Here is a 140,958-nt window from a genome sequence, read left to right on the forward strand (position 1 = left end):
GAGTCAGCAAATACCTGATGAGTGAATGAAAGTGCAAGAGGTGTTTCTAGCTCGGACAAAGACCGTGGACGCCGCGAACGCAGGACCCCAAGTCCCCAGGAGTAGCCGGGAAAACGCGAACCTCAGACGAGGCGGGGGACTGGAGCCTGGGCCAAGGCGCAGGAGGCTGCGCCGGAAGCTGTTCATACCTACGACCTGCAGCCGCTGATCCTGCTGCCGCCGGCCAAAGACATGGACGCCAGGTCGGTTGGCAAGCAAGGAGCCCTAGGAGCCTGAGACCAAAGAGAAAAAGGGGGGACATCGAACCCAAAAGGGCACTGCCGCGAGCCCTCCTCGGAACCCGCAGTCGCTGCAGCATACGACTCTGGGAGTTGTAGTTCTCGGTTCCTGGAGAGGCCGGCGCGCGAGCTCCAGGAAAGTGGCGTGTCGCGAGGATGAAGAACTACATTTCCCAGAAGGGGGGGGAGGGGAGAAGTTGGGGTCACAGGGAAAGGGTCCCGGCCGGCGGCGCTTCCCGGGCGCAATGGGGCCGGTCCTGGGGGCGAGCGTCTGCCGCGAGGACCCCGCGTGGTCTGGCCAGAGGCGTTCCCCTGGTGGAGAGGATCTGGGGGCCCGGGAGCAGAGCCAATGAGCAGCAGAGCCAATGAGCAGCTCCCTAGCAGGGCCCGACTGCTGCGGAGGCCTCGACAATATCGACTTTACGAAGGTACTGAGCTCATTAGGCCGCGGGGAGTAACCGGAAAGGATTCCAGAGCGCCCGCGTACCCCGCGGGCCTACGGGCACCGCCCCCAACGCCTGGAGGGCGGGTCCCTCGTCACCAGGCAAACGGGGGCGGGGCCTAGTGCGGCTGCGAGCCTAGCGAGGGCTAGCGAGCGCACGTGTGAGCCTCGGGGACTATGTGAGGTCTCATAGTCAAGGGTTGTGATGCGAGTCACTGAGATTGTGAGTCTCTGAGAGTGTGTGGCTGGAGCTGCTCTGAGAGCGGTTCCGGGAGTCTGCGTGTGAATGTGATGACCAGCACACCCTTGTGACTGCACTTGTGTGAGTGTGAAGCAAGCATGCGTGTTTGGGAGTGTGGATGGTGGAAACATGCTGATGTGGGACCTGGAAGGGTCCCCGCTGCCATTTAACCCACAGGGCAGGAGGCTTGCTCTGTGCTGCGGATTATGGCCTGTTTCCTTGGTGGGCCGGTCGGGGAAGCATCTGGCCTGGGGTGGGGGGGTGCGGGGGCGGGGCGCCGAGCGGAGCGCATTCCTGGAGACCTAGCCAGCTGAGCTGGCGGTCATTTTGCAAGTCGTAGGCCACAGAGTTTGCCTTTTCATGGCGTCTCTCCCCTGGCTCCGGATTTCAATGATTTCCTCCTTCCTGCATTTTCTGTTAGATTTTGCATTTACCTTTTTCATCAATCAGCCACTCTCCATGGACCCCTAAGATGTATCTCTGTTCCAAGCAGCCTTTAATCTAACTAGGTTCCCTCTCTCAGTGAATCTAACATTCATTCCCTCTCTTCATTCATTTATACAGCTGATCCTTACTGAGAATCTAGCTGGGAGTCTGTTGGGGCCAGCTGTCATTGAGCTTCATGTTAGTGAGGGAGACAATGAGCCTGGAAACAGGACATTTTCTGAAGGAGATAAAACTGGTCCATGTTTTAGGGAGTAGCTGATGGGAGGTGGGATTAAAATCCCCTGATAGTGGTTTCCTGTCTGTGAGGGGTGGTCTGAAATCTGCATGATGAGCCAGCCAGTGGGACCAGAGGCTCTGGGTGCGGGTCAGTGGGGTAAGGGCTCAGGGGAGGAAGTACTGCTCCTGGCATGAAGAGAAGGCGAGCTCAAGGCTGGAGGGAGTCAGGACTGGCGGAAGTGGATGGGTGGGAAGCAGAAGAGAGGAAGATGTCATTATTATTATTATTATCATCATTATTATTCTTTAGTAAATTCTTCCTTAGGAATAATATGCAATCAGATGAGTGAAAGATCACATGGGTACAGCTCAGGCATCTCACAAGGTGAACGAACCTTCCCATGGAAAGAGCACGGGGATCAAGTTGGATCATCACCACCTGCAGGGAGCCAATCTTGGGGGATGATTGTATTGATGACATTCTTAGCACCTTAAATTGTAAATGGCCTTTAGAGAACCTCTGGATGTGCATGGTCAACGGTGGGACTGTGATTCATGTTTCCATCACAGCAAAGCTCAGATGCAAAGGGCACTTGGAATGCCAAAGAGGGACCTTGGGCATTGCCTGGCTCAGGTGGACACTTCGTGGGCTAGTGACTCCATGTGGAAGAGGGGCTCACCATTAACCTGAGGTGGGGACGCTTTCCAGCCACCAGGGAGGATGCAGGAGCCAGGGGCCCCTGGCAGCCCCGGTGGTGCATTAGGGCCCTGCCTCCGGGCGTCTGAGCAAGGCCTGTGTTCCAGATTTAGAAGAGGGCGGTGAGGATCAGCCACGGGAAGGAGAAGATTAACTCGGTGTTTGCTTCTTTGCCCTTTTCTCTGGAGCCCGATGGGCCTCTGCGGCTGGAGAGACCTGGGACAGGCCACCGTGACCTTAGTTGACTAGTGTTTCCTTCTTTCCACTGCTGCCCCTGTTGGTACAGTTAAGCTTCCTGTTGCCAAGGGATTTCCCTTCAAAAAAGTAAAATGACAACACACAGCATTATGTATTTGTTTCATGTGGTAGCTCTCCTCCCTCCTCAGTGAAAATCTTTGGTTTTAAAGGATGTCAGCTGCTGGCCTGAGTGATCTTCGAGGTTCTTCACCCCGTGGGCAGCTGAGCTGCAGGATCTCAGTGTGCCAGCTCAGAGCTACCTAAGAGCAATACAGTGTCACATTTATAATTTAAATGTACCTAGTAGCCACATTTTAAAAGGTAAAAAGAAATTAGGTTAGTTTTAGCACACTTTATTTAACCCAGTATATCAAAAATACCATTTTGTCATGTGACACTCTGAGTACTCAGTGACCACATGTAGCCAGTGGCTACCATGTTGTACCAACCAGTGCACCTGTTGGGTGCAGTGTCCTTAACCAGTTATCTTCTGGACTTGTATCATTTGGTACAGAATCAGTTTTGTTTTTAGCTTTAAAAAAATCACCTGTTGGGGTGTTGAGTGTACCTGCTCTAGCCTCATGGTCCAAGGCTCTTTTTCCCCTCACCACCATGGAATTCCAGACCCTTAGTCCTCAGCTTGGCAGCAGCATGAAGCAAGCTGACTGATGGGTGGGTGGGAGCAGGTACTGTCAACTTGCTGTGCATAGTCAGGAGCCCCTCTAGGACTTAGAAGATGACTCTAGAGGGGCTGGGAGGTGCTGGCTGCTTGAAGAACCCAGGCTGTCAGGACACAGTCAAGGTGGATCCCCTTTATGCTCATGTATCATTAGGTTCCTCTTCCATGTGGACTTACCTGGTCTTGTGAGCAAATGGGTGGTGTCAGTCAGTGTAGGTGTCGAGAGGTACACTACAGTTTCTTCATCTATAAAATGGAGATAGGAATGGGGCTGTGATCAGGATCAAAATGAGATGAGGATGCAGAGGAGCTTTATGAGTTGTAAGGTGCCTCCTACCTGACAGTGGTCTTCAGATGGCAATGACCCTGCATTCAGGAAGCTTCAAGGTCGTTTGTAATGTGGGAGGCAGATATGGGATATCTTGATCGCCTTTTGGGCCAAGATATTTGTCTACTGGACGAATTGTTTTTAAAAGTCTTTTTATTTTTATTTTTTAGATTTTATTTATTTATTTTTAGAGAGAGGGGAAAGGAGGGAGAAAGAGGGAGAGAAACGTCAGTGTGTGGTTGTCTCACATGTGCCCTACTAGGGACCTGGACCACAACCCAATTTCTGGACCAGGCATGTGCCCTGACTGGGAATCAAACTGGTGACCCTTTGGTGCACAGGCCAGCACTCAATCCACTGAGCCATACTAGTCAGGGCAGTTTTTAAAAATCTTTTGGTGTTATCACTTTAGGTGGAATAAATATACCCTATTGTATTGGATGACTCATTTTGTGAGGTTCTCAAGGACATCGTTTTTTGTTTTCAGTATTTTTTGGACTAGAGTTCAGACAGCAGGGCAGGGCTCCCCTCTGCCTAACCTTGGGGACAGTCCCTTCAGCTCCTGCAGCCTCAGTCTCTCCTGAGCCCATCCTGGCTTGTCCTTAGTTGTCTGTGAAGATGGTGAATTGTGGGGGCAACTTTGTCAGCAAGTCCCCCAATGCGCCACAGATGAAAGTGAAACTACCAAGACATGATCTGCTTGGGGAGGAGAGGTGGTCACTCTCTCACAGGAGAAGGACCAAGAACCTCTTCTTCAACAGCTTTTATTGGGTTGTAATATACAGGAAAATAGGTAAAGCTCATCAATCAATGTCAGGCGGCAAGGATCAAACAATAGATAACATTTCAAAGAAATCTGAGGCCTTAGTCTCAGTCAGTGTCTGTCAGATAAGGGGATTGCAAGACCTTTGGGAGACATACTCATTTCCTGCTCTGACCCTTATCATATGAGTGAAAGCACTCTTAGCAAAGCAGGCTTCACAGGACTTTAGGAACTCTTTCTTATGCCCGATCACCATGGAACCCCTTCGAGCAGGCAAAGGGCTGGACTGCCTTCCCAGTCATAGGTTTTTAGGCTTAAGTGGATTAGAGCCAAGAAGCGCTTCTCCCAGGTGGAAATGGGGACCCAGGCTATGTCAGAATAGCCAGGGGTGGGGGGTGAGGGTCCATCACTCCGTCTTCAATCCAGCCCCCCGAGTCCTTCCTTGAGGGCCTCCCAAGTGATCTTGTCTGGCTTACGTTGCCCTCTCTCTGAGGGGTCTTACCTGTCACTGACTAACCGACCAAGCATTGGGGGCAGAGATGGATGAAGCAGAAGCAGTGCTGCTGCCAGGGAGATGAACTTTGTCTCCTTAGTGGCTCACAGTCCGGAGGTTGCTCAGTCAGCCTTAGCCATGGGGGGTAGTTACAACTCCTGAAACCAGGCAGAGCGGTTCCCAACAGTGAATGACATTGATGTTTCATTTGTCAGACCAGCTCTGCATTCCTGGTATGACATCCACTTTGTCCTGACATGTTATCCTGTGGATGTATTACTAGGTTTGATTTACTGTTACTGTATTGAGGGTTTTGGTGGCTGTGTTCATGAGGAATACAGTTTATAGTTTTCTTATAGTGTCTTTGTCTGGTTTTAGTATTAAGGTAATGCTGGCCTCTTAATGTAAGTTGGGCGGTGGACTCTCTTCTGTATTCTGAGAGAGATTTTGTGGAATTGGTGTTGGTTGCTCCTTAAGTATTAGGTAGAATTCATCTAATGACACCTTCAGGGCCCGTGAGTTCAATTCCTTTACTAGCTACATGACTGTGTCTTCTTGAATAAATTTCAGTAGCTTGTGTCTTTCCAGGATGAGCCATTTCGTCAGAGCCATTGAACTGTGGGCGTGAGCTGGTTCTTTAGTGTACCCCCTTACCCTGTGACGTCCAAGGAGTTGTGCGAGGCCCCACCTTTAGTCCCGGTGTTAGTGATTTCTGTGTTATTTCTCCTTGGTCAGTGTGGCTAGAGGTTTATTGACTTTATTTTTTCCCAAAGAACAAGTTTTGAGTTTGATTTTTCCCCTCTAGTTTTCTCTTTTCAATTTGATTGATTTGGGGTCTTTTTTCCTTCTGCTTACTTTGAGTTTATTTTACTCCTCAATTTCTTAATTTCTTAAGGACAAAGCTTATGTTACCGATTTGAGACTTTTCTTCTTCATTAATATAAGCTACACATTTTCCTCTTAACCTTGTATCCCACAATTTCTGATATGTTGTGTTTTCATTTCATTCAGTTCGAAATACTTTCAAATTTCCCTTTAGACTTCCTCTTGACCCATGGATTATTATACTTTAATAAGTATCTTTCTGTTATTGATTTCTTTTAAAAAATTTTTAATAGCCCTGGCTGGTGTAGCTCAGTGGATTGAGCGCAGGCCTGTGAACCACACGATCGCAGTTCAATTCCCAGTCAGGGCACATGCCTGGGTTGCAGGCCAGTTCCCGGCAGGGGACTCACGAGAAGCAACCTTTCATTGATATTTCTCTCCTTCTCTCCTTCCCTTCCCCTCTAAGGATAAATAAATAAAATCTTTTTAAAAAGTAAAAAAAAATTCTAATATATTTTATTAATTATGCTATTGCAGTTGTCCCATTTATTTTTCTCCTTTTTATTCTCATCCGCCCTGTACCCCCTCCCATCTGCCTCCCCTCCCCCACCTCAGTTCATGTCCGTAGGCTGTATAAATCAGTTCTTTGGCTTCTCCATTTCCCATTACTATTCTTAACCTGCCCCTGTCTATTTTGTACCTACCATTTATGCTTCTTATTCCTTGTACCTTGTATCTTTGTACCTTTTCCTCCATTCTCCCCCTTTCCCTTCTCTGCTGATAACCCTCCATGTGATCTCTATTTCTGTGAATCTGTTCCTGTTCTAGTTGTTTGCTTTGTTTTTGTTTTTTAAGGTTCAGTTGTTAATACCTATGAGTTTGTTGTCATTTTACTGTTCATATTTTTGATCTTCTTCTTTTTCTTAGACAAGTCCCTTTAACATTTCATATAATAAGGGCTTGGTGATGATGAACTCCTTGAACTTGAACTTATCTGAGAAGCACTTTATCTGCCCTTCCATTTTCAATGAAAGCTTTGCCAGATAGAGTAATCTTGGATGTAGGTCATTGCCTTTCATGACTTGGAATACTTCTTTCCAGCCTCTTCTTGCCTGTAAGGTCTCTTTTGAGAAATCCACTGACAGTCTGAGGGGAACTCCTTTGTAGGTGACTGTCCCCTTATCTCTTGCTGCTTCTAGGATTCTCTCCTTCATTTTAATCTTGGCTAATGTAATGATGATGTGCCTTGGTGTGTTCCTTCTTGGGTCCAACTTCTTTGGGACTCTCTGAGCTTCCCGGACTTCCTGGAAGTCTATTTCCTTTGCCAGACTGGGGAAGTTCTCCTTTATTATTTGTTCAAATAAGTTTTCCACTTGTGGCTGTCTCTTTTCCCCTTCTGGTACCCCTATAATTCGGATGTTGGAATGTTTAAAGATGTCCTGGAGGTTCCTAATCCTCTCCTCATTTTTTTGAATTCTTGTAACCTCACTTGTTTCTGTTTGATCATTTCTTCCTTTCTTCTGGTCCACCCCCTTGATTTGAGTCCCAGTTTCCTTTCCATCAGTATTGGTTTCCTGTGCATTTCCCTTCATTTCAATTAGTTTAACCTTCATATGTTCCTCTAATTTGTGACTATAATCAACCAGTTCTGTGAGCATCCTGATCATCAGTGCTTTGAACTGTGCATCTGAGAGGCTGGCTATTTCTTGGTTGCTTTAGAGTTATCGGCTCTGGGGCTTTGAGTTCTTCTTGAGCCATATTTTGGACTGTTCGTGCCTGTTATATAGGAGGAGCAGAGCCCTAGGTGTTCACCAGGGCCAGGCAACTCAGTGGCTGGGTTGTGATGCTGTATGTTGGGGCGGGGCCAAAGGAAAGCAAAGGCGGGCCCCCTCTGCTGCCTCCTGCCACCACCATGGGCCCTGCTGTCCGTCCCACTGCGCGCAAATGTGCAACCGAGGTCAGCCCGCTGCTGGGTTCGCCCCTGGGGCCTGCTTAGTCCATCTCACTGCTCACTTCCCTGCTGGTTTATCTGCGCACGAATGTGTGACCACAGCCAGCCCACTGCCCCGAGCCCTCACTGGGTCAGCCCGACGCCAGGCTGCCTGGGCACCTGGGGTTGAGGGATCTTTCCTACCTGTCCCTACTCCGGTGCTGGCTCTGCCCCTTTTACCGGTGGGGTTGAACGGTTTGTTGTTGTCGGATTTCCGTTTAGTTCAATTTTCTGTTCTTTGGCTGCGTCTTTGTTCTCCAAACCTTCTCCTTTGGGAGAAGGCACAGTGTTTCCACCTATGCCTCCATCTTGGCGGAAGTCTTAATCTTTAATATTTAAATGCAATACTTGTTCTGGCCCAGAATGTGCCTCTCTCGGTGAGGGTTCTGTGTGCATCTGAGAAGAACATGCCCTCTACCCTTGTCCTGGGCATTCTGTCAGCATCAGTTGGTCCATGTGCTTGGTGTTTAGGCTAATGCCAGTGTTTTGCCTTTCACTCTGTCAGTCACTGAGAGAGGAGTGTTGAGGTCCCTGACTATAAACTGTGAATTTGTCTGTTTCACCTTTTAGTTCTGTAAGTTTTTATGTCAGGTGTTAGCCTCAGTTCTTTAACCTAAGAAGTGGGCATGATTCCCAGAATTGCTGCATGGACTGAATACCATCGTCCTAATAGCTAATGTGTCCCAAGCTCCTCTGGTGCCAGATGCTATGCTGAGTGCTTCCCTGTATGATCTCATTTAATCCTGAGAGTCCCGTGAAGGAGGTGCCACTGTTGTTCAAATCTTACAGAGGACATGTGACATGCCAAAGCTTAAAAAGAGTGTCAGGCATGGGCAGTCTGGGGCAGACTTTGTTCCAGGACTGTCCTCTGCCATTAGAGCCCTTGCAGGATTGGACACCCAGTAACTTTCAGGTGAAGGTCAGCTGGCTTATTGTTATTATTGCCTTTAACTCATAATGTGTATCTAAGTAAACATGCTCAGTGGTGCTGACCTAGTGGGGCCTGTTGGGGCCCTTGAGGGTGGCTGGAAGGGAAGGATCTGCAGTTCACAATCCTGGGGGGAAGAAGGGAGAGGGGAACCTGGGGGAGAAGACGAGGACTTTGAGAAGTACAGGACCACTCCCAGGGAGGCGGCCTGCTTGGGCCCCATTGCTTGGGGAGCATGGGTCCTCAGAGCCTTTTGCCCATAGCCCTGGACATAGCTGTTGAGTGAGGAAGAATGAGTAAACAACCTTCCCTGTCCTGAAGGGAGATGTGGATTTAGGGAATTGGAGCAGTTGCTGGCTGTTTCTTTTTATTGTGGGATATAGGGACACTCCGAAGCTCTGTTTTTCCAGAAGGTGTCTGCAGTGGGTCACTGTCACGTTGTGACATCTCAACAAGCCTCCTGCCCGAAAGGGGTTTGCAGGGCATGCCTGACCTTCACCTCCAGCATGGGGCCACGCTGCCTGGGTCAGTGTCCTGTCTCTGGCTTTTCCTGAGGTTCCATGGATTCCTGGGGGCCCTTCCAGAAGGAGCGGTGTGATGCCTGTCTGATTAAGCAAACAGAGGGAGGGGACACAACAGCCTGGGCCCTAGAAGCACCCTCTGAACCTTGTGTTTTCACACCTGTTTTCCCCTCTGTCCAGTATGTGACCTTGCGGGGACAGTCTTGTCACCCTGGACTGCAACTGGTCACAAGAGACCTGCCTGTGTCTTGTAGGGTGGAATATCCTGATCCCAGCCCATGTGGGGCCTGGCTGGCGACCTTCTGTGGAGTCAGTGCTCCTCCACCCCAAAGCAGGGTGGGAAAGTGAGATCGGAGAGCTGCCTTAGGGTGCAATTTCTTCAAGGAAGAAGACTTTGACACATTTACTCTTAGTCTGGTCCAGGCGCAGGGCTCCTAACCAAAAGTTGTCCAGTGCCTGTTGTCCGAATCAACTGAGAGTGCCAGGGCATGTCGGGTTCCCTGGGAGAGGCGGGGGGGCTGTGGTTCCAAAGATGTCTCTCACAGCGATGGAGGGTCTTGCTGGATGACCCTGTCCTCTTGGGCCCCCACCCCCACACTTCTTCCTGCCCTTTGGTCTCTCTGGTATGTGGATCTTACTTGTGATCAATGTGATGACTCTCTGGGCTCCAGCTGTTTATTTAGATGTCACAATGTGACCCTGGGTGCTGCTGACCTGCGGAGGTCACTTCCTGGAGTGTTCTCAAATCCCTCAGTAGAGTGAACCTGCCCCGAGCCACTTCCTTACCAATCCAGGGGGCTGCAGTAGCCAGGCCTGTCCGCCGGACCACAGGGAGCCCTTCCTGATTGCGGTAGGTAGTTAGGTAGCGCCTCTCCGATTCAGGCCTGGAGAGCTCTGCAGTCTATGGCCTCAGAGGAGGTTCTCTTCCTAGAGTTACGGGGCAGAAGAAAGCCAGGGTCTCTGCTACTTTAATAAGGTTGGAATGGAGAGGGGGTGGGGGGGTACTTCCCTTGGTGATGGCTGCTCACAGGCCTGCAGGGCAGCTGAGGGACCTCCTGCTCTGCTTCTGTCTGACCTTGTGGTGGGTTCTCTTCTGCCAGGCCAGTTACAGGTTTTGAGGTGCGTTTTATCTGGAGGGGGAAGTCTGCAGGAGCTCATCTCTGCTGCCCGGAATCTTCTGTGGGCCGTGACTCATTCTGTTTTCCTGAGCAGGCCTCTCCGGGCAACAGAAATCCCTGCCACTGTCCAGGGTGATGGGAGTACCTGATACTTTCCTCCCACCAAGGCAGGTTGACCCCAGGGCACTGGGACCCCAGTGGGCGGGAGGCAAGGTTTCAGTTTTGACCCACTCCGTCCTAATTGAGAGGCCTGCCTGGATGTCGGTGACTGCTGTCTTCAGACAGTGCCAGCTGGTCAACCTGTTGGTTCCTCCGTTTCCCTCCTGTCTTTGCTCCCACGAAAGATGAAAGAAGCACATTTCTTCTTTCTCATTTGCCTGGTCTCCTTGGGACTTTCATCCCTGTCCCTTTGGCAGCGGTGGCTCTAAGTCCTGACCGATAGCCCATTTTCTGTCAGGAATCTGGAAGGGCTGGGCTAGCCAGGCGGGCTCTGCTCTCAGCCTAGATCTGGGGCTTCTCCCAGCCCCTGGTCTTCTTATCAGCAAAGTAGATGAAATCGTAGTGCATTTCTTCCTGGGTGGCTGAGAAGACTGCTTGAGATGAGGTATGTGAACTTGGTACTTTAAGTGAATGCTCACTGGTCTTGTGAACTGGCAGGCTCAGCATCTGCTGAGTAACACTGAATTGAATTCTTGAAACTATCGTAAGCGTTTGAGAGGATAGTGTGTGCTCCGAGGGCCTGTGGCGAAATGGGGGGCAGCACTCCCAGCTCCCAGGGTTGCTGGGTGCCAGTGCTCTGTTCCCGAGGTGTGACCCACACCTGGTGAAGGCACAGTCCTCTGTGCCCCCTGGGGGAGGTCTGACAAACGAGCACTCTGGCTGCCCAGGCTCCGTCACCACAGAGAGTCCCCTGTGCCCCTGCCGTCAGTACCCAGCCTCACTCCCTGGGCAACCACTGTTGGGGAGCTGCACCTCCTTAGACCCCCTGAACCATTTGCCCAGCTTTTTCCTTCCTGCTGCTGTTCACAGGGCTGGGTTCCCAGTTGGCCACCCTTTGCACCCTCTACCCAGCTGGATAGGACTCTGTCTACCCCTCACACTTGACCCTCCCTCCTCTTGTGTAGAGACCCAGAGCTGAGGGTACACAGGGTTTGCCTGGGTCCTTGAGCAGGTAGGTGTACATGCCCCAAGCCAGCCCCTGGCCCCCACCAGGACACAGGGAGGCATGGTAAAGACCAGAGAACCCTGAGATAGTGTAGGCTGTGGGACGCCAGTGGGGCCTGGAGAGCAGGCCTTCAGGGCTGTGAACCTGGGCCTCAGGTGCTGTTTCACAGCATGAGGTGCTGAGGACTTGAACTGTAGCGCACAGGCTTGTTGGGCAGTGGCGGGAGAGTGTTCTACTCCTCTCTGCTTGGTGAGAACCGGACCACAGCCAGCTGTACACCCTGACTGCGGGGGCAGTTTTCACCATTGAACTCAGCTGCTTGATTGTGTTCAAGGGCAGGAGGATGGGGAATAGAGGAGTCGGGCTTAGCAGAATGATGTCCTGCCAGGACTCTCCTTGAAGGGGGCGTCTGGCCAACCATAAAGTCCTTGTCCATGGAATTGCCATTAAAACCCCATGGGACTCTTAGTGCTGAGTCAGCAAGTGGCAGGAAGCTCCTTGCTCCAGGGAGCTTCCAGGTTGCTGGCCCTGAGACTCAGGGGATGTGTCCAGGCCCTCAGACCCTTTGTGGGGAGCTGCTGGTTGGTGGGGACTCCTGGATTCTGAAGTTGAGGAATGGGGGTAACGGTGCCTGAGTGTGGGCTGAGATCATCCCCAAACACCATGCACCTAGATGCACACCCCAGGAACAGGCAGGTCACAATTGGGGTGACCTGCCTTCAGTAGATTCCAGCCCTGGGGTTTCTAAGCGCATGCGGGGGCCCTGCCCTCTCCTTGGTCTGGCCCTCCCACCTCTTGTCAGTGCTTGTGAACATTGCTGAATCTCTCAGCTTTAGAGATACCATAAAAATAAATATTTGTGAAGCACAGTGCCTGGGCAGCTGGTGACTCTGACCGCGCCTCCTGAGTCCAGCGGGGTCTGCTGTCATTCTCCGCTGCCCGCCTGCAGAATGCTCAGAGTGGCCCCTGGACAGTTCGTGCCTCCTGGGGAAAGCCAGAGGGAGGGGACCGCAGTCCCAGGAGCACAGGTGGCCAAGCTGGAGGGCTGCTCAGAGCCGTGCCTTTTGCTCCTGAGTTTTACTGGTGATTGAATGAGGATCACTGTTTGCTTAACAAACATTTCCCCTTTGTGTCAGGCAGAAGATACAAAAGGTGGGGTAGAAATGGCCCCTTGCCCAGAGAGCAATTGCAGGGACAGATAATCAGATATTTGTAATGGGTGCGCACTAAGGAGACAAAGGAGGGTGCCATGGGTGAGGGTGGAGGAAATGCTCCCGCTGAGTCTTGAAGGGTGAGCACTAGTTTGCTGGGGGAAGTTACAGAGGGAGAGAAGTTACTTCAGACACCTGTATAAGCCATTGGGAAGTGTGCAGCGTGCCATGTTTGGTATGGGTGAAGGGGTAGGGCAGGAAGGCTGGCAGGTAGAGTGAATCCTCATCTGTCAGTGAGTGCTGAGAGCAGTGAGCCCTGGGTTGGTGAGGAGGTGGATACTGGGCTTGGCAGAAAGTGGGGCTTGTGGGCATCATCCTGAGGGCCACTGGATGTGCCGGCGTGTCGAAGAGGGGAACTGTGGGATCGCCACAGACTGAATCTGTGAATGAGGCAGGGACAGCAGCAAGGTGGGTTTGGGTTGCTGGGGGTAGAAGGGGCAGAGATGGGTGTGACTGCCTGCCGAGGAGCATCTGCTGTCACTCCTCTGGGGTGGCCGAGCAGGACCAGAGCAGGGCTCCGTGTGGTTTCCCAGGCCGGCTTTCCTCCTCGAAGGTCCTCCCTATGGACAGGGCCTTGCAGTCAGACATGCTTAAAAAATGTGTCTTACCAGATAGAAGCCAGAATGTCCATTGGTTCAGCCCCTGGGGTCTTGAGGCTTTGGGGCTGTGGTGCAGATGTCCCTAGCTCAGTTCTGAGGCTTGTTCCAGTTGCTTGTCTTCAAGAGTGGCTACACCCTGCCTGGTGTGTTCTCTAGGGGAACCTGAAGCTTCCTGCCATGGTCCTGGGCTTGGTGAGGCCCAGCTCTGAGAGCTGCCAAGTCGCTGCAGCTCTGGCGGAGGCCAGGGTACTGCTGGGACGAGACAGAAGGAGCTGGAAGGCCCAGTGTGGTTTGCAGGCCTGCCCAGTGGGCATTGGCAATGCCCACAGTGGGCCCAGAGGCCGCAGTCAGCCTGGGGCAAGGCTGTGCACCTAGCACCCCTCCTCACTGTAGGCTGAGTGGTTCTTTTGTCACTCATTCATTAATGCACTCGGAGCTCCTGTGGTCACGTTCCCTCAGTCATTTTGCTCTAGTGGTGCACCTTCTGTGCCTTTGTCAATTCGTTCATTCCTCACGCGCTGTTAGGTTGGTCTGGATTAGAGTGCTTCTCTCTGCATAGCTCCACAGACAGGTGAAGTTTGCTCTTGAGAAACACAGGCTGATGGGAGAGGAGGCCCACACAAGTGAAGGACATGCTAGGCCACATCCTCCACACTTAGTGGCTTTCTGGAATCATACTATTGTCACACCCAGCAGTGTCTGGACGGCAGGCCGAGTTAGGCCAGAAGAAGGTCCTGGTGGTGTGCATGGTGTGGGGGCTGCTGCTTGTTCCCTGGCTCAGGGCTGTGGGGCAGACCTGGTCAGGGACTTCATCTCCTCCCCTCCGAGTGGGAGACAGATGCTTGGGGAAGAAGACACCATGAAAATAGACATTGTGGGCAAGATGGGAACTCCGATAGACTTAGACTTATTTTCCTTGACTTGCATATGGAGAGTGACCAGAATGCTTTCAGTGCTCTGGGCCTCTAACACCCTCTCTAACAAGAACAAGAGAAGTACAAGGGTAATGGGGGAGGTGTCTTAGGTTTTTAAAGAAAGAAATCAATGCTGAAAGAGTTGAGCTCTTCTCCCCTCTGGTCCCTAATGGCAGGGCTCTCAGCTGTGGGCACTTCTGTCCCTTGGGACATCCAGGCATGTCTGGAGACAGTCTTAGTTGTCGCTACTGGGGGAAGCTGCCCGAATGGAGTTGGTGGGGGCCGGGGTGCTGCTGAGCACCGCACTGTGCAGGGGCAGCCTGCCACCGTGCCCTGGGGCCCCGGCCCGCAGTGTGGGGGACCAGTGGCCCTGCTCCAGACACAATGAACTCTGTGTTGCACGCCACTCTTTAAATGCATAGGGAAAGAATATTTAGTCCATGTGGTTGGATGTTGCTCTGTAAACATGTGATGCATCCTCTAGAGATTCTGCAGCTCGCCCTCTCCGGTCGGCGTGCCACGCCGATGTGTGAGTGCAATTTGTTTGCAACTCTGTAGCTTACCTGCTTTAGGGATGGGCTGCACTGTATTTTTCTGTCCTTCCATAGATGGACATTGTCTTTCTCTTTTTAAATTGAAGAGCAAACCCTTACTAGAAATCCGTACCCCTGTTTCCTCCCTCTCCCATATCCCTGCCTCGCCAGCACAAACAACTGGGTGCTTGATGTCCGCTTTGAAAACTTTAATCACTCTGACAGGCAGAAGCCATCGCCTGTCCCTGGCTCTGAGAGGTGGCCTGCTGCATACTCAGTGTAGCCTGCTGCAATCGTGCAGTTCATTTGTCTTCCAGGACTTGACTTTTTTACTTCTTATAGCTGAGATTCCTTATAATTGTAGTGCATTCATTTTCCCCTGTTATTTAATGTTGCACACAGTGAACATACTGTCATGTAAAAATTCCATTCTCCCACTGATAGATAAATGGGCTGTTTCCAGTTTAGTATTATTTCAGGCAAGGCTGCTGTGAACCCTGTTGTGTACGTGTGCGAGCATTTCTCCAGGGTACACACCCAGGAGGGGAAGCACATCTGTTTTGCGAAGGGGCCGTACAGACGCATGCTGTAAGTGCCCCGGCCAGCTCTTCTGTCAGGACAGACCCTCGCAGCATTCACTCCAGTGGGCTGTGCCTTTGTTTACCTTGCCAGGCGCTCATCATGGCCACTGGTTATTTTTCACCATTACACAAAATGAGGTGATGAATACCCCCCAAATTGTAAGAAGTCAGTAACATTTTCCGTTCCAGAGGCAGGCCGAGGAAGGCAGTCATGTGCCCAGGCCCTGTGGCTGGGGAGGGCAGAGCCGCCCTTGGGCAGGCTGACTCCCTACTGGGTGCAGCACTCTGGAGACTCTGGGTGGGCAGCCCAGGGAGATACTCAACTGATTCCATGGGCAGTGTGCTCCGGGACTCAGTTTCCCATTCTGATCGTGGTGACAGTAGTGCATGAGAGAAGTGGGTATGACGTGCTGGGGGGCTCTGGAAAGCTGTTACTCTCGTTGCCACTCAGATGGACACATAAGCGTTGCAGGTTTGCAGAGAGGGAGGCCTTTGCACATGCACTTGTCACACGTGAGTTTCTCCGGGGCAGATGCCTGGGAGTGGAACTGTAGCTACGTGGGAGTCCACCGGGTCAGTTCACAGCCTCAACACTCAGGGCTGCCTGCCGTTCAGATGGTGGAGAAGAGGCACATTGGTTGCTTAGCTTGGTTCACTTGGTTGCTGGTGAAGCTTTGCATCTCTGCACATGATGCTGGTCCTTCAGATTTGCTCTGTGGTCTCTGACCATCTTGGGAGGGTCCCCGTCACAGCACTCTGGTGATGCAGGTGTCATGCCCCGTGGGGTCAGTTCCCATCCCGGTGCCAGACACTCATCCTCTAAGCCACTGATTTCCTGTCCGGCATCCCTGCACACTGCTGTGGAGCTCGCCTGGCTCCCAACAAGGCACGACACAGCTGGCTGGTTTTGGCTCTTTATCTTCGGTTTTATGAGATCACACTGTAATAACCTTTGCTGGACTTGGATGTGCCTGAGCCTTCCAGCGTGTTCCCAGAGGGTAACTCCTGAGTTCTGGGGGCCTGTTGTTCCTTGGGCTGCCCTATGTGGGGCTGGGTGGGGCTGGTAGGGGGCAGGGGGTGGGTCTCCTGCTGACACTGGCTCTGACTCTGCAGGCAGACCTCTGCATTATGACCTGGCTGCTGGGCTACGTGGACCCCTCAGACCCCTGCTTCGTGGCTGCCGTTTTCACCATCATTTTCAACCCACTCTTCTGGAATGTGGTGAGTGCCTCTGGACGCTTGTGCAGACAGGAAGAGGAGCCCCCCACCTTCCCTCTGTCTGCTGTGGCCAGCGTGGAGTCATCCCTTTTGCTGGCACCAAGATAGGAGATGCTGACCAGGGAAGCCCATGGTGTCCTGGTCAGTAGGGGACCCCAGGCTGCTGCTGGGATGGCTGGGGCTGCAGGGCTGACCGGATGGGGCAGCCCACCTGTGCCCGGCAGTCTCCCTTCGTCTTCTTGTTGGCGGCATAGACTGTCTCAGGTTGGGGCTTTCTTTCCTCTCTGCTGTGCTAGTCAGTGGAGCTACATTCTCACATGAGCTCCGTAAACACGGTTATTTTTCCTAAACAAGGCTTCCTGTAGAATGGTTTGCACACCACTAGTCTGAGGTGTGCTGGGCAGCGAGAACAAGCCTGTGAGGGGTGGAAACGGGGGACAGCTTGGCCTGCTCTCTGTGGGAGGCAGAGGGCACTGGCAGAACGAGAGCTGGGGTGGGGGCAGGCTGCGTGGGGAGTGGCCTGGGCCCTGAGGGAGGCCTGGGAGGGAGGATAGGCCCTCCTACCGCAGCCTGTCCCTGAGCTGGCACCCCTACCCCGAGCTCTTAGAGTTTCCAGTCAGGCTGTCCCACGTCACCACCTCTGGGGGACAGACAGGGTGGCAGGCACTCTGGGAGCTGAGCTGGTGGCTCCTGGGCCATGGGCCTGGGTTTGCTGAGGCAGAGCCCCTGACACCCTGTGATCGCCCTTGCATGTAGCTGAAAGAATAAGGCCAAGTTCAGTGATAGCAACACCCTGTTCCAGACTGTTTTCATTTCAGGTGACCCCTTGGTCCCCAGAGCAGAACAGGACATGTTTTTCGTCTGGTGTGTGAGTTAGGTCTTTCATCCGTTTGGGGAGATTGGGAATGGTGGCGAGGCTGGTCCTCTCAAAGAGGTGGTGTTGCAAATGCGCCATCCCTCCTGTCCTAAGCACGCTAGGCCTGCCCTGATGCAGGCCTCCCCCTAAGAGCCGGCATAGGGGAGTCGTGCCATGGAGCCCCTCAGCCCTCCTTGCTAGAGGCTGCTCTGCCTGAGCCTGTGCATCCCCCGCCCTGCCCCACCCCACCCTTCAGCAATTGTTGCAGCAGACAGTGAAGGGAAAGAGGCTGTGGCAGGCTGCAGGAAGGCCCTCAGAGGTCTCCACAGCCTAATCCCTGGGACCTGGGAGGGTTACTGTGTGTGGCAAAAGGGCAGAGCAGCGAGGCTTGGCAGGTGTGGTGAAGTACAGGACCTTGAGATGGGGAGATTTTCCTGGATTGTTGGGGTGGGTCCTAACTACAGTCAGGTGTATCCTTGTGAGGGGGAACAAAGGGAGGTGTGGGGTACGGCCACAAGCTGAGGAAGGCTGCAGCCCCCAGAAGGTGGAAGAGGTAAGGAATGGATTCTCCCCCAGGGCCTATGGTGGGAGTGAGGCCCGGCCACACCTTTATGGTAGCAAGTGGTGCTGAACTGTGAGAGGATGTGGTGATCATTTGTGATCATTTGGTACAGCAGCCACAGGAAACAAATACAGGGTATTTAAAGGTTATCGATCTCTTCTGGCAGACACCAGGGTCTGCTGGGAGTGTGCGCTGGTTTTTCTAGTGCATGGGCCTTTCCCCGCGATCCTGGCCTTGATCAGGGGTCCTGCCGGTTCTCCCAGCACTGTGGGTGTGGCTTGGCAAGCACATGGTGGGTCCCCGGGACACTTCCTCATACACAGACTCCTTAGCTGTTTCCTGCTGGCCCTTCCAACAGTGTGTTTCTGTGAGTTCGTTTTGAAGCTGTGTGGCCTATGGCAGTACTCCTGATAGCAGTGTGGGTAAGGTCAGGCAGCTCAGGTGTGTGTGTTTGTAAAAGGCTTTTTTCTTTTGTCAGAAGTTTTTGATTTGCCTTACTTTTGAAAAGAAAGGTATTCATTGGTTATTTGTGGGAGAGAGAGAGAGAGAGCTCTTCAAAGTCATTTTAGAATGAGAAAAATTCTGGAAATACATTTCAGTGTTTTGAGCTGCTGCCCAGGAGAGCAGCGGATGGGCACCAGCAGGCCAGCATGCTGGACCCCAGCTCTGTGGTGCAGTGAGAGGCCGAGCCTGGGAGACACTCAGTGACCCTGGACTCAGCCCTCCTCACAGCTTCCGCAGTACTCGGCAGGACTTGCTGCGTGTGCCGGGTACACTTCCGGCAGTATTTTGGGACATTGTGGCAGCAAAGGTTGTCATTCTCCCCTTGGAAACAGGGCTTGAGAAATGTCGCTCACTTCAGTCAGGCATTGTCCTGAACACCAGTGCGCTTGGCCTGGGTGTCAGGGTTCTGCACTTCTAGGAGGGGACAATACATGGACACACACAAGCAGAAGAAGGGTCAGGAAAGCAGGGAGGGCTGGCCTCGTAGCAGAAAGCTGCTCCTCTGAGGGGAGGGAGCCCTTGGGTATCAGGACAAGAGGGAAAAGCAGGTGCAGAAGGCCTGGACAACTTCAAGGAATAGCCACTGTGTGGAGTCCACTGGGTCACGGAGGGCAGGGCAGAGAGGGGCTGGGACAGCGGCTAGGACTTCAGGCTTGGAGTGGGCAGCTATGGGATGAGTTGCCCGGCCCGACCCTGGTCTTCAAGGTTGATGTGGGCTTTGGTGAGAACACATGAGGGCAAGGGCAGAGTTGGGGGCTGTCACAGCCGTGGGGGCCCAACACATGGGCCGGCAGCCCCTGCAAGGTAGGAAGAATCATCAGATGCTGAACGTGGCTTGAGGAAGGGCCCCCTGGACTCACAGGGTTTGGTTGGTGAGCGCAGGGTGGAGGCAGGGCTAGGTGCAGGTGGGGACCCGAGTGACTTATTAGTAAGGAATGTGCCATGGTCTCCTGAATGCTGAGTACAATCAAAACCTAGAAGAACTGGCTTTGGAGAGCATCCAGGTTGGTGACCCCCTGGAGAAGTGGGGACAGTGGTGCACCCAGGGCACGGAAGTCCTTTCCTTAGACTTTGCTTCATGTGTCTCTTCTGTCTGGCTGTTGTTTTGTATTCTTTAACCTCCTTTGTAAAAATCCCGTGTGTAATCTGGCTTCCTGAATTCTGTGAGGTGGGTAGACAGTGTCAGAACTGAGTTGAATTGTGGGACACCCAGCTGTTGTCAGAGAATTGCTTGGGTGTATGGGGAAAAAATCTGGGTGCAGAATGGTAGAGGGCGTGGCCATTGGCTGAGATGGGACTATGAGGAGGCAAGGTTGTGGAGGATGAGAGCTCAGTTCCTGTCCTGTTGGATTTTCAATGTCCCTGAGATTCCAGGTGGTGATGGACCCTGTGTGAGTCTGGAATTGAAGAGAGTGTTTGTGGCTGGAGATGTGGGGAAGCGCAGGGGCATGGCTGCCCAGCACCAAACCTGACCTTGGACCCAGACCTGCCTCCTGCACAGGGCCCGCTGTCCGCCTCCTTGGGACAAAGCTCTTGGCAGTGCTCCAGGTTGTTAGCTGGAGTGTTCTGCCCACGTGTTGGTGTCCCCCACGCCTCTCCCCCTAGCACAGTAGCCCATCTCTTTCCTTTCCCACAACCCCCAGCAGCCAGGGTGTCAGTCTCCACTGGCAGCACCCTCCCCACAGGCCTCGTGCTCTGTGCTGCTCTCTCCAAAGGAGACTTTCTGCCTTCCTCATCCTCGTTCCCTGGGGAAACTCTAACATTGCTGGCCCCTGCTCTCGGTGGACACCTGCTTTCAGGTGCCCCACCTGCTTTTCTAGCTCACAGTCTTCTGGTCCTTGTGAAAGTCTTCTTTCTTTCTCTGTCAGTCACTCTCTCAGCGGAGGTTCATGGAGAACCACTGTGCTCTGTGCCCCGTGGGAGCCCACGGGAGCCAGGGAACAAACTGTGCCATCTCTGTTCTCAGGCTACAAACCGGTTTGTACTGAAAAGATGAGGTGCTATAGGGGGACTAAATGGGGCTTTTCCCTCATCTGTGTCTCAGCCTCTGGCCCAGAATCATCTCAGAATTCCAGGAACTTGGGGCCAGGTGTCGATCCCAACCTGGGCATATCAGACCCAGAAAGGAGCTGGCTCTTTGGGCCCCAGCCAAGACTTCCTCAGCGTGCTCTCCTCCACCATCCCTAAGAAGGAGGAACCTTGTTCAGGGGCCCAGCGCAAAGCTCCCAGGCTAAGTGTCCCTGCTTTCTTGTGCCCACACCCCCAAGACAGCACTTACAGGTTCACCCACTCAACATGGGGCCACCACCACCACGGGGCGGGCAGCTGGTGCTGCCTGCCTCTCCCTGGCCTCTCTGGCCTTCCCTCCATGCACACTCACTCACTCACACATTGTAAACACAGGGCCAGGGTTGACCGCCACCCAGTGCCCTCAGAGGTGTTCCGTGTCTAGGAGACAGTGTGAGCCCTTTTGCCTGGCCTGTGTGGCGCCTCTCTGGCAGCATCCTCACCTCGTCTCTGCACCCTTGGTCACTGTGGGTTCCCGCCGTTCCCTGCTGATGAGGCCTGTCACCCAGGGTCCCATATGCCTGTGCTGTTGTCCCTGCTCCTCACAATGCCCTCTCCAGTCCTACCCTCTCGGTCAGGATTGCCGACCTTGGCAGTGGAGCTGTTTTGGGCCATCCTGTGCACTGCAGTTTGTTTAACCATGCCTGGGTCTCCACCGACCAGGTGTCAGTGGTTGTCCCAACTCCTGATAGTCTCAAATGTCTCCAGACATTACCAGGGTCCCCTGAGAGCCTCAGTCGCCCCTGTTGCTCTCAGTGAGGCCGCCCTTGGTGCCCACTGCTTGTGCCTGTGTCCCCTGTGCGCCACTGCTTGGCCCTTGGCCTTCTTAGCCAGAGTGCTGAGAGTGCGGATGTGGTGCCTGCATTGCCCCCATGTGCCCAGCCCAACACATGCCAGGCACTGCACGCTGCATGGATGGCAGAGCATTGGCCTCACTGCGGGCTTATGCCCAGCACCACCTCGAAATGGGCCTGCAGACGGTGTTGGCTGGTTCCTGAACTGGGCTCTTTCCCAGTTTTCTGCCGTGGCCCCTGGTGGGGGAAGGCCGTCCCTTCTGTGACGTTTGCATGGGCCTGACTGCAAAGAAAGGGAACTGTGGGGGTTTCCCTCTCCTGGGCCCCACTGTGGGGCTGGTGGCAGCCTGTGCATGGCAGCTCCTGGGACGCCCTCTGTGTCAGGACACAGGCGAGCGAGCCCATGTTAGCTCAGCACAGCCTGGAGCTCTCCCCTGTTGTTTGCAAGAGAAATTGTTTACATGCTTTGGTGTCGAAGGCAAACTGCTTGTCATGGATACCAGAACTGACTGAAGCACTTTTAGATGCCCTGGTGAACCCGGTGGGTTTGTAGACAAAGTGACCATATAGTTAATTTTCCATGTGGAGACTCTTGGGAGAGTGAAGGGGGTCATTAATAACCCTGCTAGGACCACACGTGTAGGCAGGGACTGGCCTGGCATTGAAGGTGTGCTTCTGAGGTTGTGCTCTTCCAAACCCCCAGCCCCAGCCCGCTCTGCCCCCCGTCCGCCCCCAGCACTCCCACTCACGCCTAAGCCTGAGTCCTGCTGCCCTTCAAGGGCCAGCGTACAGCCCCCAGGACACTGTTGCCCTTGCCACCCCCCACAACTGAACCCTAGACCCCCCTCTCTGAGATCCATTGCTGGGCTCTGTGGTCCCTCACACGTGCTCACAGAGGAAATGTATTTAGTGGGTGGAGTGCTAAGACATATCACAGTTGGTCTTCCCAACCAGACTGTGGCCAAAGCCCCAGCTGGGCCCTGCTGGTGTGTGCTGGTCCCACATCTGCAGCACGACTGCCTGCCTGCCCCTTGGCCCTGGGCTTTCCTAGGTACAGCCCTGGAGTCCCTCCATCCTGCCTGGTTACCCTAGGGAGTGACAAGGGAGAGGAGGCCTCTCCCAGAGGGTGAGAATGGGAGCAGGCAGCTTTTCCTCTCATTGCCTCGTGGGGGTGGAGGGTTCCTCAGCAGAGTGACCTTTATCCTTCCAAGTCCTGTGGCCCCTGGACTGGCGGTCCGAGCTCATGGCTGTGGGCTGCAGAGGGAGCCAGGGCAGCAGGACGGCAGGTGGCGCTGTGGGCAAGGTGAGGGACTTCTGGGCTCCACTCTCAGGCTCAAGGAGGTGCTGGTGAGGGCTGGGTGGAAGGGCGTGCTCTGCAGCCTGTCCTGCCCCTTGCTGCCCTCTGCCCTGCCTGACTCCTCTAGTGTGCACTGGCTGTGCTGCCTCAGCCTCTGCTTTCAGAGCCTCAGCCAACAGTCTATTGGCTCATTTTGGGGCATCTTGGGGGATCCCCATAGGTGCTAGGAAACTGGCCCTGCAGATGCTTCAGGCTGGAACGAGGGAGCTGGCCTTCTACCAGGAGGGGCCAGGTCCGTGCCCTGTGTCCACGCCGCTCTCCAGGCCTGTGTTTCTCCAGCCATGGGTGAGGACATCAGCTGAGGTCCTGTCTGGCTTGGAAATGCTGGGACCCACTCACTCTACCAGGTCCCACTCTGGGGTGGCCCTGTTCTAGGCCCAGGGTTCCAAGTGTATCACCTGCCCTCCTTGAACTGGGATCTGGTGAAAGTGTGAGCATGCTAGTGTGTGTGTGTGGGTGTGTGTAGAAGTATAAGTATGGGCAGGCACGTGTGAGTGTGCATGTGTGGCTCCCTCAGACACACAGGGACCTGGGATGGGGGCGTGGACCAGGCTGTCTGAGATCCTTGCTCTCATCTGGCTCAGAAACCTGGCTCCCAGGGCCCGGCCACATACCCACTGGGCTCTGAGCTGCTGTTTCTGGATCAGGACGAGTCTCCCTCGGCCAGGCAAGTCCGATGTTTATAGAAACGCTGAGCTGGGCAACGGGCATAATGTGTAAGCATTTTCTCTGAGCAGAGCTGGCTGGCAGGTCCTTGGTTCTGAGAGCACAGGACCCTTTTAGTGGCTGGCCACTTGTCCTGACTGATGTCACCTAGGCCACTGCAGCCCCCTGGGTCTCCTCCAGCCCCCAGCCCCTGTCCGGCTGTGTTCAGCTGGGTTCCTGTAGAACTAATGGTGTCACTGGCCTTGGCTCCATGGCTGTGGACAGTCTGCTCCTTGTTACCAGGGACCCATACTCCCTCCCCCAGCCTTGATATTGGCTCAAGTGAAAGATGTTCTTTGGCATCTGTGTGATGTTCTTTTCTGAGCCAGGGTGTAGACTAGCGTTTGGGCCAGAAGCAGCCTTGCCTGCCTGCCCTGGCCCCATGGCCCTGTCCATCTCTGAATGGAGAGCCTTCCCAGACAGCAGCATTGCTTTGTGGGGCTGCTGTGAGTGGCTTGCCAGGGGAGACTTGTGCCCTTGGCCAGGATGAACTTTAGAATCTCAGTGTCCCAGCACCAGGCTGATAATGTGTCTGTGGCACTTTGAACTGGGTCAGCTCCTGGACTCTGCTGGGATCACTCGGAGTGACACGGTTATAGACAGAAGGGAAGGAAGCGGGAGGAGGCTCTTCCTGTTCAGGCCTGGGCCCTGGGTGCACGCTGGCAGAGCGGGTCTCTTCCATGAACTCGCCCTTCCTTTAGTTTTTGCTATTCTAGAGGTGGGCTTTAAGTGCTGTGTGAGTCCAAGCCTCCCGTCCGGCCTCCCGAGGGGGCTGGCTTTTGGCCCCGGCCTCTGCAGCGCCACGTGTGTGTGAGGCATCCAGGTGGTTGGGGCCCCATGGATCATGCTCCCGGGTGCGTGGTTTGGTGTCGGTGGTCTGGGATCTTTCCCAAGCAGGGCAGGGGGGCAGATCTGGGTTACCCCACCTTTTCCTGGGTATTTCTAGCAGGTGGGGCCCTTCTACTTAGATGTCCTTGTAGATCCTGTGGCCTGCAGGCCAGAAAGATGCTTGGGAGGCCTTTTGTGACCTAGACCCACCTACCCACCTCCACAGGGCACATCTCCTGCAACCTCCCGCCCTACTTCCCACCCTCCTGCTGTGCAGATGCCAGCCTTCCACTGACCCCTGCCCTTGTGCAGTCTGCTCCCTCTTTCTGGAAGGGCCTCTGCACTCTCTGCCTGGCTGCCTCCTATTCCCTGCCCAGGCCTTTGACGGTCCTCTAGCTAGCCTTCCCTGGCAGGCATAGCTGAGCTGAGACCAGCCAGTACTGGGAGGTGTGGTTGCAAAGGTGTCCCTCCTCCCTGGTGGGTGAATCCTGGGGGACCAGGTAAGGTGGTGCCTTCCTATCTCCATCTGTGAGGGGCTGTAGGTCCTCCATCAGCCCCACAAGTGAATAAATGAGGTGCCCCTGGGAGCCAGCCTGGTGGGGCTGCTGTCTTCACCCTTCCCTGGGTCTTCTTTTGGGTCTAGGTGAGGATCCATGGGGAATATCCAAGACTAGGGTATTTATCTCATTTCACTGCTAACTTGCTCTGTGACCTGGCAAGTCCCTTCACTTCCCTGTCCCTCCATTGCTTTGTCCTAGGTCTGGAGGAGCAGCCTTTGCCCCGCTTTCCTCATGACGTGGCAGCAAGATTATTGGGGAGGGAATGAGTATGAGAGGCTTTGGAAGCTTGAAGTGCCCAGCGCCATATCTGGCTCTAAGGAGAGGCATCCGTAGGGGCTGCCTGGAGGCAACGTGCCCAGAAAGCTCTTGTGTCACTGGAAACTTCCCAGCTTTGTGCCCAGCTGTGGGCCAAGTGCTTTCACTCCTCCCAGAATCTCACCCCCAGCAAATGTCTACAGCCTTAGCAACCATCTTGGAGTGTATTTCTACAGCAGCTTGCCCCTTCTTCAAAGCCATCGGTCAGGAATCAGCCTGGGAGAGCCTGGGAGACTCAGGAGACAGAGCGGGTATGTGTTGCTGCCCAATTCCATGGGCCCTATGCTGCCCGGTGCTATTGGGCCCTCCAGTATCCTGGGTACTGCTGCCGGGCTGTGGGGTTCTGGGTTTCCAGTGGCCCAAGAGGCAGTCCCATTCCTGCCACCTTTGTCCCCACTCCTCAGCGTGGGGCTCAGCCAGGTTCTGGAGACCATGGATGACATCTGTTGCATTTCAGGGAAGGCTCCAGCTTTCTTGTGGGTGCCCGTCTTAGAGTGACAAATCTAGGAGTTGACCCAGAAGAGGGCATGGTAGTGCAGGCCTGGGGGCCTGGCCTCCTGGGAGTTGGGGCTCAGGGAGCATGGCTGGGGGTGCCACGGTATATGCTGCACAGGGGCTGCGGATTGGGAAGAGGGACTGGACCCAGCCAAGGGGGCCTGTGCAGAGACACATGAAGAATCAGGCTGCCTGATGGAAAAGGGAAATTAGGAGAGAGTGGGAGGCTGAGCCTGCAAAAGTTTCTCACCCATGGTTTCCAGACTCAAGTGCCCACCATCTGGGGCTCTGGCCTAGCCTCAGAGGCCAGGCTTTGTACACCAGAACACGGCTGTGCCTGTGTGCAGGTGGCATCTGCCAGGCAACACCTGTGTGCCCCTTTTTGCTTCATCCCACCACCCCTTACTGAAAATGCTCTGAGGTGAGCCTACTTGTGCCGCTGGGGAGACAGCCCCTGTGGGGTGCAGACCAGTGAGCAGGGAGCACACACCAGGCTCCCTGTCACTGTAGTGTGGCCGCCAGACTGACCCTAGGGAGCCACCAAGGGCACACACAGCAGGTGCACCCAGGTCCAGCCTCCCAGGGTGAGCTCACAGTGGGAGGGACCTGTGGTGAGGGCGCCAATATGGCAAGGGTGGCCCTAGGACTCCATGGGTTATCCTGCCTCAGGGCGATCCTCAGCTTAGAAAAGGAGCTGGAAGTGGGAAGTGGGTGGAGTGCTCCGGTACACACTGGGCATCAGTCATCCTGCCCTTCTGCCTGCCAGCACGGCCCGGGGCACCGAATGAAGAACGGGCGGGATGGGGATGTATGAGCAATGAATCTCAGGACAGTAGGAGGGTTACATGATACTGTGATTTATAAGCGGCATATATTTGGTCTCCCTCCCAGTTACTGGCTGAGTTCCTAAGATCCTTGGAATTTCCTAAGTGATAAGAGGGATCAAAATGTCTCTTGTTCTGTTAATGAGGTGACTCTGGACAGCCCCTAGGTCTCCTCAGTGGGGAGCTGTGTGCCAGTCAGAGGGCTGGAACTTTTTGTGCCATCTGGGACCTCTAGGACATTGGGCAGAGGGGCTGAAGGTGAGTTTAACTGCCAGTGGAAAATGAGTTAATTAATCACACCTGTTGTAATGAAGCTGAAGGATGGAGTGTAGAGAGCTTCTGGGCCGGTGGGTGCGGGAGATGGGGCAGCGGCGCCCGGCAGGGGCGTGGGCACTGTCAGCCCTTTCCCCAGGTCTCGCCCGGAGCGTCTCTTCTATTTGGCTGCTCCTGAATTACATCCTTTATCGTGCGCTGGTGATCTGGTAACTAAAATGTTTCTCTGAATTCCATGAGGCACTCCAGCAAATCAATCAAACCCAAGGAGGGATGCAGGGACCCCCGGGGTATCTGACATGGGCAGGGGCAGTTCTGAAGGACTGAACCCTTAACCTGTGGTACCAGATGCCTCTCAGAGTAGATGGTGTCAGAATTGAGAGAATTGCTTGCTGGTGTCAGGAAATACACACATTGGATGTTTCTGTTACTATGAATTTTATTTGCTCATGCAGTCTTAATTGCCTTTTTGGTCAGGCCTCTACCTTGGGCCTAAACTTGCCCTTTTCCTGAGGTGTGCCCTATGTCTGTCTCTCCAAAACCCTGGTTTTGGTGGCAAACTCGGCAAGCAGTGGAGCCTGAGGGGGTCACATCCCATGAGGGTAGTGAGCTTCGTGGGAGGGTTTGCCCTGCACAGGCAGGAGGGCCCCCATTCCTGCCTGCTTACACCAGCAGTGACACCCCCAGGGACTGAGGTGTCTGCTTTCCTGTCTGCATCCCCTTTCCCTCGGGAGGCTGGCTGCCCACATGCATGCTGGCTTGGTGGCACAGGGTGCCCCAAGGCCCCAGCAAAGTGCTCTGTATTTGCCTGTAGTGGGGGAAGTTGTTTGGGCCCTTGGGAGCTGTCTCGGCAGCGCCAGCGTCGGATCCGTTCATGCTCAGAGCCCTGGTGAGCCCTTGGAGATGGTGCTCACCTGCCACCTGAACACCTGCAGAAGGGCTGGGCCTTTGTGTTGTTCTCCCCCAGGGGACCACCTGGGGGACCTGCCCACCTGCTAGGGTAGAGGAGGCCCTCCCTGTGTGGAGTGTGGAGGCCCATCCCACCTGCTGCTCACTGTGGCCTCCTGTCTGCAGTGCCACCCCTGCTTGTTCCCTCTTGCTCTGAGATAGGTCAGTTGCTCCTGTGCTAGGTGTCAGAGGCACCAGCACCTGACAAGGTTCCTTCCCTCAGCCTGAAGAGCCCTGGAGAAAGGGGTGCTGAGAGAGGTACAGTGGGTGGGGGGCTGTCCTGTTCAGACCCTGCCCCTGCTCAGGGGGGTAGGGATCTTAGACATGGTCACAGGCAGGGTGGGTGGGAGCAGTGGCATAGATCTGTTCTCCCCAGCAGCCTTGAAGGCTGGACCGAGGGATTTCAGCCATAGAGAATGGACAGAAGTGCCCTTGGTAGGAGCAGTGACTTCTAGGGAGGGCACTCTCAGCACTGACTGTCATGAGTAAGCAGCATGTTGTTACTGGCACCACCACTGGGTGGGTTCATTTTGGCAGGACCTGCAGAAGTCAGCCCCAGATTGTTCAGCAGCAGCTGAGAACCAGAGAGGTTGCTTGACCTGCTGAGGTCACATAGCTAGGAGTGCCTAGGTGAGCCTGGCAGCCGGCACATTCACTCCTGTGCATTGTCCATCGCCGCCGCCCCCCCCACCCAAGCCTACGCCCTGGAAGGCTTGCCTGGTGCAAACATAGCCCTATAAATGGCAGCATGGCTTGGCGCAGATGGGGCAGAATGCAGGGGTCTGCCAGCAGAAGAGGCCCTTGGAGCACCTGTTGGGATCCAGCCTTGTGGTCCCCTCCCCTGGAGTGTAGTGTGCTTGTGTGCACCCTGCACTGACTTCCTGATGGCCTGGCTTCCTGGCCAGTGTTTGCCCTCCCTGAGTCAACATTATGGCTGCACATGGACTTCCTGTGGGCAGGGCCTCACGGGGGGCAGCCGCCCAGAAGAGATACCGCTCTTCTGCGTCCAGAAGGGTGGACGCAGGTGTCTTCAGGCCTGTCCTTGTCCTGCTCAGTCCCAGGAGCCCTGTGTAATCGTGCTGCCCTGCCCACTCAGGCCTCCCCCACCTTCCCCACAGCCAGTCCCTCCCTGCCCATCTCACTGGGCCAGGGAAGGGGGCATGGGCTTCTGAGTAGGCAAGCTGCCCTGTCCATGGTGCCGCCTCAACGAGGGCCCTGGGGATGGCATGGACTTCCCTGAGCCTCTGCTTTCTTGTCTGTAATGTTAGCCCGGCATCAGGTCCTCCTTGCAGAAGGTCACGTGCAGAACAGTGCCGGAGCTGGTACAGCACTTGTCATGCCCATTCTTTCTTTCTTCTCGCTCCAGCACTCACTGTCAGCTCTCTGTGGCTGTTCCTGCGGCCCATCTGCCTGGGACTTCTGTTGTGAAACTGTCCTGTGGCTTTAGTCCTTCACAGTGGCCTCAGGCAGGGCAGCAGGCCTTAGCGCACAGCTCGGGATCCAGCCACCTGGGTCTGAGTTGTGGGGCGCCACTGACCGTGCCACCTCAGGCAAGATCCCCACCTAAGCTCTAGGCTTCAGTCTCCTTTATGAGATGAGTTCACTGAGGCATCCATCCCAGGGTTGTGGTGACATTAATGAACGACATGCAGGGCAGTGCCAGGTGCTGAGTCTCAGCTGGAGAAGTGTGAGCCCTTGACTTCCAGGTCCTGCCTGGACCCCTGGTGACTAGGCTGCCCTCTGGTCTTGCTCTTTGTGTGATCTGACCTTGTGGTCCTGAGGAAGGGGCAGGGGAGGTGGTAGAGAAAGGAAAGAGACAGGAGAGAGTGTGCACGTCTTCTGGCCTTCATTGGTCACACTGCACCTTGGCCACTGGGTCCCTGGCATGTGCTAGGCCAGACCCAGGATTCATGGCTCAGGGGAAGGGCCAGCTGGTTACAGGGCAGTTCCAGGATGGTTGGGGATGGTGGTGGGAGTTGAAGCTAGAAGAGTGGTTTTGTGGGTCCTCTGAGGGGTTGGTACCTGCTGCTGGGGTGACTTCTGCAGGAGGCCAGTGAGGGGCCATAGGGTCCTTGTGAGAATCCAGCGACTTGGTCTGTGCAGGGTTCAGAGCTGCGCCCATTAGTGCTCATGCAGACGTGTGCCGTGGCCACTTCAGGGCCTTCTCCCAGACAGCAGAGAGGCTGTGAGCACCCTAAGTGTTGGTTGAATAAATGACTGAATAGTTATCATACCCTTCCTTTCATTTCTGTGCTGAGAGTTCTTTTAAAAAAAATGCTGAAATCACACTGATTGATACTGATGAAAGCTGCCATGGAAGGGCTCCGTTTGCTGGGTCCCCACACCCCAGCAGGGCGCTGCGCCCGCCTAGCCGGGTCTCAAGCAGTAGCGGGTGTTTACATCTCTCAGCCTCTTTATTGGCTGCCAGGCATGTCACCCGTCTACTGGAGGACGGAGGCCCTGGCCTCCCACCATGGTTGGTGGCAGAGGTAGAGGAGTACAGACCTCCTCGTACTGTCTCCCTCTGTTGAAGCCAAGCACCACTGCACAAGCTGCGTCTGCAGGGGAAACGGGTAAGAGATGTTGGAGGCACCTCTTGCCTTGCAGGATCCTGCCCCAGGGCCTCCTGGCTTGGCCTCAGCCTGCCTCCTGGGGGCAGGTCAAGTGTCCCCTCCCACAGAAGATTCTGGCTTTCCAGCCTGAGCAGCCCCAGCCTTTACGGGGTGTGTGTTGGGCAGCAGGAGAGAAAAAAATCAACTCTCAAATGCAGCCCATCAGCTGCTGTGGCTGGAAGATAGCATTTTTCAAGACTGGCAAAGGAAAATATAAAGGCATATGAGAAGTTTCTAGATTTTGCTAGACTTCCCAAGTAGAGGCACAGAGCTGGACAGAGCCATGAACCTTGTTTTGCTGAGGTGCTGTGTGAAGGGTGCTGTGGAGGGCCCTGGAGGTGGTTCTTCCTGGAGGAGGCTGCGTGATGAGAGGGAGGGCGGGGGAAGGGCCTTCCTGGGCCCGAGCATCTGTGGGCTTAAAGGATGCAGAATTAGGGCCATTCCGAGGGTGAGGCAGCCAGGAGCATGATTTCAGGGGTCATCTTTGAAACAAAACCAGGGCGGCAGTTGGAAAAGACGATTCTGGTGTGTGGCGTACCGTTGCTTCTGCTCAGTCTCAGATCTGCACACCGCCTCCCTGGGAAAGAAGGATGAGTGCAGGTGGAGAGCAGGTCAGAGCACTCCTGCAGCTAAGCCCTGGACGACGCTTTGAGCTCAGACAGCGGCCTGGGGGCTTCCGCCACCAACTACAGGTGGTAGGCAGAAGAGAATTCCAGGGTGTCCTTCTCTGGAGGGGCTGTTGTCACCCTGACCCCTTGCTGTCTGGCTCCAGATCTGACCTGTGGCTTGTATGGAGGGTAGCCACTGGGAACCCTGAGAGCTCAATTCCCAGAGCACAGTGTGGGAACCTCACAGCTTTGCTAACCCTCAGCCCACCAGTTGTCCTTACACCCAAATGGAAACCTGCAGTTTCTAAAGTCTGGTTTCTGGAGGTGGTGAGTGCAGGGCTGGGCCCTGCGGCCTCCCAGGCCCACAGAGGAACAGGCGGTCCTCAGCCAGGCCGGCAGGAGCAGCCTGTTCAGAAGACACTGTTCCCTGGGCGTGGGTTTGACACCTTCTGCCATCTGGGCTGAGACACCTCCTCCCTGGGAGCTTGGAAAGTCAGGTGTGAGATCCAATGGCCTAATTTTATGCTTTTAAATACTTATTTGTTTATATTTATTTTTATAGATTTAGACACCAGGGACAGATCTCAGGTTTTCCTTTTTTGAAAGTCTTTAAACTTGCAGTTTATATTCAATATGATTTTGTTAGTTTCAAGTGTACAACACAGCTGTTGGACAGCCATGTACTTTATAAGGTATTTTTCTCCGTATTTCCGGTACGCACCTTGGCCTCATTTTAGACTTTGGGTCTCTGTATGGAGACAGCAACAGGATCATTAGGAAGAAACAAGAGCAGCAGCAGCCTGACCTGGACTGCTTGTGAATGGTGAACCAGGTCCGTCTCCTCAGGAGAGGGACACGTCCAGGGCAGGCATTGTGGACACCCCTGTTTTCCCAGGCGTGAGGGGCTGAGCTTCCCTTGCAGGCGGTGGCTTCTGCCCTGAGGGACAGAAGACTAGGCACGTGTGAGAGTGACTGGGCAGATGAGATGACTGTTATCCAGACCTTTTGGGGGAGACCCAGAAGTTTCTCATCAGTGAACGCTCCAGTTTTCAGTGAAACTCAAATGCCCTGAGTTATTTTTTTCTCATCGTTTAAGCCACGCACATGTTTTTCCTAACATCACACGTAGGTGGCCTTGCCCCCAGCAGCACAGACGTGGGCCCGAGCGCCTCTCAGGCTGCTGCAGTGTGGGCCCACGGCCTGCCTATGTGGCCCTGGATGCTGCACTTTTCAGGACCCTACACTTGTTCCAGTATTTCCGGCTCCTTGTCAGCTGTCATCTCTGCCCATAGTGCGCCTGTCTCGCTCCCTCCTCGTCTGCCTCTGCCACAGTCAGGTGTGTTGGCCTGAGACACCCCAGCCCTGGGGCGGAGACCCCTGAAATGCCGCGCCACCTCCCTCACCATGAAGGTCAGTGATCAGTCCCAGTGACTGCCTCAGGTCCCTGCCTTCCTAATGCAGCCACCTGCCCCTCACACCTGGGCACAGGGTTACCTTGTTTGTAGTGTCTCTGTAGTGGGTATGCTTACAATTGCAAATGTTAGAGTATATAATACATGTGCATAATAGGAATGCAAACAGGACCAAAGGCATCTAGTGAAAATTTGTCCCTGGCCCCTTTCCCCCGCGCCCCCTTGCCAGTTTTCCAGGACCCTCCCAAGATGTTCTTTGGGCACAGGCGCCTCTGTGCACTTCGACCCCCTCTTCTGCCACATGGCAGCCTCCACACAGCCCACATCTTCCCCTTCGTAAAAGTAGAGGATGCTGATCTTAGGACAACTGTGGACACTACCAATTGTATTTTCTGAGTGCCAGGCTCTGTTCTATTTAACCCTGTAAGTGGTTCTTAGTGGGTTTCAGAGACTGTTCACTTTCCCGTCCGTGGACCTACGCATTCCTTTCAGTCACTACTTGGTGTTCTGTTGCATGGTTGTGATTTGTTCACCATTCTCTCACGGATAGACATTTACTTTATTTCAGGCTTTTAAAGTGAACAACCTTACGCTCATGTGTGTACGCGGGCACTACGCCTGGGGTCTGCTTTTGGGCTGGAGTGGCAGATCGCGAGCCAGTGTGGGTGTGACTGTGACCAAGACTGTCAGGGAGGCCCAGCACCCTGTGTACTAAGTTGGACCACCTGGTGTGGCTTGTGCATGCGACTTTTGACCCCCTGAGCCCTGTCCCAGCCTTGCATCTGCGAAGGCACCAGGTGTCCAGCCTGGTCGGGGCCACAGGCGAGCCATGCAAGCTCATCCGCAGAGACCGCCCTGCGGCAGGCAGGGACCGTGCTGTTCTGCTTTGTCCCTTCCTTAGGTGGCAGAGCACCATCAGTGTCCCTGTCCCCAGAGGTCATGGGGAATGTTCCAGTACGTGGGGGGATTAGCACAGAACATGGTATTTGGAGCCCAGACTGTACCCAGCTAGGAGAGTCCTCACGCCCAGCTCTCTGACTCCTTGGCCGGCGGGGCCAGTTTCAGAGACAGTCGCACCACTCTGTGAAGGGGATTGCGTTTCAGTCAGGATCCTGACTTTTGTGTTCCTCCCTGCTGCTGGGCAAACAAGCCCCCCCTTCCTGTCCTTGCTCTGCCCTCAGCATGGCGTGGGTGTGAGGGGACCAAGTGGGTGTGAGGGGACTGAGTGGCTGTAGGAGGGTGTGCCTCCCTCCTGTCTGCTGGGCTCCAAAACTGACGAGTCCTCAGACCCAGCCAAAAAGCATTGCTTCTGCCCACAGAAGGGGTGAGCTCTCTCAGCTGCAATTGTAACTAATGGGCCGCAGGTCCCGAGGCTGTGGCCTCAGTGGGGTTGGCCATAGGCTTGAAGACTCCTGGGCGTCTGTGCAGCTTTCCTGGAAATCTAGGAGTATTCCAAAATAAAAGTTTATTTCTAAAAGGCCTTGGCCACTTGTCACTGCAGAGGGTCTGTCCCAGTGCCTGGCCAGCGAGACTGCTGGAGAAGTCACTGAGTGGAGGCCTGTGCGATGCTTCCTAGCTCCAATCCCCGTGGCCCAGGGGCTCTGGGACAAGTCAGACCACAGGTCATGGATCCTCTGGGTCCCCTGAGGGCTCAGGCCAGATGAACCCTAGTCCTGCTCAGTGTAACTCAAAGTCCTCCTCCCTGCTCCTGCCCTTCCTTTCCACCACCCCCTGGGCATGGGTAGCCCTTGTGGGAGGCCGAGTATGCAGCCCACAGACTCCTGAGCCTGCCGTCTGTGGTCTGCAGGCCCTGGCCTACCTCTAAGGGCTCTTGTGGGGATGGGGGAGGTGCTCCTTCCCCTCGGGGACAGATGGGGGGTGGTGCTGGTGGGTACCAGCCAATGCGCTGTGCTGTCTCCCACTAGGCTTCTTTGGGTAGGCCTGGATCTGACAACTCTGGAATTCTAGATTCCCTCTTCCTTCTCTTAACTCCCTTTTCCTGCCCTCTCCACCCCCTGTATCTGATCTCCCTTGTCACTGTACTGGAGTTACTTCCCCCAAAGCTCAGTAGTGTGGTTGAGATTTCCTGTGTCCCTTGTGCCTCTGGCTTCCATCATGTGCAGACACCTTACCTTGCTCAATACCAGCCAAGTCCTAGGAGCCTGCTCAGTTCCCCTCCCTTTCTAAACCCCTGGCCTTGGGGTCCCAGTGGGCCAGGCACTCATGCTACCCAGGATCCAGATGAGAAGTGGGCATGAGGCCTCCAGGGAGAGCCTGGCCCAGCACTGACACACCAGCAGTCCCAGGGGACCACGTGGGAAGTGGGCCAGTCTGGGCAGGAGACTGGGCACTTTTGCAGGCCCTGTTTTTCTGCCCAGATGACCCTTCTTTCTGCACCTGGTGTGGTGTCTCCTTTTCATCCCTCAGGCCTTATAGAGGCCTTCCTGACTCCCCTTCCACCCCACCAAGTTATTCTCTCTCCAAGCCCTGGTGCTTCTGTGATGGTATCTCTGGCACGTCGGCCCAACACGGGAGGCCTCCTGAGGGCGGAGGGCCATGTTTGGCCTGTTCTTTGTAGGAAAGCCTCATCTGTGGCTTTCCTACAAAGCCAGGCCTGCGCTTGGCAGATGCCCCCTGGCTTCCCAAAGAACAGCCCTGTGGCCCCTGACACCTGCACCTGGCCTTTGCCGGCAGTGGAGCTCACGCTGGGTTATAAACACTTCACTTGGCCTCTGCAGGTGTGAAATAGTGCCGCAGTGCTCCTGGCCTGCCTAACTGTTTCCTGTGGAATTAGTTACTTCAAAGTTGGCCGCGAGCACCCCAGACACAGGAGAATGGCCTTTAGCTGGGGCCCTTAAGAAAGGTGCAGGCCCCCTGAGCCTCTCTACCTGGTTACTGGGCTTCACCCAGCCCTCAGCCTCGTGCGGAGGCCCAGTCCCTGGCCATCGCTGTTCTTCCTTTAAAGGGAAAGGAAAGAAGACCAAGCCCAGTGGGCAGAGCACTGTGTCAGCATATGGCGAATTAAATGATCTCAGCTCAGCTTTGATGGCAGCTGTGGAGATGATGAAGCAGCCTTCATTGGCATATAGACTTGGTAATCCTCAGGAGCTCATTGGGGTTTTGGGGCCTGCCTCCAGATTGGGAGCCCTTGTTGGGCTACCAAGCGTCTGCTGTGTTCTCTAGGCCACAAGCCAGGTCACCCTTCAGCCCTCCCCCTGGCATGGGAGTTGCTCCTACTGTACCCAGACCCTCTAGCGGTGGTACAAAGGCAGCTGTGCCTCCCCACCCCCAGGATGAACAGTGAGGCTCTCCTGGGGCTGGGCATAGGCCGGCTTTAGAGCATCTTAGTGCTACCTCCGTGAGCCAGCAACAGGCCTGGTGGGCTGGACGGGGCAGGTGGGGTGTGTGGGGGTATGTGTGACAAGGTGTCCTCAAGCTGCAGCCTGTGGACTGGCAGACACCATCTCCGCACCTTGTTCTTCTTTGTGTCCTGAGCAGGTTTAGCGAATGTCAGAAATACTCCTCGTTGTTTAAATCCCAGCAAGCCCACCACCCCCTGGCCTGGCCACGTGAGGTCAGCACCAGCTTGAAGCCTGCTGCTGCAGATATCCTAGGGAAGCCCGGCCGCGTCCTTGAGGGAGCCCAGAATGTGGTGGGTTCAGGGCTGTGGGGCCAGCCCAGGACCCTGGGGAGAGTCTTCCATGCCAGGGGGAGGGCTGAGGGGTGACCTGGCTTGTGGCCAAGGGAACACAGTGTACCCTGCGTGGGTTGGCCACACAGGTAGTGGTGTCCAGCAGGTTCTGGCTCACAGCTTGGCTGTGGCACATGCCATTCTCCCTGATGCTGTTATTTTCTTTTTTCCCCCTGTGGTTCTGCTTGGGCCGCTGCCCATGCAGAAGTGACACTGAACATGCTCACTTACATGTTGGTGATTTGGCCTATGTGCCTGAGTGCAGGACCCCTGGGAGGTGCAGAGGAACCAGGTGTGGCGCCCTCTTCTGGGCTGTTCATAGGCTGCTTGAGGAGGGAAGGTGGGAGCAGAAAATGCCTTGGCTCAGAAGACACCTTGCCATGAGCAAGGCCCAGGCAAGGAGGCTCAGAGGCTGAGAGAGGGGACGGGGCAGAGCAGACTTGAGGCCCAGGACCCCTGAAGGAGATGGGCTTTTGCAGGAAGAAACAAGCAGGAGAGGAACAGGTTTCTCAGGCAGAGGGAACTTTTTTTAATGAATAGATTTCAAGCATACAGAAAAGCAGAGAATGAGCCTCCCACACTGTCAAATAGTTTCCAGAACATCTTGCCTCATTTGCTGAATGGTAGCATTTCTAGAACTGAGGACATTTCCTACCTCAGCACAACTTTATTACAAGAGAGAACATTTTGAGCGAAAGTTTGGAAGCAGGCGAGAGTAGTGTTTGTTCTGGAAAGGAATGAAGGAATGAGCCACTGAATGTGTGCAGCCCTGAGAGGTGATAAGGGGGATGGGCTGTGTCTTGTTGTCACAATGTAGTTGAAGAAACGAGGCCAAGATCCAGGACACAGGACAGATGAGGCTGCTGCTCAGGTCCATGGCAACGGCTCTGGGGCCTCCTTTCACTGGGGAGGCCTCACAAGAGGAGGGTCTTCAGCCCAGCCTGCCAGCACAGGTGTGAGGTTTGCAGACAAAAGGCAGGGGACAGCTTCACCTGTTTCTACAGGTGGCAGAAACAGGACAAGGAATCGAGGAATGAACATGCTGGGAAGAGGCGTACAGTGCCTGTTGGGGTGTACCGGGGCACACCTGCGTATGCAGTGGGCCTGGGCCAGGATGCCTGCCAGTGTGAGGCTTCACTGTGGTGGCTGGTTTGGGTCTGACTTTTCTAGGCTGACTCGTGTGGGTGGGTGAGGCCCCGCAGAATGTTGTAGACAAACAGCAGGCTCCAGTGGCCTGCCCTATGACACCGCAGGATGGGCATCTCTCAGGCTCTTGCTGTCCTGCCTGACATGCCCAGGAGAGGCCAGGCACATCTTGGCGAGGTGCTGAGGGTCTGGCAGGCCAGATAGTCCCACCACGAGTGCCCTGTGGGAAGCAGAGGACGCCAGTGGCCTTTGGAATGGGAAATGCTCTGGGGAGTTAAGGGAGGGTCTGGACCAAGGCAGGCTTACTCAGGACAAAGTCCAGGAATGGCCACCTCCTGTCACCTGGCTAGGAGCTTTCTCCTTCCTTCAGAGCATGAATCTAGACCCCCCCAAGGGGAGTGCCGGAAGCTGCAGCAGAGCAGCCCACACTGCCCATGCGTCTGTCCCGATCTCATGCACAGGTGAAGCTCTGGTCTGGTGGAAGGTGTGCTTGGGACCCAGGTCTGCTGGCCAGGATGTGGAGGCAGCAGCCCCACTTGCCGCTCTTCTTGGAACGGCAGGATGTTGGAGTGGGTGGGGCTGTTAGACAGCATCTCCCGCCTCTATGGGAGGGAGATGGTCAGTCCCAGACTGTATGGTCAGTCCCAGCCTGTCAGCCAGAAGGAGGGTGAACTTAGTGGCTAGAAACACAGGCTAGGCTTTCCTGCTTAGCTGTGTGGCTTTGGGCAAGCTGCTTAGCCTCCTTCTGCCCTTGTGTGTGCACTGAAGTGCTTTCCTTGAGGCAGTGAGGACTCAGTCCCTGGGCGTGGGCTGCACGGGAGGTGCCCAGCTTTTCTGAGCCCCTGCGTCTCCCCCAGCGCAGCCCTGCTGCTCTCTGGGCCGCTTCCCACTGGAGGCCCTGAGACATCTCCCAGTAAGGCTGTGTTACCAAGGCTTCTCAAGGCAGGGCACTTGCGCCTTGAACTCCGTCCTCCCTGCGTGATGACAAAGCTTTATGTTATAGGTAACTGGTGGTCACTAGGGTCACTTCTGGTGAATCAGGCGTACAGTCAAGCTGTTTTAGAAAAGGCATGGCTAGATTTTGCCTTCTGCCTCACGCCAGTCTCGGGGTATTTCTGAGGGGCTGCTGCAGCCATGCTCTGGTTGGGGCCCATCAAGGGGACATATGCCACCCTCAGGGACTGGTTCATGGGGCACTCACCTCCAGAAGCAGAGTGTCGTGTGGTCCTTTCCTAGGGCCTGGGCTGGGTGGAGGGCCATGAGTGGCCAGGTCCCAAATCTGTCACAACTCGCAAGGGGGCTCATTTGCACCATGCAAATAAGGCTTCCACCCCCAGGGCACGTGCCTAGGGCAATCAGAGGAGGGAGAGTAACTTGTGGGGTAGTGACAGACAGACAAAAGGAGGGCCACGCTGGCGCCCCTCAGGACAGCTTTCTGGCAGTGATTCTGTCAGTACTTGAGTGGGCTTTCGAGGGCCCTCAAAATGGTGTGGAATAGCATGGCCCTCTCCGGCAACCTTTGGGGCTGGGTTAGCATCTGACTCTGACTCGTCTGGTCCAGCAGGGCCTGAGTCTGCACTTCTAATGGGCTCCCAGGGGACGCCCCTGCTGCCTGTCTGGGGGCCATGCTGTGGGAGCAGAGCAGTGTCTGGGTGCGCAGATAGGGCAGCGTCTCTGAGGAATGAAAGCAGGGTCCTCTTGTCCACTCCTATAGAGTGGCCCTGGTGGCCTTGGGTCCTGCACCCTGTCGATGGCATGCAGGGCAGCGTGGAGAGCCCACCGGCCTGGCCCTGCTCAGCCTTGGCTCTGGCCGTCTCTGCCCCCTCACAGGTCTAGTCAGAGGGTTGGACCTGGGGTGGCTGCAACCCAGCCTTGGAAGCCCAAGAGGTGATGTGAGTGCCAGAACTGGGGTGCTGTTGTGGCCAAAAGGGCCAGACTGGGCTCTGCCCCATTGGAACACAAGGACTCTGCCCTGTGCCTGTCTATGTCCCTGCTTCTGGCAAATGAGCCCTAGGATGCGGGCACCCCTACCCCCAGCCCCACAGGCATCTGGAGCAGGTCGTTGGAGGCCATGTAGGTGGGAGGCTAAGAGGCCATCTGGGCCGTGGTGAGGTGAGCAGCCCGCTTGGGTCACTCGAGCAGTGTCTCTGTCCTGCCAGGGTCCCTTATCTGTGCACCCATCCACAGAAACAGTCCTCCTCTCCTGGAGAGCCTGCTAGGGAGCTCGTTGCCTCCTCCCAGGGCTTCCCTGGAGAGTAGTGAGGTTAGCCCTGCCAACCAGGCCAATGTCTCAAGCCTGCCAACTGGCTTCCTGGCAGGCGTGGGCTCTGTCCTGCCTCCTGGAGCTGGGGCTAGGCCCCTGAGGGTGAGAGGATAAGGGTCACTCAAACCCACAACCCTTTCGGTTTGCAAACTGGCACTCAGTCCACTGAGTCGCACCAGCCAGGGCTAAATTTTGTGAATTTTATTTTTGCCTTCATAAATTCGATCAAAAATTTTTAAGTCTCCCCTTCTAAAACAAACCTTGTTTTCCAGAAAAAAAGCAAAAACAAAAAGAAAGAGCCAACTGACTCTAGGTGCTGTGATGCTGTCGATGTTGATGTTGCGTCTTTTCACTTCGCCTTGCCTCTGGCCTGTTGCTCATCGAGACCCTGTGTGTCCAGACAGCCCCTCAGGCTGAGTGCCACACACGGTCCCGCTTTGTCTGTGCGGCCAGCCAAAGTCCATGTACATAGTGACCAAAGAAGGCAGACCAGGTCGGGCGCTGTGTTTAGTTCATAGTTGCAGAGCCACTTACTCTTTGTCTATTTTTCCAGTGGCTTTGTACAGATGGGCATTGTTTCATCTAAAAAAAATAAAGAGATCTTGAAAAGCTGTGTGTGAATCAAGCAGTGTGGGTGCAGTGGGAAAGCCCCCAGACTGTGTCTAGATGAGTCTCAGAGCAAACCGCTTAATAAAGCAGTGACCTCTCTCATCCCCTTTAGTGTGTTAAGTAAAATTTAAAAAGAGATATGCCCCATCTTCTTTATCTAGTTGTCTACTGATGGACACATGGGCTGCTTCCACAGCTGGGCTATTGTAAATAATGCTGCAGTGAACACAGGGATGCATTTATCTTTTCAAATCAGTGTTTTGGGTTTCTTCAGGTGAATACCCACAAGTGGAATTGCTGGGTCATAAGGTTGTTCTACTTTTAATTTTTTGAGGAACTTCCATACTGTTTTTTATAATGGAGGCAACAATTTAAAATCCTACCAAGCATGTAGAGGGTTCCCTTTTCTCCACATCTCCAAGTGGTACATATGTACGACGGAGTATTACTCAGCCATAAAAAATGAAACCTTACCATTTGCTAAGTGAAATAAGTCACAGAAAGACACATACCTTATGATTTCACTTATGTAGAATCTAAAGAACAAAAAAGCACAACAGAAACAGGCTCATAGATATAGAGAACAGACTGATGGGTGCCAGATGGGCGGGGGCTGGGGGCTGGGCGAGCACAGTGAGGGGATTAGGCACAGAGTGCTGACCGCAGGACAGTCATAGGGATGTGCAGGACAGCATCGGGGATGCAGTTGGTGACGCTGAAATAAGTAGGCGTGGTGCCCGTGGACACTGGGAATGTCGAGGAGAACACTGGGTGGCTTCTGTGCTTCCCGTTAAGGCAGGGGCCGGTGGCGTCCCTTTAGCATCCCTGCTGCACTATCGTGGGACCCAGGCCCTCAGTGGTCCCCTGGGGCTGGGACAGGGGGAACACATCACACAGGACAGGTCCCATTTGGGTCCTTCCAGCCAAGCGGCCCCTGAGAGCACCTGCGAGCTGAGAGCACCTAGCTTCTGCTAGGGTCCCCCTGAGGCAGTAGGTTAGATGCCAGGACGCCATACCAGTGTGGCCAAGCAGCCCTTCAGGAAGGACCCTGAGGGGCACATCCCATGTGCCCTTCCAAGACTTAAGGGGCTGAGTGCCTCATCTGTGGCTTCCTACAAAGCCAGGACTTGAACTTGGCAGTCTCCTCCCTAGGCCATGCCTGGTCTGGGGCTCAGGGCCTCCCAGTGGGCAGAGCCCCTGGGCCCTGAGTCCGGAGGAGTCAGTCAGGGCTTTCCTTGCCTTCTGCCCTGCCTTCTCTTTCTTCCTACTTACCTGCAAAAGGCAAATACCAGGGATGGAGAGGTGGCCAGGAGACAGCGTGGTACGTTGACAGCTGGATTGTCCATAGGGCGGTTCTGCTTGGGGCCAGTGTGGGGTGAGGCTCGTGGCTGCCTTGTGGGGCTGCATGGGGTGGAGGTAGGTATGGCTTCCTCTGGCCCTGGTGTCCCTGTGGGGAGCAGGGCTTGGGGTCCTGCAGGACGGGCTCTCCTCTTTTGGTGCTGGTGACAGGGCCGAGGAAAGGCCAAGATTGGGCTGGGGGCCTTGTGGGTGCAGGGTAGGTGGCTGTGAGGCTCTGCTCAGAGGTGGCCCCTTCTCTTCCTTCAAAAAATTTTAAAATATCTTTTGAATGTGCGGTTCAATGATGTTAAGTGCACTCGCCATGTGCTACCTCTCTAGAACTGTTCCCACTTTGCGACACTAAAACTCTGTATCCATCCTGTGGCCCCTCCCAGAGAGCGCCTCTCTCCCCTCTGTCTCTATGGGTTTGGTCGTTCTAGGTACCTCCTATGAGTGGGGTCACATAACATTTGTGCTTCTGTGACTGGCTGTTTTCACTTGGCATAATATCCTCAAGGTTGGACCAGGTGTCAGAATCGCCTTCTTTTTAAAGGCTGAATAATAATTCTGTTGTATGTACATACCATGTCTTGTGTATCCATCTTTATCGTTGATGGACGCTTGGGTTCTTTCCATGTCCTAGCAGCTAGTATTAATAATGCTGCATTGGGTGTATAGGTATCTCTCTGAGGGCATGTTTTTATTTTTTTTAAAATATATTTTATTGATTATGCCATTACAGTTGTCTCTTTTTTTTTCAAGACCATGTTTTTAATTCTATTGGATATATACCCAGCAGCGGGACTTTTGGATCATATAGTAGTTATATTTTTAACTTTTTGTGAACTGTCAGTACTGTTTCCCGTGGCGGCTACACCATTTACAATCCCACCCCAGTGCACAGGGCTCCTGTTTCTCCACGTCCTTGCCAGCACTTGTTGTTTCCTGGCTTTTTGATAAGAACTATCCTAATGGATGTTGCAGTGGTATCTCGTTTGATGAGTGGTGTTGAGCACCTTTTCATGGATTCGTCAGCTATTCATATATTGTCTTTAAGGAAATGTCTTCAGGCCCTTTCTTTGTTTGTTTTTGAGTTGGGCTGTTAGTTTTTTTTCCTGGTGTTCCTTCTTCTTTCTAGGGTTGCACTGACCTGGCACTCAGGACACGCCATCTTTGTAAACAGGCTCAGAGGGCATGGTGTGAAACTCACGTGGGCACAGGAAAAGGAGCCAAATATGGTCGTTGTGCAGCCAGCGTCTCTTCCAGGCCACTCTGGTCTGCTCCCTGCCTGCAGGGGCCTGGTTTTGGTTCCCACTGCAGGCACATTTCCCACAGATTTGGGGTATAGGCCTTATGCCTCCCACTTGGGCTCAGATGGACCATTGGCACCGTGAATGAGAGCAGCTTGGAAGGAGAGTTGAACCTGCCTGGTGAGCCCCAGTCCCAGACTACCTCCCACGCGTGGCCCGACCACCTCTCACGCATCCCAGCCACTGTAGGGGCATGCTGATAAGCCTCACCCAGAAGCGCCATGTGACTGCCCCTTGTGTGGGGGCGGGGAGTGCTCCAAGCAGTTATGGTCCTGCCTAAACCTACAGGACTCACATTTTGGTAAACTCACCCTTCCCAGTCTGTTCTTCTTTGCACACCTCCCATGCCCAGCCTTGAGCAGGGCGTGCCAATGGAGTGCAAGTTCTTGACAGAGGGTGACAGGTGTCTCCAGGCCCCATGCCCCCAAAGGAAAGGTCTGGAAGCTACCTGGTGCGCTTTGGGACCAGAGACACTGGTCCTCTCCAGGCAGTCCTAGGTGGATAAAGGAGGCCTTTGGACTTGGCTTTAGTAGTTGGGTGAAGCCAAGGACAGAGGCTCAGGGTCTGGGTTGGGGAGAGCGGGTGCTGGGAAGGTGAGTCTTGGGTTTGTCATCCTCACTCATCCTCACTTCTTCTGAGAAGGCCCTGCACTGTGGCCAGCTGGGCAATGGCATGATGCTGATGAGGTGGCTGCCCGAGTGCAGGCCCCTGCCAGGCCCCTGCCAGGCCCCTGGTGGAGGGATCCCCTTATAGGCAAGGAGAAGTCAAGAAGGTGCCGAGGGACGCCCACGCTCCTGGGTGAGGGTCGTGGGGAGGGGTTGGGGCAGATCCTCTGCACCTGGGTGAGCATCCCTTTGCTCACCATGTGCCCGTGGCAGGTCACCCCTGTAACAGGCATGCCACTGCACATCCCTCATAGAGTAGTGCTGCGCGTATGGCAGAGCGCTGGGCACGCGAGAACCGCCATCGAGAGAGCTGTGGTTGTTATCCTGCAAGGCCCCCACTCTGGATGAGGACATTGTGTCCCGGAGGCCACAGCTGCGTGCAGAGAGGATTACAGGACCCACTGCCACTCCAGTTACTCAGCCAGACACGTACCAGGGTCCCTCAGAACCCAAGGGAGGGGCACGATGCTCAAGTGAGGAACCCTTCTCTTAGGGCTCAAGTTACCAATTTTTTCTCTTATGAATCATGCTTTGTGTGCTGTATCTAAGAAATCATTGCCTAATTCAAAGTCATAAAGATTATCTAGTATGTTTCCCTCTAAAAGTTTTAAAGCTATAAAATTTAGGTTTTTTTAAAAAAAGATTTTATTTATTTTTAGAGAGAGGGAGAGAGAAACATCAGTGTGTCATTGCCTCTCACCAGCCCCCTACTGGGGGCGGCAGCCCAGGCCTGTGTCCTGACCAGGACTGAACCTGTGACCCTTTGGATCACAGGCTGGCACGCAGTCCGCTGAGCCATACCAGCCAGGGCATAGATTTAGGTTTTATATTCAAATTTATAATCCATTTAAGTTCATTTTTTATATGGTCTGAGTTATGGATTGAAGTTAACTTTTTTTGTATGTGACATCCAGTGCTGTTCGTTGGAAAACTGTCCTTTCACCACTGAATTGCCTTTGTAGTTTATTGCAGATCAGTTGACCTGATGTTTACGGGTTTACTTTTGGCCTTGCTTTTCTGTTCCAAGGACCTATTTGTCTGTCATTACACCAGCACCACACTGCCTTGATTACTGTTGCATTATGATACAGTTTGCCATCTGGTTGTATGAGCCTAAATTTGTTCTTTTTCAGAGTTGTTTTGACTATTCTAAGTTCTTGGCATTTCCCTATGAATATTAGAATCAATTTGTCAATTGGCAACAAAAAGCCTGTTGGGATTTTAATTTGGATTGTATTAAATTGCTAGACCAGTCAGAGGAGAGTTGATACCTTCATAATACAGATTACCCTGGGCGTATGATCAGATCGGGTTATGTCCCAATGAACCTTCTTAGTTCAAAGTCCTGTAAGTTGAGAGTGAGCCCTGCACTTGCTTGAGCCTCCGGCCGGGAGCTGTGGCTCCCAGTGTCAGGAGAGTGCTGCGTGGCAGCCGCATTGCTGGCCCAGGAAAAGATGGAAATTCAAAATTCTAAGTACAGTTTCCACTGAATGCATATCACTTTTGAACTGTTGTAAAGTCAAAAAGTCTTAAGTCGAACCATTGTTAGTTGGGAATGGTTCAGAACCATTGTCTGTACTGAATCTTCAGACCCTGGGACATTGAGTATCTGCTCATTTACTTAGGTCTCCTGAAATTTTCTCAGCAATGCTTCAGTTTTCAGTATGCCAGTCTTGCATATGTGTGTAGATTCCATCGATTTTCTCCATAGGAGGTCATGTGTCTGTGATCAAAGACATTTTCCTTCTCTCCTCGCGGTTTTGCAATGGTGAGCAGGTGATGGGGTAGGCAGGCTTGCTTGTGGTCCCTGGGAGCACTCAGTGTGGTGCAAGCTGTGGGTTTTCATAGATGCTCTGTATTGGGGTGAGGAAGTTTTCTGTGTCCCTAGTGTGCTGAGTTTGTATCAAGAAAGCATGTTAGGTTTTGTCAAATGCTCTTTTGTGTCTGTTAAGGTGTTAGTAATGTTTTCCTTCTGTAGTTTGTTTATATGGTGAATCACATTGATAGGTTTTCAAATGTTGAACTACCTTTTCACTCCTGGGATGAAACCCGTTTGGTCATGATGTATTATTCTTTTAATATGTTGTTGGATTCCATTAGCTAATGGGCTAACATTCTGCCTAGAATTTTGGCATCCGTGTTCAGAAAGGGTATTTGTCTCTTGTTTTCTTTTGATGTGTTTGACTTTAGTATCAGCTAATGCCAGCTGCATTGAATAAGTTGAATTTTTCAATTTTGGAGAAGAATCTGTACATAATTGGTATTATTTCTCCCCGAAGTGCTAGATAGAACTCACCAGTGAAGCTCTCCTGACTGGACTAGGCTATCAGTGTTCTGATATAAAGTTGTTCACATATTCCCCCATTTCCTTTTTAATGTCTACACAGGCTTTATAGTGACATCTTTCATTCTTGATATTGAGAATTTGTGTCTCTTTTCTTGATGAATATGGATAGAGATTTTCTCTATCTCTTCTTAGAGAACTAGCTCTTGGTTTTATCGATTTTTGCCCTATTGTTTTTCGATTTTCTACTTCATTGATTCCATTCCAAATTTTCTTGTACTTACATGGGTTTCATTTTTTCTTCTTTTTTAAAAATATACTTTATTGATTGTGCTAATACAGTTGTCCCATTGCCCCCCCCTTTATTCCCCTCCACCCTGCGCACCCCCTCCTACCTGCATTCCCTCCCTTTAGTTCATGTCCATGGGTCATACGTATAAATTCTTGGGCTTCTCCATTTTCTATATTATTCTTAATCTCCTCCTGTATATTTTGTACCTACCACTTATGCTTCTTATTCCCTGTATCTTTTCTCCCATTCTCCACTCTATACCGCCCACTGATAACCCTCCATGTGATCTCCATTTCTGTGATTTTGTTCCTGTTCTAGTTGTTTGCTTAGTTTTTATTTTTGTTTTAGGTTCAGTGGTTAATAACTGTGAGTTTGTTGTCATTTTACTATTCACATTTTTTTATCTTCTTTTTCTTAGATAAGTGCCTTTAACATTTCATATAATAAGGGCTTGGTGATGATGAACTCCTTGAACTTGACCTTATCTGCCCTTCCATTCTAAATGAGAGCTTTGCTGGATAGAGCAATCTTGGATGTAGGTCCTTGCCTTTCATGACTTGGAATACTTCTTTCCAGCCCCTTCTTGCCTGCAAGGTTTCTTTTGAAAAATCAGCTGACAGTTTGATGGGAACTCCTTTGTAGGTGACTGTCTCCCTTTTCTCTTGCTGCTTTTAAGATTCTCTCCTTATCTTTTTTTTTAAGTTTGCATGTAAGTTGACATGCACAGTTCAAACCCATGTTGTTCAAGGGTCAGCTGTACACAGAAATGTGATTTTATTTTTAAAAATATTTTATTTATTTATTTTTAGAGAGAGGGGAAGGGAAGGAGAAAGAGTGGGAGAGAAACATCAGTGTATTGTTGCCTCTCACGTGTCCCCTACTGGGGACCTGGCCTGCAACCCAGGCATGTGCCCTGACTGGGAATTGAACTGGCGACCCTTTGCTTCACAGGCCCATGTTCAATCCACTGAGCTACACCAGCCAGGGCCTCTCTCCTTATCTTTAATCTTGGATAATGTAATTATGATGTGCCTTGGTGTATTGCTCTTTGGGTTTACCTTCTTTGGAACTCTCTGAGCTTTCTGGACTTCCTGGAAGTCTATTTCCTTTGCCAGACTGGGGAAGTTCTCCTTTATTATTTGTTCAAATAAGTTTTCAATTTCTTGTTCTTCTTCTCCTTCTGGCACCACTATGATTCGAATATTGGAATGTTTAAAGATGTTCTGGAGGTTCCTAAGCCTCTCCTCATTTTTTTGAATTCTTAATTCTTCATTCTGTTCTGGTTGAATGTTTCTTTCTTCTGGTCCACACCATTGATTTGAGTCCCAGTTTCTTTCCTGTCACTGTTGGTTCCTTGTATATTTTCCTTTATTTCACTTAGCATAACCTTCATTTTTTCATCTAATTTGCAACCATATTCAACCAATTCTGTGAGCATCTTGGTTATCAGTGTTTTTGAATTGTGCATCTGATAGACTGGCTATGTCTTCACCACTTAGTTGTTATTTTTTCTGGAGCTTTGATCTGTTCTTTCATTTGGGCCATTTTTTTTTTGTCGCAGCATGCCTGTTATGTAGTAAGGGACGGAGCCTTAGGTGTTCACCAGGGCAGGGCAACCCACATCCCTGTGCTGTGACACTATATGTGGGGGAGGGGTCAGAAAGGGAACAATGGCTCTCTCTGCTGGTTCCAGTCACCTCCCCCACTACCCACAAGCAAACTAGGCCCTTCTGGTACGTTACCTGAAGGATGGGCTTATATATGTTCTAGGACCCTTGGGTCTCTCCAGTGCACTCTCTTGTGAGGCTGGGAGTTTCTCCTGCTACCTCAACCCCCACAGGTGTTTTCAATCAGAGGCTTTATTTCCCCGTGCTAGCACTCTGGGTTGTGAGATCTGTCTCGTTCCCCAGTTATTCCTCCCTGTTTATCTGCACGTGAATGTGGGACCTGCCCAGTCTGCAGTCCCCGACCCAGCCAGGTCCGCCAGCCATGGCCCTGCCGCGAGTCCTCTCCGCCCGGCTGCCCATCTCCGCCCCGCCTACCAGTCTGGATGAATGTGTCTTCTCTAACTCCTTGGTTGTTGGACTTCCATGTAGTTTGATTTTCTGTCAGTTCTGGTTGCTTTTTGTTTTTAAATTGGTTGTTGTCCTTCATTTGGTTGTGCGATGAGGTGGACACAATGTGTCTACCTATGCCCCGATTTTGGCCGAAAGTGCCCCATATTTTCTTCTTTAGTCTTGAGATGGATGCTCAGGCCGTTGATTTGAGACCTTTCCTCATTCTCTAATATAAGTATGTGCTCAGTGATAGAAATTTCCCCTAAATACCACTTTAGTAGATTTTGATATGGTGTATTATCATTTTCATTCAGTTTCCTCAAATATGATGTGAGGTCATGGGGTCATGCTGCTGTGCTAGAACCTCTGGGTTGTTGGGGTGGGCAGCTGCTGCCAGGTTTACAAAAGGCTTTGTGCCCTGACCTCTGTCTGGGGACCCTCTCCCAGGCAGTCAAGTCCAGGAGTGAATTCACTGCAAGGGGAAGTCTTGGGTGCACCTGAAAACTGAGTATTTACTTGACAAGCTGGTAGAAGGTGTCAAGTGAGTAGGTGTTGACTGAGTGAAGTTGTGGACAGTAGTGAAAGGGCAGTGCAGCTGTGGGCAGCTACTGGACACTGCCCTGTGCTGCTGGTTCCACGTTCCTGGACAGGTATTCAGAGCAGGCTTAGTGCTCTGAGGACTGCAATGGCACTCTCAAAGGATCTGGAGGGACAGGGTGGCAGGGAAGGGGACGTATGAGTTGGCATGCAGCTTCTCTCGCTCTCTGGCCCAGGGCTTCTTGGGTGTGGCAGCCCTGGCTCTGACTCACACCTTTCCTTTTCCCAAGGCCTCGGGACCCCTCCCTTCTTCTTGGAGCTCCCTGGCTCCCAGGAGCTTCAGGTCAATGGCTCCCCACCTCTCCTGGCCTCTCTGAGCCTTTGCTCACTTTGAAATGGAACCACCTGCAGGTAGGTGGAAACAGAGGAGAGGTCAGAGAAGTGACTCACCAGGCATGTTTGGTGGAAGGCATCCAAGTCGTTGTGTGTTCACGTGTTCACATGTTCACTCATTCATGCAGGCGAGTGTGCCCTGGGCTCCTCCCTCCAGAGCAGCTCAGTGCCAGATGCAACACTGAGTGCAGACACAGGTGAATGTCATTTGACCTGTGAGCCAGGCCAAGAATTCCTCAAGTGAGTGTATGACAGGAGTAGAGAAGCAAGAAGGTCCCGGGTGTGGCTCCGGTGCTCTAGGGCAGTTTAGGTTGGAAGTGGGTGGAGTCCTGGGGGGTGGGGCCTATTGCAGGTGGTGGAGTTGGAGGCACAGCAGGATGGCAGAAAGATAGTAGGAGAGCCAGCCTGTGTCTGGGTGGGGCATTCACTTCAAACCATGTTGCCTGAATAGGAGGAGGAGGAGGGGCCACATCAGTAATTCTCACCTTTGGGCCCATGGGCCCCGATGAAAAGCTCATGGAAACGGTGCCTCCTCTTTAGCAGAAGTTACAACACAAGCCCTGGCTGATGTAGCTCAGTGGATTGAGCGAGGGCCTGTGAAGCAAAGGATCACGGTTCAATTCCCAGTCAGGGCACACGCCTGGGTTGCAGGCCAGTTCCCAGCAGGGGAGGCATGAGAGGCAACCATACATTGATATTTCTCTCCCTCTCTCCTTCCCTTCCCCTCTAAAGATAAATAAATAAAATCTTTAAAAAAAAGTTACAACACAAAAGCCCTTTACCCTTTGCTTCAGTTTTAGGTGTTCACTGAGCTCTCAGACTAGTTTGTGGAGGGCATGACTTGACTGATGAATTTGGAGATGCTGTGTCTGTAGCTGTGCTTTGAGTGGGTTTAGCTATGGAAGCAAGAGGAGGGCTGGCCAGGGCGGGGATAGATGGCAACCAATCTGGCCTGGTGCACATTGTGATCCAGGGTATGTCTGTCCTTCCCCGGGGACGCTGGTCCACATCAGACTTTCTTCATCTGCACTGCAGTGGCCTCTCAGACCAACAGTCAGGCCTTCTTTATGCCTCAGCTCCCACCCACTGGTCTACACCAGAAAGAAAACAAGCAGCACCCTCAGCCTCTCAAAGGGCCGTGCTTCAAACATGCACTCTTAGCGTTTCTCACATGTGCTCTGAGTGTTTCATGTGCATTCACTTATCCTCACAGCAACACTGGGACATAGGGTATTATTAGCTCCACTTTACAGGTCAGGAAACTGAGGCACACAGAGTGGAAATAATCCACTCAAGGTCACAGAGCTAGTAAATAGAGGAGCTAGTGTTTGAACCTAGAACCTCACACTATTGTCCACCAAGCTGTCCTGCTGGGTGCCAGGGTGGATGCTCAACAATTAGTAATTTAATAAACATGAAATGAAGGAGCCTCTGCCTCAATTCAAATGCAGCATTCAAAAAATTCACCTTCATTGGCCCTCACTTCAAGGATATATTGGAAATTTGAACTGTGAAAAGGAAGGTATTTCTGGAAAGGGGACTCATGGTTTGGAGGCGTGCTGTCCAGGCCTCTGCATAGGCTCCGCCAGTCTATTCTGATGGCTCTGGCTTTTGTCCTGTGGGCACAGGGGAAGGGGCTGGTGCTGGTGTTGTCAGTGCATGAGGCATCCTTGGCTTTAATAATCATTATTAAATTGCATGTATTCCATAAAAACGAGTACCATTGTTATGAATGGCATTCTATGGGCCCCCTGCTCTTTTCAAAACATTCTGCTGTCTGGCACAATATCTGACCTGCAGTAGATCCCTCAACAAATGTTGAGTGAATGGGTGGATGGATGGATGGATGGGTGGGTGCATAGATAAGGGATGGGGGCTGGGTGGGTGGATGGGCTAATGGATTGAATAAAAGATAGTTCTCCTAGCCTTCCAAAACTGGAGACTTTCTCTGGTCTTTGAACTGTAGGCATTGAAAAGACATCCCAGATCTCCATCTCTCCCTCACTGGTGCTCACCCACACGCCTCTCATCTCTTATTTACTGTCACCCACGCTTGCTGTGACCCCAGTGAGATGCTCAGACAGTTGCAAGCTGCTTGGAAGATCCTGGGTCTAATAGTGCCCTGGGTTGTCAGCATCCCTGAGTGACGTTTCCCACAGGCAACACCGACTGTTCCCTGGTGCTGGGCTGAGCACACCGCGCAGACACTGCACCACCCCCAGCAGCTCTCCGACCTGTGTTGCTCTTTGGAGTGGAGGAGATGGGCCAAGGCACGCAGTCTGCAAAGATGGGCCAGAACCCAGGCCTGGGCCTGCACTGGTTTACACGCAGAAGTCCCAGGTCACAAAGTCACCAGTGTAACCAGTCACACACTGTAGTTTATGCCTATGGCCCTGGACCTCACAGCCAACTGGCTACGGGTCTCAGTGGCAGAGACATCGCCATGTGATGTTGATGGCTTCTGGTTTCAACTTGTCACATTGTTTCAGGGACTTACTGAAGTCAGATTTCTGTTTCCCTGGGGACACTGAGGAGCATTATTTTTCTAGCTAATGGGGCTGCCCATCTAGGGAGCCCGTGGCACGCAGCAGAGAGATGCTGGAGGACTGACCTGTGAACTCCTTATTCAGCGCCTGTTGAGGCTAAGTGAACGGTCCTGGCCTGTGGGCAACATGCGCACAGCTCCCGGGAGGGTGCCTCTGACCCCTCCCACATTAGCCACCGGCACACAGGCCTCTAGGAGCCTCAGCTCGTGCAAGTGCATGCGCCTGCCACAGCAGGGCTACCTGCTCCTTCCCGCCCTGGGAGGGTGGGCTGCACTCACTGCTGTAGCCAAGAGCCTCCATACAGGGTGGCGGGCCTACTGTGGTCTCATTGTCCAGTTTTTTCATTGCGAGCTGGATGCCTAGGTTTTAATGTGAACACTATGAATCTTGAATTATTAGATAAAATATTTGTAAAGTGCTGTGAGTTTGACCAACACCCATCTTGAACTACCAGTTGTGATCTGTCTGAACCCAAGGATACAGTCCCAAGGGTGCCAAGAACAGAGCCCTGCAAAATGTGAGAAGGACCCTGGTAAGGGCTGTAGTTGTTCACCTCTGGGGACAGACCGTGGAGCTGCCTCCTTTAAAAGCAGACCCAGCACCAGCAGAGGTCTGCCCTTAAAGGATGGCCAGAGGGCTTCCCCAAGTGTTGTTTGGGTCTGAGAAGTCAAAAAACTCAGTGCTGGCTCTGGGAACCAAGAGCGTGAGGGCAGTGATGGTCTCTGGCCTGGTGAGGTGTGCAACGTAATGGTTTAATATTTGTGTGTATTGTGAATTGGTCACCACAATAAATCTTGTTAACATTCATCATCATACATAGTTACAGAAACATTTTTCTCATGATGACAACATTTAATATTTATTATTTTAGCAACATTGAAATATGCAATAGTCTTATTAACTTTAGTCACCATGCTACATAGTACAGCCCCCGGACTTACTTATTTTGTGACTGGAAGTTTGTTCCTCTGACCCCTTCACCCACTTCCACCACCCCCTGCCTCTGGCAACCACCAGCCTAGTCTCTGTGTCTGTGAACATTTTTTTGCTGTTGTTACAATTCCACATATAAGTGAAGCCATAGGTGTTTGTCTATCTCTGTCTAAATTATTTCACTTAGCATAATGCCCTCAAGTTTCATCCACATTGTTACAAATGGCAGCATTTAATCTTTTTATGGATGAGTAATATTCCATTGTACATGTGTGTATATTGTGTGTGTATACACTGCCCCCGCCCCCCCATTTCTTTAGTTGAAAGAAACTGCTGAAACTGCTAAAACTGCTGAATCCAGTTTGCTAGTGCTTGGTTCAGGATTTTTTCATCTAGGGTCATCATCAAGGATATTGGCCTGAAATTTTCTTTTCTTGTGGTTTCCTTGTCTGGTTTTGGTATGTTGACCTCATAATACTGGTTTGGAAGGGTTCCTTTCTCTTTTAGTTTTTGGAGGAGTATAAGAAGGATTGGTGTTAATTATTTAAATATGTGGTAGAATTTACCAATGAAGCCATCTAGTCCTGGACTTTTGTTCATTGAATGTTTTTTTATTACTGATTCGATCTCTTTACTAGTAATCAGTGTGTTCAGATTTTCTAGTTCTTCACGATTTAGTGTTGGTAGGTAGTATGTTTCTTGAAATTTATCCATTTCTTCTAGGTCATAAAAGTGTTGGCATATAAGATTTCATCGTAGTCTCTTATGATCCTTTGTATTTCTGTGGTATGATTTGTAACATCTCTTTTATTTTTTATTTTATTTATTTAAGTCCTCTATTTTTCTTGATCAGTCTAACAAAAGGTTTGTCAGTTTTGTTTACCTTTTCAAAAACTAATTCTTAGTGTCATTGATCTTTTTTATGCTTTTTAAAGATTTATTTTGTATTGTATTTTTTCCATTTCCATTTATTCCCCTTATTCCCTCTTCTACCTCCACTCACTCCTTCCCCAACACTGTTCTTTTATATTGTCTTTTTAATCTCTATTTCATTTATTTTGCTCTGACCTTTTTTATTTTCTTCCTTCTACTAACTTGAGACTTTATTTGTTCTTCTTTTAATAGTTCCTTGAGGTATAAAGTTAGGTTGTTTATTTGAGGCTTTTCTTGTTGATTGAGGTAGGCCTGTATTGCTATGAACTTCCCTCTCAGAACTGTTTTTGCTGCATTCCGTACATTTTGATGATTGTATTTCCATTTTCCTCTGTTGAGGTATCTTTTGATTCCTCTTTGAACTTCTTCTCTGACCCACTGATTGCTCTGAAAGGGCCTCTCGTCACTCCTCTGCCCAGCTGCTTTGGAGGGTGGCTGCATCTTCCAGGGGACCTTCAGGCGGACTCCTGCAGCGTGCCCACCCAGTCACCCTCCTGATTTAATGCGGATCAGTTCAGCCCGTTTGTGTGCCATAGGGACACAGATGGGAACTCAGACCCACGCATTGTTCTGGGGGACCCCGAGCGCCCTGAAGGCAGACCCAGCTGTTTACCCACTGCTGGGGCCTCCCCCACAGGGCCAAGCCCCTACCAGCGGGCCCTGGAGGAAGATTGGCTGAGTTGGGTTGAAACAATGTGGCCCACCAAAATAAAAAACTTTCGTTCATCAAAGGACAATAAAAAGAACTGGAGAAGACTACTCACAGAATAACAGAAAAAAATTGTAAATCATAAATTCGATGAATATCTACAGAATATATAAAGAACAAAAAGATAATCAATGTAATTTCAAAAATGGGCAAAAGACTTAAATAGATTTTTCTTTAAAGAAGATATATGAATAGCCAATAGGTATATGAAAAGATGTTCAATGTCGTCATTAGTCAGGAGGGAAATTTGAAGCCAAGCCATGACTTGACACTTTACATGCACTAGAATAGCTACGGTTTTTGTTTTTTTTTATCTTTAGAGGGGAAGGGAAGGAGAGAAGGAGAGAAATATCAATGTATGGTTGCCTCTCGTGAGTCCCCCACTGGGAACAGGCCTGCAACCCAGGCATGTGCCCTGACTGGGAATCGAACCGCGATCGTGTGGTTCGCAGACCTGCGCTCAATCCACTGAGCTACATCAGCCAGGGCTGGCTACAGTTTTTGAAAACAGACAAATAACAAGTGTTGGCAGGGCCATGGAGAGATCTCAATGCCTACACACACTGCCGATGGGAGCGTAAAACGGTGCGGCCGCAACGGGAAACAGTCTGACGGTTCTGCGGTAGGTGAGAGATAGACTTAGCACGTGACCAGCAGTCCCACTCCTAGACACGTTCCCAGAGAAACGGAACAAGGTCCACACGAGCACCTGCACGTGCACGCGCACAGCAGCACTATTTCTGGTGGCTCAAAGAGGGAAACAGCCCCAGTGTCTATCAACTGCTGGATGGACAAACAAAATTTTGTATTTTAATGCTGCGGACTGTTACTCAGTCATAAAAAGGAATGAAGTGCTGACACATGCTACAACATGGATGAACTTCAAAAAAATTCTGTTAAGTAAAAGAAACCAAAGTCCAAAGTCACATATTGTGTGCTTCTGTTTATATGAAACCTCCAGCACAGACTAATCCATGGAGACGGAGAGTAGATTAGGGGCTGGAGAGTGAAAGCTGACAGGCCTGGGGTTTCTGTGTGGGGTGATGGAAATATTCTGGATTAGACCATAGTAATGGTTGTACAGCTAAACACCACCTTGAAATTTTATTTCAAAATTAAAAAACAAAACAACATGGTGGCCAGAATATGAAGGCTGCGACTGTGGGCCCTGCAGTGCCCCCTGGAGGTCACTGGGCCTTGGAGCCCTCAGCCTGCCCTCTCAGAGTGAACCCTGAGCTGCCCGCAGGGTGAGCCGAGGCCACTGCTGGCAGCCCACAAACCAAGCTTTCTTACCTTCTGGGGAACTGGGCAGCAGGGCCAAGGGCCAGGTCACCTCACTCACTTCTCCTTCTGGACATCTTCAGCCTGGAAACCCACCCTGATCACATACTGGGAAATCTGAGGACAGGTGCCAGAGCTGCCTCTGGGGCCAAATCATGGGCTGACCTGGAGCTGCTAATCACTCTCCCACCGATTGAATGAGCAAGGGAGCTGCATTGGGGAAGCCAGGTGGGCGGCCAGCAGAATCGGTGCCGAGGCCATGATGGAGGCACATAGTCCCCAGATCCAGGCCTCCTGTAGCAACCCAGAAAAAAGGGTACTGGACAGAGCACAGCTACCTTTTCTCCCAGCCGTCTTCTCTCCGGGTCCTCCTTATGCATGTACCTGTTGGCACCCACTCTGTCTCTCCCTGGTCATTCACCCATGTGCATGGTGCACATGGCAGTGACCTGGGTGCCCAGCAGCAGGGGCGTTAGAGATGAACAGAGGCAGGAGGGGCCTTTGTTAAGGCTGTCTGTTCACTTCACTTCACTTCACTGTTAGCTGTTGAAGGTTTACTGTAAGTGTGATTAGTTTAAAAAGTAAACTAGAAATGACCCGCCTTGCAGATGCCTCTGCCACTGCCGCTGCCCCGCCTTGGACCTTCCCTCGCCCAGCCATGGTCAACCCCGTTGTGTTCTTCGACATTGCTGCTGACGGTGAGCCCTTGGGCCATGTTTCCTTCAAGCTGTTTGCAGACAGAGTTCCAGAGACAGCAGAAAACTTTCATGCTCTGAGCACTGGGAAGAAAGGATGTGGTTATAAAGGCTCCTGCTTTCACAGAATTGTTCTGGGATTTATGTGCCAGGGTGGCACAGGCCACAGTGGCACAGGCAACAAGTCCATCTATGGGGAGAAATTTGAAGAGAATTTCATCCTGAAGCACACAGGTCCTGGCATCTTGTCCATGGCAAATGCTGGACCCAACACAAACGGTTCCCAGTGTTTCATCTGCACGGCCAAGACCAAGTGGCTGGTTGGCAAATGTGTGGTCTTCCGCCAGGTGAAACACGCACGGATGTTGTGACAGCCGTGGAGCGCCGGGGGCCGGGAACGGCAGGACCAGCCAGGAGATCGCCATCACTGACTGAACAACTCTCATAACTTTGACTCGTGTTTTATCTTAGCCACCAGACCATTCCTTCTGTAGCTCAGGAGAGCACCCCTTCACCCCTCATCTGCTTGGAATGTTCTGTAATCTTCGTGCTCTTGATGCAATTCATTGGGTTCCATGTTTTCCTTACCCCGTCCAAGTCTAGCTGTTTTGCAGAGTTTACGATTATGAAATTAAAAACTAAGAATAAAAAATAAACTAAAATTGAAAGCTTGAAAGTCTGTGCCTTTGGAGGCACTGGGGAAGCAGGTGTGAGGATGTGGGCCACCCCTTCTCTGCCCTGCCCTGGTAGGGGGATGTGGTGCGAGAGCAGCCCTCGGGCTGGGCTCGGGGCTGGGCCTGAGCTCCGGGCTAGGCAGTCCTCAGGCTCCTTCGGCAGAGCCTTCCATCTGTTCTCAGCAGCCTCTACCCCCCTGCACCCCTACTGTGCCCTTGAGTCCACTGCAGGCTTTGGAGCCATATGCTGTGGCCCGCACTCAGAGGGGCACCTCTGCTGGCTGAGGGCACCTCCTGCGCTGCCAGATCTCTTTCTGCTTTGTGATGTGCTTGGGGTGTGTCTGCTGGAAGAGGGTGCAGCGTGGTCCACCCAGACAGGACCAAGGACATGTAGGGATCCCTGCAGAGCTGAACGGGTCTGCAGGGCAGGTGTTCCCTGTCCTATTCCCTCCTCAGCCTCAGAGCCTCAGGGCCTGGGAGCACCACCCCCCTCACTTCAGGTTTCTCTCAATGCACACCTCACATGCCTTCGTCTCTTTCCCATTCAGGTTGCAAGATGGGAACAGAAAACCCGAAAGCTGAGCCAAGCCATGGGCTCTCCCTACCTGGCCTGCTACGCACTGGGCGGGGTCATCTTGCTCCTAAATGTCCTGCGTTCACACTGGTAAGCCTGCCCAGGCTGTGCTGCCTACCAGTCAGCTCGCTGAAGGAGCCCAGGGCTACTGCGGTGCAGGGGTGGCCAGTGCAGGGCTTGCTGGGGTCCGTTAAGACTCTGGAGACTTGTGTCTGAATGCACAGGGAATTCTGCTCTCTAAGGCCCCATGCCTCAGCCTGCCATCCCTTCCCCTGTCCGGTCCATCAAACTCCTACCAGCAGAGGAGTCCTTGTGACCTCAGAAAGGGACGGCACCACCTCCCTGAGATTCTGGCACGGAGGATGAGGCCTGTATGGCTCCCAAGCTTGCATCCCTGGCTTCCAGTTTGTAGACAAAGCCACTGTTGGAGTCCCTTCTGGTAAGTTCCAGACAGGAGGCAGGCCAGTGTCCCTGAGGAGGCGGGCCTCACCCAGACCTGGGCTGGTATCACTGAGTCCCCCTCAGGACCTGGGATGTGTTATCTTCCTGCCTTCAAAGACAGAGGCCAGGATGGGCTAGCTTGTTCCAGATGATGAAGCACAACCGTGTGGGACATGAGAGTGAATGCTGCCGCCCAGATGCAAGACAGGATTCTCTGCCGCCCAGATGCAAGACAGGATTCTCTGGGGTGGGATGAGGCTGTGGAGAGGTGGAGTGGTAGCAGTGGTCAGATGTGGCCACATCCAGTGTGGCCTGTCCCCAAGCCTGGTTCTCACCTCCTGGAGTTCTGTGAGACCCCCAGCAGCGGTGTACTAGCTCATGGAGTGAACATGGTCTGTCTGGGTGGTGCTTTGACAAAAGAGCACTGGTGCACGGGGGGCAGCACACCGGAGTGGCGAGGCTCGGGGAAGGTAGAGGGATGGAGAGAGCCCCGCCTCCGGGGGTGCCTGGTGCCCTCAGGGCCTGTGCACAGCCAGGACAGCACTTGCACTTGCATCCCACAGCTCTCAGCCTGAGCTAGCAGTCTGGGCCAGGTGACTGTCCAGAGGTGCCAGTCTGTGTCCTGAGGCACAGAGTACAGGCATGGACAGCCGTGCCGCCTCCTACCTTTGGTATCCTGTAGTCACCATAGCTGTCCAGGGTTGGGTGTGTGAGCCCATGCATCACAGGGCTGCTGAGGCTGGTGAGTGGCTGAGCCAAGAAACTAACCCAGCTGTCCCAACCGACCATCCTGGCCCCTCTCAGGAAGCTTCTCCCTGTCTTAGTGCCGAGTTCTGGTTTTCCTGCCTCTCCCTAGCTCAGTGATGCAGTCTCCCTCTTCCCACTCGGACAAGCCAGAAACCTAGGAGGCATTTTTGATTGTATCCTGATGTTACCAGGGAGAGACCGAAGGTCCCCCCTACTTCCTGCCCTGAGCTTGTTCGTCAGTTCTGCCTTGCCTGCAAGAAATTGACTCAAGCAAGAGACAAACACATATAATGCAAATGAGATAGCAAGTTTATTTATTTATTTTGCGCCTGAAACACACAGGCGCAAAACTACAAGCAGGCTTTGGCTAGTCTGAATGCCCCATGTAGGGAGGAAATAAAGTTGTTAGTAAGTTTCTTCTGTACACTTGAGTCGAAGCTACAAGTGGGCACTCAGCTAATTGAGTGTGCCAACTATTGGGGTTCAGGGATTATATACCTTAGTCAGCTTCTAGGCTCCCCCTCCTTCTTCCCCTTGTAAACCTTGGGAATAATGTACAGCCATAAAGAGCTTCCTTCTCAGTTAGTAAAGGCCCTCTGTCTCGGTGAAACTTCTACAGGGGCTCCCTTTCCCAGCACAGAGTCTCAACTCCCCTGCCTCCTGCACTAACCCTGCTTGAGTTGCTCAGAATGCCTGGCCATGTTATTGGACCTGGCTCAGGGCCGCTGAGTCAGTGGGTGGGGTGCATCTCCCCCTCTTCCCTGCCTTAGTTTACTGCCTGTCCTACCTAGCACTGCTGTCTCCCCGTGCAGTCCAGCAGCACCGCCTGGGGCCGGCCCCTTGGCCTTCCCGTCTCTGGACTGCGAGCAGTGGCCTTCCTCCGCACAACCTGGTGGAAATCTTGTCAGAGGGAGAATCAAAGTGAGTCATCTCTGCCTGGCCCCTGGCCCCTGGCTTCCCACTGCAGTAAAAATAACATGCAGATCATCCATGGCCTAGCTAATTCAGCTCTGGTCATCTCCCTATATTCCCACAGCAGGGCCTCTGCCCCAGCTCTCCCTCCCACATCTCTTGGGTCTGGCTTCCCCTGCTGCATTTGCTCTCAGCATCCATGGTGCCCCCCAGGGAGCCCTGCTGACTATATCCCGTGTGCAAGGAACCCATGGTTCCCTTGCCCGGGCCTTTGTCTGTATCAGTGGACTGTAAGCTCCAGGAGGGTCATGACTGCATGTGTCTCGTGAGCCACATTATCCTCAGAGTGGGACACTGACCCTGCCTCAGAAGGGATCAGTCGGTACTCAGGGTAAATTCAGGGTGGACCGGGCCTGCACTGGGAGCCCAGCTGAGCCATGACCTTGGAGAGAGGTCATGGCATGGCTGGAAGACTCCAACATGATCTCTAAAAACTAGCGAGACTTCCGGTCAAGATGATGGCGTAGGTAAATGTCATACTCACCTCCTCACACACCCACATCAAAATTACAACTAGACCACAGAACAACCTCATTCAGAACTGCCTGAAATCAAGCCAAATGGAAGTCCTACAAGTAGGGAATCAAAGAAGCAGTTGCATCAAGACTGATCGAAGGGGTGAAAAGGGCTGGTCCCACGCCCATGTGTGGCAGACAAAAATTGGGAGGGATAGCGCAGCTGCACATGTCCGGACCCTGAGGAGCAAGGGATCCCAGCCATACAATAGGCCCCCAGCTCAGGGTTCCAGGGCTAAGAAGAGAAGTTGCCCTAACTTTTCTGGCTGTAAAAACCAACAGTTGGAGCTGAGGTAGAGGGCTTCTGGAGTTCCAGGCAGTTCCTCTTAAAAGGGCCTGCACATGGACTTACTCACACTCACTCCCTCTGAGTTCTAACACTGGGCAGCAGCTTAGAAGGCACCAAAGACATATGGGAAGGATCTGGACTGTCTGGCATCAGGGCGAGAGCTGGGGGAACAGCTTTCTTCCAGACAGAAGTCCTGACAGGGCCACTGCTCCTCTGATGAGGCCTCCCCCACAGAGCCAGCAGGCAGGCACCATATTGGAGACTCCATCAACCTGGCTCACAATGTTTGCCCCACTCTGGTGATTCTGAGACCCAGCCCCACCCGGCTCGTGGGCCCACTCAAGCTGTTTCCAGTGGCTTTTCCACATGAAAGGCCTGTCTTGGCTCATATTCCTGGTTTTCCTAAAATGCCTCAAATAAGAAGCATCTGGCCTCAGTGAGCCCCATACCTCTCACCAAGTGGCCCCAGGCCTGGCACTAGCAGTAGCCAGCTTGGTTCACAGCTTGGTTTTACCTGGGCAACTCCAAGCCCACACAAGTGGTAGTCATCTTCAGATCACTTTATAGCTCATGCTGGAAGGCCCCAGGCAGGACACAGGGCCAGCCTTGGCCTGTACCTCCCAGGAGGACCCAGTGTTAGCACACCCAGTAGAAAGCCTCTGACCATATCAAAGCACTGCCCAACTACCTCCACAAGTGACACAGTCAAGGGGCAACACAGCAGGCACCAGAGTGCTGCTGAAGTAATTCCTATTCTGTAGCGTGAGCCCCTACTGATTGATCTTCCGTGGTAGTTGGTGGTTACAGCCAGTCCTTGCAGCCCTTCAGCCTAGGGGTAAATTTCTCCCATTGACCTGCCAATAGCAATCAGAGCTCAGCTACAACAGGAGGATGTACACACCCCATACAGGGGGTGGGGGCGATGCATCCCTTAAGTGCCCAGCCTGGGTGATCGGGAGGCTGTGCCACTGGACCCTCCTGGACACCTAGTACATTAGGCCACGCTACCAAGCCTGGGAGATGTAGCAGCTGTACTAATATGTAAAAACATACCCAGGGAGGCAGCCAAAATGAGGCAAAGAAACATATGAAAGAACGGAACAAAACTCCAGAAAAAGAACTAAACAAAATAGAAACAAAAGCAGTCTACTAGATGCAGAATTCAAAACACTGGTTATAAGGATGCTCAGTGAACATAGAACATCAACAGCATGAAAAAAGGACCAGTCAGAAATGAAGGATACACTAACTGAAATGAAATGAAGAATATTTACAGGGTATCAGCAGTAGAGCCGATGAAGCCTAGAATCAAATCAGCAATTTGGAATATAAGGAACACCATTCAGAGAAGAAAAAAAAATCCAAAAAAATGAGGATAGTATAAGGAGTCTCTGAGACAACTTCAGGTGTACCAACACTCACATCATGGGGATGCCAGAAGAAGAGAGAGCAAGAGATTAAAAACATTTGAAAAAAATAATGACAGAAAGCTTTCCCAACTTGGTGAAGGAAATAGACGTGCAAGTCCAGGAAGCACAGAGAGTCCCAGCAAGATGAACCCAAAGAGGCCCACTCCAAGACACAGCATAATTAAAATGCAAAAGGTCAGAGACAGATTCTTAAAAGCAACAAGAGAAAACAGTTACCTATAGGGGAGCCCCCATAAGACGGTCAGTTGGTTTCTCAACAGGAACTTCAGACCAGAAGATACTTGTAAGAAATATTCAAAGTGATGAAAACCAAGGACATACAACCAAGACTACTCTCCCAAGCCACAGTATCATTCAGAATCGAAGGGCAGAAAAGTGCTTCCCAGACAAGCAAAAGCTAGAGCTCATCACCACCAAACCAGTATGGTATGAAATGTTAAAGGGTCTCCTTTAAGAAGAAGAAAAATAGATATATCAAAAATATGAACAATAAAATGGCAAAAAATACATATCTAACAACAATTGAATCTAAAAAAAACAAACCAAAATAAATGAACAAGCAGAACAGAAGCAGACCCACGGATACAGAGAACATTTTGAAAGTTGTCAGATGGCAGGAGTGGTGGGAGCTGGGTGACAAAGGTGAAGGGACTAAGAAGCACAGACTGGTGGTTACAGAACAGTCACAGGGATGTGAGGGACAGCACAGGGAATCCAGTCGGTAATAGCGCGATAACTGCATGGTGTCAGGCGGGTAGGAGATTTATCAGGATGATTACTTAGTTATATCATGCCTAATCACTGGGGTATACACCTGAAACTCATATAATAGTGTATGTTAACTCTAATTGAAAAATTATTTAAAAAATAAAAGTTAAAAAAAAACTGGCAAGTGCTCAGGACATATAAACAAAGATTCATTCCTTACCCTGCCCTTCTCTCCCCAGGCCTTGCCCCAGCTGCGACTCAGTGCCAGCTGACAGAGCTGTCTACCTCTCCCTCCCGTCTTGCTCTCCCTGAGGAAATGGCTGTCTGGGGTTCTGGGGAGGGGTCCCTGGCCCGGACAGGCCTGCTTCTGTCCTGCCTGCTGCAGCCTCCCAGCTCCGAATTCCCCACTTGGCTGTCAGGAGAAGCAGGGGGTGCTAGGCCTGGCCCTTACTTGTTGGTCTTCTGGTGGCAGGTGCCCAGCCTCAAGGTGCTGAGGACCTTCAGGCTCTGCATGAGGTGGGCAGGGATGTGTGGTGGACACTCTTTCTGCTGCAGGTGTCCTCCTGTCTTTACTGGTACCAGGTTTCATGTTAAATATGGTCCATTTAATAGGATTGGTGCCAGAAGGTGCTCGTACCCTCCATCCCTCTGCCTGTACCACACATTGACCTTTGTTATCTTACATTTTGTATTGTGGTGGAATACACATAAGGTAAGATGTTACTGTGTTAACCATCTGCATGTGTATACTCCAGTGGCATTGAGCATGTTCACACTGTTTGCAGACATCACCGCTGCCCATCTCCAGAACCTTTTCACCTTCCCAAACTGAGGCTCTGTCCCCATTAAACACTAGCTCCATGTTGCTCCTTGTCGCCCTGGCAACCGTCACTCTGCCCTCCATTTCTGTGAGCGTAGCTTTTTGAGACCCTAAGTGGAGTCACTCAGTATTTGCCTTTTTGTGTCTGGCCTGTCTTACTCAGCACGGCATCCTCAGGGTCCATCGTGTGCCAGCACGTGTCAGGGCTTCTTTCCTTCATGGTCCCTCCTTCACTGGTGACACGGATGAACCTTGAGGACCTCATGTTCAATGCAATAAGCCAGTCACAGGAGGACAGATATCGTGTGCTTCCACTTACACATGGATCTAAAAAACCACAGTCACAGAAACAGTCGAGTGGACGCCACCAGGGTGGTGGCACGGGGCACAAACTCCCAGGTACTAGAGGAGTGAATTCCGCGATCTCATGCACAGCCTGGCGACCACAGGTAACAATGCTGCCTTGTGAACTTGAGGGTGGCTGTGACATGACTATGCTGAGTTACCATGTCACAGTACACACATGTACCGATCGTCACCGTGTGCCAGTTATGTTACAATAGAACTGCTCAAATAAAATAAAAGCACTTTGAAAAAATTATTAGAATAGATTTCACCTCCTTTTCAAGGCTAAGAAATTTCCCCTGTATGTGTGGAGCCGCACTGTGCTCACCCCCACTCACCCGTCCAGACACTGGGGCCTGTTCCAACTTCCGGCTAATGCGAGTAGTGTGTCATCTGGGTGCCTCCCTGCTTTTGGTTCCTGGGGGTGTGCACCCAGGAATGGGGGTCCTGGGTCACTTGGTAGTTCTCTGCTTAATTCCTTGAGGGTCTTCCATAACATTCTCCACAGCGGCTGTGTCCTTTTACATTCCTACCAACAGTTCCCAAGGGATCTAATGTCTCTCCATCCTGAGCAGTTCTCGTTATTAGTGTTCTTTTTAAACGTAGCCATCCCAAAGAGTCCAGGGGGTGGGTATCACACTGTGGCTTTGATTTGCATTTCCCTAATCAGCGCTGTTGAGCATCTTTTCATGTGCTTGTTGTTCTGTTCAAGTCCTTTGTCTGCTTTTTAATCAGGTTGTTGCATGCTTGGCTACATTTGAGATAGTTGTATAAGTATGATACCCTTGACCTGTAGAGCCTAAAATGTGTACTTCATGCCTTCGCGAAAAAGTTTGTGAACCCTCGACTAGCTCAACCAAACCCATAATTTGGGTTATCTCCACCAGCTGTCAGCAAACTTTTTCTGTAAAATCTTCTACTAGTAAGTCTTTTGGGCGCTGTGGGGCCACATGGCCTTCACTATGCTGGTGACGGCACAGAAGTGAGTATAGTGGACCACTGGCTATGGGTTGGCAGCCTGAGCTCTCCGGGAAAGGAAGGTTCTGTTGCTGCCATTGGGCATCCAGGTACATCTGGTGGCCAATATCTGGAATGTGTGTCAGAGCAGCCCGAGGAAGGGGCAGATGCCCTGGGTCAGTCTCAGCTCTGCTCTTGAAAGGGCTTGACCTTGAGCAGGCTACTGAGCAGCCCTTCTGAGTCCTGGCCTCCTGTCTGTGGACAGGAGCAGGAGCCCCAGGCCAGCTCCCTGGCTGGGCTGCGCTCACTGATGACAGTGATCTCTCCTCTCTCCTCACCAGGGGCGTTGGACAGCTGGGCGGGGCCTTGGGGACGGCTCATGAGAACCCTGCCAGCACTAACTCCTGCCTGTAATCCCCCCACCACCGTTTTCTCAGTATTCTTTCACACACATCACTTCATTTGATTCCTAAATGTACGTTTTGTTGTTTTACAGGGAAAGACACATAACAGAACTACTATTTTGAACTACACAGTTCGGTGGCGTTCAATACGCTCAGTGTTGTGCAGCCGCTGTTGTCTAGTTCCAGAACTTTCCGCCTCAAATAGAAACTCTTAACCCATGAAGGAGTCACCTGTACCTGCTCTGCCCCCTCCCCTAGCCCTTGGAAAACACTAATCTGCTTTCAATCCCTGTGGGTGTACCTGTTCTGGGCAATCGCAGTGTGTCTGTGCTCTCTGTAAACTGAGTGACTGCTATATGCGGGGAGGGGCAGAAGCCGTCAGGGCCTCGGGCAGAGAGCCATCCGAGAGCACTGGGCAGCAGGCCTGCCCAGCATGGGGCCAGGGCCTGGTGGTTGCCAACAGGAACCAAGGGGTAGGGCCAGGCAGCCCAAGGCCGTCCCCTGGGGCCTGCAGGGTGAACTGGCTCTCTTTCTGGGAGCCATTACCACAGACCCATCTGCTCTGTCTGGGAAGGGTAAGTGCGGGGGACCTGATGGGCGGGGCACACCCTGTGCACAGCCTGCCTCAGCTGGAGCCAGCAGCCTGGGGCTACCACCTCACATTGAGCCTGTTGGGGGGCACCTTTGTGCACAGCCAGGCAGGCCTGGGCTCAGCAGGACAGGCCCTGCACCCTTCTGACAGCGCCAGGATAGGATGGTGGCCTTGGGCGTTTCACAGCAGTGTGCAGGGTGCTGGGAGCCCCGTGCCTGCCGCCGGTTAGTTGGTGGAGCTGTGTGCCAGTCTGCCTCAGAACTACACTGGGCCTTGTGCGAATGGGCCTGCAGGTTCAGGGGAGGGGGGCCCCATTCAGCAGGATCAGGGGTGTGGCTGGGGTGGGGACAGACCTCCCTCCCCACTCTCTGTGCCAGGGCTTGTGGGCATGTGCATGCTGTGCATGGACTGATCAGACTGGCGCTATGTCAGCGTGTGTGGCTGTCCTCCCAGTGGCCCCCCGTGTGCCAATCTTCGCTTCACCAGGGCCTGGCAACACTGTTCACAGGGTGTAGTCCTGAAGGAATGAGGGCACAGTATTCTCCCAAGGCCTCCCAGCACCTCACCAGTGTGGGCAGGGCTCAGCCCCTAGAGTCTGCCTGTTGCCAGGCAAGTCGCCCCTCCCAGCATGGCAGCAGGCTTCGTCTGAGCAGTGTGGGCAGGGGTGTCTCTGATTTCTCTCTCTGACCTCTTCTCTCAGTGAAAGCCCCCAGGGGCTTTCCCTCCCATGATGTTCTTTTCAGTTAACTTGGGTCCACTGACTTGGGGGACCAGTTAACCCGAGGGACCTTTCTCACACCCCTGAAATGCCCTGACCTTGCCCCGTGTGGGTTGTGATGTGCCTGGTGTTGGCAGCCAACCCTCACTCAGGTGGAGTGTCCTATTCGTCCTGGGCTCTGGGCTGAGTGGGGGCCGAGTGGGTTCACAGGCCATGGGGGCCCCTGGGGGTTTGCCTCCCTCGCAGGAAGGGCCTTGGTTAGAGGAGGGATCCGGAAGGAGGCTGGAACCAGAGGCTGAGCCAGGTGCCTGGTGTGCTGCCACTACACAGAGGGCTGTGGCCCCTACCTGCCTCCACCCCGGTTCCAGGACTTCAGGGCAGCGGGTGCGTACAGCCTGAAGTCACATGGGTGACCGAAAGCTCAATTTAAGTTTTAAAAATAGAACTGGAGACAGACAAAGGAGTTTCTCCACTCCCACCCCCCAGTGTAGAATATTTCTAAAGGAAATTACCTCCTATTTGTGACTTCTGTCTGGAGTGTGTAGCCCTCAGAGCCACTTGTTCCTTAGTTAATTTTCTGTGGGGGATGGGCTGTGCTTTCCTGACTTAATGGAGGGGCTGGAACATCACAAGTCACTGGACAAGGGCCAGCCATGCCACCTCTTTAAACCTGCTGCAGAGCACGCAGCCACATGTGCAAGGGCAGCTGGCTGGAGCTGGGAGGGGCCTGGCCCAGCTTCTCTGTTGAGAAGCCGGGTGAGCACCAGGGGTGCTCAGTGGGGAGCTGGGCTCCCAGGCACTGAGGGAGCCCGGGAGGTGCTCCCCCGGGGCTCTCTCTTCCCATGGCGAGAGATGGAACAGAGCTGCAGGAGACCAAGAAGGGCCCTGGATCTAGTCTTGGGCAGCCATATGGCTGCTTCAGGGCTGCCTGCACCCACACCACTGGCCCTAGGTCTGCCCTTTGTCAGGGGTCTCTACTGCTCCCAGCCTGCTGGTTTTTCCTGTGGAGCTGTTCCCGGGTGGGAGCTGCCCCTGGATGCGCTGCTTCAGGTGCGTCATGGCAGAGTGAGAGCCCCCCTTTCACCTGTCCCTGCTGTTGGCACTGGGCCAGGAAGCAGACCTGCTGCCTGGAAGGTGCAGATGAACTCTGGTGGAAGAGCTGGAGCCGGCCCTGCTCCGGGCCCTGATCTGATCAGTCTGGGCCTTGACTAGTCTCCCCACTTGGCTCCTTCCACCCATGGAGAAGCGTTCCTGGCTCATTACCACAGGCCTGGGGGCCTTCTCTGCAGTCTTCCCCATGGGTCCATCTGTTTTTTTTTGTGTGTGTGTGTGGAATGATGTCCCTGCCCACCCCCTTCTCCTGGTGAATTTCTTCTACCACATCTCAGCTTCAGCCCCAGCCTCACTGTGGCCCAGCAGGTCTCGTTGCCTTGGGTTTAGGGGTGGGAGTCAGCCCACGCAGGGAGGGATAGGTACCAGTGGGGGCTGGGCATTGGGGGGTTACCCCAGCCTTCTTATTCTCTCTCTCTCTCTGTGGCACGGTCCTTAATGCAGGGTAGCTCAGGACCCAGGGCCTGCAGGTGAGCCAGCCCCAAGTAGGGCAGCCAGCCTTGCCAGGGCCCACACCCTCTCCACACCCCCTGCTCCACCATGGCCTTAGCTGCTGGGTAGGCAGGGCAGTGAGGTGCCTGGCTCAGGTTCACTGGAAGGTCAGGTGAGGGCCTGGAGGAGTGGGGCATGGTGTGGTTACTAGGCATAGCACTGGACATATGTGACCCTGAGCCAACCCAAGAGTCCTGGCCTGCAGCTGCAGGATGACCCTGAGCGCAGCAGCAGGAGGGAGAGCAGTGGGGGTGGAGAGCTGGGGGTGTGGGCAGGGTGACCAGTGGCCAGGTGTACCCTGACACAGGGGTGCTTCCATTTGACAGGTCACCGTGCCGGCCTCTGTTGGCTGTTCACAGACCCTCTCCACTCTGGGGGGAGTGGGAGGAGAAGGGCAGAGGCTGCTGTTTTTTCTGCTCTTGGTGACTGTGTACTGTGACCCACTCTGCCCAGAGTGTGCCAGAGGTGCTCAGGGGAAGGAGAAGCAGCCTGTGTTTTCTAAGCTGAAAGCCGCTGGATGAAAGTTCCAGAAAGGCAGCTCTTGGCTTAACATAAGGATAGTGTTATGTCAGTGCGAGTTTACAAGCAGGGTGAGTGAAGGTGATGAGTCTGTGCTGCTTGCAAGAGCCTGGCAGACAGGTACCTAATGATGATGGAGGATGGGTGGGTGGGTGGATGGATGGAGGATAGATGGATGGACGGACACAGGACAGACTAATGGATGGAAGGGTGGGTGGGTGCGTGGATAGTGAACTGCCCTGCTAGGAGTACCTGGTACAAAGTGAGCACAGGTAGTTGTCCCTCATGAGGCAGATCTTGTTTCTTAGAGTCACGGGGTGGGAAGTAAATGCCTGTGGCACATGCACATACGTGCGCCCACACACATCCTTTCTTTGGAGAGGGTCCCTCCCTACAGAGGCGGACCCTGAGTCCTGCTCCTGTGCATTACTGTGAGCCCAGTCCCTTGGTCCTCGCTGTACCGGGCCTTCCAGTCCTCAGGAGCCAATAGGAAAACCTGAATTTCAAAACCCACAAGTACAGTCAGTCACCCCTTTTGGTCAACCCACGTACCTTTTAACAGGCCTTACATGGCTTGGCCCCAAAGGGATTAGCTGGGAGCTCTTCAGGTGTGGAAGACTCAGATGGGGTTTCTGAGGTGCCTCCTGGGATGTGGCCAGTCCTGCACAGGACCTGAGGAGGCTGAGGCAGGGGCAGAGCTTGCCCAAGGCTTCAGGACTCACTGAGTCCACTAGGGGAGTGGGACACCAGGACCATGTGGGATGCATGCCAGATGCGGAGGCCCTCGGACACCAGGATGGCCTGGGGCACAACCTGGGGCGTGCATCTTTAACTTTCTGAGGTTCTCTTTCCTCCACAGTACCAGTGGCTGGCTGGACAGTCAGAGTTTGCAAACTGGTGGTCTTTGGGCTGCATCTGGCCTACTGACATGCACAGAATCCAAAGCACTTTTCATTAATTGCCTATTTTTTGTTTGTCTGTTTTTAATCAGGATACTTCATATAGAAGTCAGGATTTCTGACTTCTCTTGGAAAACCAAAAACCTGGCAGGCCTGGGCCCCATTTGCACCATTCCCTCAGGGCAGCAGGGCATTGGTGCCTGGGACGGCCTCCCGGGCAAGCCGGTGCTCCCCTGGCACCCCGCCCCCTGCAGCCACTTCACCGCCTGTCTGGCCCCGATGGGCACTGAGTTGGAGGCCCTTGGACTGGCTCCTCTGGGGGGCAACTTGGGGGACAGGGGTTGGCAGGAGTGGCAGCCTCCTCTTCAGAGCAGTTACCCCATATCCCCATGTCCCCTACCTGCAGCTTCACACAGGCCATGCTGAGCCAGCCCAGGATGGACAGCCTGGACAGCCCCGTGGCCCGCCTGACGGGTCTGCTGCTCCTGGGGCTTGGCAGTGTGCTGGTGCTCTCCAGCTTCTTTGCGCTGGGCTTCACCGGGACCTTCCTAGGTAAGACCCCAAGAGCTGGGGTTGGAGAGGGGCTAGAGCTGACCTGTTCAGGATCTGGGAAGGAGCAGGGTGTCTGACTGCTCTGCCATCTGTGATGGCTGCATGGGGTTTGGGGCACCTTCACTCCTTCACCCCTCAGTTTATCCCTGGTCAGCTTAGGAAGCGGGGCTCTCACATCTCATCCTGCTGCTTGGCTGCCAGGCCAGGCAGTGCATCTGTCTGCTGTGTCTGGACCATGAGCCAAGGCTGGAGCAGGACTAGAGTAGGGGAAGGGTAGGGGGACATCATCCCTTCTCAGCCCATAGCTCTGGTGACTTTGGGCTGGGGGCTCAGTTCAGGCCTAGCTGGAAATCCTCATGATAGCAGTGACTTCCAGCAACTTGGAAGCCCAGGAAGGAAAGCCACAGGGGATGGCTGCAGGGGCAAGGGTGACCTTGGGACAAGGAAGGAAAACAGGAGGTGGCCACTGCTCAAGGGGGAGCTCTTCCCAGCAAGCAGGTGGCACAGGTAGGTGCCTGGCTGCCTGATGGGCTGGGTCAAGGGTCTGGGTCCCTCCCCGTCTCATCCCTGCCTCAGTTTTCCCCAGTGCCTGAGTGGCATCTGGTGCCTAGCTTGTCTGGGTACCTCTGTTTGCCACATTATCTGTGGGGCTCTGGGCCAGGCACTGCAGGCCACGGCAGGGGCCCCAGGGCCCCCCAGGGGCGTGTGGTACCATCGGGGAAAGAGGCTCTCCTCAGCCCTGGGGCAAGGCTTGAGCTGGTGCTAGTGCGGTGCCTCATGCTCAGGTAGGCACCACAGGGAGTCTGGGGCTGGAAGAGGGGCACAGCAGGGAATCTGGGGAGAAGGGAAGTTAGGGCACCTAGCTCTGGCCTGTGGGCTGGGTGGGAAGGACAGGCCCAGGAGCAAACTTGAGCTCAAGGGAGAGCGGAGGACAGCATGCTAGAGAGGCAGGCAGGTCGGCTGGTGTACGGGGCCAGTGGGGGCTGCCTTGAGGTTGGGTGAGGGGATCCATGTCACTTGGGTCCCCAAAAGCCATGCAGGGGACTGACTCCACTTCCAGGGAGGAAGGGGCAATGGCAGGGGTTGGGAAAGCCCTCTTTCAGCAATGATTGTCCTGGTGGAGGTGATGGCTAGGGTAGGAGAGAGGGCCAGGGAGGAGCAGTGATCATGGTGTGAGCATGGCCAGGCTGGCAGGAAGGTGGTGGGAGGGATAAGAGCTCTGTGCTGGTCGGCTTCATCCTCTGGACGAAGGTGTGCACAGACCCCAGCACTCAGGCACTGCTGCAGGGTGGGTGCAGAGCCAGGAGGGGGCTGGCATAGCCCCCCACCACCCAGGGCAGTGTGGCACCAGTGTGTGGTCAGAGCCACTTGGTGAGGCTCAGTGGGACGGGTGAGTCAGGGTGGCGGGGGCGAGGGAAGGAGCCTGACAGCACCGACCACTGTGGCCCCAGAAGGACCGGCCTAAATCTCGGAGGGCTGCTGCGCTGCATGTGGGTCAGGCAGCCACCTCCCTGCGGTGCATCAGCCCCAAGCAGGTTTCTGTGCCACCACCGTCAGGCCCGCCGGCCTCCTAGAGAGAAAGCCGCCCCAGCTCTTCCTGGGCCTGAGTTCTTTGTCCCCAGACAATGGGTGGGTGACGCAGCTCCTTCAGATTCCTCCCACCTGTGGCTGTCCTACTTCTGCTTTGGATGAAGGTCCGAGGGGTTTCTGGGGAGAGGAGCCCCTGACTGGAGGGGAGTGGGGCCCACTGTATCTGCCTCGGCCCCTCAGCCACAGGGGCTGCTGCCCTCCAGGGGGTCCGTGTGCCTGTGGCCTGAGCAGGCCTGCCCCGGGGGTCCCTGGCTTATGTGCTGATAGATCTGCTCCCCCACAGCTTGGAGCCTCCTGGAGGGCAGGCCCCACAGGCCAACCCCTCTCTCAGGAATGGTGTGGCCAGGGTGTGACCCTTTGACCTGCCCTGTTTTGTCCACAGGCGATTACTTCGGGATCCTCAAGGAGTCCAGAGTGACCACATTTCCATTTAGCATCCTGGACAACCCCATGTACTGGGGCAGCACAGCCAACTACCTGGGCTGGGCCATTGTGTGAGTAGCGGGCCTCCTGCCCGTCTGCCCGCTGGCTGTCCCCACCAGGAAGACAGCAGCCTCACACCCCTTGTGTAGCCGAGGGTGCCAGCCAGCTGTGTCCCTTGGGATAACTCCTTTGTGCATACAAGCAACACCTAGAGCAGGGGTCAGCAGACTGTCCCTTGCAGGGTCAGAGAGCAAGGCTTGTTGATCCAAGGCAGGAGAAGGGGTCTGTGCCCAAGGGCTCCGAATGAGCCTGTGTGACTGGGTGTCATTGCACTCGCTGACATTGAGTGTCATACGATTTTCAGGTGTCACTAAATATTGTTCTTTTGATTCTCTTTTAACCAGTAAATAAGTACAAACCGTCTTGGCCTGTGGGCCCTTGTGCTAGGGCACTGGGGCGGGCGGCAGCAGCTCCCAGGACTGATGCAGACCTCAGGGGCCCTGGCACTGGCAGGGCCTGCATCTGTGCACAAGCCCGGGTCGCAGAGCTCCTCACCCCGCAGCAGGACAGAGTACCGGTGTCCTCGGGAGCCTGCGGGCCACAAGACTCAGTGCTGCCTGGCAAGCAGCCCGACTCCAGCCTCCACCAGGCCGGGGAAGCCAGCGCAGGGAGTGCTGAAGGCTCCGGGCTTCAGAGTTCGCCCCTCCAGAGCATTTCTCGCTTGTGGAGAGTGCGCTACCTCTACTTAACACCCGAAGACCACCTGCCTGGGAGGTCGCAGGTGTTCCCAGAGGCCAGGAAGGTTACAGAACAGAAAGGAATGGGTCTCAACAGAAATGGTAGAACATTAGGACTGATATTCTGCCCTACACCCCCACCCCACCCCAGGATCTGAGAGCACTGGGCTTCGGGTGAGGAGCAGCTATAGGAGGGCTCATGGGTTTGGCTGGGACCCGCCCCACATACCCCCCAGCTCCACTTCTAGACTGGGCAGCCCCTGGGCCCTCTTGCCCAGATGTGGAAGATGGGTTTCTGGGGGCTTCAGGCTTGCCAGTTCCACCGAGCACCTGCCACCGGGACTGAAAGGGTGGGCCCTCCCTACCAGCAGCACACAGGCTGTTCCTTCCCACTTCCACCCCCAGTCTGTCCTTTCAAGCTCAGTTTGAGGTGTCCTCTCCTTTCGGAATCCCTCCCTGATCTGTGCCCCCCCCAACTGTGGGTGCCTCATCCGTGCTCAGATGGGGCCCTCCAAGGACAGAGCCCATACATGGGCCACCTCTGTGCCCAGCCAAAGCCTGGTATTCTGGAGTAAGAGGTCACTGCCCCCCACCAGCACCCTGCCCCAGGGCTGTCAGTACCTGCAGGCCCCTCAAAGAGGACCTCAGCACACAGCCAGGTGGCCAGGCCTCAGCTGCGGTAGGGGAGGGAGCCCTCCATCCGTCCTCTGCCTGACAGCTCATCAGAGATAAACCATTAAAGGGGCTTCCAGACGCTGACTTGGCAGGGCTGCTTCCAGGACTTTGGTAGCCCATCTGTCTCCCTTCTGGGGCCCTGTAGGGAGGACTTCCCGGTGTCCGAGCAACCGGAGTGTATAAGCCCTGGTAGGCCTGGGCACACGACTCCCAGGCTGCTGGGCGAGGCCAGGGCCTCACACAGCCCCCAAGCCCAAGGCTCACAGCCTGGTCGCTAGGACCAACGCTGCCACCTCCCCAGGCTTAGCGCCAGGGCTGGGCTTTAGCCTGTGGGTTGTTCTGGGCCCTGTCTCCTCATCTGCAGTCAGATGGCCACTGCCACACAGGACTGCCAGGGTGTTAGACAAGGGCATGGCAGCATTGGGAGGTGGGAACACTGGACGCAGATAGAACGGAAACAAGAAGTTGGCGCAGCTCACATTCTGGGGTCCAGTGTGAGCCTGACCGGGGCCCTGCTGAGGTTGGTGGCAGGGACCACGTTCCTTCCTGGTTTCCAGGACCCCTAGTTAACTTGGCTGCCCAGATCATCCATCTTAGGGACCCTGTGGCCGTGGAGCCAGCACCTGAGCCCCGCCTGCAGGCTGGCTCCGGGTTGGGGAGGCGAGGTCTAGCCTGTTGCCTGCCTCCTCCCTGGAGGCCGTGCTTCTCTGGGGAAGCATGCTGGGCCCAGGGATGAAGTTCCAGGAGGGCAGCCTTTGTCTGGGTTTAGCCTCAGAATCTGTCTGTGACAGCAGAGCCACAGGGCAGAAGGGGCAGCATCAGGCACACTCAGCCTTCCTGGGACTGCCTGGCAGAAAGACAGCATGAGGCCCGAGGCATCAGGGCAGAGTGTCCTCCAGCTGTGGTCCTGGGGCCGGCTGCCTGGGACCCCCTTGTGAAGGAGGCAGTGCTGGGGATACAGAGCCAACTGGTCATGCTCCCTGCCACCCTTTCTCTCTCCTCCCTGGCTGCCTAGAGTGGTGGCCCAGCTCCTGCAGAGCCCCTGGGACCCAAAGGACTATGGAGAAGATGGGGATAGTCCAACAGCAGGCCCACGGGGCTCTGGCACATGGCCATCACTAGCGCCCACAATGGGGCCTGGGAACACTGTGCTTCGCCTTGGGAGCCTCGGTCCCATTTCCTGAAAACAGAGTATCATTGCTGGTGGGCAGCAGTAGCATCTTCTATCTCCTGGCGCACCCACCCATTCAGAATAGGGCACACTTGACCACTTGGGCGATGCTGAGAGGACCGCCGTTCTTTCCTCCCCTGACTCGCTCCGGTGATGCGCTGAGCTCCTGGCTGGGAGCTGGAAACTTGACCAAAGGGGCGCTGCCTGAGGCAGCCCAGACAGGCAGGGTGCTGGTCCACTGGTCAGGCCCCAGATGGGGGTGGGGGACACCCTGGTCACCCTGCGCAGCTCATGAGGCACAGGACTCAACTTGGCAGGAGGCCCAGGTCCAAGGCTGCCCACCTACTAGGCATGTCCTCTCCCTAGGCACGCCAGCCCTGCCGGCCTGCTGCTGACGGCGGTCGTGGCCTTCACCTATGTGGTCGCCATCCTGTATGAGGAGTGAGTAGGCACCGTCGTGGGCCTGGGGCTAGGGTTGCTGTCTGACGTCACCGTGGCCAGCTAGCTGGTTCCCAGGATCAGGACAGGTTGGGTCAGCCAGGCCATGCCCGGCCACTGGCAAAGGGCAGATAGGAAGCTCAGAGTAGGCACAATGGGGGCCGAGGGCCCAGAAAGACAGTCACTCCGTCCATGCCCCAGGGGGGCAGGGCCTAGGAGTGTCAGTATCACACCTCAGATCAGCTGACCAGAACCTCCCCTGCCCTTGCAGGCCCTTCACCGCTGAGATCTACCAGCAGAAAGCCTCCCAGCTTGACAAGAGGAGCTGACTGGGCTTTACTAAGGGTCTGTTCCTCCTGGCCAGCCTGTCCACCCACACACCTAGTCCAGGAGGGCGTAGTGCCCAGCCACTGCTCAGTGCCTGCCTGGCCAGGGCCACTCCAGTGCCTTGGGAACTGCTGCCTTGGGGGCTGTGGACGTGCTGCTGGGTGGCCACTGAGCCCCTGCCCTGCTGCCCCCTCCACATTTTAACTCACCAATAAAGGTCCCCCTGCCCCAGCTTCCTGTCTGGGTCTCTGTCTGTCCAGGTGGGAGGTAATTTCCTGGAGCTGCTGTTACCCGGGCTCTAGGCCAGGCTGGCGCAGCCCTACCCCTCCCTGAGGTGGCCCCTGTCCCTGTGTGGCTGGAGGGGACTTCCCCACACACTAGGGCCTGCCTCGACCCTGACCTAGCGTTCCCTCCTCTGTGCATTCCCTTCAGAGAGCTCGCCCAGCCTGGGGGTGGGCATCTCATCACTCTGGCTAGCAGCCCAGCGCCCCTGTGTGACAAGGGGCTTCCAGCCCCTGTGAGCTGGCATCCAGGGAAAATAAATGATCAAAGAGTAAAAAATATGCTGAAAAAAATTTTAATTTTACATGTAGTTGTGTTTATTTAATTCATTTATGTTATTTTTTCCAGAGAGAGAGAGAGAGAAACATTGATTTGTTGTTCCACTTATTTGATATACTTGTTGGTTGATTCATGTAGGTGCCCTGACTGGTATCAAATTCACAGCCTTGGTGTATTGGGACGATGCTCTAACAAACTGAGCTGCCCGACCAGGGCCATGCTGAAAAATTTAAAAGTGACATGAATGTACCTGGTGGAAGTGGGAGCCCATAGTTGATATGGTGGTCAGGAGCCAGGCCTTTCTGAGGAGGTGACATTTGAGCTGAGTCTGTCAGGGAAGGGGCCAGACTACGGACACCTGGCCTGCACCGACTCTGGCCCACCGTGCACTGGCTGTGTCATGTGAGGGCTGTAGCGACTGGGTCACCCCATTTTGGTAGCAGAGGATGAGAGGCTCAGAGAGGCTGGGTGGCTCATCCCAGGGTACACACAAGTGAGTGACAACACATGAACCAGAACCCAGGTCTGCCCCACCCTGAGCCCATGCCCCCTCTACCTCTCAGGGAGGGCTTGCTGCACGGGGCCAGGGCACTTCCCTGCTCAGCATTGTGCCCTGGTTGAACTTGGCATCTCCAGTGACTGCTGCCTTTCTCCTGGCCCCTTTTGGGCCTCATGTTGCCTCAGGGAACAGGTTGTGTGACCGTTTGGGCCTGTTCGCTGAGCCTGACCACAGCCCTGTGGACAGGGAGGCCCTGCCAAGGACACAGCCTCAGCCTTCTCCCTGTTCGAGCTGGGCTCCACTTGTGCACACAGCTCCCTGGGCCTCAGTCTCTCACCTGTACAATGACCACTGTAGTCATGCCTGCTTGTGCATACAGCAGGTGCTCAGGCAGTGCTGGCTGTCACCCTTGAAACTCCTCCAGGCTTACTCTGTGGTTCATGTCTCAGCCTGAGAGGCACAAGCTGCATCTAATGCTTCAATCCCTGCCCGTCTGCACACCCTGAGGAACAGGGGACACACTTCTCCAAGGCCTCGCTTCAGCACACACAGCCTCTGAGGACGCACTGGCCCCCAAGGGCCTGGGCCACGGCTCTCTCAGCACAAGCCCGTGAGCTCCAGGCATCCAGACCCAGGGGTCCACATGGGGCCAGAGCTGTGGCCTGACCTGGCTCTGCTGTGAGGAACAGAGCTCAGGGCCAGGAGAAGATGGCCAGACTGATGTAAGTAGCCTGTCTGAGGGAAAGCCAGACCTGCTGTGTCAACAAAAGGCCCCTGACATCAATCCAGTGCCTGTGGGAGGTCCCAGTGGGGTGGGGGGAGGGGAGAAACCTAATGTAGTGAAACAGCAAACCAGGGAAACTGTCTTTGGGAGAAGCTGGAAGTGCGCCCCACTGAGATGGGGGGTGGCTTGTACAGAGAAAGTTCCCACCCTTGTTCAAACGAGGGCTCCAAATTCACATGGTTTCACTGGTCCCAACCACACTCTTACAATTGGTCGACATGAGCTGGTCTGGTCAGTAAAGGTGCCCATGTGGGCACAGTTGCACAGCTCCACCTGCCCGCGGAAGGTCTCCCTCGTCCCTCTGTTGGGGGCGGGGGCTGGGCTGCAGGGGCGGAACACAGCACAGCAGAGGGGCAGCCCACACTGTGGCTTCCCTGAGAGTGGCTTCTGCAGCAGGCCTCTGCCGACAATGGCTGCTAGCCTCTGGTGACAAACTGGGGTCCTTTTGGCAGGTGTGTGTTTTGGTATGTGCCCATTTCCTCTCCTCCAGGCAGTGGCTGTGGCCTGGGTGACAGGACAGGCAGGGCCAGGGCTGTCCATGCCGGGAGCTGCTCCGACTGGCGTGACACTGGAAGGACATGTGGGTGCTCGTCATAAGTTCCCACACGCCTGGACCCCAGCGGGGGACCTGCCTGACTCCCATCACACTCAGCTTTCAAGAACCTTCTAAAGCCTCGGTGCCACCAGATCAGGCCGTGGCGGACTTTCCTGCCTCTGGGCCCAGCTGTGCACCCCAACCCATTCCCAACGTTTTGGATGTTTTTAGAAGCTCCATCCCACTCCCAGCAGGGAAAATGCTACACTGCAAGTCATGATATCTACAGGCAGGTTCAGCCTTAAAAATGCTGCTTGTTCCCAAACACAGGAAGCAAAGTCATTTGTAACCATTATAAACCCAGACAACATAAAAATAATTCTGTGGCTGGAAGGACACAGCGGGTGGGAGTGCTGGGAAGCAGGGTGCGGTGTCTAGCCGGAGCCAGGCCGGCAGGCTGGTGGTTATGAGGAATGTCTGCTTGTCTCTGCCTGGCTGACCAGGGGGCAGAGGAGGGGTGCTCACCTGTTGAAGATACACTGGGACTCAGTCACCTGGGTGGAGCCTGGTGCAGGTGCAAAGGCCACCCTGTAAGAACAGAAAAGCGAGTTCAGTGGACAGAGCTGGGTGGTGGGCAGCTTTGAGGGGCCATCGGTGTGTGGGGTGAGTGCCTCCCCAGGGTGAGCCTCACTCCCATGAGGTGAGGTGGGGGGGTTCTTGCTTCTAATTCCTTTCACTCTGTTCCTTTCTGAATCTGAATGTTTTAAAAACATGAATATGTATTACTTTTTAAGTCAAGAGATATTCCTTAAAAAAAAGAAACGAGGCAGCCCAGGCTAAGTGTCACCTCTGTCCACTTCCTGAGGAGCAAGGGTCCTGGCTATTCTCAAAGGGGGGGCATACAGGTTTGGGGGCCTTCATCAGGCTCAACGGACCCAGCTCACCTGGTAGAACAAGACTTACAACCTGGCACCCGTGTGGCAGTGCAATGCCCAGAAGGGAACAGCCCGCCAGGTCTCCCTGGGGTAAGCTGGGGTCAGTGCCTTGACCCTGCTGCCCTCTGGCCTCTGTTCCCTAAAGTGGCCCTCAGACTGGAGGCTGCGGAGGTGGGGCTGCCTGGGAGCCACTGTTGCTCCAGCTCCTGACATGGGCAGTCAGGAAGGGGCCACAGCTGCCCTGTTGCAGGGCCCCGCTGCCTGGTGTCTTCATGGGGGGTGGAGGGAGGCCCCTCTTCTGGGATAATGCCAGCCATGTGTGGCCATCCCTGCTCACATCCTCGGCTGGCCCTGTGTATGCCACGTGCACACCTGCTCAGCAAAGATGGGGAGGGCAGGGGAGGGCAAGGGAGGCCAACTTCACCAGGGACAAGAGTGGTCTTTCAGACACCGCCTCCATAAGTGGTGGCAAGAATCCGGGCTGGCTGGGGCGGGCTGTCCCCAGTTCAGATCCAAGTGCTTCCCATGTGCTGCATGCCTTTGAAATGACCTCACAGGGACAGCCAGAGGGGGCAGGGTGCTCTGAGGAGTGGCTCCTGGAAGGGGGCACAAGCATCACAGGCAGAGGACAACAGGTGTCTAAGCGTCCTGGGGCTTGAGCCCAGCCCTGCAGTTCTGAGCTGCGGACCCTGGCAAGTCGCTTCTCTCTGCCTCAGCTTCTCCACCTGCAACACACAGTAATAGCTCTCAGCCCTCAAAGGTCGCCATGAGGAAGACCTTAGAATAGCACCCGGCCTGGAATAAACCCTCCCCTGGCGTCCCACTGTGGAGAATGTGAGATTTCACTGAATCCTTGTCACAGAGAGGCTGAAGAGATGACCTTGGAGAACCCCTTCTAAGGCAGGTGAGATTCCATGGGCCCTATGCAAACAGTGGAGGCCTGTGGCACCCTCAGGATGGCCCAGGGCACCCTAGCCCGTGGGGGTGGGGGTGGGGTGGGGGTGGCACCAGCTAATGTCTCTCTTCCTGGGTTCCTCCAGGTCAGACACAAAGCAAAAGACAGCACAGCCTCATCTGTCACCTCAAGGAACAGTGGCCTTTCCAGGAGCTCCAAGCTTGAGCAAACCAGCTCCAGCCTATTTCTAGGCTCTTCAGGAGTATCAGCCCCACCCCTGGTCACTGATCAATCTACTGCCCTCCTCGTTTGCTCCTGTCCCCCACCCCTGCCCAGCCACCTGCCCAGTCCTGCGGCCTTGCAGGTCACGCACTGTTGTTGTAAATACCAGGTCCTGCCTTCTAAACCGCACTGTCTTGCCCACAACAATAGAGCCAGAGCTGCCATCTTCCAGAAAGAGCACCCTGAGGCCCAGGGAAGGCAAGAGATGTGTGGTGGACCTAGGACCTTCCTCGGTTCATTCTGTGGCTTAGAGACCCAGCTCCCCTATAAAATGGAAATGTTCACCCAAGGGACTCTAAAGGCACAAAGCACTATGGAGGAAAGTGGGGAGGACGTTGGCCTTGGCCCAGCCAAGAAAGGGCAAGTTTCTAGTCCTTTTTGGGTTGAAGACAGGAAAAGGAGGGGCATAACCTCTGGCTGAATACCTCTGCCAGGCTCCAGGGCGATTGTGGTGGGAAAAATGGAGAAGCTGAGGTCTGCAACAGGGGACAGCTCCTGCTGAGTGCAGCCTGCCACCCCAAGGCCCGGACCCACATGTTCCCAGACCCCAAACTTGCAGCTCCGTCCCCACTGCAGCTCTGAGTGTGGCGCCGTCTGCTGCCCTCTGGCGGCCAGAGCACTCGGCCCAGGAACGAGCAACTGCGGAGGGACGGGAACCTGGCTGGCATGGTGGGCTGTTTTCAGGACTGTAAGAGGTGAGGTGCGCAGAGAGAGCCTTGCCATGGTACCGAGCACCTGGTAAGCACCTGCCGTTACGCTGCTGCGATGACCGTATCACTACTGTTACTCCCTGGGGAAAATGAGGCCCCAAGAGAGTGTGTGCGTGTTGTGGACGGGGTGTGTGCCGGAAGTCACAGAGGTTAGAGGTACAGGCAGGATCACAACTCTGACGCCCGTGTGGCCGCTGACCGACTGCAGTGGGAGAGCGCAGGGTCGGGGTGTCCTTAGCCTTAGCTGGATCCTCGGCTCAGTTTCCTAACCGCCCCCAGCGGGCAGCAGCGGCTTGCTGCCCGCCAGCGCGGGAGGGGTGGCGGGAGGCCGCAGGTGTGACGCACCGGGGCGGGCCCCCGGCTGCTTATAAAGGCAGCCACAGGGCACGGAGAACCAGTGAGCCAGCGACTGTGTCCGAGAATTGGGGCAGCTGCTGGAGCCAAGCCTGAACCCAGCCACAGTCAAGCAGATCCCCCAAGCCACTCTGCGATTCTCTCAGCCCCTCGTCCGCCCGCGACCCCTCCGATCAATGAAACTGGCCGCGATGATCAAGAAGATGAGCCCGAGCGACTCGGATCTGAGTATACCCGCCAAGAATTGCCACCGCATGGTCATCCTCGGCTCGTCCAAGGTGGGCAAGACGGCCATCGTGTCGCGATTCCTCACGGGACGCTTCGAGGAGGCCTACACGCCCACTATCGAGGACTTCCACCGCAAGTTCTACTCCATCCGCGGGGAGGTCTACCAGCTTGACATTCTTGACACGTCAGGCAATCACCCGTTCCCCGCCATGAGGCGCCTCTCCATCCTCACTGGTGAGCTGAGCACACAGCTGGGCAGCGGTGGGGGGATGGAGCCGCGCCACCAGGAGCGCTGGCGCCGGCGAGGTCACGACCTAGATGCACGGTCAGTGGGTCCACTGCCCAGCCCCAGGTCTGTGGGTAGAGAGGTCTGAGTTCCCTGATGCGCGGCTGCTAGAGCCCCAGGGGCCGGGTGACCCCGAAATAAGACCAACTTAAGTAGTCCCCATGGCAGCCTCCCTTACCTTCCCCTCTTCTCTTTTCCCGCAGGAGACGTTTTCATCCTTGTTTTCAGCCTGGACAACCGCGACTCCTTCGAGGAGGTGCAGAGGCTCAAGCAGCAGATCCTCGATACCAAGTCTTGTCTCAAGAACAAAACAAAGGAGAACGTGGACGTGCCCCTGGTCATCTGCGGCAACAAGGGTGACCGGGACCTCTACCGAGAGGTGGAGCACTCCGAGATCCAGCAGCTGGTGAGCAATGACCCCCAGCGTTGCCCCTACTTCGAGATCTCGGCCAAAAAGAACAGCAGCCTGGACCAGATGTTCAGGGCACTCTTCACCATGGCCAAGCTGCCCAGAGAGATGAGCCCGGACCTGCACCGCAAGGTGTCAGTGCAGTACTGCGAGGTACTGCACAAGAAGGCGCTCGGGAGCAAGAAGTTGCTACGAGCCGGGGGCTGCGACCAGGCAGACGCCTTCGGCATCGTGGCGCCTTTTGCGCGCAGGCCCAGCGTGCACAGCGACCTCATGTATGTGCGCCAGAAGGCGGGCGGCGGCCAGGCGAAGGACAAGGAGCGCTGCGTAATCAGCTAGGACCCCCTTCCCCCCAGCCCGTGCAGAGGACAGAGCCTAAGGAGCACTGTTGCTCAGAAGTCCAATCCTGTGTCCGCTCCAGCCCTGTATGCCCTGTGCTCTACTGTGTAGTGGCTCTTCCCTCCCGAGACTTGGGGCCCCAACTGGGGAGGTGAAAACAGCTGAGAAGGCCCGGCCATGTGCTCTGGAAGGAAGCTGGGTTATACTGGGACTCCTCACATCTCTGATTGCCCATTGGCTCCCACCACCCTCGCTACCTGGGGGACACAGGGACAGCAGAGGGTGAATTTGTCTGGTTTGTCACAAAGACCCCAGAATTGGGAGGGTGTGTGTATGTGTTGATCAGCCACTCTTAGGCTTGGAGAAACCCGCCCCAGCTGAAGGGTTAAGATGAATGGTGTTATCTTGTCTGTGATTCCGGGTTGCCATGACAGCTGGCAAAAGCCTTTGCCCTCCTGAAACTTAAGGGGTGTGGGTCAAATCAGCCAAATGACTTGTTTACATGCGTGTGTGAAACTGCACAAAGGAAAAACAAAACTTGCACTTTAACAGTTCTGTTGTCATGAACAAAATCTTATCCAGATGTTTATACTGTAAGACAGTCTTTATTGTTATTTTTTAAAATATAAAATAATTTAAAATGAAAAACCATGCTTTCTTTGCTTCTAGAAATGGCAGGAGGGGGAAGGCAGGGGTTTGTACTTCAGTGGAATTAGGCTTACCTTCCCCAGAGCTGGAAAATAGCCCTGGTATTCTCTCCAGGGCTATTAAGTGCTCCTGGGAGAAAAGCACCCCCCTCCATCCCTCCACTCCCCCCCCCCGCCCCCCTGCAAAAAAAAAGCTTCAGGTGACTGGGCTGAGGCCTGATTTGGGGAACAGTTCCTGAGAAGTCAAGGACAAAAACAGAGAACTTCAGAGATGCATCTCTGTGGCTATTAAGTCCCCGGTGGCCAGCCACAAAGGTCCCTGGGGCTGTGCTCCAACCCTTTCATCCTCTACTCAGTGCAGGCCCAGGGCGACAGCAGTGGTCAAACCTGAAACCCCCAGGGCGTGTGAGGTGCCACTTGGCCAGTGGTCACAAGTAGGGAAGTAGGGCCCTGAAAGACAGCTCTGCCGTGGGGCTGGTGCCCGACTCCTCCCCAGCCTCCCACGCCCCTCCAGCTGCAGGAAGTGTGTTTTGCCCCGATAGGGGCCCAGCAGCCTTCCCCGTATGCTCCTTTTCTCAGCAGTGGAGGGTACCCGATTCCAATTCGGGACCCAGTTCTCTGCCGTTCTTAATTGTGCAAGCTTGGGACAAGTGACATCTGCCAAGCCTCCTATTCTTCACAAGGAAAACACAAGAGAGTTATTACATGTGACGATTCAAAACTACTCAGCACAAGTGCCTGCCACCCAATAATGCAAACCATTGGCCTCAAGAGGGTGCTCAGCCCCCTGAGGGCCACTTGATGTTGCCCCAAGGGAGAAGCTTCAACTTCGCTCTGGGGAGGGCTGCTCCTACCAGGGCTACACCTGCCTCTGGAATGAGGGATGGGATGGCCATGGAGAGGCAGGACCACCCACCATGCCACTGAGCCCCTGGGGACAGATGCCAGCTCCTGAGAGGTGTTCCTGTTTTCAGTTTAGCCATGTGAGGTAAGTGCTGGGGGAGAGGAGCCTTGGAGGGGGCTGTGCAGTGGAGATTGTCACAATTTGTTCTATCTTCTCTAAGCAAAGTGAACATCCCCAAGAGACATCCTACTATGAATTTCTCAGAACAAAAACAAAGACATCCTGAGAGCAGAGCACCAGTTCGTTTTAATTATACTCTTGAAAAATGTCAAAGCCGTAACACTGAAATTTCAGAAGGCCTTGCAGAAAGGCCCCGGTGGTCTTGTATTCTATGTGTTTCATGGTATTTGGTCAGAGCCTTAAAACTGGCCCACACTACTGTGAAATTTCAAGAAAATAACTGATTCAGTTAAATAATGGTCCCAGGGTAGAAGTCTAATATAGGTGACTATACCCTGGCTGGTGTAGCTCAGTGGATTGAGCGTGGGCCTGCGAACCAGACAATCGCGGTTCAATTCCCAGTCAGGGCACATGCCTGGGTTGCAGGCCAGTTCCCAGCGGGGGCCAGTTCCCAGCAGGGGATGCGTGAGAAGCAACCATACATTGATGTTTCTCTTCCTCTCTCCTTCCCTTCCCCTCTAAAGACAAATAAATAAAATATTTTAATATAGGTGACTATCCACTTAAATTCCAAGCCTGCTCTTCTGTCCAAAGCCACTGAAACTTGATAACCCCTTTCACAGATCTGAGTTCCAACATGCCTGCCATCTGACAGGTGGCTGGAGGGCCACATGAACCTAACCCCTGCTAAAAACATCTTCAGCCAACCTGCCAACAAGGTCAGCCAGCAGGCATCTGTTAAGCCCCTGAACTGGTCGGCACAGGTTATTCGCTCATTTCTAGATTTAAAGAGTATTCGGTTACTATTCTCACCTTATCCTTAAGGGGCAAATAAAACGTCCTACTTGCAAGAAATTAGGGGTGTTTGTAAACATTTTATAAACTAGGACACGGTTGCGTAACTTCCAGATATAGCTCACTGCACCCTTCAGAACCAAATCAGAACTCCTGGTTCACCCATTTAACTGGAGGCCTGTCTGTCTGGGTCTGTGCTGAAACAGCAGCACCACCCGGCCCTGTGTTAGGTTTGAGGTGGTTCGGCCACTCTTGGGCATTAATGGCTAAACCGTGACTGACGATGACAGGAAACTAAGGAAGCAAGAGCTAAAAGTAACAAGAACATGTAGTAGCAGAGAACCTGGACAAGGAACCATCTGGCAGGACTCTGGCTGACACCCGCATGGACACAGTTATATTCATTGGCTCAAACATAAAAAGAAACAAATTGTCTTAGGAGAAAAAGCCACCCTGTAGTCTTTCAAAACAGCGCCCTCTCATAGCCTTCCTTTGCCGCTTTAAACCCTGCCATGTGAGCACAAGGCCTCATCTGTCCAGAGGACTCTATGCAAATGTTGTACGGCACTGCCATTAACAGAACAGTATGTATCTGGAACACACTGATCATGTCCAGGCGGCAGGAGGAGAGGGAAGGCAGGACCAAGGAGGAGAGGCCTCCTTTCCTACTCTGCTCTTTAGATATGCCAGTGGAGCTGGAACACAGGGCAGATGCACCTCCCCCCCCGCCCCAGGTGAGCGTGGAGCCCTCCATCCCCACTGTAGCCTCTTGGAACACACACACGCACGCACACGCACGTGGAAGCTCTCATGAAGCCAAGCTCCCAGGTGGGCTCCTCTCAGCTAAGGAAGCAGTACAGTGGCCCCTGCCCCGGTCCGCTACAGAGTCCAGAGCTGGCAGAGCCCAGAGCTGACCCACACCAGCAGAAGAGTTGGGGGCAGCAAGGCCACTGGATCCTTGGCTCTCCCGTGGGCATCCCTGAGAACCTGCCTCGTCTACTCCTTGGGGATCTCGAACATGCAGAGGCTCTTGTACTTCTGCAGAAGCTCGTTCTTGGTCCTGACTTGCTCCCGGAGGCTATGCAGCTGCTGCTGCTGCTGCTCAGGACTCAGGTGAATGCCAGGCATGGTGCTGACAACCTTCCGCATCTCCTGGAACTTGGCTTTGAGAGCGTTCAGGTCCTGGTGGATGTCTGGGCCGTCCTTGTCCATGCTGCAGAGGTCAGATGGAAGTCATTAGCGCTCACAGATCAGATCAAGACAACCCTGGGCTTCCCTCCTCTGCACCTCACAGCACTCTTGCTTTCTGTCTGTCCTCTTACTTGGCTGTGTGGATCCGGAGATTAGGGACTGCTTCTCTGTCATGCAGCCTTATGGCAGGCATGTGACAACTGCTCAGTAAAAGTGCCCCAGTACCTAGCAGTGCCCGTACGGCCCCTCTCATAGCCCGCTTGCAAAACTGGATGCTTACGTTGATTAGCTAAGAGGGGAGGCCCCGTGTCTGCCCACTGACAGCTGTATCCCCAGTGCCTAGGCACTTGGGCACGCTAGTATCATTTGTTGAAAGAATGAGTACTTTCAACAAGTTAAGTTTATAAATGTGTTGAATGAATGAACAAACCACTACCACTATCAGGTGACAAATGGCAAGCAAAACTTGCCAAAACACTACATGTCTTCTCATTTGAGCCATTTCCAGGCCAATCGAGAGACCATGAGCTAACAAGAGCTAATTTTAGCTGACCTTTTGATGCTTGAATCTTGAATTGTTAACATAAAAACTAATTTCCACAAAGCTATTCATAAAATTGAAATTAGTTACAAACTACTGAAAAATGTTCTGCAGGTATCAGCTCTCTCCTATTGTAGTTATGCAAACCCCTTGCCTTTAGGTCAAGTACATTTTAAAGGCAGAATCATTCACTTCAGCCATGATTAGTTGCCCAGAGATCCATGCTACCCTGTCACATTTCGGCAGGTGGTTGTACAGGTCATAATCCACTGAGGCCTAAGAGGAGAAAACTATCAATGATCATTTTAAAAAATAAATGTTCACCCCTAGTGGGAAATTTCAACCCAGATGGCGCTAATCCATATTTATCATTTATCACTTCCCCGCTCGTACAGACAGAATGTCCATCTTTCCTGGTGATCCTTCGGTCACACCTCACACCCGGCAAGTGAGAGGGCTGCTAGGGCCTGCTCACTGCTCACTAACAGCCCCAACTCAGAGACAGGGTATGGCGGGTCAATCACGCATTCTCAGGAATGAATGGCAGGACATTTCTTACTGTCATCTGAGGCCCTCAATTTATATATGTCCACACTTAATGGTGTACCTTCCCTCAGTTTCTAGGGAGGAGTACTCTTTCTTTCTTCTTCTTTTTTTTTAAGATTTATTTATTTATAGAGAGAGGGAAAGGGAGGGAGAAAGAGAAACATTGATCAGTTGCCTCCCACATGCCCCCAACCAGGGACCTGGCCTGAAACCCAGGCAAGTGCCCTGACCAGGAATCGAACTACCACCTTTCAATTTGTCGGACAACGCCCAGCCCACAGAGCTACACCAGTCAGGGCAGGAGTATTATTGAGAGCTGTAAGGAAACAAATCGAGAGCATGTTTTACTTCAGTTCTTTTAGGTCTCAGCTCTGAGACAGAAACCACCTATACTCCTGAAATCATTATACTTGAATGGCACGTGTGTTAGTTAACACAGTTATGGATTTAAGTTCTGAGGGACTTTTGAAATTACAGTTTTAAAAAAACTGATTAACATCACATAAGTCTGAAAGGACATAGCAAAAACAAACAAAAATACATAAAAGTGTGCAAGGAAGTTAGGATAACCCAGTTCTGGAGGCAAATATTACCTGACCCCAAAGAATTTTTAATTCTGAAAGTAAAAACTAGACCATGTTTAAGATGCTCATTTCTGAAAGTCCCTAAATCTCACGGGCTGCCCATTCTTTCCCAGGTGAACTGTTGGTGGAGGGCATCATCTTCAGGCAACAGAGAAAGAGCCACAGGAAAGGGCCACCTGAAAGGCAGCTGAGCCGGAAGGGGGTCACGCTGACCACAGCAAGACCCCTCTGCACACCTCTCAGCCTGCCCTAGTTGCGGAGGTAAACAGCATGGAACTCCTGGGATGAGAAAAACACTCTATTCAGGAAATGGCTCTCACTAAGTGGGAACCTGCTAGGCCAGGATGACTGTGCAATGCTGAAGCCAAAAGAAAAGAGGCCCAAACACTGAGTGAATAAAAGCAGAAAGCCCCAGATGAGCCTGCCTTTGTGTCCGATGTTAGTCACCATCTAACTTTAGACAGAAAGGAGGAGACTAGGCCAGGCCAGGAAGCACGAACGTAGTACCAATAGGAGGAAGGTGAGTGGGTACTTTGGTCCCACCTACCATAGTTTTTAAAAGGTGGACAAAATATCACTCCTATGGCTAGACTGACAGGCCACTTCCTGCTAGACTGACAGGCCACTTCCTAACAGTCTTTTGTGCACATATGGGTGACACTCAGCATCATTTCAGCAATGGACATAGACATCTTGAATTTGTGTCACCAGACTTCAGGGCAAGCACCACAAGTTTAGGTGGGTACGCCTGAGAACAGAGTTTAGCATGGGTGTTAGTATGTATGGCACAGCTTGGTTTTTAGTGTAAGTGCTTTGGGACATCAAAATGCAGACTGGCAAAGACCGAGCCAAAGCATGCCGATGGGTAGCTTAGAAGTACCAGGGACCCGCCAGATCACTGAAGCCAACTGCCTCCCAAACCTGCCTGTCACTTCTTGTGACCTCTTGGTAGCATCTGACTCAGTTTCCCATTTCCTTCTCCTCAAAACTCCCATCCCCTTCAGCCTCCTGCACTCAGTGTCCTAGCTGGACCATCCTGGGACTGGTCCCTCTCACCCTCTCTGCCTCCCACACTAACTTCAGTGGCTGGCATCTTCTTTAACTGGTGTTTTTGTTGTTGCTGTTATTATTTATTATGACAGCAATAGGTACTTGAGGAGCAAAATTAAAATGACAGACACCAAGGCTCAGAAAAGTCCTGCTAATGCTGTGTTCCAGAGATAACCTCTGTTAATACGTGGTCTCTGCTGTTTCACACTGCTTCAAAATACACAGCAACATACAAATACACACATGACTCTTTCACTGTGGCCACACTACACACATGGTTCTGGCTCTGCTTCCCCCCTTGGATGTCTTTTCATGTTAACACGCATAACACAGCTAAACTATCTGGCTGTTGATGGGTCTTTGGATGTTCACGGTTTACCATTTACAATCAGAGTAACATCAGACATTTTATACCTATATCTGTATGTATCAGTGCGAGTATTTTGGTAAGATCATTTCCCAGAAGTGGGACTTCAGGATCAAAGTTTATGCATATATTAAAAATTTTCACAGGTTACCAAATGCCTACCAAATGCCCTCCAAATGCCTGGTGACCGTGGATACAACGCTGCTCCTCACACTCTCGACAACACTGGCCATTACTTACTTGTGGTCAGCTATACCTCTCTCTCCAGTTCTGCCCGCATGTAAGGGGACTTAGAGAGAGGGTCTTTGAATTCCACTTTTACGCTTGCTTTGATCTATTCCTGACTTATATGTGAAAAAAACACTTTTTGGGGAGGAATAGCGAGATGTCCTGTTAAAAGAAGCCTGAAAAACACGCTGCTCTACAAAACAGTCTAGAACATGTTTGTCTGCTCCCCAGTCTTCAGATGCTGAGAGCACTGCCCAGCCCAGCCCAGCCCTCCTTTCTGAAATTCAGCTTCCTTGTTCCAACAGTTATGAAGACTTTTCTCCTTGGAGACCTGCAAAGCCAAAGAAAACTCACTGCAAAGCACACCCAAATTCAGGTGAAGGGTGCCCCCTCCGCACAACTATGGTGAGCTAGAAGCATGAGCTTCGTGCCCCACTGTCTATTCAGCTGCCAGTCCTGCCAGCGCCACCTCCCACACACCCCTCAGGTCCTGCGGCCTCCTCCCCCTACTGTCACCAGTTTCCTACAGACCCAGGTCCTCTCCTTCTCCTAAGCCCCTTGGCCCCACCAACCCCAACAAAACTCAAGTCTGCACTAAAAAAAACTTCAGATGATTCCCCCACTTCCAGACAACACCTGCCGGCAGGCTCCCTGCAAAGGGAGCTAACCAGGCCCCACACATGGAGCCTCCAATCTCTCAACATCCCATTCTTCCCAAGACCCAGGCTGAATGTCCCACCGTTGGCATTACTCATGTTGCACTCAGTAACTGTGAACCCATGTGGCTGCCTTCATGGAGCCTGCACTCCAGGAGGTGCTTGGTAGGTCATCCTGCATGAACAAAGATGAAGTGGCACAGGAGAGAACAGGCTCGTAAGCAGGCCCAGAAATAATTCTTCCAAACAGGCTACAAATGTCCCCCGTTTGGGTGCTCACCCTTTCCACCTGGGACTTGGTTGAAGAAGAAAGAGAGTGGCAGAGAGAGCTGCAGTAACATGAGTGCAGACAAGCCCCATGGAACCGGTGGGTCATCTTGTAGACTTTGCTAATGTGGACGCTGCTTCCTCCGCAACCCAAGGATGGGCCTCAGCTGGCGTGGAAGGCCAGTCAAATTAAAACAGGTACTTGTGTGGGGAGAGGCAGGTCAACAACACCCTGTTGCCATGAAAGAAGTCTTATAGGGCTCTGAGGTCTTGCTGACCTGCCTCAACAACAAATGAACTTGTGTTAAGCAATATGGCTCCAGCTTAAAAGCTCAAGGACAAAGTACTGTGTTCACCACTTGAAATACCTCCACAGTATCAAAGACGATGGCTCCCCTCTACTTACCCAGCTATCTAAAAAATTACTGAAAAAACTAAAAAATGTCTAAGTACCAATTTTGACAAAATATTTTTATCAGGTGAGCCAACGCCATCAGTCGAAGCAGTAACAACTGCAACTCACAAGTTCCTAGGCTGGGACACCTTAATTCCAGACTCAGATTAGATTGAGAAAGTTTGAAGGAAACAAAAATAATTGTAACCTTCCCTGGTCCAAGAGGCCTCATTTTATTTCTTCTTTATTATATATAATAAAGCCACTTCTACAATGTGGCTTTTACGCATAGCAGAAAAAGTTTTAGACAGTTGGGACCTATAAAATTTCTTACAGGCATAAAAATGAGGTTTTTCTTTTCTCTTTCCTCATTCTTTGAAAATGACATAAATGTTAGTTTGGACTTTTCATTTAGCCACAGACAAGACACCAGGAAGGATGAAAGTGCTCTGGGCTGTGGAACTCCTCTCCAACCCCAGGCCAGTGCACCTCAGCCAAAAGCAATACAGGAACCAGGAGCTCTTCAGTCAGAGGAGGTGGCCTCTGAGCAAGTCCCTGAAAATACGTGGCATTTCCTAGGGCAAAGAGAGGGCAGTAGGGCATGCCAGCAGAGGTTCTGCAGTGCGCACAAGTCTGATGAGTCCATCCACCCACAAGGCACTCACCTGAGAGTGACTCATGTGGGGCTTTGTTGCATAGTTCAGGCAGGATATTTGAAGATGCTTTGCAGAGATCTCTGCATGGAGGGCTAAACACTGGCGAAAACAATTTGGAAAGATTTTTTGAGCAGAGAAAAATTAACCCATTAACATACACAGGATGAACTAGAGAGAGAAGAGGATGAAGGTAAAGAGACAAATTAAGAAGTGATTATAAGATCCAAAAATGAGGTTAGAAAACCTGGACCACTAGTGATGTCGACAGGCCCACTGGAAATAAAGCAGCAGATTAAAGCCTAACTAACTATTCTAACTAACCAAAAGCATACGGTATCTGAGACCTGTTACTAGGAAATGGGTGGGGAAAGGTAAAGATGCCACAGGTGATACCTGACAAGAAAGAAGACAGAGAGAAGAACTGTCTTGAAAGACAATTCAGTATTTCTGCACACAAAGTAATGATGTACTTTATGCTAAACTTTTTATAAATGTTTAGTTGTTAACCCTTTTATACAAAATAAATCAAGTGTGTTTATTAAAAAAAAGAGAACAAAATGCAACACACCATGAAGATTTGATGATGAAAACAGTTTGATACTGGAGAAAAGCAGAATTTCCAGAATTAGATTGGGAACATGGGAAAATCATAAATATTCAGTAACAGCAGTGCTGGAGGAAAACCTGCGTCTCTCCCTTCTCTTTCCATCAAAATAGGCCCAGAAGCATCAAAGAATTAAAAAAAAAAAAAAAGAAACCATGAAAGTCCTAGAAAAAAGGGATCAACATCTATGATACTGTTAGAATGGCCTTCTACCTAGGACCAAAACTCAGAAGCCATAAAGGAAGATCTTAATCAATCTGCCTCATAAAATGGGCAGTTTATAGGGAAGAAGATAACAAGTGACATATAAAGTTGCATATGAAAAAATGATTCACCTCATATCTTAAGACAGAGATTGATACAATGTATCATTTCTGACCTATCAGATCAGCCAAGATGAAAAAGTTAATTGGTGATGGAAGGGCTTTGGGAAAGATAAATAACATTGTTGCTAAGGCATAAATTAGTGTATTCTTTATGAATTTACTAATAGTGATCAAAATTTTAAATTCATAAATCTCGTTGCTAAGGATTCTTAAAGTATTAACACAAGAAACTTAGGAGAAGAAATCCTTTTTTCATTTTATACCTTTCTGAATTTGCAATTTTAACTTTTTTAAAATAAAATGTTTTCATTAACCTAATGGTGTAGTACTCTAAATTCTTACCAGAACAAGAGAGATTAAACTAATTTCAGCTTTTACTTCCTCATTCACTCCCTAGGCAAGGAGAAAACAAATTAAAAAAGGGCCACCAGAGAAGCTACAGAAGAGGAAGAGACCAGGTGACTGACGTAGTCCTGGCCGGTACTTCCTTTCCCCAGGCCCACCAGATCGTGTCCTCCCCACCTGGCTTTCCAGCCTGCCTGCTGAGACACCACATCCACCTGACGTGAGCACAAATCTGACTAAGCCACCCTGGGGTCCAAAAGCTCCACCAGCTCCCTCAAAGAACAAAATCTCACTTCCTCAGGGAGACACACAGTCGTCAGCATCCTGACTTTTCTCGCCTTTCTAGCGCTTCCTTCCCACCTTGGACTTGTGTTCCAGCCCCACCAAAATGAATGGACCTGCATGAGTTGATGTTACTTCTTGGTGCCCATCCTTCCACATGCTCTTCCCACAGTCCCACCCCTGCTCTCCCTCTTGTAATTCAAGATTCATCACTGGCTCACCCCTTCATGAGACTTCTGACTCCTCCATGCCTCACGAGGTCTCCTCTCCCATCACTGCCCAACCTCAGTCCATCCTCTTCCCTCGTGAGCCTAGAAACTCACATACACGCTTCAACATATTTTAAAATTGGATCCTAGTCTCTTTTCATGGTTACCATATCTCTCCTTCACTTCGTGCCTATGTCAACCAAGTGGCTTTTTCTGCTCCTCTTTTGTCCTTTCTTCCTAGGGGTTTTCTTCAAATGCTTAGTGACCTTGGTTTCTAGTCATATGAACTAACTAGGTTCTTTCCTGGGAGGCCCCCAGTGACTTTTCCCTTGGGCTGGTCAGACACTCAAGAGAAGGTACCCTTATTTCCTTTGGCTGCCAGTGGAGAAGACAGGTGAGGGACGGCAAGGGTGGAGTCTTAGTACTATTCAGTGTGTGAACTTTGTCTTAAACCCTAAACCCTCCCCTTGAACTTCTGAGAAGTGCCTAATTTCTGCAGTGCAGATAATCTCTGGCTCACTCTCTCCTGAGAATAAATCTTGGGAAAGAGCAATCCTTTGTCTTCCAAACTGGAAGAGGGGTTGTTACCTGTCTGCTTATACTTGAGGGAGAGAACTATGGGGATCTCCTTCTTAAATTAACCTTTAAGTAATCCTCCTGTTCTCAGTCCCCTTCCGTTCTATTCCCACAGGTCTCTTCCTGAGATTTAGGGGGAGGCCCTGGTCAAAAGCAGCTGCTTCTGGCTGCTTCTTGGGGCTGATAGTGGGTTAGCCCTTGGCTATCTGCTTTGTGGCAATTATCTCCTCTCCGGTTTTTTGGTTTGTTTGTTTTGGGTTACCAAACCAAACCAAACCAAACCGCCCTGGCTGGGAGGCTTGGCTGGTTGGAGCATATCCCATATACCAAAAGGTTGTGTGTTCAATCCCTGGTCTACACTAGGTTGCAGGTTGAAAACCCTGTTCAGGAGCATACAGGAGGCAACTGATCAATGTTTCTCTTTCACATCGGTATCTCTCTCTCCCCCCAACCTTCCTCTCTCTCTATAATCAATAAACTTATCCTCGAGCGAGGATTAAAAAAAACACCCCCCCAACACAACTTTTCCTTGTCCTTTTAGAGAAGACAACCACATATAACAGACCCAACATCTTCACCAGACTGCTCTTGAGTATGCCACACAGCAATCTTATGATTCAAGTATTATTAGTCCCATTTCACAAGAGAAAAAGAGACTCAGAAAAGCTAAGTAGTTTAACCATGGTCACCCAGTCAGTACATTATAAAGCTATAGTTCAAATCCATTGTTTGAGGCCCATTATTGTTATTCACATATTAGAGATTAAAAAAAATTAAGGCCTTAGTAAGGCTATGTATTCATCAAGAGCACAAGGCAAGCAAGCATCAGCATGAAATCCAAACCCAAAGCTCTGCCCTCAAAGCCCATGTTTACTCAATGTACCTCACAGCCCCATTTAAGGGCAGCCCGAAGTGACTGCTCTACTGAGGCTCAAGAACGTACTCCCAGGGGGATAAAGAACTATCTCTGGGACTGGGTCCTAGTGTGTTTTCATTTTTCCATATTTGTATTAAAACCAGTACATTTGTGATCCAGCTCTGCCCTGGGGCTGCAGAGTCTGCATTTATGTTTCCAATCTCACTGCAGCCAGAAGAGCCACCTGATGATCAGAGGCTAATTCATAAGAAGAGAACAGAGTGTACTCCACCCTCTGAACAGTATGGCCACACCAAGTGAAGCCGAAGGAAGCCCGGGTGCACTGTGAGAACAAGGTCTTTAGTCATTTGAAAAGCGGAGGAAGCGTCAGGCAGTCCCATCTCAAGTGAACCCAGTCTGGCTAAACTCAGGACAAGCTGGGCCATGACAGCCAACACTAGGATGTTGTGAGAAGCAATTCCATTTTAGCCAAACATCCAAGAGGACATAAATGTTCCCTTGAGTGTCACTGCAACAGTAAACCTGTTTTACCTTACTTTGTTTTGGTTTTTAATGGTTGGGTAGAGCTGTAAGCTGAGCAACTTACACCTAGTACCGTGTAGATATAAGTAACAGCAGTAAAAATAGCTTGGCCAACATAGGATCCAGGAGGCTTTTGGTTGCCTTTTTAGCTTCCTTTGCAGTGTAAGTAGGCGACGTTCTAAAGCTTAAGTAACCTGCAGACTGGCTCAAGGACCGCAACCCCTGCTCAGCCGGTGTCAGACCGGCCTGCCGGGATCAACTCCGGGGCAGCTTTTTGTCTGCTTGCTCTGACGGTGCTTGCTCTGACGGTCCCCCTCGGCACCTCCTGAGCTAGGGGTTATTCCTGATCGTGTCCTTTTCTCTCTCACTAGTGAGAGCCACAGCGAGCGAGCAATGTGGGAGTGGAAGCGGCCCTTTTTACTGTGCACATCGCACACAGCAACGGGCCACCCTGGGGAGATGATGCATGTCGGAGTTGCTGAAAAAGAAAGCGCAGTGAGCACCACCCTGTATCACGGGTGAAAGCCCGGGGCTCGGAGCTGGGCTCGCCCTGGGAGCGCAGGGTCGGTCCTTGTGAGCACACCCGGGCGCCCATCACCAGGTCTACCACTTGAGGCTCCGAGCATCTGCTACCTCAGGGGCAGCCCAGTGCGGCCTGGTTCAGGCCTCTTCCACCGAGTCTCGGCTCCGCCTTTTATGAATGAGGGCGTCCCGGAGCGCGCCTAGGCCCCTGCCGCTCTGCTAACGGGACAAGGAGGGCGTGCCCGTGGCCAGTCTTCCCTGCGACCCTTACCATTTGATTATGTTGTGGACCAAAGGTAAGAAGGAATAGGTCTCCTCCTTCATGGCTGCGGGGGAGGGCGGCCTCGGCGCCGGCGAAGGCTGCTGCGGCGGGGCGACCGGCGGCGGCGGCTGAGGCTTCGTCTCAGGCAGCGGTGGCTCGGCTGGCAGCGGTAACGCGTCCTCGGCTTGTCGCCCGGTAGCCAATCCGGCGGACGCCATGGCGCTCGGGACTCCGCGAGTCAGTCAGTCGGTTGGTCAGTCAGTCCGGAAGCAGGACCTGAGCGGCTAGCGGCCAAAAGTGTCGCGGGACCCCGTACGTCACTACCCGCACGCCCGTGGGGGCGGGACCTGGAGGAAGGCCGTGAGCGTGCGCGCTAGGGCGCGGGGCGGGGCTCGCTGTTACTAGGCAACAGGTGGCGAGCCGGTGTAGGGTACCCTGAATTTGGTGGTGAAGATAGCTGAATTATCAGTCAGGAATAGGAGATTTATTTCAGAAAAACAACTTATTCTCATTTACTTGACGAAGAGGGTCCAAAAGCCACTCATAGAGAAAGCCTGGAGGTGAATAAGCGTCAGCATGGCCCAGCCTTCAAGGAGGCCTTCGGAAGAAGCAATTTGAATTGCGAGCACCTGTTCTGTGAAGCCCTGGGCCTACTGGCGCTGAGAACTCAGAGATGAAGGATCCGCAATCGTTCACTGTGCAGAGGCCCGCAGGAGAGCGAGCAGCCCCAGACCGAGTTGGCCGGGCGGGACTCCGTGCTAGTTCCAGAAACGGAGAGACCTCGAGATTGACCTCAGTGGAACTCCCCACCGAGTTCCACCGAGTTCCACAAGGCTGGATGGGAAAGAACTAATAATTCAACATTTAATATGCACCTTCTGAATGTTGTGCTGGATGTGGGGGGAGGCGTGGGAAGGCTTCCTAATACAAAGCAGAAAGGGATTGGTGGCAGGAATAGTATCATAACCGGGAAGAAAGTCAATGTCTCCATGTGTGGGGGCCAGTTTCTTAAGCCCCTAGGCTCCAGTGTCCTCACCTCTAAAATTCGCCTCAGTTCAGGGTCATGGCAGAGCCTAAACGGCTTTCTTCAGATACATGATTGACCTCCAAAGGTCTGGTTTAAAGACATCCTAAGATTTGAGGCCAAAATGGGCGGCTTCTGGGGGTTTGTAGGTATGTTCCTTAAAACAAGTATAATTTCTGGGCAATGGAGACACCCATCATAAGCCTAGCTAGTGGGTGGAAGAAGACATGAGCTAGGAAAGCCCCGTCCTTCCTCGGGCTACCATCATGGGCCTTATAGAGAGGCCAGGAAGGCCACATTCTGGAAGCAAGAGTTGCAGTCACACTCCAGGCCAAGGGATGGTCCCAAGGAAAGTGGATGCCAGCATTAGCTGAGTCAGGAGAGGTCTCTGGAGGCAGAGGCTAGGAAAGCCAGATTACAGAAGAAGGTAGAGCAGTAGGAGGATGTGCTGTAAAAGCTCTCGAGTAACGAGCCTCCATATAGCTTTCTTCAGCAAGAGCTGCTCAGGGCCCCCAGCAGGAGAACAGGTGGAGGGAGAGGCTGAAGGGTTTTCTTCCTGCAGACTGCAGACTGTTCCATAAGGGAAGAGTTCAAGAGTCCCGGTCGAGAGTGGAGAAGAAAGTCCTGTTGGGTTAGGACCAGTCTCTTATGTTTGAAGAGACTATGTACCCTTGGAGTCATCTGGGGTAACGATGATATAATAGTAATAATAATAATAATAGTAATTACCACGACCACCATGGAATAAAAGTAGCTACAAGGCACAGAGTCACAATCATTATCTAATTTAATCCACAAAAGAGCCCTAGCAGGTAATTATTTTCTGCATTTTGTAGAAGAGGAACCTGAGGCTTCCTCTAATGGTTAAGATACCGATCCCAGGGTCACATAGCTTGCCTGACACCGAGCTTATGATCTTAACCAACACATGGGAGACCTCATGTAAATTTGTGATTTGAAATGTAGAAGTAAAATTTTTATTCAGAATTCACAAACCAATCTAACATTCATCAGTAATATCCCCATGGTGCCCTGGCTGGGTGGCTCAGGTGGTCGTGTTACCGAATGAGGGTCTGGTTGCCTGCCCCTACAAAAGTCAGTACTTGAGATGCATATGCTGATGTAGAAGAAAGCAGTTTATTTTGCAGATGCCAACTGTCTGGAAGATGGGGGACTCACATCTCACATCTCAGTGCAAGCCGGGGTTTTATCAGGAGGGAGAGAGAACAGAACAGAGATCAAGGGAGGGGGCTGCAAAGTTTTCTGTGTGCAGACAAGCATGGTCCATTCTGTTAGCGGTGGTCCAGTGCATACCATCCTGGTTTAGTCATCCTGGCTTCACACCATCCTGACTTCACATCATCCTGGATCCACATTTGAAAGTCAGCAAATCTCCTGGAGTGGGGATGCCTTAAGGTTGGAGTCTATCTTTTGCAGTTAGTTCCTAGGATTCTTAAACAAACATGCTGTTCATCTACAAGCTGCATATTAGAGTCAGCACTTACAGAAACAATGTCTGAAGAATGGTGGGGTGGGTCATAGTTTTCCATTTTTATGATTTTCCACTGTTATAGTTACAGTGTCATCCTATATACCAAAAGGTTGAGGGTTCGATTCCTGGTCAGGGCACATACCTAGGTTGTGAGTTCGATCCCCAGTTGGGGTGCATATGGGGAGACAACTGATGGATGTTTCTCTCTCACATTGACGTTTTTCTCCCTTTCTCTCTGTCTCCCTCTCAAATCAATAAAAACATTTTTGGGTGAGGATTAAAAAAATAATATCCCCATGGCAATTGCATATCATCTTTTCCCTTCAGTGTGTTTTATAATTTAATTTCAAGCCTCACTTTTATTGTTGGCAGAATATGAAGACATTTCTTTTTTAGAAAAAAATACTTTAGGTATAAATAGACATAGCTAAAGAAAACCAGTTGAAACATAGGAGGCACGAATGAGAGTATGTTGCATTGACAATTTGTCCTAAAAATAGTTAATATAATTAGTGGCAAAGAGTAAAGCTGATTTCATAACATTGTAAGCAGATGCCAAAAAAAATGGTTTAATGGTTTCATTAAAGCTGAAATTGCCACAACAAATATGTGCCTGTTCATAACTGTTTTATTAAAAGCCAGAAAAGCAGATGTTCTATTGATATGTAAGGACTGTATAATGCTAGAGACCTCATCAAAGTAAGCTGTTTGTCATTGCTTTCTTGGGCAGATTCACACTTTCTCACGGGCTTTTCCAGGCCAGTTGGCAGTTACAAGCGCCAGCCCTCATAGAGCCAGCTTCCTGCCTGCAGTGGCATGACGTTGCACCACCTCACTTAGTGCAGCCATGCAGCCTTCCAGCGGACTGAGCAGGTTATTATATATAAGTCACTTAGAAAAGTATCTGTGAACAGTAAACAGATCCTATTGTTCAGAGTGAAGGCTTACTCCTTCACCTCGACTAACAAAACCCAGACTGACAGCATTAAGAGGAAGGATCTAGATTAAAGCTCTCTAACAGAAAGATAATGTGAACTCTAAATCAAGCCACATACATCGTTTTCAATTTCCTAGTAGCTACATTAAAAAACACACACAAGAAATAGGCAAAACTGATTTCAATATATTTTATTTAACCCACTATAACCAAGATACTATCATCCCAACATATAATCTATATAAAAATTATTCGAAGTATTTTATTGTTTTTCATACCATCTTAGAAACCCAGCCGTACTTTACACCTACAGCCCATATCAGTTCAAATAGCCATGGTCTGGTGCCCAGTAGCCAAATGTGGCCAGTTGCTACAAGACTGGATGGTGCACTGAGAGAACAATACATGCCAGCATGGAGCTCAGTCTTAGCAAAGAGAGGGAAAAAGCAAGTTGCACAAAGAAAATAAGAGTATATTACTACTCTTATTAGAGAGTAATTTCATGTGTGAAACATTTCCCAAGCAGGGAAGTGTTTCACACATGAAAAACGACACTATATATCATCCATAGATAGAAGATATATATGTCACAATGCCCTTAAAAGGAACTGCAGGGTATACCTCACTGCAGTGCCAGTGCCTGACGGGGAGCTTTTCACTGATGTGGCATCCATTTCAAGGACAGACTGCGGGCTACACAACTAGATAGAGAGCCCCCCCCCGAAGTCTCCATTTTAGAAAGCCCTGGGTAACCTACATTGATTGACAGTTTGACCACTTGCTTTCCCTTCCTGTGCTTTAATTCCTGCTCTTATGTTTTAAATTCAACAAAAAAGAGTGAACCCCTGAAAACCGCACTCTCCACCCCAATAAAGATGGATCCCAGGTCTTCTCTCTTTCTCTGTCTCCCTCTGACCCTGGAAATGCTGTGTACCCCCAGGAGTTATAATAAACCTTGTTTTTGCAAAGTTCCCTGATGGTTATTGCTGAGGTGTGTCTTGCAATTAATGTTACCAGGACCCCAATATTTGAATCTGTGCCTGGCACACTGGCTCAAGGGAAGCGCATATGCAAGACTTTGCAGTGTAGAAATAGGTTTATTGGAGAATTGACCAGTTTCAAGTGTGGGGAGCCAATGCTGGGAAGACCAGACTCCTCGAGGCTGTGTAGGTTACAGATTATATAGGGCAAAACCACAAGGCACTGTGGGTATGGGGGTTCCATCATCATGCTGGGAGCTGATTGGTCAGATGTGAGGGAAGGGTAATCGATAATTTCTTAAACTCTGTGGTCTGCCCTGTGTTCTTCTGTCTGGTCTGAAGGGAGAGTAGCCAGGGAGTCAGTCGAGAGGGCTCAGGTATTGAAACATAACTTAGGTCGAGATGTTATCTTTAGCTTGCCAGCTTTTGTCTTCTGCTGCCTTGGGAGTTTCTCATTATCAGGGAAAGAATAAATCTATGAGGGGGATATATATATAGAGAGATGACTTCTAGAGCTAGGATTTAAAACTAAATTTAATTAACGTCATGAGGACTCTTGGGTTCCAGAACTATAAGAGCCAGGCCAGCCAGGCTGGTTCTGTAGAGACTGCCACGAGAGGTGTGGGCCCGGGTGAGAGTCCCAAGCATCCTGGTGATGGTGTCACTGTCAACAGGCTGAGACAGATGCGAAACACACAAAGTCATGGGACAGGGATAGGAATACAACAGGCACTGTGACTTTCTCTGTAGTGTCATATTATGTATATATATATATATATATATATATATATATATATATGTATGTATATTGTATAATATAAGTGGACTTGAAGCAAATAGAAAAAGTATGAACAATTGCCAAATGTGGGTGAGGTACATGGGAGTTTGGTACATTAGAATCCAAGCTCTGCTCCTTTCTGGCTGTGTAACCTTGGACAAGTCATTTAACTGTCCTTTGCCTCAGTTTCCTCATCTGCAAAGTGGTATCAATAGTATTCACCTAATAGAGCTGCTGTAAGGGTTACAGGAGTTAATGTATAACTTCAAACAATGCCCACCACCTGGCAAAAGCACTGTTTAAACTGTAGCAACTACTGCTTCTGCTTTTAAAAATATTTCTAAAAAAACCCCTCATAATTATTCTTTATGAAACAAACTGTTCCACAAAGACAAATACAAAACCCAGACTACATCTAAGAACTGAACTCTCAGATACTCTGAGCGGACCTACAGCACAAACACCAAAGAATGTGTTCGTGACACGTTTCTGCTCTATGGGCCCCCAAACAGCTGCTGCCCTGTCGACCCGCAGGGTGGGGATTGTTAAACGGGTTGTGACACTGAGTGACTGGGGGCTTTTTCATCAAAGCTATATTCCTACCTGTGATTCATCCTTTCCTTTCATTGCCTGGAGCCTCATGCAGGATGAAAAGCTACATGCTTCTTTAATTTTTTGAGCTAATATATATATATATATATATATATATATATATATATATAGGCAGCAATCATTGTCCAGGCCAAATGGAGTGCCGCATACACCAGGAACAGGCTCACTCAAGCCACGATTTATTGCTCAACCTCAAGACAAAAGCCTTTTATTCAGACATACACTGTGGATCACTTTTCTTCTCTCTCTGGGCTTCACTTGATTTTTTTCTTTTTATTCCTTTCAACTATGCTCTTCTTACTCTGAGATAGTCCATTATGCCCAGTTTTGCAACTCTTTTTAGTAGTTTCATTTCTCAGAAGCACTCATTTGCAGCATTTCAGCACATGTATTTGCCTATATTTTTTCCAACTCAGTATTTTCTCCTTAAGTATTTCCCTGTAGCCCTAATTCCTTGTTCTTATTCTTTTCTGCAAGATCTCCACCAGCTTTTGGTAAATGGAGAGGCAATACCTTTCAGGAACTAGTTTTTGTCTAAAATGGTTCATTATTGTTCTGATAACCATATTCTTTCTGATCTCTTCACTAAGTCATTTCATTCGAGTTATTTGTTAGCCAAGTGTATTTTTTCTGTCCACCAGCTGCTCCCTAATAGCCTCAGTCTTGACACTTTCTACTAATCCATTTTTTAAAATCCTGTTTTTCTGAAAAACTCTTTTTCTCATGGTGTTTTTTTTTAGTTTCCTCACTCTTCAGTTCCTCCCTTTTCCAGAAGTTCCCTTGTTTCCCTTACTGGATTCATTATAAATCTTTTGACTCTTGACTACTGACTCCAGTTGCAAAATTTAGTTTCAAATGATTATGCAACTGCCTTGACTGGTGTGGTGCAGTGGGTTGTTCGTAGTCCCACAAACCAAAAGGTAGCCAGTTTGATTCCTGACTGGGACACAGTAAAGAGTGGGGCTAGGAATGGAGGGAAGCCTTTTGCAAGGGAGAAGGATTGCTGTCTTCAAAGGGTGCTGTACACGGTGTCTAGGGGATGGCACTGCTGCACAAGCAGAGCCGGTGGACTGCTTCATGTTCAGCAGATAATGTTGTGCATGGGCTTCCAAAGTGAGACCTGTTCTGCAGAAAAACAGGCAAGTGTTTAGTGGGGAGTATGCCTGGTGGTGCACGGGGATTGTAGTGAATCAAAAATCTGGAGAGACTAACCCTGAGCGGGGCTTTGGGTGACCCACCTGACAGCAGAATAAATTTGCCAAGAAAGTCACTGTCTGGGAAGTGCCAAATAAAGCAAAAAGTAGCATTGTCACTTAGCTTTGAGAGGCATATCCCTTTTCGAAAGAGGAATTTTAAAGCTCCCACAGGAGCATGGGTCCAGCTGTCCCTTGAAGTATCAATAGCAGTAGCAGCAAGATCTGAGTCCTCTCCAGGCAGCACCTGCTTTATCTGTGTGTGTTGGATCCATGGCTTGAATCCTGTGATCTCCAAGGAAGGATGTGTTGTCAGCAGGACATCACAGGGACTGATCCATTGCTTGGGTAACTCCTGGTCAGGACCTTGAGTCTTCAGGTTCTTCAATAAGACTCCATCTCCTGACAGGAACAGGTGTAAGGGCTCCTCAGACAGGTAGATGAAGCTTCAAAGGTGGTCTAATGAGGTTCATTAAAATATCCCTTCCAACCACAGAAATAGAAGGGATTGTAAGAAATTACTATGAAGAACTGTATGCCAAGAAATTTGAAAACCCAGGTGAAATGGACAAATTTCTAGAAAAATATAATTTTCCAAAACTCAATGAAAAAGAAGCAGAAAACCTGAACAGGCCAATAACAACAGATGAAATTGAAGAAGTAATCAAAAACCTCCCATCACACAAAAGCCCTGGACCAGATGGTTTCACAGGAGAATTCTACAAAGCTTTTAAGGAAGAGCTAACCCCTATTCTTCACAGACTATTCCAAAAAATCCAAAAGGAGGGAAAACTCCTCAACTCTTTTTATGAAGCCAGCATCATCCTAATTCCAAAGCCAGATAGAGACACAACAAAGAGAGAAAACTACAGGCCAATATCACTGATGAGCATAGACGCTAAAGTCCTCAATAAAATATTGGCAAATCACATCCAACAATACATCAAAAAGATGATACACCATGACCAAGTGGGATTCAACCCAGGGATGCAAGGATGGTTCGATATTCGTAAATCAGTAAATGTAATAGATTACATAAACAAAAGCAAAGACAAAAATCACATGATCATATCAATAGACATGGAAAAGGCTTTTGATAAGGTACAACACCCATTTATGATAAAGGTACTCAGAAAAACGGCAATAGAGGGAGCATTCCTCAATATAATAAAGGCCATATATGAAAGACCTACAGCCAACATCATACTCAATGGGCAAAAACTAAAAGCTTTTCCACTAAGATCAGGAACAAGACAAGGTTGCCCACTTTCACCACTTCTATTCACTATAGTATTAGAAGTTCTAGCCAGAGCGATCAGACAAGAAAAGGAAATAAAAGGCATCCAAATCGGAAAGGAGGAAACAAAACTGTCACTGTTTACAGATGACATGATAGAGTACATGGAAAATCCTATAGCCTCTACCAAAAAACTGCTCGAACTAATAAATGAATTTGGCAAAACAGCGGGATACAAAGTCAATATCCAGAAATCAAAGGCATTTTTGTATACCAACAATGAAACAGCAGAAGCAGAAATCAATAAAAAAATCCCATTCGATATAGCAAAAACAAAAATAAAATATCTGGAAATAAACTTAACCAAGGAGGTAAAAGACCTGTATGCAGAAAACTACACAACACTGAAGAAAGAAATCAAGGAAGACACAAATAAATGGAAACATATACTGTGTTCATGGATTGGAAGAATTAACATAATCAAAATGTCCATACTACCCAAAGCAATTTACAGATTTAATGCAATACCTATTAAAGTACCAATGGCATATATCACAGACATAGAACAAACACTTCAAAAATTTATATGAAATCATAAAAGGCTCCGAATAGCAGCCTCAATTTTGAGAAAGAAGAACAAAGTAGGAGGGATTACAATACCTGATATCAAACTGTATTACAAGGCCACTGTAATCAAAATAGCATGGTACTGGCATAAAAACAGGCATATAGACCAATGGAATAGAACAGATAGCCCAGAAATAAACCCAATTCTCTATAGTCAATTAGTATTCGACAAAGGGGGCAATAACATAAAATGGAGTAAAGACAGCCTCTTCAACAAATGGTGTTGGGAGAACTGGACAGCTACATGCCAAAAAAATGAAACTTGAGCACCAGCTTACACCATACACCAAAATAAATTCAAGGTGGATAAAAGACTTAAATATAAGCCATGACACCATTAAAGCCCTAGAGGAGAACATTGGCAGGAAAATCTCAGATATTCCACGCAGCAATATTTTTACTGATACATCCCCTAGAGCAAGGGACATAAAGGAAAGAATAAACAAATGGGATCTCATCAAAATCAAAAGCTTCTGCATGGCTAAGGAAAACAGAATCAAGATAAAAAGAGAAGCAACAGCTTGGGAAAACATATTTGCCAATGATTCCTCAGACAAAGGATTAATCTCCAAAATATACAAAGAACTCACACAACTCTACTCAAAGAAGACGAGCAACCCAATTAAAAAATGGGCAAAGGACTTGAACAGACACTTCTCCAAGGAGGACATACAGAGGATCCAGAGACACATGAAAAGATGCTCAATATTGCTAGCTATCAGAGAGATGCGAATTAAAACTACAATGAGATACCACTTTACACCAGTCAGATTGGCTATCATAAACAAAGAAACAAACAACAAGTGCTGGAGAGGTTGTGGGGAAAAGGGGACCCTAGTTCACTGTTGGTGGGATTGCAGACTGGTACAATCATTATGGAAAACGGTATGGAATTTTCTAAGAAAACTAAAAATGGATGTGCCTTTTGACCCAGCAATTCCACTATTAGGAGTATATCCCAAGAACCCTGAAGCACTATTCCAAAAGAACCTATGCACCCCAATGTTCATAGCAGCACAATTTACAATAGCCAAGAGTTGGAAGCAACCTAGATGCCCATCGGTAAATGACTGGATCAAAAAGCGATGGTACATTTACACAATGGAATTCTATGCTGCAGAAAGGAAGAAGGAGCTCCTATCCTTTGCAACATCATGGATGGAACTGGAGAGCATTATGCTGAGCAAAATAAGGCAGGTGGTGAAAGACAAATACCATATGATCTCACCTTTAACAGGAATCTAAACAACAAAACAAGCAAGCAAAATATGACCAATGACACTCAAATACGGAACAGGCTGACAGGGTCCAGAGGGGAGAGGGGAAAGAATCATAGGGGATAAGGGGATGGACTCACAGGAACACGTATAAAGGACACATGGACAATAATTAAGGTGGGGGCAGAAATGGGAGGGAGGTGGGGAGCACTGGGGGGGGGCACAGGACTGGGAATATAAGACAGAAAAATGTTCTTGAACAAGAATTAAGTAAAAATAAAAATAAAAAATATCCCTTCCATAATGGGTCTCTTCACATAGGTGTTTGAGGTTGGGGTACACTAGAGCCCCAGGAGTAAGATCAGACCGTGAGTGTGGATCTTCCATACAGAATTAGGGTGAGTATTAGAGAATCCCCTTTCATGGGCTTTTCCTCATCTTATTCTGTATAGTGAGGTTTAAATTCCTACAAGTCCAGGTGGTGAATTAAAGCCCCAAGAAGTGGCAGCCTCAGGAAGCTTGTCTTGCTGCTTTATCAGCAGTTTGGTTTCCCGGGCTAGTTTGTGAACAGCTCCCTATGGTGCCCTGGGCAGTGCATTATGGCAACCTGGCTCAGTTGATTCACTGCCTCTAGCAATTTTAAAATCTCTTTTGCATGCTTGATATCCTTATTACCCAAAATTAAGAGCCCACTTTCTTTCCATACTGCCCCATGGGCATGGGTTAGCATGGAGACATATTCAAAGTCAGTATAGATTGAACATTCTTCCCCTAGGGCAATTCTAAGGCTCTGGTGAGGGTTGTTGGTTCAGCCTTGTCAGCCCAGGCTCCCGTGGCAAGAGCCTGGGCTTCTATCACCTTGTCTATGGTGACAACTGTGTACCTGGTCGCTGAACAGTCTTCATGAAGCCGTTCCATTTGTACGTAATTCTCTGTTAGCAGCTGGCCCAATAGATACAGTCTGCTGGGACAAACACTGTCAAGTGATTTCTAAGCGATCATGCTGGAGGTCTAAGCTTCCCTCTGAATCCAGCAGTAGAGTGGCCAGATTTAAGGTAGCAGTGGTTTATAAGCTAACATTTGGCTTACCTAGTAAAACAGTCTGATGCTTACCCATGCACCCTCTCACTCTCCTTTCTGTTCCAATAGGATTAGGGCCTGGTGAGATACCGGTACTGTAGCAGGCTGTTCCAGAGTGAACTTCCTGCTTCCTGTAAGGTGTCACTGGTAGCTGCCACTGCCTGGAGGCATGTGTGACCTGGTTTCTTTGACAGACAGGCGATGAGTTGAGGGGTGTATCCAGGGTCTGTGTTAGTGGCCCAAGTCCAATTCCTGCCTCTCGTGAATGTGTCATTTGAAAGGCTTCTGTAAACTGGGCAATCCTAGTGCGGGAGCTGGAACTAGTTTTCCCTTCAAGGTGTCAGTCTCTTGTCCCGTCAAAAGGTTATGTTTTTGATCCCCAAGCTGGCATTCTAGAGGTTGGAGGAAGGTCTGTTTCTGTAATCGTCCAGTCACTGGAGTAGCCACCACTGCAGCCGAACTTTTCTTGGCTAGTTTTGTATTTCCCACTGAGCGTGTAAGTCCCCTACCTATGAGATGTGCAGGGGAGGCCCTGGGCCTCCTCATCTGTTGTTAGATTCATCATTCTTTTCTGACATTTCTTGGTGATGGTTTCTATCCTTTTTATTTTTCTTTCTTCTTTTTAAGATTTTGTTTATTTTTAGAGAGAGGGGAAGGAAGGGGAAAAGAGAGGGAGAGAAACATTGATGAGAGAGAGAAACATCAGTTGGTTGCTTCTCCTATGTGTCCTGACTGGGGGACCAAACCTGTAACCCAGGCCTATGCCGTGACCAGAGTCAAACCAGGGACCTTCCGCTTTGCGGGATGATGCCCAACCAACTAAGCCACATCAGTCAGGGCTGTCCTTTTTATTTTTCTTTTTGAGTTCTGGGTAATCCTTTCTCCAATGGCCCTCCTTTTTTCTGAAGGCACACTGATTGGCGCCTAGTAGGTCTTTCCCTTTTCCTTTCAGGTTCTGCTTCTTCTTTTGGTTTTCCCACATTGTTTCTAAGAAAACCATGGCCTGTTTTAATTTCTTTGTCTCTTGGGCCTGGTAAACTTTAATGACTATGTCTACCTGCTGGGAGAGATTCATTCCCAATGCCCTGTGTACACACTGGAGTTTCCTTCTGATATCCAAAGCACTTGGCCCAATAAAGGTCATGTTCACCATCTGGATGTTTTCTGGTGCCTGTGGGTCAGCATTAATATACTTTTGATAGGCCTGATAAATCCTCTCCAAAAATTCATGAGGGTTTTTGTTTGGTTTCTGTCGAATGGCCTGTGTCATATTCGGGCACTCCTTTGTTTAGGCACTCCTTTCTTAAGCCCTTCCAATATGTACTTTTGTAATGGCCTAAGGAGGTTAGGTCCCTGCTATTTTAGTCTCAGTTGGGCTCTATCAAGGCAATTTGGTTGGGGGTCACATTGGGATTCTATTGATGGAGGCAGTGAGCCTCCTCATTAGCTTTTTTAAAAAGTAGCCACCTTCCATCTGCCATTAGCCAGATGTTAAAGAGAGCCTGTACATCTGCCCAGTTTGGATGGTGAGTGGCCAGAATTGAGGCAATAAGAGCTGCCATTCTCCGAGCATCATCTCTATATGAGGAGCTGGAATTCTTCCAGTTCAGCAAGTCTGAAGTGGAAAATGGAGTATAGGCCCAATAGTAGCCAGTGGGCTGGCCTTATTCCGCTTAGAGGGTGTTATCACCACGAATAGAACTGTCTTGCTCCGGAATGAGATGTGCCCCCTGGCCAAATCTGGTGCCCTGCCAGGCCTTTGGGTGGGATATCATTTCTCCTCACACAGGGGTGGACCTGTCACCCCTCTGGACCCTATTTCATAGATATCTAACAGCGGGGGAAATGTTGCTGCTGCTAATCTGGCATCCCCTGGGTTCAGGCATTAAAGAAACTCATTTTCATATTTTTCTTTTCTTCCTGTGTCTTACTATCAGGGAAGGATTTTAAAGCCAATTTCCTTCTCTGCATCATTAATTTGGTCCCTTTCTTTGCTAAATCTGTATCATGTGAAGTCATAAATGCCTGGACATAAGACTCCATCTCATTTCCCTGACTTTTGGCAAAACAATTCCAATCGTATGATGGTGAGGTAATTTAGGGAACTATTTACAGGCTATTTTCTCCATATACTAAAGGATACATAGGGCAAGTATTGTTACGGCAGAAAATCAGTTCCTTCTTAGTCGTGAGATCGTAGCTGTACGTGGACTGATCTGCTAAAATTCAGCCCAATGGGTTCCCTTCAGGAGCCAAAAGAGAGCAACTGCTGGTGCCATGAAAGTACAAACCCCAAACCACAACCAAACACAACCCAGACAAAGTGGGGACATAGAGACAAAACCTGGGTCCGCAGCTCCATTATTCCACGTGAGCGTCCCCAAGCACGTCCAGGCCAGACAGCTAACTGCCTGGGACGAGAATGCGGCAGTTTTTAATCTCATTTTCCCTGAATTTCAAAACCCTTCACTACACCTTGCCCTCTGTTATAAAAAGGCTGGCTTGGAAGGAAATGTAAGAGGGTCCGTTAGGGTCGATTTCTCAGATCGGCAGCCATTTGAACAAAGTGGCCATAAAGATTCAATCCCTGTCTCTGCTTATTGGGCTCAGTATGTGACAGCCAGCACAAATACCAGCTTTTCCAGTTTCAAAAAGACACTAAGACGTGCTTGGGGACGCTCACGTGGAATAATGGAGCTGCGGACCCAGGTTTTGTCTCTATGTCCCCACTTTGTCTGGGTTGTGTTTGGTTGTGGTTTGGGGTTTGTACTTTCATGGCACCAGCAGTTGTTCTCTTTCGGCTCCTGAAGGGAACCCATTGGGCTGAATTTTAGCAGATCAGTCCACGTACAGCTACGATCTCACGACTAAGAAGGAACTGATTTTCTGCCGTAACAATACTTGCCCTATGTATCCTTTAGTATATGGAGAAAATGGCCTGTAAATAGTTCCCTAAATTACCTCACCATCATACAATTGGAATTGTTTTGCCAAAAGTCTCCAGCTGTGCCCCAGGAGGTCAGCTGTCTTTCTCTGGAGTGGTGGGCTGTACCTGCAGTTCCTGAAACAGGAGCTTTAACATATACATTACGATGTACTAGGCTCATCAACTATTTACTAAGATTTTCCAACCCTCGAGTCCCCTATCATCATTTCCTGCCAACCAATACCACAGTGACCCTAACCTAACCAAAATGGCACACAGCCTGAGTGGCAGGGATAGAGGACCTCCAGGGTACACTCCAGTTCAAGCTACCCAGTCTTGGAGTCCATCTGCTCCTCAGACCTGTTTTCTTTCACCACCAGGCATTTCAGGTGGCTGACGCATTGAGATGGAGTGCAGGGCTGTTAGGAAGGGTATTGAGAGAAGTTCCCAGAAGTTGCTGGGAAGTCCCCACAGTGCCCCTCTCGGGGTCAGCCTGTGGCAGGCAGTTAGGAACCCAGCCTCGGGCCTCTGGGACTTAGCAAGGTGCACTCCATCCCACCAGAGTCTAAAAACTGTAACCAAACAAAATTGAGGTTTGGCTGCCTGCCACAACAAAAGCCAAATTTGTGAAGCAGGTGCTGGCGCAAAAAGAAAGAGGTTTTATCGAGGTGCCAAGCAACCTGGGAGAATGGTGGACTTTCATTTCAAAGACCACCTCCCTTTTTCTGTGCTAGCCCCCAGTTCATCTGTCCTTCCTTCCTTCCTTTCTTTTTGAGAATTGTTTAGTTTTTATTTCATAAGCATAAACTTAACTCTGCAAGCCAGCTAGACTTGGAAGGGGTAAGGGAAACATGGAACCCAATGAACTGCATCAAGAACATGAAGATTATAGAACATTTTAAGCAGATGGGGGTGAAGGGATGCTCTCCTGAGCTACAGAAGGAATGGTCTGGTACTTAAGATAAAACACGAGTCAAAGTTATTAGAGTGGTCCACAGTCAGTAATGGCGATCTTCTGGCTGGTCCTGACATTCCTGGACTGGGCATGGGAAGGTCCGAGGCTGCAACGGCATCTGCAAGGCTGCCACCAGTTCTTATAGGTAGAGAGAGGGGAAGGCTTTTTCCCTATCCATTTATATTTCTAGCTTTTGGTGTGCTGGAGGCAGGGGCTATCCATTCATCTTTCTAGCTTTTGGGTACTCCGGCCCTATCAATTCATCTTTGCAGATTTTTGGCACTGGTGCTCTCATCTTTTAGCTTGTGGGTGTTCAGATCCTATCCATTAATCTTCCTAGCTTTTTGCATGCCACATGTAAGAACCGCCCTGTGCCGCCCTCCTCCGCCCTGTGCCGCCCTCCTGACCAATGTAGGAGACTCCCTGTGCTCTGACTGACTGTCTGTGGTGGCTTTTCTCCTATGCCTCCTCAAGGCAGATGAGAAGCAGGAGCCCAGGGAAGCTGAATGATTTGCTTAAGGTCGCACACTAGCTGGTGGGAGAACCAGCCATAGAAACAGGAAGAAGTATGTGATATTGGCATCAGGAAGAAATCAGACACCAAAGAGGACAGCCGCTTTCCCTGATGAGGGAGTTTCCAGTTTATTTATGCTACCTCTCTACCACTTTAATCAGTTTTAAATTCACGGAAAATGCACGTTGTCACTGTTTTTCCTGCTTTGGAAATATTCAGGGTTGATATAGCACAAGGAGAGGGCTTGAATGCAGCAGCTCTTAAGTAGGTAAAGAGTATGCGAGGGCAAATCATTGCTGGTTTGCCTGGAGATGGGGGCCACATCGGGACCACGAGTCTCTACAGGCAAAACAGGAGGACACAGGTAGAGAATGAGCTGGGGTCTCTGACAGTGTCGAGTAAAGTTGCTCAGGTGGACCTGCAGGCTTCTTACCGAGTGGGGAGGAGAGGCCATTCTGTTACCTGCCCCCAGATACGTCCTCAATAACAACTTCCTTAACACAATTTTGTCTTACATAATTTTAACATAAAATAATATTATTTTAGAATCTCTTAACTAAAATATATATTTAACAGATGATTTTTTAGTATGAGTCACTTTTTAATGAGAACAACATGCATAAATGACAGAACAGTGCCGTTGTGGGCAGGTGCTGGTCACAGAATACCCACCAAATTTATTCTGTCCAAGAAAGTGGGGAGGGAGGGAGGGAGGACACAAGGAGCTCGCAGGCTGCGGTTGGAGCCCCCTTGCCCGTGGATGATGGGGTCACTGACTGTCGGCCTGAACACGCCAGCTGAACTTGAGCAGAGTTTGAAAGCATGGCATGATAATACCGGGTAAGCCTTTCTTTGGGCAAAACATCTGAATCAATTCATTAAAGATCAAAAATATACCCTGTAAACTAACACATCATTTACATTTGCCTTTTCTTCCCACTGCTGTGGCAATGATGTGTGAAAAAAACTGTTCAGTTACACAAGCAGCTGTTTGCCCCAGGCCACACCAGGCCCTTTCACCTGCCCATCTGGTCTGTCCAGCAGTCTTGCTGGCTGTGGCTGTCCAGTCCATGGGGACTGAATGAAAGTTTTGGGGGCTGGACAGGGCCTGTGCGCATCTGTCCAGAGCACTAGGTGGGATAGGGCGGAGGGAGAGTGCAGGAGCTGCCAGCTCAGTGTAGACTTTGGTTCCAGGTGCATTGTGAGCGGAGGCCATGACGTGAGAGGTGCGAGGTCATCCTGCTTTGGGTCCCAGCCTCCCAGTGCATGTGGCTGCCTCATGTCTGTCTCATCCCCTCCCGGCCCACCCCACTTAATGGAGGAATTGGGGGAATGCAAAAAAGCACATAAAAGAAAATAAAAACTTGTTTGCAAATACTTAGAGATATCCATTCTTAACATTTCATTGTCTATCTTCTACATTTTTTAAAAGATTTTTATTTATTTATTTTTAGAGAGGAAGGGAAGGAGGAAAGGAGAGAAATATCAATGTATGGTTGCCTCTCGTGAGTTCCCTCCTGGGCACTGGCCTGCAACCCAGGCATGGGCCCTGACTGAGAATCGAACCGTGATCCTTTGCTTCACAGGCCCACACTCAATCCACTGAGCTACACCAGCCAGGGCCCTATCTTCTACATTTTAAATGTTTATGTGTATTTTTAAAACACACTTGGGATCCTATTGTTTCATAATTTGCTTTTTTAAATCCTCTTAGCAATTTGCCCTGAATGGTTTTTCCTTTAAGGTAATATTAACCACTTACAACATGGTTTTCAATAAAAGGATGTGTGGGAAAAGAATAACTAAACCAAAGGGAAAAAGAGCAAGTTCCTACAAAAGGTCAATAATAGTAAGGGTTGTTGTGGGGCCAGACACCCTACAAAGCCTCGCAAGTTTTGGGGGACTGTTTTTACTGAAATGAGGTCATTTTCACTTCCTCTGGGATTCCTAGTTTTTAAACTGTCCTGAAATCTCATTTCAGCCTTTTAAACTTTTTAAAAAGGAGAATTGTTTATTATTGCTCCCCTAGTACCACTTTCTGCCAAAGGGCAAAGGCATCAGATCCTATACCTACCTGCCTGCCTACGCACCCATGTGTCCGAGACATCCTGCTGTGCATGGCTCTGCACCAGTCAGTACTGGCTTACCCACTGGGCACAGGCTCTGAGCCACGGGGCTGGCAGACAAGCAGGTGAGCCAGGCATGCCCTTTGATGGTCCAGCCCTGCTGTCTCCCAGCCTGAGGACTGGTGTCCCCACTGAGTGTTGAACAGACCAATCTTTGCTTTCACACTCCTCCTCTGCTATTGCTTTATCAAAGTCTCAACAATCCGTGGGCAACACAGTGCTGCCTTTAAAAAGCCATGGAGAGAAAAGTAAAGCCCCCCTCTGCCTGGCTACAGCCCCTGCGGACCTCCTGTGATGGGCACCCAGGTAACGCCCCTCTGCAAGCAGCAGCACACACGCCTTCCATGGCAGGCTCAGAGGGCTCCTGAAGCCTTCAGGAGGATTATTTACTCACTTACTTATTTACTGTGGTGACAGTGGTTAATAAAATTGTGTAGGTTTCAAGTGTACGGCTCTATCACCCACCATCTGGGCACTGGATCGTGTGTTTACCGCCCCAAGTCCAGTCTCCTCTGTCACCTTTTATCTCCCTTTTATCTTCCACCTCCTCCCCCACCTTTCTCTCTGGTCATCACGTGCTGTTGTCTGTGTCTATGAGTTTGCAATTTTTTTTGCTCAATCCCTTCACATATTTCACCCAGCTTCCCCAATCCTCCTTCCCTCTGGCAGCTGTTAGTCTGTTTTCTGTCTATGAGTCTGTTTCTCTTTTATTTGCTGGTTTATTTTGTTCATTGGATTTCATGTACAAGTGAAATCATATGGCATATGTCTTTCTCTGACTGGCTTTTTTCTCCAGGTCCATCTATGCTGTTGCAAAGGGTTAGATATCCTTCTTTTTTTATGGCTGAGTAAAAAAAAATATACCACAGCTTTGTTATCCACCCATCCACTGATGGACATTCAGGCTGCTTCCGAATCTTGGCTATTGTAAAAAATGCTGCAGTGAACATAGGGGTGCACATATTCTTTCAAATTGTTGTTCTGTGTTTATTTGGATATATTCCCAGAAGTGGAATTGCTGGGTCACAATGTAGTTCCATTTTTAATTTTTTTGAGGACACTCCATACTGTTCTCCACAAGCTGCATCAGTCTGCATTGCCACCAACAGTGCCCAAGGGGGGAGAGCTTTGAAGGGTGTCTTGTCACACCTTCATCCATTGTACAAAATGAAACTGTGAACACTGCCTACCAGGTGAGTTTGTAATCTGAATACACACCCACACATGCGACCAAGATTAGATACTACATTTAGGCATACCATTTTTCCCCTGGAATTAAAAAACAAGCCATTCAAATTCCTGACTATACCACTAGGAGGTTGGTTACCAGATAAAACAAGCCATTCAAATTCCTGACTATACCACTAAGAGGTTGGTTACCAGATAAAGCTCCAAGGTAATGCAGACCAGCACAGGGTTACCAACCAGCAGGTAGTTGGAGAATGAAGGTGGGAGTAGGTCCTGAGGGCACTGAGCTGGGATGAGGTGGAAATAGAAACTGGGTAGGAGGGGTATAGTGACACAGAGACACTCACCTGTGGCTTCAGATCCCTGTTGTAAGGAAGTCTCTTAAAGCTGGTTCTCACACCCGCCTGGGAGGTCCCTGGTGATGGGCCTACAGTGAGTTAAGCAGAGAGCCCAGAACTATCTTGGTTTAGTACTAAGGAAAGGGTCTGAGGACTCAGAGTAGTGGGTACATGAAAATGGGTCTATTAGATGGGACCAGAGGCTCCCACCCCAGGGACCCTCTGGACACTGACACAGAGGCTGGGGCACTGGCAGCTCTGAGATGCCTGGTGACTGTCCTCCGTGAGGCAGAACGACGTGTGAGGTGAAGCCACAAAACTGGACTCCCTGGTGTTGAAGGGGGTCGTGGGGCAGAGGCCAGCAGGGTGTCATTGCTACCATCAGTGGCCAGGCAGGAGTGGCCAGCAGGGCACCTCAGCCTGTGATGATGACAGGATACGTGATGGCGGCCAATAGAGCAGGGCATTCTGAGGACTGAGAGTGATGGAAGCCACACGGGTGTTACTTGACTTGTACAATTAAAAAAATGAATGAATAAAAATAAAAAACTGGTGGACATATAGCAGAAGTTAGCTGCCACAGCAGGAGTGACAGTCCCTCACTGGTTTCTGGCTCTGAGTCACAGCCTATGAAAGGGAAGGAAGGCCAGGTGTCCTGAGGAAGGGTCTGCAAGAATGCCTGAAGAACACCTCAGCTATTTACTGGGGTAATGGTATGGGGCTAAGGGGCCTGCCCAGGTTTGTCACTGTTGGAGCCAAGTTCTGGTTAACACTGAAACTAGGGCCCAGAAACCCTGGGAAGTCCTCTGGGTGGAGTGGTGGCCAAAGAAAGCCACGTCTGGCCGAAGTCCATCTCGTAGTGGATTCAATCACCACCCTGCACCTCCTTTTTTCCTCTTCTTGGCTACATAATTGCATAGACATACTTAGATATGGGTAGAAATCAGATTGTTTCTCTGTTCTGTGCAGCAAGGGCCACTGCGATACAAAGGGTCAGGTTGAAGGGTGCCTTGCCAAGACAGTGATCCAAAGCAATCCTGCCTCCCAGAAGGAATTCCCGAGATTAATATACACCCATCAAAAATGCAGGTGTGGACATCTCCATCCAATTCACCTGTTTTCTCCTGAAACACCAGATGGATCTTGGGATCAAGTGATGATGGTGGACACCAATACATTTAACCAGGCAATTAGTAAATCAGTTCCAACCAACAGGCCTTGGAACAGATCAGCACAGCCTCTAGCACTTGGCAGACATGGTAGCCTGGTAAATACATTCTTTTCAGTCCACATTGGTATACAGTCAGCTTGCACATGGGAAGAGCAGCAGGTATGTTCATTCACTGCTTTACCTATATTAACCCTTCTCCCCGTCACAGTGCAGACTCCAGGGATGCTGATCATGTTGGAATTCCACGAGCATCATTCTGACTAACACACAAATGACTCTGTGTTGCTGGGCCTGGGAAGGTGGCGGCGACCCTGGACTCCCCATTGGGACATGTGCCTGCCAGGGAAGGGGAGGGCAGAGCTGGGTGAACTGAAGAATTGGGTCCTGCTGTGTTGAGGAAGTTTAAAGAGGCCCGGTGGCTGGCACTTCAGGACTTTTTCTCTAAGGTGAGGGCTGGAACTTGCTGCACTGCTTGCCCCTGCCCCCTGAGAGTCTCAGTCAATGCCACCCTTTCGCTTCTATAGGCCAGATGTACTGAACACAGGAATACTGCTGCACGCCATTTTGGGGTGATTGAGAAATTATTAGTTTCCAGTGGAGCCCAGAGCAAGAACAGGCTCTACAGAAGAACTAGGTTATGGAGGAAGCTAGTCTAGCCCTGACCCAATAGTCCAGAGACAGCGCTGTGGGTGAGGGGCTGTGTGGAGTCTCTGGGAAGCACAGACAAGAGAGCTCCGACACAGAGACCCAAGAAACAAGGACACTTGTTCCCCAGCAGGTGCCTGCTCCTGGTATTTTTCTGGGCCATAGTAGAGATGAAGCATTGGAACCTAGGACATTAAGAGACTCTGGCCAGATGACCTTCATGAGCTGGGCATTAATGTCAGGTGGGTGTGGAACAGTCAATCAAATACTTAAAAATGGTACATTTGGGTTTAGGACTGAGCAGTCCAGGGTCTCGAGTAAATGACGTGAATATGTGACCAGAACCCTATGTCTCCACCTGTTGCAACAACATCTCTCCTTCAGTACATACCTACAGCCTCATGGTGTGGCAAGGAGGAGGTCTTCAGGACCAGCTGACAGAAGAAAACCCCAGCCAGGTTTGCAAGTTAGGCTGTCTGCTGTGCTGGTGCTGGTTGGAAGTGTGCTGCCACTCACTAGAGCCACATTCAGCAGTGACCTTGCAGGACAGTGGGAAGGGAGGGCCTTCAGTGGGTGGACTCTTGAGCATAAGCCTGGCTGTCATCTCTAAGGTTACGCATAGACTTCTGACCAGTGGCAAAGGAATTGCTTGTTTGATGAGGGGACCTGTGGGTAGGGTTCATTTGAAATTTAAATTTTGAGATTAGATTATCTGGAAAATATTGGAAGACAGGAGACCAGGAAGCTTGGGAAGGAGGGGCCTAGTCAGATCTGTGGGGGTGGCTCCCATGCACACGGGTCTCTGTGGCCCACGTGGTGCCCAGCAGAGGGCGTCTGCTGAAGAGGGGACAGAGAGCCTGGAGGGGACATTTGACCTGTGCATGTCAGCCCGGATCCCACCAGCATCACCCGGAGTGATGCAGTCGGCCCACGCACGGATGGGAAGACAGTGGTGCTGGTATGGGGACTGGTCGTGGTTCCTGCCACTAACACTGATTCGGCTCCAGGGCTGACAAATGCCAGCCCGCCGGCGCGGAGCCCACAGTGAGCACCGCACCCAGAGCCACTCACGGGGGCGTGGGTGGGAGATGCCCAGGCCCTCTGTTTGAGAGCAGTGCTTTCCCTCTGGAGGGGGAGGCAATCCCCCGTGTTCTGTTTCCCTTCTCTAAATAGAGTTTTTTTCTTGAATATCTCAAAAAAAATTTAAATTGCAGTTTACATTCCATTTTATTTTGTATTAGTTTCAAGTGTGCAGCATAGTGGTTATACATTCTTTTCAAAGTGCCCCTGATAATCCCAGTCCCCACCTGACCCCACATGTAGTTAGTGTGACATCACTGACTACTTTCTATGCTGCCCTCCATGTGACCACCGCACCTCTGCCAGCACTCTTATTTGAAGGACTGCCAAGTGCTTGATGTCCCCGTCACTGTGCTGTCCCATCCAACAGTGCCTTAGGCCAGGAAATACTTATGACAGAGGAGGCTGAGCAACAGGATGGGCACAGGACCCAGGAGCCATAGCCTTACCACACACATTATCCAGAAGCACTTGGCCCAGTAGTGCAGTGGAATGCGGTGCTTTGTCTCCAAATACCAAAATACAAGCGTACTTCATCTTATTGCACTTTGCTTTGCTGTGCTTCACAGATGTTGCGTTTTTTACAAACTCAAGGCAAGACCCTCCACCAGCAAGAAGATGGTGACTCACTTCATAGCAATGGTCTGAAACCAAGCCTGTGTCATTGCCAAGGTGAGCCTTTATACAGGTCTGACACTGGATGTATGGAACCAAAATCAGCCCTCTCACCGTAATGCCTGTGGATCTGCATTTCCACCTGTGCTTCTCATCCTCCTAAGCCTAGGCTCCATGGGAGTGGAGGCCACGGTTCCTGGTGAGGGTGGGAAGGGGCTATGGTGAGGGTTTTACTAAACTTGCATCTGTGACTACCACCCGTGCACTTTCAGTTTTCAGTGCCAGTGGATCAGCTGTCAGAGAAGGGAGTCGGTATGTTGGTGGAGATCATCAGTCTTGATTATTATGAGGAGCTGGAGCAGCTGACACAAAAACGGGGACAGAGAGGGTTATGTTTGGAAACAAGGCATCTATTGAGCCAGCTCTGATACTGAAGTGCCCAGTGATAATGGTGGACAAGCAGTGACAGCAACCATGGCCTAACGAGGGGGGCGAGGGACCTAAGAACTCAGACCCCTTGGGTTGGACATCAGACCAACTGATAGTTATAGCGTCAGGGTCAGCTGCAGGGGTAGCTTTTTTTTTTTTAAATCTAGAGAGAGAAGAAGAGCGGTGGGGGGGGGGGGATGAAGAGAGAGACAGACAGAGAAACATCGATGTGAGAGAGAAACACTGATTACTTGCCTCCTGTATGTTCTCTGAATGGGGACTGAACCCATACCTCGGTATATGCCCTGACTGGGGATGGAACCTGCCAACTTTTGGTGTACTGGACAATGCTCCAACCAACTCAGCAACCTGGCCAGGCAGGACTAGCTCTTGTGCAAAGAGCTACTGATCTCTTTGTAGAGATTATTGCTGCCACCCTGCAGAGGACTCAGAGATAGTTTGGACCTGAGGACTGAACTGAGCTGGTCCTGAGCAGTGCAAGGGGCAGATTGCACTGCAAGTCTCTTCAGGCCCACTCTCACTCTGTGCCTGCCACAGTGAAAGCCTTAACCGCCTTCCCGCGGGCGCGGCCTGGCAGCCCAGATCCCTGTCAACTGCCCCTCACTCTGAACTTCGAACCTCAGGCATCGCTGACACTGCAGAACAGAAGGCCTGCGAGGATGCCCTCAGTGTGGGGGTGTGGGGGGTGTGGAGGACGCAGGACCGGAAGCAGCACTTGAAAAATAGGTGACTGGAATCTGCAGATTAAGGTTCCTTTGGTCTTGAGACACATTTCAGGAAGCTTCTAAGATGGTGTCATGCGTAATCTTCAAATAAACTATAATATTCACCGCTAGAAGTTAACGATTGTGTAGGAGTTGTGAAATTAACGGATGGATGTGCAGCTCTGCCAGGAATGGATCAGCGCAGCCAGGCCGGGCGTCGGGAACAACTTGGAGCGAGCTCTCCCACCTTCGGTCACAGTGTGTTTGCCTCCGGGGCATGGGGTCCTCCTGGCCACCGCAAGGAAGGGCACCGAGAGGCCGGGCCTGAGCCTGCGGCAGGAGGGCTGAAACGGGGGCTTCTGGAATGATAAACACTGTTAGGGGCTGGAGGAACAAATGTAAAGCAGCAAATTTCTGTGTGAAAGAGGGATTTAGTTGGTAAATGCCAGGGCTGGCTAAAATTTAGATAAAATAATTTAATGAAACACCAAAAGAAATATTATTTAACAAAGTGGGTAGGAAATACCTTGTACTAATTTACTCCAAGAGATGGCACAAGAGGAAAACAGTTTTTTAACTCATAAAGGATTTAGGTAAATTCCTCTTTCATTGTATCACAAGTTAAGGGAATATAGAATGTTTAAAGTGAATCTTTGAACTTTAAGATGGACACATTGTAATAAGAACACGTGGTGTGTTGTTTTATAGTTTGTAGCAAGCTTCCTCTGCGAACCCTGGCAGCCCGTGCTACTTCTAACTCCTGCTTTCTCTGACAGTTATTCACGTCCAGCCCATGAATTCTGTTTTGTTCCATTGTATGTGGCCCAGACGTACACACAGTGGGGACTTGAGTAACACTAAGTGCACAAATGACATCCTTTGATCCCCCATCTCACATTGTCCCTTTGTGGAGCATCCAGGCTCTCCCACAATATTTCTGTTCTTCACTTTGAAATGTCACACACATGCAGACAGGTTCATAAGACACGAAGGTACAGCTTGGCAAATCTGCACGCAGCCAACACACCCATAATGCCCAGATCAAGAAACAGAGCGTGATGAGGCCACCTTCGTGTCCCCTTCCGGCCCAGGCTCGCCTCCAGGGCAGCCACACTCCTGCCTTCTAACACCACCTTAGGTGAGTTTTGTCTGCTTTTGAATTTTAAATAAATGAACACTAGAACAGTTACTTTTTTCTGGCTGCTTCTGCTCAACATTATGTTTGTGGGATTAACCCATATCGGGTGAGTAGTTGTAATTCATTCATTGTCATTGATATAAAGTGCCCTATTATGTGACTGTCCCTCTGTTTATCCACTCTACAATGGGGGAACATTTAGGAAGTTTCAAGGTTTGGGCTGTTGCAGGTAGTGCTACTACTAATGATATTATATACGACTTTGGTGCCCCTTGGAGGTCTGGGAATACAGTCACTGGGCCACAAGTGTGCATGTGTTCAGCGTTAGTAGACACTGCTTCTTTTCTAAGCTAGTTATTCCACTCTAGACATACATGAGCAGCGTGAGAGTTTCCAGTTGCTCCAGATTCTCATAAGCACTTGATATGAACTGTTTTTCATGTTAGCCATTTGGGGGTATGTATTTGTATTACCTCCTACAAACTTTTACAAGACAGGTTGGAGATAGGTAACAGGAGAAAGGTGTAATGGCAGTTTGTGATTTCCAAAAATGGCTGCCACAATCTCTCCCATCCCACGTGGCTTCCTTATTGTGACTCTGACCCTTCTCCCATCAGGAGGTGGGATCTATATTTTCTCCCTTGAGCCTGAGTGGGTTTGGGATTAAGGCCAATTTGTCTTCTAAGGCTGTTCATAAAAGCTGATACAGCACCAGAAATAAACCCTTAAGCATATGGTCAAATGATCTTTAGCAAGGGTGCCAGTACTGCTCAGTGGGGAAAAGACCGTTTCTTTAGCAAATATGGTTGGGAAAATTGGATATCACCACGGAAAAGAAGAAAGCTGGACCCTTACCTTATACCATATACAAAAGTAACTCAAAATGGATTGAGACCTAAATGTATGATCTAAAACAATAAAAATCCTAGAAGAAGACATAAAGAAGAAGCTTTATGACATTGGACTTGCAATGATTTCTTGGATATGACAAGAGAAGCACTGGTAACAAAAGCAAAAGTAGACAAATGGGATCACAAAAAATGTAAAAACTTTTGTGACTCACAGGACACAGTCAACAGAATGAAAAGGCAACCTGCTGAATGGGAGAAACTAGTTACAAATCATGTATCTGATAAGGGACTAAAATCAGAATACAGGAAGAACTACAAATCAACAATAAAAAATAACCCAATTAAAAAATGAGCAGAGGGCTTGAATAGACATTTTTCCAAACATAATGTATGAATGGCCAATAAGCACATGAAAAGATGTTCAACATCACTAATCAGCAGAGAAATGCAAAGCAAAATACCCACAAGGGTGGCTACTATTTAATGAAACCCCAGAAAGTACATGTGGGTGAGGATGCACAGAAATTGGAACCCTCGTGAATCGCTGGCATCTAAAGAAGTCAGATTTGTTACAACAGAAAGTAGAGTGGTGATTGCTAGAGGCTGGAGGGCGCAGGGAAAGGCAAGCTGACATTCAACGGGTACAGAGTTTCAGATTTACAAGATACAAATTTTGGAACTCTGTTTAACAATAATGTGAATATGCTTAACACTATTGACCTGCACATTTAAAAATAATTAAGACAGTCAATTTTATGTTATGTGTTTTTACCAGAATTTTTTAAAAATATATTTTATTGATTATACCATTACAATTGTTCTATTCCTCCCTTCATTCCCCTCCACCCGACACACCCCTCCCCCACCATTCCCCCCCTTTAGTTTATGTCCATGTGTCTCAAGTTCTTTAGATTCTATATTTCCCATACTATTCTTGCCCTCCCCCTATCTATTTTTTACCTACCGTCTATGCTACTTATTTTCTGTCTCTTCTCCCCCCTTCTCCTCCTCCCACTCCCCTGTTGCTAACCCTCCATGTGTTCTTCATTTCTATGGTTCCACTCCTGATCTAGCTGTCCTTTTGGTTTGCTTTTGTTTTAGGTGTGGTTGTTAGTAACTGTGAGTTTGCTGTCCTTTCACTGTTCATATTTTTTATCTTCTTTTTCTTAGATAAGTCCCTTTAACATTTCATATAATAAGGGCTTGGTGATGATGAACTCCTTGAATTTGATCTTATCTGAGAAGCACTTTATCTGCCTTTCCATTCTAAATGAAAGCTTTGCTGGATAGAGCAATCTTGGATGTAGGTCTTTGGATTTCATGACTTGAAATACTTCCTTCCAGCTTCTTCTTGCCTGTAAGGTCGCTTTTGAGAAATCAGCTGACAGTCTGATGGGAAGTCCTTTGTAGGTGACTGTCCCCTTATCTCTTGCTGCTTCTAGAATTCTCTCCTTCATTTTAATCTTGGCTAATGTAATTATGATGTGCCTTGGTGTGTTCCTTCTTGGGTCCAACTTCTTTGGGACTCTCTGAGCTTCCTGGATTTCCTGGAAGTCTATTTCCTTTGCCAGACTGGGGAAGTTCTCCTTTATTATTTGTTCAAATAAGTTTTCCACTCGTGGCTGTTTCTTTCCCCCTTCTGGTACCCCTATAATTCGGATGTTGGAACGTTTAAAGATGTCCTGGAGGTTCCTAAGCCTCTCCTCATTTTTTTGAATTCTCATTTCTTCATTCCTTTCTGGTGGGATGTTTTGTTCTTCCTTCTGGTCCATTCCATTGATTTGAGTCCCAGTTTCCTTTCCATCACTATTGGTTTCCTGTGCATCTCCCTTCATTTCAATTAGTTTAGCCTTCATATGTTCCTCTAATTTGTGACTATGTTCCTCTAATTTGTGACTATAATCTACCAGTTCTGTGAGCATCCTGATAAATAGTGTCTTGAATTGTGCATCTGAGAGTTTTGCTATTTCCTGGTCACTTAGAGTTATCAGCTCTGGGGCTTTGAGTTCTTCTTAAGCCATATTTTGGATTGTTCGTGCCCATTACGTATGAGGAGCAGAACCCTAGGTGTTCACCAGGGCTGGGCGACCCAGTTGCTGGGTTGTGACGCTGTATGTGGGGGCGGGGCCAAAGGAAGGCAACGGCAAGCACCCTCTGCTTCCTCTCGCTGCCACCTCGGGTTGCGTGATTCAACCCACTGCGCAAGAGTGGGCCGCGCAATTCGTCCCACTGCTCGCGAATGTGCGACCGTGGTCAGTCGCTGCTGGGTTCGTTGCTGGGAGCTGCGCGGTCCATCTCACTTCTCACTCCCGCTGCCCCAAGCCCTCACTGGGTCCGCCGGCGCTACCCCAGATGCCTGGGCGCCTGGGGTCGGGGTCGGGGGGGGGGGGATCTTTCCTTCCCCACCCTGCTCCGCTGCTGGCTCCGCCCCTCTTTACCCGTCCGGTAGAACGGTTTGTTGTTGTTGGACTTCCATATAGTTCAATTTTCTGTTCTTTGGCCGCATCTTTGTTCTCCAAACCTTTGTTGTATTCACACTTGGTTGTGGGTGAAGGCACAGTGTTTCCACCTACACCTCCATCTTGGCGGAAGTCCCCCAGAATTTTAAAAACTGAACGGTACTACAGCTTCTGCCTGATGCTCTTGGGACACTCATCCTGGGGACCTGCAGCCATGTTGTGAGGAAGCCCAGACCTGCTGTGGTGGAAACACCATGGAGACACAGAGAGGTCCAGCTGAGGTCCTACCAGCTGCTAACAAGCATCAACTACTAGATGGTGAGTTAAGGCAACAGTAAATCACCCAGAGTCTGCATCTGCCAGCTGAGGCCCCACCGTGGGAGAACAGAGCTGAGTCAATCCCCTTATGCCTGCCTTGGCGCCTGACTCACGCCCTCACCCAAACCCCTGCCCCCAAACCAGGAGCACTGGAGGATTACTTTGTGTTACTAAGCTTTGCAGTGGTTTGTTTCTAGCAACAGCAGCTGGAACAGGTGTCTTAGAAACCTTTTTTCCCAGGAGGGAACAGGTGTCTTAGAAACCTCTTTTCCCAGGAAGTTCTTTCCTCATTCTGTGCTGGGTTTCCTGAAGGGGAAGTTTTGGCAGATTAAAAAGACAGAACCTAATTCCCTTCTGCTTGTTTACAGTCAGTTTCGGTGGACCAGTCCCGAGTCACTATCCTTAGCTTAGTTCCCTCACAGTCGCACAGCCATCTGGGGCCAGGTGTCCCTGCTTCTGCTGCTGATGTCCCTTGCTCTCAAAAGACTTGCTTTGCCATCTGGCAGCGCAGATTTTGTCCCCAAATATCTAGGGTTCCTACGGCAGGAGGAGATGCCTGCACAACAGCCTGTTATGCCCACGGGGCCCTGAGTGTGTCCGGGTGGGTCTTCCCTTTTTCTCTCAGCCCACCTTCCAAGGAGTGAGGAGGCTCTCCTGGGTCTCCTGGTTTGGAGACAGCAGGTGTGGGAAGGAGGATATGAGGCGCAGGTAGCTGCTGAGAGAGCCACCACAGCTGGCGTCTGCACGGCACGAGGACAGCAAGGGACAGGGCCTGGTGGCACTCATCCCTTTGGTGAATACTGAGCTCACGCAGCCTTGGAGAACTAGTCCTGAGACAGACCCGCAGCCAGTAAAAACCACCACTCCTCAGATGTCTGTGACCATCACATAATCTCTGGATCTGTTTTCATGCTTTCACAATTGGTTGTTGCCAGTAAGTCTTTTAAATTGTTTTGTCCTAGAGAAAGTTCGGAGTTCTGGCCGAGATGGAGGTGTAGGTAGAAACCCTTTGCTTCCTTGCACAACCAAAAGGAGCATAACAACCAATCTAAGATTAGTAAACAACCAGAAGTGCCAGAAAATCAAACTGCATGGAACTCCGACAACCAAGGAATTAAAGAAACAGTCAAACAGAACAACTAGACCGGTAAGGTAGGTGGATGTAGATAAACCACAGCAAGGTGGCCAACTGTGCAGGCAGGGGCTGGCTGAACAGGAAACTGAGACTCACAACTGACTGTGGACTATGGCGGTTCCCACAGTGGGAGAAACTCCCAGTCTCACACGAGAGTTCGTTGGAAAGTGCTCTAGAGCCGAGCAGGTGAGCCGACTGTTCCCTCTCTGGCCCCTCCCACACAGGCAGTGCCCCAGCACAGCAAGGAGGGTTGCCCTGCCCAGGTGAATACCTAAGGCCCTGCCCCTTACAAGTTGCCCAAGACGAAGAAATAGGGCCCAAGGGAAAGAACAGAGCAAAACTTCAGAAAGAGAGCTAAGCAATGAGGAGATAGCCAACCTCTCTGATGGAGAATCGAAAGCCCTGGTAATCAAAATGCTCATAGAACTGATTGAGCTTGGTTGAAAAATGAAAGAACAAGTGAAAGATACCCAAAATGAAATAAAGCAAAATATTCAGGGAACCAACAGTAACAGGAAGGAAACCAGGACTCAGACCAATCATTTGGAACAAAAGGAAGAAATAAACATCCAACCGGAACAGAATGGAGAAATAAGAATTCAAAAAAGTGAAGAGACTCTTATAAACCTCTGGGACAACCTGAAACATTCCAATATCCAAATTATAGGGGTGCCAGAAGGAGAACAATAGCAAGATACTGAAAACTTATTTGAACAAATAATGAAGGAAAATTTCCCCAATCTGGCAAAGGAAATAGACTCCCAGGAAATCCAGGAAGCTCAGACAGTCCCAAAGAAGTTGGACCCAAAGAGGAACACACCAAGGCACATCATCATTAAGTTACCCAAGATTAAACATAAAGAGAGAATCTTAAAAGGAGCAAGAGAGGAAAGGAGAGAGTTACCTACAAAGGAATCCCCATAAGGCTATCGGCTAATTTCTCAAAAGAAACCTTGAAGGCAAGAAGGGGCTGGAAAGAAGTATTTGAAGTCATGAAAGGCAAGGACCTACATCCAAGATTACTCTGTCCAGCAAAGCTATCATTTAGAATGGAAGGGCAGATAAAGTGCTTCCCGGGGAAAGTCAGGTTAAAGGAGTTAATTATCACCAAGTCCTTATTATATGAAATATTAAAGGGACTTCTCTAAGAAAAAGAAGAAGACCAAAAACATGAACAGTAAAATGATAACAAACTCACAACTATCAACAACTGAACCTAGAAGAAAAAAAAGAAAAACAACAAAAACTAAGCAAACAACTAGAACAGGAACAGAGTCAGAGAAATGGAGATCACATGGAGGGTTTTCAGTGGGAAGGGGGAGTGGACGAATGGGAGGAAGGTACAGGGAAGAAGAAGGATAATTGGTAGGACATAAAATAGTTGGGGAGAGGTAAAAAATGGTATAGGAAACAGGACTCAGAGAACTTATATGGACAACCCATGGACATGAACTAAGGTGGAGAATGCTGGGGGGCTGGGGGGTGCAGGGCTGAGGGAAGGTTAAAGGGGGAAAATTGGAAAAACTGTAATAGCATAATCCATAAAATATACTTTAAAAATAAATAAATAAGTAAAATTGTGTTGTCATAAGTCTAATTTTCTGAGTTTTTAGTGGATTCTTTTGAATTTTCTGGATTGTCAACCTCATGGTCAGCAGTTGATGACGGTTTTGTCTCTTGCTTCCTAACCTTTATGATGCTTCCTCCCTTTCCTGTTCCGGTGACTGAGAGCCCCTGGATGCTGGTGAGTAAGAGCCTCTGGGGATGCTGTCAGGTTCTTGACTCAGTGGAAATATAGCAAGTGTTTCACTGCTAATTGTAATCCTTGCTTAATTTTTGGTAAAGACGGTAAATTAAGGAAATTTTCATCTATTTTTAGGATTAATTTGTGATTTTCCTGATGAGCTCAATTCATTGGTAAGTTTAACTTCGGTTTAATAGACAGTCTTAAAGACTGGACATGACAGAAATGCTACACACTGGTGACTGGATGATGTTGCCCACACGGCAAAATTCCCCCCGAGACTGGGCTGAGTCTGTGAAACGTAAGGTGCTGCTCGAAGCCAGGGAGGTGCTGCTGAGGCATCACCTCCACGGCCTCCATGTGAGATCCTCTTTGAAGACCAGTCTTCATCAAATGAAGGAGTGGGGCCAGATTTCTGCCCCTAAAATCCTCTGGCTATGGGGGTGGAAAACTAAAAGGTAATACATATTCTCAAATAGTTATTTGGTGGTGGTATTAGGAGTACTCTTTATTTTTAAGAAATTTTTTAGTATTGTTTTATGGCCTTTTTCAAGAAAGGGGTGTTGTTGGTGTGTGTGTGTGTGTGTGTTATGTTTTAACCACAAATGGTGCACTACAGCATTGTGGGTTCTAGCTGGAGGAAAAAGAACCAGTAAACTGAATTTAACAGTCTGAGAGTCTGAGTCTGGAGGATTACTGAGGGGTGAATATCCATATCTGACTTTCTGTGGCTGTTTTTCTGTCCTGTGTCTGTCCTTTGATAGGAAAACTGAAGCCCCATGCACTGGGTAGCCAGAGAACTGGACTGAACTGGACAGAAAAGCCCACTCCTGTCTGATATCACCAAGTTTTCCGCTCTGGCCGAGCAGCCAACGGTACCCAGTGGGCTAGTGGCAGCCCCTCCCTCTCTGCCCAGCCTTCCCCTGAGCCGTGCTGCCCAAGGCTGAGTGTGGGGCAGTAGGAAGTCCTTCTGAAAACCGAGTCAAAAATATTTGCTCCAATCCCTCAGCTACCTCTCATTGTGACATCTTGTCCAAATGCTCACAGATCCTTAAGGTAGACAGATCCGCACCATACGTGGTGCGGTTCAGACCCCAGCCGCACCACTTACGGGCCTAAGTACCTGCGTGACATCTGTTGTCTCATGAGTGAACTGGGGGTAACAATAAGCACATTTATGTCAGAGGGCTTGTGAAGATTGATTGAATTAATCTGTGGAAGGGGCGTTGTGCTGTGCCTGCACGCAGCGAGTGCTCAGTAAGCGGCAGAGCGGTGGTGGAGGGGTTGATGCTGGCGGTAGTTGGGGCGGAGATGCTGGTGTGCAGACCGTAGGAACGAGTGTGCTGGTCGACAGCGGTGATGGTTGTGGCGATGGTCTTGTGTTGGTCTCAACCTGTCGATTGTGAGGCCAAACAGAACTCTGGGTGCTCACCTGAGCCGGGGCCATGTGTGGCAGCCCCCGCCAACATTGTCCCTTTCAGAGCCATCACTGTGGCTAGACTGCCATGGTGGTCCTGATTACAATGGCGAGACACCCCATTAGGGAACTTTGAAAAAAACAAGGTTATTACTCACAGGTTCTGGAGGGTGCATGGTGTGCCAGCGCCACACGGCAAGGTCACCAGTAGAGGGGGGAGAGAGAGAACCTGCGGTTCTGCCATTATTGGGGTTGAGGGTAGGGTGCCTAGGGTTTTACAGGTTCACTCTTCATTAATGAATATGAAACATAAGAGTGAGAATTACCTAGGTCACCCAGAGCTTCCTTAAAGGGAACTGTATCTAGTTCTGTAGCTAGTCACTGCATTCCACAGCTGGCACTGAGCTTCCTGGAGTTGGCTGTCTTTTAGGTGGATGCCTGGGTGGTCAAGAACTGTCAGGCGCCTGCCTTACGATCAAACGCCCCTGTCAGGAGCCCACCTTGCCGCCAAAAGTGCCTGTCAGGTACCTGCCTTACAACCAAAAGCTCACTCTCTGTCAGGCATTTACTCTACAGTGATGATGGTGACGATTAGTAAACCTTTTGGGCCTGTTTCTACGCTGGGAAATGGAGGGCATGTGACTAACCAGTTTCCAAGGCCTAGTCCAGGAAGGCTTCTGTGAAATGTTTATTATCTGTAGAATCAACTCAAAGATATTAGCAGCAGGACCGCATGTCTGCAGGGCTCTGAGCTCCCCTCTCCCAGCCCGAGTTTAGCATCTGTAGCTCACTGAGGCCACTGAGCAAGCAATCCAGGCCTGATTTCTACGATGAGGTCCCACAGTTCTTGGGCAGCGCTGCTAGGTCTCAGGGCTCAGAGACTCATAGAATAGCGACCCATGAACGCGTCCATCTCTGCAGAGAAAGGATGGATGTCCTAAGAGGGGGGGAATGGTAAAAAGAAAAAGAGAAAGGATATTCTCTGAACATTCTTGAATGAAATTCCCCCTTCCTGGGCACCTGGTGAATCAGCAGGTTGACTCCCAGAATCCTATCTGTTTTCTTTTATTTTGATATTGTTACCGAACAGGGGTCCAAGGAGGGCAATATTTGGCCAACCGAGGGATGCCAAAAACTGCTACAGAACAACAGGGCTCCCTTCCAAGGACGGTATACCAATACCTACTGGGCTCGTCTGTCCACCGCCAGAGGAAAGACATCTCTCAATGCTAGAGATTTGTGAAAAGGAAAGGTTTATTTAAAGCTGTACAGACTTAAAGTAGTGACCCGATGTCCCCATAGAAATATCAAAGTACTTTAGGATAACCACAGATGCCCATAGCGCTTCCTCCTCCCCCTGCCCTAATTTGGGGCACCGTATCTCAGGAAAAGAAGCACACGTCCGTGTTTCCAGGCCACTGGCACCGTCAGCGGTGTCACCATCCAGGCAGGATCTCCAATTAATCCAAAGTCATGTGGTACCTTCTCATGACTTACTGGCAAAGAGTTCTTTGTACCCATTTTCCAGGCAAAGTCTCTCCTGTTTCCCAGGCCACGCGGCCAAAGGGAGCATCCCAAAGCCACGTGGGCCTCTTCTACCAAGTTGCAGGGGTCCGCACTCTGCCAAAAGTGCGTGGCTTTCTTCTTCACCTGGCTGCAGGGATCTCCATTCTGGCAAAGCGTGTGGTTCTCTTTCACCTGGGCAAGAGAGGGTCCTCACTCTGCCCCAAACCACATGGCTCTCCCCTCCTGGCTGCAGGGGTCTACAGTTTTCCAATACTACGTGGCTCTCTCCCCAATGGCTGCCGTTTCTGGGTTTAAATCCCTGTGCAGGTCCTCCTTTGCAGCCCCATTTCCGACTCCTCCCACAATTGGCAACACCTGCCAGGACTCCCATATCCTCCCAGCTTTACTGGGCTGCCATAGTGAGTCTGGGCAGGTGTGGCCCCATCCTGGGTAGAAGCCACCCCCTTCTCCCTGGCTCAAAGCATGGCCACAGCTATTTAACATATCTATAAAACCAGTCAAAGGTTATAGATATGTTAAATGACCACTCTAGAGGTTAGCGGCTAAACTGTTCAAGTCTGAAATCAGGAAGCAGACCTAGTCTCCTCACTCTCACTGGGGAGGCCTGTCTCCTAGACCCACCCCCACAAAACCCTCTGTACTTCGCCTCCCGGACCCTCACAGTGACTGCTAAGCCGGTGGTGGTTTTGACCCTCTGTTCTGGGGGTGGAGGCTGTGTTTGGGGGGTAGGGGGCTGGGCAGCAGAGACCCAGCACGGCCCTGGGATGGCAGGGTTTGCTGAGCACCATGGGTGCAGTTCTGGAAGCAGGATGTGAATTCTCTGTTCTGTCCTCATTTTCCATTTCTGGCCTCGTTGGTGACTCAGAATTTCACTGAAGAGGGAGGAACAGCAGAGGTGACTGAGACACATTAGTGGCTTATAAATGTCCGTGTTGTGGGGGTGAGAAGGCCCCTTGCTGCCCCACACCTGCTCCTTCCAAGGCAAGGCACTGTGGAAAGGGGGCACAGCTCCACGGGGCAGATGACCACGGTTGGGAGAGCGTCCCTGGGTGAAGAGTCCAGGACAGGCTTGCAAGTCATCCACCCTCCTGTCCTCAGGACGAGATTTTTGGATGGTTGACATCCTGGCTCCATTGCTGGGGTTGTTGTTGCTGTCCTCTAAAAAGTCCTTTTCTTTGGTTTGCTCCTCCCCCCTTAGCCTGGGGGGGCAGGTGGTTGTGCTGATTGGGTTAAGCCCAAGGGGACTGATTATCTGAGAGAGAACAGACTCTGTTTTTGGAGGGAGGTTTTTTTTTAAAAGGAAACAAACAAAACAAACAGGTACCCGTGCCAGCCCACCAGACTGAACCCAGCCTTCCTGCTTTTGCTGACAGCCCGTGCCAATGAAAAGCTACGCACAGCCGGCACCCCTCCCCGTGCATATAGTCTTTCTCATTTTTAAAATTGAAATATTTTTCTAATAAAGGTCTCAACATAAATCCCTTTTACTAAACTTTGGACGTGACTTGATAGGTTTTTCCGTTTGCTGTTCAGAGCTTCCTTTGAACCCCCCAGTCAGGGCAGTCCTGGGATATGAAATCCTTGCAGTTCTGCTGACCAGGCCGGGGTCCCTGGAACTGGTTTCCGGGAGGGCTAGCAGGAGCACTGGACTGCTGAGGACGGGATGGAGAAAATCTGAAGGGAATAGCTCAGGAGTGGTTTAAACTCACAAAATGAAGGAGGAGTCCAAGTTCTGCTTCCCCTTGTCAGGGCTCCTGCTGGGCCTGACAGAGCATTTTCCTGGTGCTGCGCCCAGCATGGGCACTGGCCCACTGACCTGGCAGAGGCGGGCCAGTATGAAGCCCAGCAGATCCTCACTCTGAGAGGAGCTTGAGGCTGGGCCAAGAGTGGAGGGCTGCGGTGGGGGCCAGCCAGCCACAGCAAAAGAGCCAGGAGTGAACTTGATGGAGCTGGAAAGACAGAGTGGATCTGGGTGTGCCCAGAGGTAACAGAGGGTGCGCCCAGAGGTGACAGAGGGAGCTGCGGCACAAGGAGGGTCCAGCAGGGCCCTGCTCCTGTGAAGAGGTGTGACCACCGATTGTACCATCGCGCAGTCCGCCTGGGGCCCTCGCTGCATTTTCAAACTCCAGCTACTACTACTTTGACACTCTACACATTCGTGGCAACTATTTGACTATACAGCAAATTAGTTGTTCCTCTTACCAGTCTGTAAGCTTCCTGGGCAACAAAGAATCTCACATAGCTCCTGACTCAGGTACCTAGGGACTGTAGGTACTGCTCTAGGTGACCAGGTCCTTAGGGACCCTGAATAACCCAGGTACTGCTCCACAACACCTGCCCTGGGCACGTAGACAATGCTGAGCACAGGTGCCTAGGATGGGATGCACAGGAATACTGTGGGGTGGCGTGTGCTTTGCTGTTCGCAAAGGACTTCCACAAACACCTCGTCTCCATTTGCTGCCATAGGAAAGCTGGGAGGTGATTGCAGCATCCACATTATCAATCAGTAAAATGAGCCTGCACAGATTTCCCTATCTGTACAGAAAAAATGAGGACAATTCTTTCTAAAGATTGCTTCCCCCCTGAAAACTCCTGTGAAATCAGTGCTTTTCTGTAATTAGGATGGTTGCAACCGAACAACGTGTGGGCTACTGTCTGCTTGCTCCTTGGCCCCACGATGTGCTGTACGCATCTGAGTGAGGCCCATTTGCCTCGGTCCAGATGTCAGGGTTTATGTCAAATTGGGTTTCTGAGGCTGCATTTGTAGGTGCCACTTGGCAGGGAAAGCAGCAAGTGCAAACAGCTCTTGTGTACTCCCTCCAGCCTGACCTAGTTTGGCTAAATAGGGGCAACTGCAAACCCAACCACAGGGAACACAGGCCTGGCACCCAATGTGCGGCAAGTGAGGCCCCAGGCTCCTGGAACCTGCACTTATGGGTGAGCCCAGACCGGAAATGGGGGAGGATGACAGACCCACCACCACAGCCGGAGCCTGGCTTTGTTCTCAAGGCCCACTTTCAGGTTTCAACAGGGAAGTTGCGTTGAATTTTCTCTATGGATCCAATTGCTCACCCGGGCTGTGGCTGGAATGTTCTCCAGACCCAATGATGAGCAGTGCTGATCATCTTAAAAGCCCAAGGACAGGCGCCAAGGTGAGGAACTGGGGCTTGGTGCAAGTCCCTGCACGCGGGCGGGGTTGGCGGCAGGACTAAGAGCCTAAGAGACAAACCTGGGGGTGGCGGAGCAGGCAGCGGGGCTGCACCTGGGCTTGACTGGAAGCAGTGTTTAATAAATAGCAGCAACTACATGCTGAGTCCCTACTATGTGCCAAACCTCAAGTGAGTTTCTTGTACATATATTATTTAATGTAATCTTTTAAAAATTTACATTCAGTGATAATTTCCATCTTCAGCTACTTGTGGTGCATTGTTCTCAGCACTGGGGATACAGCAGGGAGCAAGAAGACTTTCAAGATCTTGTCTTTGGGGGACTTCTCAAAAGGACAGAGAAAGACAATATGTGAACAGAGATGGAGTTTCAGGCAGGGATGAGACCAGCTCCAGCCCTGGCTCCCAGCTGCACCATTGGTGCAGACACTGCCTAGTGGTTTCCCAACATCTGTGTTCTTCATTGGTGACAGAGCCCCAAGCTTTGCCTGAAGCAGACTTCCTTTTCCCAGACTGTCTAAGTGAAGCTGTTAACTGAGTTGTGGCCAACAAGATGTAAGTTGAAGTCTACATAAGGTTACAGGGCATGACTCTCCTCCCTAATCAGAATTTTGCTGCCTGGGATGTGAACACACTAGATGAGACTCCAGCAGCAATCTTGGACCATGAAGGGAAAAAAATATTTTGTTTAGTCTGTGGTTCTTTGGGTATTTTATTGCTATTAGTCACAGGTGAACCTAATCTTAACTAACATAGTCCCTCTCAGTAACTGTGTAGCTTTAGGCTGCTGGCTCACACCTCCTGAGCCTCCATTTCCTTGGCTATATTTCCTTGACTGATTACGTGTCCGTCCGTTTCACACGGCTGCACAGGCCAGTGGCTATCAGACTGGAGTCTGCCTCAGAACCACTAGGAGCTTATCATTAAAATGCCGAGGGCTGAGTCTCACTTGCAGAGCTTCTGACTCATTAACACCTTGAACATTTGCATTTCTAGCAAGTTCTCAGCTGCTGCTGCTGCTGCTCAGAGATCGTGCCTTCTAACTGCAGCCCCACATGGGCGCCCCTGCCCCAGGAGGGACACAGCCCAGCACGCACCCTGCCACACCCTGCCTGAGTGCCCCAAAGTCTGGAGGAGTGAACCTGACTCCAGCACTCTTTATAGAGGGCTCCAGTGCAAGGCCTGCGGCCCGTCCCCAGGAGGGACCTTTGTGCCTGGCCTCTGGCCCACTTGTCCCCCTGCAAAAAAGAACCCCACATGCTTACTTGTTACAGGCTGGCCCGTCACTCCAGCCTCCTGCAGCATCACTACCTCTGGCCCTCCCTCCTGCGCCATTCGCTGTCCTGCTCCATATGGTGGTGAGTGAGTGGGGACAGTTCCCTGGCCCGGGGCTGCCAGGTGGTGAGTGGGACTGGGATGCACTCCAGACATGTTCACCGGCTACGGGAAATGTCCTTCCCACCCTGAGGAGTCTCATGAGAGGTTGAGGGTAAATGTCAGGACTGGGGCGCCCTTTCTCCATTGGCCACCTCAGTGCCACTCTGCTCTCATTGGAGGGGAGACACACGTGCCCCTCTAGGAGAGGGCAGGTTCTCTCCTTGGAAAGCCTGGCCCCAGCCCACACCAGGAACCTGAGCCCAGGACAGTATGGGGTCAGCGGTTCCCTGCCTTGCTTACTTCAAGCCCTGCCAGCTTCTAATGGGCCTGGGGGTTAAGATTACACTGCTGCCCAGCACGTGGCCATCCTGAGAGGACTGTTAAGATGAACAGGTGTCCTCGTACTAGTGGCTGTGATGACAAGCTCTGGGCCAAGTGCTCCTTAGTTGTGTGACCTCGGATGAGGGGCTGAACCTCTCTGAGTCTCAATTTCCTCCTCTGTATCCATGGAGGTCCTTGGTTATAAGCAACACAAACCAGCTCTGCTAAGTTAAGTGGAAAAGGCATTTCTGCAGAGGATATTGATGTATGCCTTGGGTGCCAAAAGACAAGTCCAAGAATGTTCCTAAGAATGTTTTCATCTGTCAGAGCTCAAACTGGAATCACCAAGTGCCCATGCACAGCAGCATGGCTGAGCAGGTCCTGGCAGTCACCGTGTTAGCAGACAGGCACCGGGAGGAGCGGGTCTGCCTCAGGCCGGCTGTAGTGTGTGGGCTCTTGACTTTGTGCAGGAAAGATTTCATAGCACGAGTCCACGTGATTTTGAGAGTACGTTACTAAAGCTGGGGACAGTGAGACAAAAGAAGGGCTTAATTTAGAAGAAGCCACAGGAGAGCCCAGGCGGTGCTCTGCTTTGGCTCCATAGAAACGTTATACAGGAAAGAAGTGAGCCAAGGCGGGGCTGCTGTAGCTCACTGGGAAGTCAGAGACAAGGGGCCTTGGAGACAGGTTCAAGGGGATAGTCTGGCTTGAGCTGCCGCTGCCTTCTGCTCCCCTGGTTGCAAGTCTTCTGGGGACCCTTAGAGCGTAGTAGGAAGTAGAAAGTTCACTCCCAGGCGGGGGCACGGGCATGCTCTAGGGTGAGCCTGTGCTGCATCTTTGTTCTGAGGGGTTTTATTTTTTTTCCGCAGTTGAGAATCTTAGGGGAGAGTTTCAGCAAAATATTCATTAGTTTTCTAGTTGCATTTTAATATACTGATACATCAAAATGAGTGGGTAGGGGATTTTGGAATGTTCTTCTGTCTGTTATACTGTTTTACTTTTATCTTGGATCTATCTGGCTTTTAATGAGGTTTTTGTTATTTGTTGCCCTGAGTTCATCTGTCCTTGGGTTCAGTTGGCACAAATGGCATTACCTGGGGCTCTGTCCTCTATGTCTCTGACCAGGGAGATTTAAGCCGTGTGCTCTGGTCAGAGAGGAGAGGTGTAAGCCACTTGCTCTCAAGGGCCCTTGGTCAGGAGAGTAGGGTCTGGCGATTCACCAGCTGGCTGTAAGTTGTTCAAACTGTTGGGCCTTGTTCAATTTTCTTGTCTCAGTTTCCTCATTCCACGCGTCCAGGAACTCTTCTAACTTCTTGCTGTCCTGCATCAACCGCACAGCGAGGGAAGTGAAGACGCGCCAACTGCATGCAACAGCATGGACTCCTCTCCCAGACCTGACATCAGGAGGAAGAAGTAGACACACAAAGAGCGCATGCCATGTATTGCCATTAGCGTGGCACTCAGGGACCAGTGAAGCAGATCTGGAAATCGGACGTGGGCCGCGGACGGCAGGCAGAGCACTGGGGAGGCACTTGGGCTCAGCATGCTCTGTTTCTTCATCTGGGCTCGGGTCACTGTGTGTCTTCAGTATGTCGAAATTCATTGTGCTGCATGCTTAGCGTCAGAAAAATTTCCTTTAAGTATATGGTGCTTGGATAAAAAGTTAACTTTGATCTAAAAAGGGTGGGGGGAACACCTTTGTTTGCTCACAAAAGCTACGGGAAGGTCAGGATGCTGGACCTGAGAGCCATACAGCCCAGAGCACTGCTTGGAACTCAGCAAGAAGCTGGTCCCTAGAGGCCGCCTAGGCTGCCCCTGAGCTGGAAAGGCCTGGATTAAACCCCTCTGCTAGTCTTTAGCTCTGGGACCCTGGGCAAGTTGTTAGACCTCTCTGAGCCCTAGTTTTCAGGTCCTACCATTGACCGCACTGGGTACTGCCCAGACACATGGCCCACTCATTGCAGAGTGGACCCCGTGTGGCCCAGTCCTTGGCATCACAGCCCTGACACAGAGACTGGTGTGAGTGTGTCTGCTTGGCCGGCCCTGGACATTCGCCTGAGCTCTGGCAGCGTGGGAGGCTGGGAGCAGGACCTGGCCCCAGGGAGGCTCCGCAAGACCAGGTGGGTGCTTCCTGAGGGGCTCCCGGGATTCTGGTCACAGGTTTGGTGAAGCTGAAGCACCACCACTGTGGTTTTTAAGCTCCTCACAAATTGCCCTGAATCTTTATCTTTGAATCCTGAAAACTTTTTAAAGGGAAACAATGAAATATCCAAATGCCCCAGAGCGATTAGAGTTTCTGTCCCTTGAAAGCCAATACTAACGTGCCTTGCTTTATGTTAATCAAAGGCTTCATGTTAATCGAAGGCGTGTCATCAAAGCTTAGCAAACTCTGCCCTTGGGGGGTCATTTGCCAAAGGGCCTGCTAAATGAAGACTGTTTCTAAGTAGTACTTAAAAAGCTAAACTATGACTCAGTTTCACTGCATCATAAGTGCTTTAAATAGTCATTTCCAACCAACATAGATTTAGGCCTGTGAAGTGGTTCTGTGTGGAAGTCTGAAGGAGCTGTCCTGGAGGCCTTGATGGCCTGGTGATTAGCCAGTCTCACATGACCACACACCCTTGGTCTCAGCTATACTTGCGTGTCATGGAGCATTAACAAGAAATAAGGAAATGCAGGAGAAAGGCATCTAGTTCTGGGAAGGAAGTGAAGGTTGCTGTGACTTGGGACTGATCAGGTCATTGCTTCTTTCTTGAGTCCCTTTGGCTAGTCTTTCCCATAGTTGGAAAAGGCCAACTGGTTTAGTTTCCTGTGGCTGCTGTAATAAACTGCCACACCTGGGTAGCTTATGATGACACAAATTTGCTCTCTCAGCTCTGGAGGCTGAACGCCTATGGTTGCAGTGCAGGCAGGACTGAAGCCCCTGAAGTCTCTAGGGGAGACTTCTCCCTCACCGCCTCCAGTGCCTGGTGGCTCTGGACTCTCCCTGGTTTGTGGCTGCATGACTCCAATCTCTGCCTCGTCTTCATGTGCCTTCTCTCTGTCTGTGTCTCCTCTTCTGTCTCTTACAAGGACACTGTCATCAGATTGCGGGCTCACTCGGACAATCCATGGTGATGATCTCTTCTCAAGATCTTCCATTGCATTTGCAAAGACCCTGTTTCTAAATAAGGTTACCTCACAGGTTCTGGGATGTGACATATTTTGAGGGACTACAGTTCTGCCCACTACACCATTTTTGTTTAAAAAATGTAGCATGTAGCATTTCTCCTTCAATGTAGCATTTCTACATTGAACCTAGTTTGGCTCAGGATTCTGACCACAAAAGTATGCTGTGACCCTGCTCTGTATCCCTGATTTGGCAGCATATCAACTTCTGAATGTAACCTAAGTTCCTGTGCCTAATGCTTCAACAGGTCAAAACTCAAAACATCATCGTTTGGTGGAAGGAAAGGTTTATTGACTAAGAAGGTGCAAACTGAGAAGATGGGAGGCCTAATGGTACCTCAAATCCATTTTTCTCCAAAGTGAGTGCAGGGAGCTTTTATGCAGCTAGAGAGTAGGGTGGGGGAGCTGCAGAGAACGGGAGAAAAGTCCTATTTCTTTAGATAATGCTTTTTTTGTATCGGATTCCTGGGTGCCAGCAGCAGGTTGAGCCACCTTAGAGACATTCTTTCCTTCTGCAAAACAAACTCACAAATTCTCACCGTGACCCTGACGTTATCTCCTCCTGCCTCACAAAGGGAAGCACATCAGCAACTTAGAACTAAATCGTGAGAAAAAGGGTGCTGGGTTGAAAAACCAACATCCTGCAAAATATCTCATAATTGTGCATCAGTGACATTATCTCTAAAGCAAAAAGCAGAAACTAGACATCTTGTGACCTTTGTTAGTTTTTTTAAGCTGTCATTCTTTTGTGCTTGAGAGAATATTTTTCTATTCTCTCAAGCAAAGTGCAATCTTCAGTATTTCTACTGGAACTTGCTTGACAGGTAGACCTTTATAATGTGACCAACATGCTTCTTAAATCTTTGACTCTAAGCTACATGAAAGCCAAAGCAATTGAAACATTTAATTGAAGCCTATACCTGTATCTCCAGACTCCATGATCTAACACCTAACCATGCTTATCGTTAACTGCCGGGTCAAGATCGCCCCTTCCCAGAGGTGGCCTCCAGTGAGCCAGGGCCAGGATTCCCTTGCTTCCAAGCTCTGCTTCTTGTGGGTGGAAGAGCTAGAGTAGGGCCCGGGGACATTCAATATGCAGATGCCAACTGAGCAGGTTGGGTGGGGCCCCACAGCTTGCATTTCTAACAGGTTCTCAGGGCAGCTGGTCCAGGACCCCCACTTGGAGCAGCATGAGGAACACCTGGTTCCACCCCCGCACCCTGGTCTGGGAGACCCACTCTCTCCAAGGACAGTGGTGCAGGGAGCCGTAGATTGTGTCTTGAGAACCTGGTGTGGCAGCCCCTTCTCCAGGCTCAGGAACAAGGCCAGGGGTGAGATCAACCACTGAACCCTCAGTCTGCTCCTGCAGTGAGGCCTTGGGAATTCTGGGGGCCAAAGGGCGCTCCTGCTCTGGTTAAAATCCCAATAGAGCCAATGACCTTTCAGGAAAAATACCCATTCTTCCTGCCCCCTTCCTCCAAACCCATCTCTCAAATAAAGTTCACACTCCTGTACTCAGATGAGTCTTGGCCACTCCCTTTTCCTTGAACCTCTACCCCAGCCTCGCCAGCTGCCTCCTCACCCACAGGGTGCAGACAGACCAGGGCACAGAGCACACCTCCTGCCAGGCTGGGGCCCAGCTGGAGCCCACCAGCCTGGGGCCCACCACCGTCACCAGGCAGCCAGCAAAGGGGAGGGGAGGCCTGTCAGGAGCCAACCAACAGCCGTCCCTTGACACAGTCGGGATAGATGAGATGCATCTGCAAGGCAGAGGCAGCTGTGGCTGGATTTCCTGTCTATCTCTCCTTGCATGTTTGTTGTTGAGATTAATAGGTGGTGGGATTTTTAGACACCTGCATTTCAGGTCCGATGATCCGCGTAATTCCAATGAAGTTGTACAAAATAATTTCTTGGCCAGAGAACAAAGTTCCCACCTAATGAAGTAGCCCATGAATGTCTAAAAGTTGATGGAGTAACAGCCCCTCCTCTACCTTGGACAGGAATATATATTAATTAGAACTGGACAGGCAAGGAAACAGGAGAAGCTGGTTAGCAACTACAAACTAAGCATGTAGAAACAATTACCAAGGAGTTAGAGTCCATATTACATAAAGAAACATTTTAGACACAAAGATAGATAGCTAAGTTAGACACCACAAAGGCCTTATAATGAATTTCCTAACCTCTGCTGGGTCTCGTGTACCTTTTGCCCCATGTCAAATTCTAAAACCTTTAATAAACAATAAGACATTCAAACTTTGTACATAGAGCTATTTCAAATTGTCTGATTAATGGTTCTCCTGGTCAAAACAACTTTTGTTTAACATAACTGAAACTATGGAAATTCTTATACTTTTCCTGGTTACCTCTGTATTGTTTCTTTCTGCTTAACTGATCACACCATGCACCTGTTCCTTTAACATTATACAACAATCTCTATAAAAATAAACCCTAAATCAAACTCTGTGAGTTCGGTCAGACCCACAGAGTCTGGGTCCGACCGAACAGCCAGAGTCTGGCTGTTCTCCGGCATCCAATCGGGTGTCTGACTCATCATTTGTCGCCTGCGCCATCCATCCTTCGGGGACCCTGAACCCTGCCGAGGCTGGGCCGTGGCAGAGGCCATCAGAACACTGGGAAGGGACTTGGCTCCCGGGAAATCATGTTATTTCCTCCACTGTGTGTGCCACGGGCCTCAGCAGTGCAGCAAATGCAAGCTGTCCTTGGAGGGCAGCACTCAAGGAGCCTGACCTCGAGACCTGGTGGAGAGGAGGCTCCCGGGCTCTGTGGATCCTGCCTGGAGGTTGCAGGTGCCTGGGAGAGGCTGGTCTGAATGCAGCTCTGGATGCAGTAACCATCCCTTGGCTAGGGGAGGGCATTGCCGGGCCCTCACCCGTGGCTCAGCAATGTTCCACAGGGAAGAACAGGAAATGAGGGCAGATACCTCATTTCCTGTGCACTGCTTGCATCTGAACTTTGAGATTGCTCATGCAACTGTGAGGAGAAAACAATTGGTTATCCTTTTTTTAAAAAAATATATTTTATTGATTATACCATTACAGTTGTTCTATTCCCCCCCTTCATTCCCCTCCACCCACACACTCCCTCCCCCACCATTCTCCCCCCCTTAGTTTATAATGTGTCTCCAGTTCTTTATATTCTATATTTCCCCCACTATTCTCGCCCTCCCCCATATCCATTTTCTGCCTACCAT

The 140,958-nt window shown here is 51.0% G+C and overlaps 3 protein-coding genes and 1 long non-coding RNA gene across 10 annotated transcripts; 3 read left to right on the forward strand and 1 right to left on the reverse strand.

Moving 5' to 3' along the window:
- The first annotated feature begins 277 nt into the window (after positions 1–277).
- PEMT (phosphatidylethanolamine N-methyltransferase) lies at positions 278–75,523 on the forward strand. 6 transcript variants are annotated; one of them, XM_037068902.1, is made up of 8 exons: positions 278–706; positions 16,320–16,427; positions 55,740–55,829; positions 57,049–57,164; positions 69,439–69,584; positions 71,557–71,668; positions 74,547–74,621; positions 74,890–75,520. In XM_037068902.1, the coding sequence occupies exons 1-8, from the start codon at positions 644–646 to the stop codon at positions 74,945–74,947; spliced, it is 768 nt and encodes a 255-aa protein (XP_036924797.1). In that variant the 5' UTR covers positions 278–643; the 3' UTR covers positions 74,948–75,520. The 6 variants fall into 6 exon arrangements, with proteins under 6 accessions (XP_036924797.1, XP_036924798.1, XP_036924803.1 ...); XM_037068906.1 differs by lacking the exon at positions 278–706 and adding an exon at positions 732–803 and having other exon boundaries at positions 74,890–75,523; XM_037068905.1 differs by lacking the exon at positions 278–706 and adding an exon at positions 9,779–9,935 and having other exon boundaries at positions 74,890–75,523.
- Positions 75,524–78,049: 2,526 nt separating this feature from the next.
- On the forward strand, positions 78,050–82,535 carry RASD1 (ras related dexamethasone induced 1). 2 transcript variants are annotated; one of them, XM_037068797.1, is made up of 2 exons: positions 78,050–80,962; positions 81,292–81,374. In XM_037068797.1, the coding sequence occupies exons 1-2, from the start codon at positions 80,677–80,679 to the stop codon at positions 81,372–81,374; spliced, it is 369 nt and encodes a 122-aa protein (XP_036924692.1). In that variant the 5' UTR covers positions 78,050–80,676. The 2 variants fall into 2 exon arrangements, with proteins under 2 accessions (XP_036924692.1, XP_036924691.1); XM_037068796.1 differs by having other exon boundaries at positions 78,135–80,962; positions 81,218–82,535.
- Positions 82,536–83,548: 1,013 nt separating this feature from the next.
- LOC119002726 (uncharacterized) lies at positions 83,549–84,126 on the forward strand. Its single transcript, XR_005069795.1, has 2 exons — positions 83,549–83,757; positions 83,985–84,126. It is a non-coding gene; the product is annotated as an uncharacterized LOC119002726 (long non-coding RNA).
- A 412-nt stretch (positions 84,127–84,538) lies between these two features.
- On the reverse strand, positions 84,539–95,547 carry MED9 (mediator complex subunit 9). Its single transcript, XM_037068798.1, has 2 exons — positions 95,243–95,547; positions 84,539–85,441 (listed from the first exon to the last, which is right to left on the reverse strand). Exons 1-2 carry the CDS (start codon positions 95,449–95,451, stop codon positions 85,225–85,227), a joined length of 426 nt encoding a protein of 141 aa, XP_036924693.1. The 5' UTR covers positions 95,452–95,547; the 3' UTR covers positions 84,539–85,224.
- Between the last annotated feature and the right edge of the window lie 45,411 nt (positions 95,548–140,958).

This window comes from Sturnira hondurensis, unplaced genomic scaffold (assembly GCF_014824575.4).
Source record: "Sturnira hondurensis isolate 20B ecotype Veracruz unplaced genomic scaffold, ASM1482457v3 Scaffold0018097, whole genome shotgun sequence".
Taxonomy (NCBI): Eukaryota; Metazoa; Chordata; class Mammalia; order Chiroptera; family Phyllostomidae; genus Sturnira; species Sturnira hondurensis.

Bases quoted from the DNA above. Each gene is read 5' to 3' on its own strand.
- MED9 (XM_037068798.1), bottom strand. From the start codon at position 95,451: ATGGCGTCCGCCGGATTGGCTACCGGGCGACAAGCCGAGGACGCGTTA. The intron at 85,442-95,242 runs GTAAGGGTCGCA...TGACCTCTGCAG, and splicing joins GTCCACAACATAATCAAATG to CATGGACAAGGACGGCCCAG.
- PEMT (XM_037068902.1), top strand. From the start codon at position 644: ATGAGCAGCTCCCTAGCAGGGCCCGACTGCTGCGGAGGCCTCGACAAT. The intron at 707-16,319 runs GTACTGAGCTCA...CTGACTCTGCAG, and splicing joins ACAATATCGACTTTACGAAG to GCAGACCTCTGCATTATGAC. The intron at 55,830-57,048 runs GTGAGCCCTTGG...TTTCCCATTCAG, and splicing joins CTTCGACATTGCTGCTGACG to GTTGCAAGATGGGAACAGAA.
- RASD1 (XM_037068796.1), top strand. From the start codon at position 80,677: ATGAAACTGGCCGCGATGATCAAGAAGATGAGCCCGAGCGACTCGGAT. The intron at 80,963-81,217 runs GTGAGCTGAGCA...CTTTTCCCGCAG, and splicing joins GCGCCTCTCCATCCTCACTG to GAGACGTTTTCATCCTTGTT.